This window comes from Triturus cristatus, chromosome 3_2 (genome assembly GCF_964204655.1).
Source record: "Triturus cristatus chromosome 3_2, aTriCri1.1, whole genome shotgun sequence".
Lineage (NCBI taxonomy): Eukaryota > Metazoa > Chordata > Amphibia > Caudata > Salamandridae > Triturus > Triturus cristatus.
This window is the reverse complement of record NC_140584.1, coordinates 59,880,924-60,025,102: the sequence shown is the minus strand read 5'-3', so window position 1 is coordinate 60,025,102 and position 144,179 is coordinate 59,880,924. Positions and strand designations below refer to the sequence as shown.

Here is a 144,179-nt window from a genome sequence, read left to right as displayed (position 1 = left end):
GGGGCAAACCCGCCTTCAACCAGTCATCGAGGTAGGGGGAAGACTGACAACCCTGACCTGCGCAGATGAGCTGCGACCACTGCCATCACCTTCGTGAACACCCAAGGGGCGCTGGTAAGGCCGAAGGGGAGCACAGCAAACTGAAAATGCTCCTGGCCTACCGTGAACCGCAGGTAACGCCGGTGGGCCAGCAGGACGGGAATGTGAAAATAAGCGTCCTGCAAGTCCAACGCTACCATCCAGTCTCCAGGGTCCAGGGCAGACAGGACCTGAGCCAGAGTCAGCATCTTGAACTTCTCCTTCTGGAGGAAGCGATTGAAGTCCCGGAGAACCACGATGGGGCGCAGGCCCCCCTTGTCCTTTCTGGGGACCAGAAAGTAGTGGGAATAGCAACCACTCCCTGCTTCCTGATCGGGAACGTACTCTATGGCCCCCTTGGCCAGGAGGGTCGTGACTTCCTGACGGAGAAGAGCCAAATGATCCCCCGACATGCGGTGGGACTGAGGGGGCATGGCTGGAGGGGAGGACAGAAATGGGAGCGAGTAACCTTGACAGATTATATGCAGCACCCACTTGTCCAACGTAATCTCGCGCCAGTGGTGGAGATGAACCCATGCCCCCTGAAGCTCGGATTAGGAAGGTTTCGAGGCGGAAGCAGCGGGGGTGGAAGTGGATTGCCCGCACGCTGGTTACCAGACCCGCCCCTGCGGAACCCACGTCCGCGGCCTTGCTGAGGCTGGTTCTGCACAGGCTTGCTGGAAGAGCGCGCCTGGGTACCCCTGCCCTGGCCACTAAAGGAACGAAACCCCGTTGTGGCAGGGTTTTTCAAGGAAAGACCCAAAGACTTGGCTGTGGCACGAGAGTCTTTAAAGCGCTTCAGGTCATTGTCGGCCTTATCACCAAAGAGGCGGGAGCCACTGAAGGGCATGGCTATGAGCACACTCTGGACATCGGGTGAGAAGCCAGTGGAACACAACCAGGCATGGCGCCGCAACACCACCCTCGTGGAAATCGCCCTGCCCAACAAATCAGTGGTGTTCAAACCACACCGAATGGCAATCTTTGTCGCATCCTTGCCCTCCGCAATTGCTTGGGAAAGGACAGCCTGGACCTCCTCAGAGCACTGAGGCCGAACCTCCGCCACCGAATCCCACACTGCGTGAGCGTAATGGCCCAATAAGCAGGCGGTATTAACCGATCTCAACCCCAAACTGGCTGAGGAGAACAACCTCTTAGAGTCCTTGTCCGGCAGAGCCAAGGGAAAGGCACTTTGCGATGTCGAGGCCTGAATGACTAGGCTCTTAGGCGTGGGGTGAGTGGTCAAGAAGGCGGGATCACCAGGCGCCGGGCGATGATGCCTAGCGACGTTCTTATCCACCGGCGCCCCCGAGGCCGGCCGCAACCAAGTACCCAAGAGGACTTCGGTAAGGGCCTCATTGAAAGGGAGCAGCAGCTCCGACGATGTAGACGCCGTCTGGAGCACCTCCGTTAGGAGGTTGGTCTTAAGGGCCACCGTAGGGAGGTCGAGGTGGAGAGTTTCCGCGGCTCGATGCAGCACCATAGTGTAGGAAGCGCCCTCCTATATAGTAGGCGTAGGCGAGGCAAACCCCGGGTCAGAAAACACATCAAGTTCACCCGCGTTTTGAAGGTCATCCACCCAATCCTGCTCAGAGTCACACTGCCGTGCAAGGGGGTCCTCGGAGCCATCCCAGTCCTCATCTGGCTCCGGGGTAGAAGGAGCCGGTCGCGGCTGCAGGACCAGAGCCGGAGAGGGGGCCAGCGGCGCCGGGAGCGGCGCCGGCCGGGGCCGAACTGGAGCCCCATCCCAATGAGGATCCCACGTCGGAACGAAATGGTCCGAGAACCGAGACAGGGGCGGGATAAACGGCACCCAGTGCGGCGCCTGGGCCGGAGCCAGCGGCGTTGCACCTTGTGGTACCAGAGCCGCGGGCGCTGCGTCCAGTGGCTCCGGGGCTGGTGCCGGAGGCAGTGCCGCCGGGTCAACAGTATCTGGACATGGGCCCGCAGGCGCACCGGCGGGACCCGGGTATAGCGGGTAGGCCGTGGGACTCCCAGGCTCCAGCGGAGCCGCAGGGGCGGAGCCTCTGTCCCCCACGTCCGCCTCCGGGGAGCGACAGGGGACGTCGGAGATCGAACACGCTTCTTCGACTTCTTCTTATGGCGTTGCTTACCGGAATCTGAAGGTGAAGACTTAGAGTCCGAGGAGCGACGGCCGCGGTCCCACGAACGGCCCCTAGACCCGGAGCGGCGGTGAGAGGAGTGCCGGACCTCCAGCAACTTCCGGCACCGCTCCCGTAATGCCTTCAGGGCCATGGCACGGCAGTCCCCACAATCCCGGGAGTCGTGGTCTGTCTCCAGGCAGTAGAGGCAGACATCATGGGGGTCCGCCACCAACATATTACAGTGGCACGACCCGCAAGACTTAAAGCCGGGCATCCCTACGTGCAGCAGTAGACAAGAGAAGGATGCAAAAGGTCTCAAAAAAGTGGTCAAAACATGACCGAGGTACATGCTCAATCCGGATCTGCACTTTCGGCGCGGAAAAAGAAAGAACTGACGTCAGCGCGCATGGGTGGCGCCTAAGTAACCTCCGTGACGTCATCCCGGCGCGCATGACACCGGTGACTGGTGCGGAGCTACACGGCGCCACCTACTGGCGCGCAGAGGTACTGCTAAGCAGAAAACTTTCCGGATCCAGACTGACGCCTGGGGAATATTCTATGGTAAGGAATCTATCACTAACGTGTCTCTTTCAGATCTATAAAGCAATGCCGTCCAACACTCGAAAGTAGGGCCATTCTAAGCTATCAAGAGCCTTTTCAATGTCCACTGAGAAAATGGCAGCAGTCGATCGCCGGTACATGTCAGCCTCCAGGATGCGGAGAAGCTGCCGTACATTACCAGCTGTGCACTTCTTTGGGATAAAGCCCGCTTGGTCGCTATGGACCAGCTGGGCCATATAAGGGAGCAGACGGGTCGCCAGTATACGGCTCAGGATCTTATAGTCAGTAGGGAGCATGGATAGGGGTCGGTATGCAGTCTGATCAGAGGGTGTCTTCCCCGGTTTCAGTAGGGGGACTATTAAGGCTTCTCGGGTGGACTCAGGAAGATAACCTGCCAGCTTTACTTCATTATAGAGGGTGACTAATCTAGGCGCTAAGAGATCAATATAAGTTAGGTAAAACTCAATCGGTAAGCCATCCGCACCGGGTGTCTTCTTGTGTGCCATATGTTTGATCGCTACCATCACTTCTGCCAATGTAATGTCCTGGCCTAATATGTCCCCTTCAGAACTCTTTCGCAGGGAGCTCGGCTGCCATTAAAAACACACCAAGGGTGCCCTCGTTTAAAACCACTTTACTCTGGTAAAGTTCCGTTTAGTAATCACGGAATTGTTCGTTAATGCCCTGCTGTGTACGGCATATACCTCAGTTTGGATCGGATAATTCCAAAATCATCGCTCCCCTCCTGTCTGGATTGGCTAACAATGCTAACAGGGAACCAGATTTGTCGCGTTCGATATGAGCGCGAACGAGATACTTTTTATGATCATAACAGCGCAGTCTCTCAACATTCATTGCCACCGCTTACCTTACCTCAAGCAATTCCCGATCTCTCTGGGGGTGCCCAGGTCACGTCGGCTCTAAGTCTCGTAGACTCAGGTCTGCGGTAGCTAAGTCCTGCAGCAAGGTTTTCCGTACTCCGACCATATTGGAAATACACAAGCCTTGCACCACGACCTTGAAGGCATCCCATTCCACGGCAACTGATGACGCCGTACCCGCATTCTCTAGGAAATAGTGTTACAACAAACAAATGATGGACGGAATGCTGACAATGCAGACATTCTCCCCCAGTCAAGAGATCTGGGTTAAATCCATCGTTCTTTTGCCCACTACGCCACCCCAGTTTAGACATGGCCATATGCAAATCAGTCTTGACCCTGTGCCTCATGGGAACAGTCCAGCCCGAACTGCCAAGCCATGTCTTCCCTGGACCGGAATCAAGCATCCTAGGACCGGTTTCTGGCTATCAGCCGTCATCAGCCAGGATAGCTTGACTCCAGTGGCGTAGTGAGCACGGGTCCCACGTCTGGGAATACCCATCCCACTTAGGGCGAAAAGCGTTACAACAAACAAATGATGGACGGAATGCTGACAATGCAGACATTCTCCCCCAGTCAAGAGATCTGGGTTAAATCCATCGTTCTTTTGCCCACTACACCACCCCAGTTTAGACATGGCCATATGCAAATCAGTCTTGACCCTGTGCCTCATGGGAACAGTCCAGCCCGAACTGCCAAGCCATGTCTTCCCTGGACCGGAATCAAGCATCCTAGGACCGGTTTCTGGCTATCAGCCGTCATCAGCCAGGATAGCTTGACTCCAGTGGCGTAGTGAGCACGGGTCCCACGTCTGGGAATACCCATCCCACTTAGGGCAAAAAGCGTTACAACAAACAAATGATGGACGGAATGCTGACAATGCAGACATTCTCCCCCAGTCAAGAGATCTGGGTTAAATCCATCGTTCTTTTGCCCACTACACCACCCCAGTTTAGACATGGCCATATGCAAATCAGTCTTGACCCTGTGCCTCATGGGAACAGTCCAGCCCGAACTGCCAAGCCATGTCTTCCCTGGACCGGAATCAAGCACCCTAGGACCGGTTTCTGGCTATCAGCCGTCATCAGCCAGGATAGCTTGACTCCAGTGGCGTAGTGAGCACGGGTCCCAAGTCTGGGAATACCCATCCCACTTAGGGCGAAAAGCGTTACAACAAACAAATGATGGATGGAATGCTGACAATGCAGACATTCTCCCCCAGTCAAGAGATCTGGGTTAAATCCATCGTTCTTTTGCCCACTACACCACCCCAGTTTAGACATGGCCATATGAAAATCAGTCTTGACCCTGTGCCTCATGGGAACAGTCCAGCCCGAACTGCCAAGCCATGTCTTCCCTGGACCGGAATCAAGCACCCTAGGACCGGTTTCTGGCTATCAGCCGTCATCAGCCAGGATAGCTTGACTCCAGTGGCGTAGTGAGCACGGGTCCCACGTCTGGGAATACCCATCTCACTTAGGGCGAAAAGCGTTACAACAAACAAATGATGGATGGAATGCTGACAATGCAGACATTCTCCCCCAGTCAAGAGATCTGGGTTAAATCCATCGTTCTTTTGCCCACTACACCACCCCAGTTTAGACATGGCCATATGAAAATCAGTCTTGACCCTGTGCCTCATGGGAACAGTCCAGCCCGAACTGCCAAGCCATGTCTTCCCTGGACCGGAATCAAGCATCCTAGGACCGGTTTCTGGCTATCAGCCATCATCAGCCAGGATAGCTTGACTCCAGTGGCGTAGTGAGCACGGGTCCCACGTCTGGGAATACCCATCCCACTTAGGGCGAAAAGCGTTACAACAAACAAATGATGGACGGAATGCTGACAATGCAGACATTCTCCCCCAGTCAAGAGATCTGGGTTAAATCCATCGTTCTTTTGCCCACTACACCACCCCAGTTTAGACATGGCCATATGCAAATCAGTCTTGACCCTGTGCCTCATGGGAACAGTCCAGCCCGAACTGCCAAGCCATGTCTTCCCTGGACCGGAATCAAGCATCCTAGGACCAGTTTCTGGCTATCAGCCGTCATCAGCCAGGATAGCTTGACTCCAGTGGCGTAGTGAGCACGGGTCCCACGTCTGGGAATACCCATCCCACTTAGGGCGAAAAGCGTTACAACAAACAAATGATGGTTGGAATGCTGACAATGCAGACATTCTCCCCCCAGTCAAGAGATCTGGGTTAAATCCATCGGTCTTTTGCCCACTACACCACCCCAGTTTAGACATGGCCATATGCAAATCAGTCTTGACCCTGTGCCTCATGGGAACAGTCCAGCCCGAACTGCCAAGCCATGTCTTCCCTGGAACGGAATCAAGCATCCTAGGACCGGTTTCTGGATATCAGCCGTCATCAGCCAGGATAGCTTGACTCCAGTGGCGTAGTGAGCACGGGTCCCACGTCTGGGAATACCCATCCCTCTTAGGGCGAAAAGCGTTACAACAAACAAATGATGGACGGAATGCTGACAATGCAGACATTCTCCCCCAGTCAAGAGATCTGGGTTAAATCCATCGTTCTTTTGCCCACTACACCACCCCAGTTTAGACATGGCCATATGCAAATCAGTCTTGACCCTGTGCCTCATGGGAACAGTCCAGCCCGAACTGCCAAGCCATGTCTTCCCTGGACCGGAATCAAGCATCCTAGGACCGGTTTCTGGCTATCAGCCGTCATCAGCCAGGATAGCTTGACTCCAGTGGCGTAGTGAGCACGGGTCCCACGTCTGGGAATACCCATCCCACTTAGGGCGAAAAGTATTACAACAAACAAATGATGGACGGAATGATGGACGGAATGCTGACAATGCAGACATTCTTGTCGTACTTTAATCTCTGGGACCGCGTAGGGAACAGGGCCCTACCCCTGTCTATCTTGGTATTAGCAAACCGCAAATGGTAAATGCGGCATGTACGAGTGCTTTATATATCGTTCTAGCTATGAATGCACTGTGTACACGTTATTCTGCTTCAACTACGCGGGTTCCATTTTGGAAGCAGTGGCCATCTTGTCATTGCCCTCACATAGGCTATAATGGAGTGAATACGGGCCTCACAGTACATGGGCTTCTCCTCTGACTTTTCTGTGACCTGGGCAGCTGGCTCTGCTGCCCCAGGTCAAACCGGTCTCACGAGCTCCCCTTCCTCCGTCCACCTGTGATTAGCATCAGGGCTTGACCCGTCATAAAACCCTTTCATTCTACACAAGCCTCCGGCTAATCTCTTTCACACCTGCTTGTTCCTGCTTTATGACTTGTTTCCCAAAACAAGAGTTGTCGTGTTTATTGGGGGGGTCTATTGACATCCGATGTGGGATCTGAACATTACTGTGTAAATCATTGTGGGCTGGCCGAACTGGAATGTGGGATGGTCATCATGACTCTGCTTTTTCGTTTGTAATGTATACTTGCAATGGCCATATCGTAAACCAGGAAATGTGTGCCTGAAGCATGATATTTTGTATTTAAGGAGAAGCCCGTTCCTATGATTTTCAGCAGTCTCCTGAGAACATACACGCTGTTGTACTTCTAGGATACCTGTAATTGGTCTGCAGCCAATAAATGAATCTTTGACTTCACCCAGAAGACTCTGTGTTTCTGTAGGTCTGGAACAGGGTGAACCCAGAAGTCATAGGGTGTGTGCCCCTGCACCGCTGGGTCTAAAATACCCAGTACTTCAGTTTGGCGCCCAACGTTGGGCGATTTCAGCGGTACCAGTCCAAGCCAGAGGTTCGTGAGGAGCTTCGTGTGGAAATTCTGGAGGAAGGCCGCCACTTCATCGACCCCTGCATGTCGACGTGGTCCGAAAGTCTTTTCTGCGAGGTTCTCCGCGTCCCGACGGCTACGAAGGACTGCTGCCCTGATTAATCGACCTGTTTTGGACCCTTGACGAATCTGAGAGAGCGAAACAATCGAGAGAGTCTTCTGGTGACGCCATCGATCAGCAATATTCAGTTAAGTATAAGTGGAGCGTCTCCCATTTGTTTTGGTATCCTTCGGGATCATTTGAATTAGTGATTTGGAGTTTGCAAACGCCAAAGCCAGAGGACTCGTGTATTCACGAGACTATCGTAATCGATAATCCTTTGACGTTTGGATCTAGACTAGTGAGCAAAGATGCCTGGTTCTGGACTATTTGGTAGATTATTCTGTTTGGGTTGTGGAAAAGATTTCCAGCTAGAGGTATCATGTCCGGTTCCTCCGGTTGGAACTCCAACTTATGAGCTCTATGTAAAACATGGCGTAGGCCCCATTGCATATAACGAAGTATGGATCCACTACACCAGGAAAGACGGTGTTTTAAAATGGCCCCAAAATGGTAGTTTCGATACCGATATTTTAGATAATCTGGAAATTAAATTGTTTAAGAAGAAAGCCCGGCCGGCGATGTTTGACTCTTTCCGCTTATGGCGAAAGGAAGCCAAACAAAAGGAAATTAAGTTAGCGAAAAAGAATAAGAGAGAGAAAGGTATGACAGTAATGCAAGCAGCTGTACAATTTAAAGACAATGAGGAGGAGCAGATGAGTGAGCAATTGCACAGGCAGCGCAAGTTAGGGATTGACAAATGTTACCCAGCTTTACCACATTCTAAGCAGAATGAGTTAGAAGAAAAGGAGAAAGATCCCTTGATGTCACATTTGTTGAGTTCGCCACCCCCGTATGCTCAAAATGCCACGGCACCTCCCCAGCTTGTGAATATGCCACCTCCAGTCAATATACTGCAAGCCTTGCCGCTACAGCCAGTTGCTTTGCACCTGGCTCTTATCCATGTAGCGCAGCCCTCTCAAGGACCGCCAGTTGTGCTTCCAACTGCCCCCGCACTTCCTGCGACTTAGCCTAATATAGCAGCTGCCTCTTCTGACACTCTTCCTTGCACCACTCCAGTACCTGTTTCTACATCCTCTTTTCTCCCCTCTGTTTATCCCCCTGTTTTCGCCTCAGCTTCTCCTTCAGCGCGACAGCGCTTAGCTAATGTGGTTACTACATTAATGTCGCCTCTCTTTGACTCGTCTGGTGCGACTCCTGGTTTACAGCGTAAGCAATTGCGCAGTCAATTGCCTAACCCTGACGAGAAAAAGGTAATAGATAACATGGCGCGTAGATGGATTGTTTTCCCTTCACTGTATGATGTGGAATCTGTTGTCAACGTTTTCCATCAGTGGGATGCCCCAAAACAGAGATATGTGTTCGAGAAAATGTGCGAAATTCTCTGTGAAGAATTGGAAGATAGTGGTAAAAATCCGAGCCCGCAGGAATTGTGTAGAGTGAGGTTTGATTTTGGAACTGGTATAATTGTGGACCGCGAAGTAGATAAAGCAGTTGCGGTTGTATTGTCCTTCAGGAATGATGATTGTCAACAGTCATTGTTTGAACAAGATGTCCTTGTGGGGAAAAAGGTAAAAGCGCGACAATACCCCATGAGAGAAGTTCCCCCGGTATGGAAGGAAGCAGTTGCAGCTGGTGCCGGTAATCCCGCTGTGCCAGCGCATTTCCAGCGTGTTTGGGTGCATGTTCCATGGAAGCGCTCAGAGGTGTTAGCACTTAAGCAGTCCTTACCTGATCCCCGTAAAAACCCAGCAGGTTATTATAAAGAGTTGTCACAGACGGCAGGGTCATGCGTTATGAATCTGGCCGACATGGACATGTTGTTTGGCAATGTTGTTCCACAGCCTCTATGGGGATCAATTCGTAATGCAGATCACGATGCAGAACTAGGGGATACATGGGCTAACATCGTTGCTGCTGATGCTAGACAAACTGGTGGCGCGAAACCAGAACCTTTAGTAGCTGAACTGCCTGGTAGAATCATCACGTATATGAAGACAATAATGCCTGCGATGCGCGTAAATTGGGACAAGTTATCTGCATGCAAGCAGAAGAAAGATGAGACAGTGTCAGACTTCTTTACTAGGTTTGAAGAAACATTTATTGACCACAGTGGGCAGGATATGAGTACTGAGGGTGGCCAACGGTTATTTGTGGATAAGTTTGTGCAGAATTTACTTCCTGACCTGTGTAAAAAGTTAAAAGATTCAGAAAGTTCTTGGGCTGTTTCTTCTTCAGCGCAAATACTGGCTACTGCACAGTATTATGAAAATAGAGATAAAGACGAGAAAGATAGAACAGAAAAGAAAACGAAGGAACTAAAGACAAAGGTCCTTTTACAGCAGGCCTATCCGCCACGTGGAGGTCAGAATAATTATAGACAACCCAAAGGTGTCTATCACCAACCTCAACAGTTTCAGAACAACCAGCAAATGAACGGGTATTATCAACCACATGTCCCTGTAGGTCCCAACCAATGTTCATACTGCAAAGAGGAAGGTCATTATAAATATAGTTGTCCTAAATTAATGCAGCGGAACGGTAATGCGTATGGCGCAAGAGGTAGGGGTGGTCAGCAAGCTCCTAGAGGCCGAGGGCGTGGAAATGCTCCCCAGAACGCGCGTCCTCTGCCGCCTCAAAACACCATCAATAGCTTTGATCAGCAAGCTAACGCGACTAGTAATACGGCCCAATATTATAATAATGATTATTATGCAGAGGACGGTGATGCAGAAAATAATGATTACTAGGACAGCCATAGACAGAGAGAGGGAGTTGTTTCAGTGCCAGTGGATCAGAGTGGACCGTATGTTGAGGTAACTACAGCAAATGTAACGGAACCTTTTCTGCTAGACACTGGTGCTGCAAAGAGTTCAATCATGCATTCAAAACTCCCTGGCGCACCTTTGTCTGGCGATATAAATGTTTCAGTAGGTTTTTCTGGCGCCCCAGTTAGGAACCCGATTTCTAGTCCCATGTCACTTTCTGTTGGACCTTGCGAGCTGAAAGCACCCCTGATCCTAACAACAGGTTGTGGTGAGAATTTGCTAGGATTAGATTTGGTGAAAAGATTGCACGCTACACTGTATTGTTCTCCTTCAGGAGTACAACTTACATTAGGCAAGAAAGTGATTTCCCCAATGTACTTGTCTAAAAACACAATGCCGCCTGAATTGTCATCCCTTCCGGATGCCCTTTGGGCTACTGGTCCCAATGATGTGGGCCTCTTGGAGATACCGCCATATGTGGTGACCTTAAAGGCTAATGTCAGACTGCCACGTATTCCCCAGTACAAGATCTCTAATGAAGGCCAGAAAGCATTGTTAGACATTGTCAGCGACTTGATTAACAAGGGTGTGATTGAAGAGACAAGAGGCAGCGTTTGCAACAGTCCGATTTTACCTGTCTTAAAACGAACGGATCCTTCACAGCCACCTGTTTACAGATTTGTGATTGATCTCAGAGAGGTTAATAAGATTGTTGTGCCACAGTTTCCGGTTGTCCCTGATATAACTGCCTTGTTAACGATGATTCCAGCCTCTGCTGCATGGTTTTCAGTGATTTATTTAAAGAATGCCTTCTTCAGTATCCCAATTGCAGAAGAGAGCAGAGACATTTTTGGTTTTAGTCTGGGAGGCCGAAGCTTCCGCTTCAAACGCGCTCCCCAGGGCTACTGTGAGAGTCCATCCATATACAGTCAAGCTTTGAAAGCGCAGCTTGATGCACTTGTTTTACCTAGTGGCGCTATCCTGATTCAGTACGTGGATGATTTACTAATTGCCGCGGATACTGAGAAGATCTGTAAAGAAGCCACATTGTCACTGTTGCGCCATTTATCCGCTTTCCATCACTAGGTGTCTCTCTCTAAGCTGCAATATTGTCGACAAGAAGTGACCTACTTAGGTCATCTCTTATCGAAGGAGGGAAGGAAACTGACCCCAGAAAGAATTCAAGCCATTGCACAGTTGAGTGTGCCAAAGACACAGAGAGAAGTGCGTGCTTTCTTGGGCATCACTTCATACTGTAGGCATTGGATCCCTAGTTTTTCTTTGTTGGCAAAACCTTTAGTAGCCTTAACATGCAAAGACACACCGAATCCTATCCCATGGTCTGAAGAGTGCCAGAAAAGTTTTGTGGAATTGCGTAATGCATTATGTTCAGCACCTGTGTTGGGTACCCCTGACTACAGTAAGCCATTTACATTGTATGTTCACGAGAAAGATGGTTGTGCGTTGTCAGTGTTAACACAGCCTTTTGGCGACAGACCGCGCCCATGCGCATATTTTTCATCAACCTTGGACCCTGTAGCGAGGGCATTGCCAAGCTGTCTGAGAGCGACAGCTGCTGCAGCAATGTCTATCCGACAATCTGCTGGTTTGGTAATGGACAATACATTGATTGTTATGGTTCCACACGCTGTAGACACATTATTAAATAGAACCAAGACACAACACTTGACTAGTGCGCGATTATCAGGTTATGAGCTTACACTGTTAGCAAATCACATACACATAAAAAGATGCAATACGCTGAATCCAGCTACATTGTTACCAATTCCAGCAGACTCAGACGAGATTGAGCAACATGACTGTCTGTTCAGAACAGAAGAAGAGACGAAAGGGAGAGTAGATCTAAAAGATACTCCCCTGACTGAGTGTGATGGCACTTTATGGGTGGATGGTTCATGTTTCAAACTCCCTAATGGTGACACGACTGCTGCATATGCTATCACGACTTTACACACGGTCGTGGAAACTGCACGAGTGCCACATAATTCGGCCCAAGCAGCGGAATTAATCGCCCTCACGAGAGCATGTGTGTTGTCTGAAGGAATGAGAGTGAATATATACACAGATAGCCAGTACGCCTTTGGCGTGGCTCATAATTTTGGGCGTTTGTGGAAGGAGCGTGGGTTCCTGACGTCGCATGGAGCTAAAATTCAGAATGGCAAGTTGGTGAATGATCTCCTTGAGTCACTGACCCTACCGTTGCAAGTTGCGATCATGAAATGCAGTGCGCACAGGAAAGTCACAGATGATGTTGGACGTGGGAATGCGTTTGCTGATGAGACCGCGAAAGAAACAGCACAGAATGTGAAGACTAGAATGTATGTTGCAGGCCCCGCAAGATGGGTTAATGATGTGGGAATGTGTGAGAACACAATAGAGAGTGTGAAGTCGCTTCAAGCTGAAGCCACAGAGGAAGAGTTAAGCAAGTGGAGAGAAAGTATGGGTAAGTTGGATGAGAATGGTTGTTGGATTGATCTGACAGAACATAGGCGATGGTTGTTGCCTGATGCATATGTGCTTCCAGTGGTTACTATGGCACATGGAATGGCACATATCAGTACGAAAGGTATATGCAAGTTGTTGGCTCCAGTATGGCAGAATGCTGGGATTCCCAAGTGTGCAGAGAGTGTGGTCAAGAATTGCATAGTATGCTTGAAGTACAACCCTGGTAGGGGAACCCCAACTCCAGCTGGTCACTTTGCACCCCCATCATGTCCATTTGAAGTTTTGCAGCTGGACTTTATTCACATGGAAAGATGCAACAACCTGAAATATGTACTGGTGGTTGTTTGTGCTTTCTCAAAATGGATAGAGGCTTATCCTCTGAAAGATAACACTGCCCTATCCACAGCCAAAGCCCTTGTGAAGGAATTTTTCCCTAGGTTTGGGATGCCAAGAATGGTGTGGTGTGATAATGGAAGTGAGTTTGTGGGTAAAGTGATGAAGAATGTATGTGAAGGGCTAGGGATAAAGCAGAAGTTCCACGCTGCAAATCACCCCCAATCAGCTGGATTAGTAGAACGCTACAATGGAGCCTTAAAGCTCAAGCTGGCCAAAATTCAGGCGAGCACCGGTCTTAAATGGCCTGACGCTCTGCCTTTAGCACTCCTGTCCACCAGAATGACCATACACTCACGAGTGGGACTTAGCCCTTACGAGGTTGTTTTTGGCCGCCCGGCCAACGTATGGGGTGTACCGAGGCCTACGAAGTTTAGTGAGATTGAACATCCAGTACTACTTGATTACCTGTATGATTTGACTGTTAAACTGCGTGTTTTGCACCAACAGGTACATGATACTCTTCCCCAAGCTTCTGAACCTCCTGGACACCCTATCAACCCTGGCTCGTGGGTCCTGATCCGAAATTTCCAGCGTAAGAGCAACGACGAGCCTCGCTGGATCGGCCCTCACCTTGTATTCCTGTCGACAAGGTCAGCGGTGCGAGTAAAAGGGAAGAAACACTGGATCCATGGTACCCACTGCAAAGTAGTCCCCTTGCCTCTGCCATATGACCAGTGGGTCAAGGAGGGTATCGCCGACTCTGAGACAGACACTGTACCTCGTTTTGTACCATTCAGTGACGCACGCCTAAGAGGCACAGTTTCAGACCAAGAGAGTGACAATATTCTGCAGGAAGCTGTGCCACCATCAAATCGACTGGACACCACTGAGCCTGAACTTTTGTTTCAAGACCAAACAGCACCTGGCCGTCTCCGCTATAATTTGAGACCAAGGCCTATGGACAAATAAAGATTTTCTCACTATTTCCTTTTTAACATTTTTGCTCTCCCATCTGAAGGACTTTCTTGATTTTTGTTTTTCGAACCACCATCCGGGTTCTGCCGCAGGGTCGCGGTGCCAAGACTTTGGGGTACAGGCCGAAGACGTTAGGTCAACGGTTCTGGTTGGTCTAGGGCGTTTCCCTGGACTGACAGGCGTGCCCCTTAGCAGAAGACACTCATCCACCGCGAGCGGCCCGAGTAGAGGATGGAGTTTTTTAAGATGGAGAGACCGATTGAGGAAATGAACTTTAACGCAAGGATGTGTAGAATTGTAAAAAGTAAATGTTTTGTATTTTTGTGCCTTTTTACACTGTGTAGCATAATGATGTTTATTGTAGGGTTTGTGTTCTTCTCCGCTCAAAAGCCCATTGAACCCACTGAACAGCCTATACCTCTTTCTACTGCCTCCTCTCACTCTTTTCACCCTTTGCCTGAGCACGAACAGACCAGACGATCAGAGTTTGTAAATAACTTGTTTATCCAGCTCTTGCACCAGCACCAGCACCAACTAGTAATGAATACGACCAATTGCTGGGTGTGTGGGTTAATGCCACATACCATTAACAAGGGTATTCCCTACCTGGTGCTGCCGTATAGTTACAATGGATCGTCATGGGCATTCCAAACCATGTTTCTCTATGCTCTAGATACATACTCCCCTCGCCAACCGCGTTCCATCAGACCTATCACCAATAATAAGGCTTTGATAAAAGGAGTTGCCGATATGAGTAGGGATATCGATGCATACTCATCCATTCCCAAAGAAGAGTTGAGACCTTATGTAGGATGGAACGCGACGGGGTATAGTATTAGTCTGGGTGAAAGACAGCGAAAAATCTCATCTCCAATCTGGGTCGTACCCCACATGGGTCGGTTCTGCTTACAGGGTAATGGTCAGAATCCTAGAGCTCAACTGGGAAGAAGTGACTGTACTGCAACGTACACCTTCCCGTCACAGTTTTCCCCTGCGTTTTTGGCTGCCAAGGGCACATATTTCATCTGTAATGACCGAGCATATACATGGCTGCCCCCTGATTTCTCGGGCACATGTTATATTACGAACTTGCTACCGCCGACATTTACTGCTGCCTCTGACTATCACAAGACCAGAGTTGTGAGAGGTGTGATTAGTAAAGAGGATACTGCCGGTCAGGAAGCGGGAGACTTCTTCTTGGGTTTCCTGCCGTTTTGGGGACCTATGGTCAATAGTAGGAACCTGAGACAGCTGACACGTGTGGTTGAATCCACTATAAATGTAACGGCTGGTGCCCTTGGTAATCTGACGGCTGAGCTCCAAGCGGATCGCCTAATGACTTTGCAGAACCGCATGGTTCTAGACGTTATTCTTGCAGACCGCGGTGGGGTATGCAAGGTCATCCAATCCAGTTGCTGCATTTTCATACCAGATAATGCTCCAACAGTGTATCAAGCCATCTCCAAACTCCATAAAATATCTGAATCCATACACGTGGATAAGGGAGACTGGTCACTGATGGGGTGGTTCTGGGAATTGATATCTGCCTGGGGTTGGAAAGTTCTGATGGTCATTGGAATGATCTTAGCCATTCTTTTCCTGTTCTGTCTGTGCATACAGTGTGCTCCTGCGATATGTGGCCTCTGTGCTACCTTATGTGTAAGGAAACCTGTATCGAGGGACGAGCTAAGTAATAGGATGATGCTACAGCAACATCTCCATGACTTTGTGAACATTGACCTAGACTCGGATTAAGATGAGTATAGTGATTGCCTATGTAAGGGCAAAAGGAGGGTCTGTCGTACTTTAATCTCTGGGACCGCGTAGGGAACAGGGCCCTACCCCTGTCTATCTTGGTATTAGCAAACCGCAAATGGTAAATGCGGCATGTACGAGTGCTTTATATATCGTTCTAGCTATGAATGCACTGTGTACACGTTATTCTGCTTCAACTACGCGGGTTCCATTTTGGAAGCAGTGGCCATCTTGTCATTGCCCTCACATAGGCTATAATGGAGTAAATACGGGCCTCACAGTACATGGGCTTCTCCTCTGACTTTTCTGTGACCTGGGCAGCTGGCTCTGCTGCCCCAGGTCAAACCGGTCTCACGAGCTCCCCTTCCTCCGTCCACCTGTGATTAGCATCAGGGCTTGACCCGTCATAAAACCCTTTCATTCTACACAAGCCTCCGGCTAATCTCTTTCACACCTGCTTGTTCCTGCTTTATGACTTGTTTCCCAAAACAGGAGATGCTCGTGTTTATTGGGGGGTCTATTGACATCCGATGTGGGATCTGAACATTACTGTGTAAATCATTGTGGGCTGGCCGAACTGGAATGTGGGATGGTCATCATGACTCTGCTTTTTCGTTTGTAATGTATACTTGTAATGGCCATATCGTAAACCAGGGAATGTGTGCCTGAAGCATGATATTTTGTATTTAAGGAGAAGCCCGTTCCTATGATTTTCAGCAGTCTCCTGAGAACATACACGCTGTTGTACTTCTAGGATACCTGTAATTGGTCTGCAGCCAATAAATGAATCTTTGACTTCACCCAGAAGACTCTGTGTTTCTGTAGGTCTGGAACAGGGTGAACCCAGAAGTCATAGGGTGTGTGCCCCTGCACCGCTGGGTCTAAAATACCCAGTACTTCATTCTCCCCCAGTCAGTGGGTGGCGTAGTGGGCAAAAGAACGATGGATTTAACCCAGATCTCTTGACTGGGGGAGAATGTCTGCATTGTCAGCATTCCGTCCATCATTTGTTTGTTGTAACGCTAGGAAATAGTGTGTCAGCCCTGTCCCCACTGCCTCCCGAAAAACTGCATCCTCCAGCAACTCTGGATTTAAACGCCAATTTGGAATCGCAGGACGCAGCTGTGTCCATTGAATTCTGATCAACAATGGGTTATTATCGGAAAGTGTCCTGGTTATATAGTCAGCATGCGTGACCTTAGTGTGCATTTGAGGCGAGCAGAGTATGGCTTTGAGATGAACATGTAGTTCGTGGAGAGCCGAGAAAAAGGAATAATCCCGGTCTGCTGTGTGGTGCGCCCGCCATGTGTCCACCAGCCCCCATCGTACCTGCCAGTCTCTCCGGGCTCCCGCTGTCCTATGTGTAGGGGCAGTAGGGAGAGGCGGATAAGATCTATCCAGGAGGACATCAGTGACAGAGTTGAAATCACCCACAATAACCACATCCCCCATCAAATAAAGAGCCAGCTTCGCGGAGAGGGAAGCAAAGAAGGCCGGCTGGTCTATATTCGGTAGATGCACTATTATTGAAGATTAGATCGACGCTTATAGGAGATCAGCGGTTTACTCTTACGCCTCATTGAGAGTTGAGTGGTTTCTGGTCTTGAATGTGGCAGTGGCTCTCGTTATCCTTACCGAAATGGGAAAACCTGGCAAAACTCAACCCAAATTGTAATTCGAACAATGTAAATTGCATAGGGTTCGTGAGGATGGTGCGGCAGCAGCTGAAACAAATCCTGACAACTCTGGCCTGGAATTGAGAAATGACCTACGCCAAATTTTGACAATGATGCAATACAGCCTCACTATTGATAAGCACGCAGAACGTTTAGGCAGGGTGTGGAGGCGCACATCGGAAGCTGAAAATGAGCAGGCTCCAAAACCAGGAAATCATAAACAAATTATGAAAACTTTATTGGCCTTATAAACCAAGACTAAAGGTTTGGAAGCTCCCTCTCGGCTGAATAATCTCCGCATTGTTGGACTCAGAGTCCAAAGATACTGGCAACATGGAGTCTTTTGGGAGTGTCTTCTTACAGAGCTACTGGGGCGCAAAGCCTCCTCTGATATTTTTGCGGTGGAGCGTGCACATCTGTCATTGGCAGTGCGACTGGTCCTGGGTGCCAAGCCTAGCTCTAATATAGCATGCTTACTTAACTAAAGAGATTAGGATGCAGCACTACGCCAATCACACCGCTATGCGGTGCAGATCTTTCCATGTCCCCTGGTTTCAACCCACATGTGCAGTAAGCAAGGAAACCGTTCTTGCCGGTGAAACGTGACCAGCAGGAACTTCACAGAGTATGCAATACTTTATTCTACACGTTTAAGAGTAAATATTAATGGAAAATCCAAGATTTTTAAGTATCCAATATCTCAGCAACAATTCCTTAAACTGCATGAATCCTCTAGGGCTGGATGTGGGTCATCAAGTCAGGTGGATGACGATCCGAAGTCTTAGCCGAAATTCTCATTTACCATAATTTACAGTTTTACGACATCTTATAGCCATGTTCTTATTTCATGTATGGGTCTCATTATTGATATGACTGTGTTATTGTTGCCATGCCTCTGCATTGTGTGTGGTGCCTATGGTGAGTGGGTTCTCCATCTAGAAGAGCCTTCGGTTTGATCCCGCAAACGTTTTTATTTCTGGAAGTGGGTTGTATGATGTGGGTACCCTTGATATATGTTATGGAGGAAAGGTCTTTCTTGTCGGGAAGAGATGCAGTACTACATGATCTGATCTGTTTGATGGGTGTGGATGTTTTTCCTCATTCCTAAGACGGCCTTCGTACGACATTGGTTGCAGCAGTGTTTGGCAGGCAATGCCTGTCTCCAAGTGTGATCCACACTGTTATTTTTGGAGTATGCTGGTTGGGGATTTGAGAGAGATTGGATGGGACACAAATAGCTATGTCACATGTTGGGGGGGTATGGCGTGGGTGGAGGGTAGGATTAGCTGTGTATTGCTATTAGCATTGCGTAGGCACGAGCAAACACTGGTCAACTTAGTGGACTACATTTATTTGCCGATTACAAACTGGGAGTACGGGGTTTGATAGAATGCAGGACACCAATAACTCAACTAAACACATGGTAAGATTTAATTTTTTGACCTGGAATGTTAGGGAATTTAATGATAAGTCGTAAGATCTGCAAAGTGGTGTTGTAGCTTCAACAACACCAGATTGATGTGGCTATATTGCAGGAAACACACTTGGCCTCCCCAATACTGGGGATCCCACTCAGCTGAATATGCAAGGAAGTGCAGAGTACCATGGTTTACTACTGATGCATGGGGGGGTTTGATTTGGGCTTGCCGCAGTTCAGGAATCACATTGCAGGACATATGCATTGACAAAGGGGCGGTTTGTTGTTGTGCATTGCTGTAAAGAGTATTTAAATGATCTGCTGGTGGGGATTTATGGACCCAATTACAACAACCAACAGTTCCATTACTCATTGCATGCTAAGTTAGCGGGGTAAGACAACACACCCCAGATATGGGGTGGTGATTTTAACTGTGTGCAGGCCCCTGAATTGGACCGCTTTAAAAACCCTCAGCAATGTCCTTCAGCAGTGGCCCATGCTATAGCCGGGGTGGCTAAGGCTAGTGGCCTTGTAGGTGAATGGCATAATCGTTTTCCACAGGGCTGGGAGTATACTAACTACTTCTCGTTCCAAGCCAATCACATTGACTATTAGCTTGTTTCCCATAATTTGTTACCCAGGGGGAATCAATGTGATAATCTACCTTTAACATACTCAGGCTACTTACTCCCTGGTGCGACTGGTCTCAGATCTTGCATATCTGCATCCACAGGTGTTCACATGGTGCTTCCCGCAATATTCCTTACTTCATGCAGTGTTCTGCAAATAATTGGAACAAGCAATTGACAAATTCTTTTGCACTAATCAAGGCTCACTGGAGCAGATGGCTACCACTTGGGGATCCTTCAAGGTTTATATCCACAGGGGTTACAATTTCAAAACATGCGGGAGTACTCCGTTCTATTCGGGATCGAATACAGAAGCTCAAAACCAATTTGGCAGGTTTGGAGCAAGCCTATCAGGAGACGGCAAAACCTATATTATTAGCACATACCAAGGCTAAGTTAGACAAGTATAATGAACTAGCTCATAATGAGGTGACACACTTGAGAAGATATGCTACGGAGAGGGGGAAGTGGGCTAGTGTCACCTTGGCAGCTTTAGTTAGACCAAGTTGAGAAGAACATGACATGCTGGATGAGCGGGGGAACCTGTACATGGGTCTGCTCAAGGGGCCAAGAGGTTTCAGAATTACTATTCTGAGCTGCACACATTGCATACCAGTTACAGTGAACAGACCACTACCATCTACCACCATCTGCCCTATATTACCATGAAATGGTTGCCAGACACCCACAGAGAGTGGCTTATGGCACCTCTACACCCCACCGAGATCATCAATGAAGGATATACCTGGGGGAAAGGAGTCTAGCATCGATGGCCACACAGTTATCACTCCTAAATACAGATACAAAATTGTTTGCAAAAGTCTTAGCCAAAAGACTGGCACTTCTGCTCCCTGGTGTTGTGGGACCTCAGCAGTCCGGCTTTATTCTCGGCTGATCCCTTATTTACAACTTTCGTACTGTGTTTGGGGGTATCCCCCCCCCGATGATAATAGCTGGGGACTTCAACAGAAAAATCTCCAATGCCTTATTTAACAACAGGGGGAGATCTCCTCAAGAAATAGCATGTTCAATTCCTACCCCCGTTTTCCCGGACAAGATAAAAGTAGATGAACGAGGGAAATTGCTTCTGTCATTCATCGAAGCAATCAATGGCATTATCTTAAACGGGAGAATTGAAGGAGATATCCCAGCCGCATATACTAGATTGGGTTCCTTTAATTCCTCTATTCTAGATTATCTCATTTGCAGTTTAGATTTGTTCGCGAAAGTCCAAATATTATCCATTCAGCACACACATGAAAGTGATCATGCATATTTAACCACAGGAATTTAAATTTTTACACAGTCCACACCCCTGTGGTCTTTAGGTACTTTAGAAGGTCGGGCAGTTATAAATAAAAAAACAGGAAGAACTTATTGGAACTCCAAAGCAATCAATAAAATAAACTCCATTATTTCTCTTCTTCTGCCACCCTTCATAAATAGTGAAGGCGATCCCATATCCAGATACGAAAACACAATAAATGTAGTATTAACTTCCCTTCAGGTAAATACAATAAGACGAGAAAATGGCAAAATTTCTCATCTTTCTTGACAATTAAATAAATTGACCAGAATGCAATTTTGATCTTTCTGTGCCACAAGACAAGGAGAAATAAGAAAGTTGAAAAAACTCCTCCAACGAAAAAAAGAGAAAGATAAGCAAGACCAAAGAGATAGAATCTGGGTCGACATCCAAATCGCAGTAAAACACAGAAACAAGAAAACATTCTGGAACATAATTGCCGCTCAAATGGGGATAAAAAAAATCAGCCCAAGCAACTCCAGTATCATCATCAGAATGAAAAATGTACATCCTCAGGCTTTATAGATCTTATCCCCAAAACCAGGTTTCCCCTGGCCAGTGTTCCGTACAGAAGGGCCAATCCGAGCAGCACTCGTTAAAAATCTCAGCTACACAGATCTCCGCTTTCATAAACTCAGCTAGGTCATCTGCAGCGTTGGGCCCGGACAATATCCCAATCAAAGTCCTACAAAAAAAAATACAGACGACTGGAGTAAGTTCCTAGCTCCTCTTCCAACACTGTTTTGAGTGTGATGAAAATACCAAAATCTTGGCGGGGGAGCATAGTGGTTCCTCTCAACAACAAAAAAAAAGGCTCAAGATCGAATCCATCAAACTATAGACAAATAGCCCTCCTTGATGTCACGGGACGATCTTCGCAGCTTGCGTTTTGGAGCATCCAAAATACTAGGCATTTTCGAATAATGTGATCCCTATGACACAGGCCGGATTCCGCCCAAAACACTCCACTTTGGAGAACCTCGCCATTCTTCAGACTGTCCTAGATAAATATGTTATGTTAAACTCACAAATATTATACTGTGCTTTTATCGACTTTTCAACCGCTTTCGATAGCGTGGACAGACAGACATTATGGAGAAAAGAGAATGTTTAGGGATTCCCACAGATCTTCTTACTGTAATTATCTCCCTGCACACGGCAACATGGTGTAGAGTTCAAATGGGGGGAGAAAAGGACTTAACCAATCCAATTCCTACGATTAATGACTTGAAACAGGGATGCCTACTAGCACCCATATTATTTTCCATCTACTTACCGGGGTGCTTTTCCTTAATTAAGAACTCCCCCCCCCCCCCCCCCCCCCAAAAAATTATCACAGCTCGATACCATTGCTTCATGTATGCTGACGATATTGTCATATTCGATTGCACCCCAAATGGTTTGCAAAGAAATTTAAATGAACTAAATCAATATGCAAAAGAAAATTTCTTGGTCCCAAATATATCTAAAGCCAAAATATTACCTTTTAGTGGAAGAAGGAAATCTCTACCTTTCACATGGTCATTGGGAAGTAACCCAATTGAGACAGTGAAAGAGTATATTTACTTGGGCTGTATATTTACTTGGACTGATCTTATCTTATGCCATGGAACATACACAAATTAAAACATGGCAATCAATAAAAGTAAAGGAAGAGATTATCCTTCGGGAGGTTGCACCTTAGGTGAATTATTGGGACTCGAATTATGTTTGGATATCATGTAAACTAGATTTTTAATGTAAGGTGTCTTTGTTATTTAATCCTTTCTTTTAACTTGGATATTTTTACTGTGCACTTTTATCTTGAAATATTTAATGATTATGTTACGTGCTTTTATGACTGTAAATTTCATGGTTGAATAAAGCTTAATTGACTGACTGACTGATTATCCTTTGGAAATTGTTTAAAAGTATCCTAATCCGTCCCTGTTCAAGCTCTACGCCTTGAGCTCTTTCTAGTGAGCATATTTGCTCGAGTTGTCTCCAATATCATAAGGTGGGGCTATAATCTCTTTCATGCAGCTCCAGACACATTAAGACATATTATAATTGGAGACTTTAAGAGATGACGCGTCCTGGTACACCTTCAATAGGAACCTCTTAAAAGCCCTTGAGGTGTCACAATGCACTGTTGCACTTTTGCAGGCCTGGTCTCCAGCGCACTTGAAGCTCTTCTTAAAACATAGGACGCCGAGAATAAGCTATGAAATGGACAAAGAATATTGTATCCAATTAAAACACTACAAAACTTTCTCGGAAAACATAGTATTTAAAACCCCCGAACAATATTTACAGTTTCAGCTAGAGCACAGTGTAAGGTGCTGTATCCTTTTGCGATTGGGAATTCTCCCTTTAAAAACATATACAGCTAGCCACAAACAATTCTTTAGGCAAATGTGACTTATACAATGGCGGCCCACAAGATTTGTATCATGTTTTGCCAATTCGTCCTAACCCGATACTGGTAGAGGCTCGGCGTCGATATATAAAGCCAATGAGATTAAGAAATTATGCTCATCACGGTGTGCCAGTCTCCCCCAAATGAATTTGTCTGTTACAACTTGTTCAAGTTTTTAAAGAGCTTCTTAAAGTTATTTTAGAGAAAAAAAGTGCTCAAATCTAATAGTTTTACTAATTGTAAGTGGTTCGTGCAGACCTCAAACCATTATTACTTGTATTTTCCCATAAAGTTTTTAATAACATAACCATATATTTTCTATTTTATGTATTTTTTGACCTTAGTTGAGGTCTGAATCAAATAAAATTATGTCATTTGTACTGTGTTTGGGGCAATCTTACCAATTGATCCTGGAGTATGAGCCGCAGCGGTTTTTCTAGACACAGAGAAAGTGTTTGATTCAGTTGAATGGGCACTTTATGTTAGTGGTGCTGGGAGATACTTTTTTTCAAGATAGTCCAAGTCCTTTATAAAAATCCAGCGGCACGTATGAGGGTTAACAGTTTGATCTTGGCTTTAATTACTATTACTAGAGGCACATGACAGGGTTGCCCATTATACCCGGTTTTGCATGCCCTGAGTGGTGGAACCCTTGGTTTGTGCATTGCCAGAATACCATGCCCATCGTGGTTTTCAATACCCACATTATAATCGTGACATATGTGGACAATGCGCTTCTTTAAGTCCGTGAACCAGACTATAACCTTTCTCAAATTCTCAGCAAGGTGGTGCGGTTTGCTGGACATTCTGGATCACATAATAATTGTAGCAAATCGCACATTTTTCCACTTTACTGAAGTCACAATGCCTTTTCCAGTAGAGTTTCTGCTTAGGTGGACCACTGAACCAGTACGCTATTTGGGGGTTCAGGACCATACGGATCCAGAGGTAGTCATATGTGAAAATTACAGGAAATACATAAAGCACCTCTCTGAATCAGTTGATCGTTGGATGCACCTCCCACTTTCACTTATTGGTCGCATAGCCATTATGAAAATGGTACTGCTTCCACGATTCTTATTTCGGTTTGCAAATATTCAGATACTGTTGCCGGGTGTGCGGTTCCAAACTCTGCAGTCTTTAATGTTGCGCTTTGCATGGGCTGGCAAACAGCCTTGCATGCAGTGGGCTACTTACTATTCCCTATTCAATGGGTGGTCTCAATGCACCCGATTTTTAAGCATAATACAGAGAAGCATAGTTTAGGATTTCCTATGGAATTGCCACATTTATATCTAAAACATGATTGGGCGTCACTGCGGTCTCTGCCTTCTTTTTTACTTGATAGTCGGAAGCACAGTTTCCATGTCATTGACACAGAGGCCTCCATGAGGTTACATCTGAAAAATTGGCAGATATGCAGAGTGACTTTACTCTCCACGAATATCCTTGGAATGGTTCAGTTGGTTTACACTTGGGCGGGAGGGAGCAGGATTAGATACGCTGTGTGAACTCTGAATACGTTACATGGGGGATTTTTTCATCATAAGACACTCCGCGATTGGGACCAGATTCTGGCGCAAGCAGGCAACCCAAGCTTGCTGACACAATTTCATTACTACCGGACGCAATACGCCTTTCTTGATTTGTAGCATGACGAGTTGACGGAGCCCATGGAGATGGTTTTGATTACCTATTAAAATACAACCGCATCCCCCTGGATGGGCAGTATCTATACTATATGCTTTTGCACAGGAGAAAAGGCGCCCTGGTATCTCCAAGGCTTGTCGGGAGTGGCAGGATCTAGGTATAGAAATAACTGAGAAACAGCGGGCCTATTGCTGTTCAGTGGTCCGCACTGTTTTGTGGTATGGACGCTACTGCCTGGTTCATTTTAAATATCTTAATCGTGTATATTATACTATAGTAGTTCGAATATTTAAATACGGATTGAGAGACGATTACAGGTACCCGCGATGTGTTGCAGAGTACTCTGGATTTACACACATGGTGTAGCATTGCCAAGGCGTGCACTCTTTTTGGCTTTCAGTGTTCGACATTCTGGGTGATACACTGGTCTGTACGCCTTTCTTGGCCATATTGGGCCATGACTGCGATGTGTCAAAATCTTCCCAACATCATGTGGTACTGGGTCACCAACTGGCCAGGCGAAGGATCCCATTGTGATGGATAAAGGGGCCCCTAACAACTATTTTGAAATGGCAAACTGATAGAACATATTGTGATGTACAATCTGACACTTATCATGCACTTATATATGGGGCCCATATCAGGTGTATTTGGTTTGCATGAGTGAAGCTGCTGCTTGACGAGAGAAATTAGGAAAACTGATAATGAAAGTTGATGTTAGATCATAGCAATCTTGGTAATGATTGTGTGATGACATGTCTCCTGTGTTGTGCACTCTGCTGTTTTTCCCAGGTGATGATGGGGCATTATTGGAATGTTTGATTACGATAATTATACTGTCAATTAACATTCCATCTCTTAGTTCTACTTGTATTGGTGTAGTTACACAGTCACCCTTTTTCCACTCATTTGATACACTACGCTTATGTACAGCATTGCATTGTCCATGGTAGCATTGTCCATGGTAGGTAATTGCTCTTTGCTGTATCTGTATCCTTATTGCGGCTGCATTGTTTATTAACATTCAAAATGAAAATAAAGTTTAAGAGGGCACCACAACATGGTTTTGCCCAAGGGCATATCTGTAAGGGCCTCCGTAAAAGGCAGCAGTAGTTCATTAAATGCCTATCCAGGCAGAAGGACATTCGCAAAGACATTAGTTTTGACGTCCATAGTTGGAACCTTTAGGTGAAGGACCACAGGGGCCCGTCTGATCACATCCGTGAATATTGCACTCTCCTACATGGCTACACCAGGTGAGACTAACCCAGTGCATGAGGTGGTGCCCAGACCACTGCTATCCGGTAGGTCTTCGTTCCAGTTCTAGTCATCTGATTTTATAACAAATCTGCACCCATTGTCACAAAACTACTGACCTTGGTCACTGTCTGAGCTGAAAATTGTATTTAGTGCCTGTGCACCGCTGCACAGTAAGGGTAGCGTATCTCAGATGGAAGGATTGCAAGCTGCACCAAAAGACCACAGCATGGCCTCAGCAGAGGTCGGCTCAGAGTCAGAAACAACGAGTGGCACAGATTATGGTATCCGGACAGAAGTCAGAACCAAAGCTACTGAGAAACCCGATGGGGTTCGAGGGGCACAGACAGAACAGAGGACACATCTGCTGGTGCTTGCACGAATGGAACCCTTATGGATCTTGGGGCCCAAAGGTGCACCAGAAGGAGCCAGAGTCATGACTTCAATGCACAGCATGGACTCCATAAAAGCCTTGATTTGCTGCAACATCACCGCCAGACCCGGAAAGGTGGGGTGCATTAGGACCAGACTGAATCTACTCCTCAAATGTTTAGGAGCAAGACCACAGGCATGTTGACGCTCTTGCGCCTTCTCCTCAAATGTTTAGGAGCAAGACTAGAGGCATGTTGACGCCCTTGCGCCTTTCTCTGGAGATCAAGAATATTAATGTTATTGTCACTTCTTATAGTGTGGTGACTCACTTTTGAAGGTTTAGTTCTGGGCTTCACTAACTCAGGGGCGGCAGACTACCTAATCAGTCACGTCTCCAGGACTTTTTTTTAAATCTGCTCAGCTCAGTGCATGAGCAGATTTGAAAGGGAAGTTTTTTCCCCAATACAAAGAGGCTATATACGAAAAGGACCTACCACTAAATCTCAAGGTGCGGCTTAGAGGAATCCGTCATAAGGCTTTGCCCTTAAATCTGAGCAGTCTGACAGGTCAGTAATGGCTAAGCCTTCTGTGCAGACAGATTAGGCATTTACCGGTCAGTGACAGATGAGTGAGACAACATAATTTGAAGACAGCAGGTTTCCTGACTGGCAGTCAATGCAAGGCAATTAAAATAGGGGCCGAAGTAGAGCTTGAGGGAAGACTGTATACTAGTCGGACGGCTTTGTACTGTACAACCTGAAGTTTGGATAGGGGCCGAAGTAGAGCTCGAGGGAAGACTGTATACTAGTCGGACGGCTTTGTACTGTACAACCTGAAGTTTGGACATGAGTGTATCATTGGCTGCTACAAGCAAAGCGTTTCCTTAGTCCAAGCGACTAATTAAGGCTTGTACTAAAGTTTTACTAGAGGATGGCAGAAGCCGCGGGAACGCTTTTTTCAAGATGTGTAGGATGGCAAAGCAAGTTCTGCAAATAGTAGAAACATAGACATTCATAGACCGAATCTGGTCTAGCTTTATACAGAGGTTTTCACTGCCTGCCTCAGAGTCAGGCCGGACCAAGTACGCAAGTCTGCAAACCAAAACTGCAGAGCTTTTCGGATCAGCAGTAGCTCGGTTTTGTGACTGTTCACTTGCAGATACTTGCTTTTCTTCCAGGCTGCTATTTTCCTCATACAGTTTGAAAATTGAGATTTTACCAGGCCCAGATACTGTCCAAAGGAGATGCCTAATTGAGTGTCATCTGGTTAAGATTTTATCTCGAAGCCGCATTCTTCAACAAACAGTACAAGGGGGGCGACATAGATGGTGAATAATGTGGGACTCAAAGAGCCTTTTGGACAAGGACCTTTGACACTTTCAGAGACATGCACATCTACAAGGTTCTTATGAGAAACTGGAACTCAACTGAGAAATATCAGAAACTGTTCCCTTATTGACAAGCGTTGTACATGATTTAAATGAGTCCAAAAAGATAGTGTGTCCAGTTTTCTAGACAATCCATACACCATCGTAGCACTTTGCTATAGATGCCTACATCATACAGCCTGAGAAATAGCATAGCATGAGAGACTGTAACAAAAGCTGCTGACAAACCAAAGCGCCAGCGTCAAGGGACAGTCTGATGTTATCTGTAACTGTAATGGCAGGAACGTGGCCAAATCCAGCTTGGGCTTCTTATGCTTTGTCTTTCACAGCCACGAAAAATGCCATGGCAACAAATTTCTGTGACCGATTCCCACGAGATGTACCTGTCGGGAACATGGTGGTAGGATGTTGTGTTATTTAAACCTAAGAGAGGCTCCATATTGGCAAGGGCTCAAAAATACACGTTTTGGAAGCACACAAAGGCATCCACTAGGATGTTACTCAAGACTAATCTACACTTGCGGTCAGTCTCCGCCGGTACCAATTTCAAAGATGGTGGACACCTGAATTGCAAAAGAGGTCAGCAGTCTAGTTCCGAGCATGCTAGGTAAAGAAAAGTCGCAATTCTACTATGCTTTTGAGGCACAGGTAGCTTTGCGCGTCTCGTTTGAGGAGTTTTCTGTCAGAATTAAGCGGGAGTAGCGTCTGAACTCTGCGTTTGTGTAGCGCATCCCGAGCAGTGTATCAGTCCTACAAGTGAGTAGAAATCTTCGTGGAGAATTACCTGATATCGGTTTCTGAAAGGAATAGCAGTTGGTGAGAGGAATAATTTCTCAGCCTCCCTCTTCCTCTCAAGTCAGCAAATCATTATTTTCAGCTCTGAGGAGCAGCATCTCAATTGAGAGCTTGCTAAGAAGTTTCTCTCTGTTCCGTTTAGGTCCGTGGGTTTTTAGTCGGACATTTCAGTACCGATTGCCTATGGAGAATTTTGTGTAAGATATTTTTAGAACCTTTAACAATACCAACCCTTCATAGTAAATGTATATATGTATGTATATATAAAATCCAATCCCACTCAAAGAAATGGGGCCAAGTCCACTCGGTGACAAAGGGTGATGTTTTTATTGCCAAATTCAAAGCGAATATTCGGGCACTGAAGAAAGCCATTAAGCTGAAACGCGGCTGCCCTATCCAGCGTTTCTTGGAGACAGCATTTCCTTCCTTTGTGCTTTCAATGGACACAACAAACTCCTTGTTTGCACTTTGAATTTGGCAATAAAAACATCACCCTTTGTCACCGAGTGGACTCGGCCCCATTTCTTTGAGTGGGATTGGATTTTATATCTAAACGGTGAGCAAGCGCCGTTATCCGGGACCCCCTTTTGATCAGGAGCAACACGTAATGCTTGCATCTAAGTGGACTATGTATGTATATATATACACAATTTAAAACACTTTCAGGAACATTAAAATCTACAAGGTTCTTATAAGAAACTGGAACTCCATGGAGAATTATCAGAATCTTTTTTACATATGCAAAGACTCATTTTCATAAATTAGCCGCAAGTTCCAAGTTTAGTATTCACTCCACAAAACCAGCGGCATTCATCAACGATACAAGAGAGTAGCTCAAGCCTTGCAATTTTGGGTAGACAAATGTATATGCAAATATGTTTATGAAGTTGTAGAGTAAGAAATTAGAAATATGCAAGTTGCGTACATGTGATTTTGTCTTTCTTCAGCAGGTGCAGAGTAATAACCCATAGTACAGACGACACCAACTGAGATCCGAAAATTGAAGTAAAGTCATCCCCAGAAAGGCAGTCTTTCTTGTTTCTCTATACACTGCCCCTCCCCCAGCTTTTATATCATATTTCATGCGGACAGTTATAGTCATTTGTCATTGTGAATATTGGTGGAGGAGCATTGGGTCCAGCTTATATAGGTACTTTTGACTGTGGAGCACAACTCAAGACCCGTGTCTCATGGCCAGATGAACCAAAGGCCAAATAAGATTGAAAATCTATTTTGCAAAATTTAGGAGACATTTCACTTCAACACTAGAAAGAAAGTGGAGTGGAAAAAGAAATAAAAAAATCTCACAGACAAAAGAAGCAGACATCTGAATCCACATTTGAAGGTGCAGAAAGGAAGGAACTACCATCACCAGGCATGGGTGGTGCTTATATGCAGCTCCGTCCATTAGTTCCTGAGCAGAACGAATTTGGCGCGGAGCTGCACTGCGCCACCTACGAGCTTGCAGACTTATTGTTTAAGGGTTTTCCAGATCCAGTCTGAGGCCTGGGACAGAATCACAAGGTCAGAAGTAGACATCAGAATTCCCAGGTATTGTTTTTTTTTTTTATTTGAAGTCATACATTATGGCAGTTTGTTATTCTACAGCTAACAGTGGTATCTAAACTGGGTTCTTAAGGAACAAGTTACTTATCTTCGGTAATGCATTATCTGGTAAGCTAAGAAATCTGTCTGCAGATTCCTTAGCTTAGAAATTCCCAGGCGTCAGGCTGAATCCGGAAACTTTTGTGTGAGTAGTACCCCTTGCACACACTATCGGGTGGCTCCAGTTAGCTCCGCATGACGTCTTCCTTGGCGTCTGTTATGATGTCACTGTCACCGATATAGGCGCCAACCAGGCGTGCGGACTCCAGTACTTTTACACACCAAAATTGCAGAGCCGTGAACTGACTGATATAGGTGTGTGTGCCAAAACTATGGCCCTGAAAAAGGGAGTAACCCTAGCCCTAACAAATAAGTCCACCAAGCAGGGAGGCATGGGTAAGTAAGTCTGTAAAGAATCTGCAGCTAGATATGGTCTCGACCAGATAATGTGTTACCAAAGGTTAAGTAACTTGTTCATCTGATAGAGACTTCTAGCTGCAGATTCCTTACCTTAGAATAGATACCCAAGCCATACCCTCCTGGCTGTGGGCTGCCAGCAAATTCCTCACACTAGAAAGTCCTGCAGGAACAAACTGGCAAAATGCTTGTCCCTGAAGCTGACTGTCCAGGTAGTAGTGCTTGGCAAACGTGTGCAAACACACCCACGTTGCTGCCTGGCAGATGTTGAGGGCTGGAACACCCAGAGTCAAGGCCATAGACGCAGCTTTCCCCCTGGTGGAATGGGCTCTTAAACCCTCAGGGGGCTGTTCTTAGCCAAAGCGTAGCAGATCTTTTTGCAGAGAATGACCACGCGAAAAATGGTTTTGTGTCACCAAGGTAGATTGACAACGCTCTTTTTGGGTCCAGACGATAGAGACACTCCTCTTCTTTAGAAGGATGAGGAGGAGCAAAAAAGGTGGGCAGCGTGATAGACTGACCCAGATGGAAAGCGGTCACCACCTTTGGAAGAAATGAAGCACAGGAGCGAAGCACCTTTACCTACAAAGTCATCATGTTTGAAGGCTTACATGGTAACGCCTGTAACACACTCACTCACTCCAGGCAGATGTTAATCGCACCAGAAAAGCGGTCTTGATGGTAAGCAGCCATCGAGGGCAGTTGTGCGGAGGCTGGAAAGGAGCACACAAGGGAAGAGAGGAGCAAACTAAGGTCCCACTGTGGCATGACAAAGGGCATGGGTGGAAAGAAGTGATCCAGCCCTTTCAAGAACCTATTTACAATTGGAGATTTAAACAGAGAGGGTTGGTCTGGCAGCTGCGGAGAGAGCAGAAAGATAACCCTTAAGCAGAGCCCTGCTGAACAAGGGTAAGAATACATTTTTTTAAAAAGAACAGAAGAAAGAGGGTCAATAGACCTTTCTGTACAATATGACACAAACGTTTGCCAACTGCAGGCGTATACAGTCTTAGTAGAGGGCAGCCTGGCAGCCAAAATAGCGTTGCATACTTCGGAAGGTCAAAAGCTATAAACTGTCACCGCTCTATCTCCATGCATGGAGGCGGAGAGTTGACAGGTTCAGGTGGAGAAACCTACCCTGCTGCTGCAACAGTAGATCCTCCCTAAGGGAAAGCCTGATTGGATGATCAGTTCTCATTTTTAGAGGCTCTGGATACCAGACTCTCCTTGCCCAGTCCGGAGCCACAAGAATTACTTGGGCCCGGTTGCTCCTGATCTTCTTCAGAACCCTGGACAGAAGTAGTATGGGCGGAAAGGTGTACAACAGGCCTGAGCACCACTTGTGACGAATAGCGCAGCTGAGCAATAGCCGGCCTTGGAAACTCCAGCATGCCATACTGCAGACATTGCGCGTTCTCTTCGAAGGAGAACAGATCTAACAAAGGATCTCCTCACTGCTGAAAGAGACGTTGCGCCAGGATTATGCCCTGCTGTTCCAGCCATGTCCAGAGACACAAGGTCTCTTGACAAAAGGTCCACGACCCCACCCCGCTTGTTGTAGAAGCACATGGTGGTGGTGGTGGTGTTATCAGTGAACACCTGCACTAACTATCCCTTGACAGAGGGAAGAAATGCTTTTAATGCCAACCGAATCGCTCGAAGCTCCAAATAATTGATGTGAAACCCCGACTTTGCTGGAGAGCAGTGTCCCCTGATCTCCACCTCGCCAAGATAGCTGTCCCATCTGTCACCACTGTGTGATCTGGTTGGGGAAGGGAGAGGAGTCTGCCTTTGACCCAATTGCGGTTCTTCAACCACCACTGCAGATCTCTCCCAGTTCTCATCGAGATCTGGACCATGTCAGTGAGATTTTCCCGATGCTGTGCCCACTGGAACTTCAGGTACCACTGCAGAGCCCGCATACACCACCTGGCATGTTTTACCAATAGGATGCAGGTGGCCCTGCGGCCCAACAGCCTCAGAGTCAGTCTCACCGGAATCCAGAATAGGGGCTGAAACATCAGTATCATAACCTGAATATCCTCGACTTGCTGCTCGGGAGTATAGGCCTAAAACCGCACTGTGTCCAGAACAGCTCTGATGCAAGGGAGCATCTGAGAAGGAGTCAGGTGTGACTTCAGCACGTTTATAGAGAACCACAGCAAATGCAGAAGGTTTGCTATGGTCTGAAGGTGGGAAACAGCCTGGGGTGAGGACGCCTTCAACAGCCAGTCGTCGAGGTAGGGGATGACTGAAGCCCCAAACCTGCGCAGATGAGCTGCAACAACCGCCATCACCTTGGTGAACACCCAAGGGACACTAGTAAGGCCAAAGGGGAGCACAGTAAACTGAAAGTGCTTGTGGCCTATCTTGAAGTGCAGGTAACGCCTGTGGCTCGGCAAGATGGGGATGTGAAATATGCATCCTGCAGGTCCAACGCTACCATCCAGTCTCCTTGGTCTAGAACAGACAAGACCTGAGCTAAATTAAGCATCTTGAACTTCTTCTTGAGGAAGAGATTGACGGTCCGAAGATCTAAAATGGGCCATAACCCGTTCTTCAGAATCAGAAAGTATCGGGAATAACAGCCACTGCCTACTTCTGAAACCGGGACCCCTCTCTATTGCTCCCTTGGCCAGGAGAGCTGTAAAGTTCTCTTGGAGCAATTTTAAATGATCCCCCACCAGCCGTTCTTGAAGTGGCGGATTAGGAGGAGCCAAAGAAAGGAAAGGCAGAGAATAGCCCTCCTGAATGATTTTCAAGACTCACTTGTCCCATGTTATGGACCTCCAGTGGGGAAGTTGATGGATTCTCCCTCCCGCTGGAGGGACGTGGTCTTGCAGGGTCAGACTAGGCGTGCTTGGAGGCTGCGGCTGCTGAGGGTAGGGTGGCAGACTACTTCTGGCTTCCATTCCTAGGACGGAATGAGCCACTTTCACATTCCTATACAACTTAGTAAGTCTATGCTGGACGGTGGCTGAGCTAGGGCAGACTTGCCTGAAACCATCTTCTGTTGCCACCCAGGGGTCGAAAGCTAGACTGGGCACGAGGTGTTGTAGAAAGTCCCAAGGATCTGGTCATAAAACAAGAATCCTGGAATCGTTCCAGGGCCGATTCTACCTTTTTTGTTTAACTTTGTTTTATTGATTTTTGGCATTAAAGCAAATACATCACAATTCTCATATAGTCCCATGTAGGTACGTAGAAGAGTAATCTCGGGCTCCCACCCGACCCCCTTATATGGACGCGAGTCAGCAAAAGTTTGTCGCTCTAGCGAGTGTCCATGGTTGCTGGCAGGGCTGAAGCTCCCGCTAAGTGGTCGCGTACCCACCCCCAAAATGCCCAAACAAGAACAAAACCATCCCTCCCCCTTGACCCCCTCCCCTCCCCCCCCAAACCGGTGTGCCATGTTTTGCCTCCGTAGGTCATCATATGTGAGAACAGCAAAGTGGCTAATTTCCAGGAGTATCTTTTGGGGACGACGTGTTGGTAAGTCACAAAAGACGAAGATACTTTGGGCAGGTAACTTCGTTGAATTCCGTTGATAGGAGCGACAGAATAGGCTGCCAGACCGTGTTGAAGGATGCCGTGGACTGCGTAAGATTGGCTTGAATGCATTCCATACCTAATGTGTACCATAGTTTGTGCAGCCAGCCAGTATGGGGGGCCGAGTTTGTGTACCCCAGAGTGATAAGATGGGCTGAACAGCCGCACTCATGGCCAGACCCATCTGTCTCCCTCTGATTGATTTCAATGGAAATGTGAGTGCGTTGGGCAGCCCTAGAAGCGTGTAGGCAGGGAAGCGGGGAATTTCAGTATCAAAGTGCTTGTCAATGTCGTTAAGGACTGCTGTCCAGTATTCGGTCACCTCCCTACACTCCCACAGTAGGTGAGTTAATGAGCCCTCTTCATCACATCCTCTCCAGCACGTTGGACTACAGTTAGGGTTGCCTTTATTTAACCATACCGGTGTCAGATACCAATACGTCGCAACTTTCACCGCTGCTTCCCTGCTGGCAGTATTCCTGGCTGTGTGGTTGGCCCTATAATATATAGCTTGCCATTCCTTGTCCGTGAAGCTTCTCCCTATCTCTCCCTATCACCGCCTCTGACCGGCACAAATCGGTAGACGGACAAATCAACTTATATAAGTCCGTGATCAGCTTACGGTCAGACTCTTTGGTAATTAGCCACTTTTCAAAAGCCGTTAGCCTTCTACCGACCAAAGGGCGTATTTCAGGCTGTGTCAGCCAATGTCGGATTTGAAAATATTAAAACCGTTGCAGGGCTTTGATGCCGTAAAGCTGTGTTAGATCGGAGAGCAGGACGAATCCCTCGAGATCGAATAGATGGTCCGCTGATCTACAGTCCGACATCCGCCATTGCTAGAACACTCGCCTCTCTAACCCCAGAGTAAATTCAGGATTATGGAACAAAGGTGTAAGCAGTGAGGGAAAAGCGGTGAGCCCCCTCTTAACCGCTACTGTACCCCACACACGCATCACTGTGCGAGTGATGGGGGATTTCTGAAGGGATGCCGGCCTATCAGTGCGTTTTAGGAAAGGTATCTTCCAGAGCGATGTTTGCGCCATCGCTCTATCCTGAAAGAGCCACCTCTTCTCTGATTCGGGCCGGCTCCATTCCACCAAGTATCTCAATTGCGCCGCCTGGAAGTATTGCTGTAGGTTTGTAGTCCCCAGGCCTCCCTCGTCAGTCAGGAGGTCGGTAGGAGAGGCCTCAACGCATCCTAGGCCGTTTCCCGGCCCATACAAAGTGTTGCACCGCTTCTTGTAATCTTTTTATGGTGCCCCAGGGAGGGATCGCCAGGATGGTTTGAAAGATATATAGGAGTTTGGGAAGGACCAACATCTTTACCGCAGCGACGCGCCCAAGTAGTGAGAGGGGCTGTTTCTGCCATCTCCTTAAGTCCCCTTGTACCTGAGAAGTGATATTCGTATAATTCAGAGTAACTGTCTGCTCAGTGGATGGGGTTAAGACTATCTCCAGGTATGGGATCGATGCCTGAAGTTGCAGGCCCCCGGAGGGAGAGGGAGAGGGAGTGAGTGAGTGAGTGAGTGAGTGAGTGAGTGAGTGTGTGTGTGTGTGTGTGTGTGTGTGTCTGTGTGTGTGTGTGTGTGTGTGTGTCCCCGCCCGCCCGGTGGAAGGAGCATTGACTTCCCCCATGTTCATTTTGAAGCCGGACACCCTCCCAAAGGCCTCCAACTCCCCCCCAAGAAGGCAGGCACTGATTAATTAGGCTCATCCAGCGCAGCCTGGATGTCATCTGCATACAAGCTAATTGGGTGAGGGCCCCCCCCCCAAAAGGAAATGCAGACGATGTCAGGGTGATCTCAAATCCTCTGCACCAAGGGTTCTACATAGAGCGCAAAGAGGAGGGGCGAAAGCGGGCATCCCTGCCTCGTGCCTCTCTGGATGTCGAAGGGCCGTGAGCCTATGCCGTTAACCCGAATCATTGCTCTAGGTTTATCGTAACAGCCGGCGACCCATGCCCTAAAGCGATCCCCAATTCCAAAGTGTGCCTATGTTTTATCAAAAAAAAAAAAAACAATCCACTCTGTCAAACGCCTTCTCAGTGTCTATGGACATGAGCATGGCGTCTGACCTCGCGTAGTGAGCTTTGTCTATTAAGTGCAGGCGGCGTTTAGTATTATCACTGCATTGTCTGCTGAGGATGAAGCCAGATTGATCCGGCTCGATGATGCCGGGAAGCCGTGGCCCAAGTCTAGAAGCGAGAACCCCTGTGAAGATTTTAAGGTCTAGGCTGAGTAGAGATTGGCCTATAAGTGGCGCATTGGGTGGCGTCTTTATCTGGCTTAGGTAGTACAATGATATCGACCTCTAACATATTCGAAGGTATCGAGCCAGGCCCTTGGAATGAGTTAAAAAGTCGGGTGAGAAGCGGTGCTAGTAACAGTCAGGTTTTATAAAAGCCGGCTGAGAAGCCATCTGGCCCAGGCAATTTCAAGGGTTTGAGGCGGGATATCGCCCCGACCACTTCCTCTATCCTGATAGGCGCATCCAGCGAGGCAGCACCAGCTGCATTGAGAACAGTCGTCGCTGCTCTACTCGGGTAAGCCTCTCCATCTTAGTCAAGAGACCGATCCGTGCTGTACAGTGACGTGTAGAACTTTCTAAAGGCCTCAGCTATCTGGACGTTGCTACCCAGTTTCTCCCCCCGAGCGTCGTAAAGGGTTGTGATTTTAGACCGTGGCACTCGAGCTCTAAGCGCACTTGCAAGGAGACGCCCGGTTTTATCGCCTACCACGTAGTGTGCGTGACAGAGCCTCAGCGCTGCATATTCGGTGCAATCGAGATCTAATCCAGCTAGTTGCGCTCTAGCAGCTTTCAACTGCCTCCAAATCCTGGGAGCACCCGTGCGGCTGTGCACCCTCTCGAGTTCAACCACCGTAGCTGTTAAGGATTCCCGCTTTTCTTTGCGCTCTTTGGCTTCTGCCGCTGAGATGGCTATTAGCTCCCCTCCCACTACTGCCTTTACGTGCTCCCCAGATTGCAGTCAAGGGTGTGCCTGGCTGATCGTTAAGTGTGAGATAGTCAGTGATGCTTTTGAGTAGTTGTTGGGTGACCCCTTCCTGTGTAGGAGAGCCTCCCGCAGTCTCCATCTTCTCCCCGCTGCCTTGGTCCGGGGAACCCCTATAGTAACGGTCACGGCATCATGATACGATATAGCAGCTGGAATAATGTCTACTTCATCTATTATTGTGCGAAGCTCCGAGGAGCCTATAAGGTGGTCTAGTCTGGCGTAAGTATGGTGCACATGTGAGTAGAATGTGTAGTGCATAGTTCGAGGGTGCGTTTCCTGCCACAAGTCCACCAGTCCCCTTTCCACTCTGGTGATATCGCTCCCGTGGAGCCAAAGCGATCGCCTGATTTTTTTTTAAACAAACTTTATTAGGTCACAGAACAAAATGCAGTCAATCCCCGTCCCCCATAGTCCTCCCCCCAGCCAAATCAGGACATCTTGCAATAATCACCCCAGCACATAAGCTACATCTGTACAGCATTCACCCCAATAATGTCCGTGCTACTAGGTAGTGCATCCACAGGAGTAATCCACCATGAGTGTGCGAGACAGCCCCAAAGCGATCGCCTGATCTATCCGCCTCCCGGTCCATGACCAGGTTGAGGTCGCCTCCCACGAGTATGCATCTGGCTTGGGGACTTAAAATCTCCGATAGGGCGCCCTTAAGGAAGGTTTCTTGACCCGAGATAGGAACATATAGGGACCCTACAATCATGGACATACCACCCACCTGAATGTTGTGTGCTAACAGCCTGCCCTTGATCTCCCCTATTTTATCACCCACCTGACAGTGAAAGTGCTTAGCAAAGAGTATTGCTACCCCCGCTTTCTTATCAGTGGTAGAAGAGTAGAATTGCTGTGGGAACACACAGGAACTCATCCAATGCCAGTCTTTGGATAGGAGGTGTTTTTCCTGTAATAGACATATCGAGGCACCGGAGTTTTTCAAGTACGATAAAACAGCGCACCTTTTAAGGGGATTATTGAGCCATCTCCCATTTAGGGTAAGAACTTTCAGAGTGACCCCGGTCATTCTGCTTTCCTGCCCGGGGATAGCATAGACCCAGGGGGACAACCCCTATGTGGCATCTAGTCAGAGCCCTCCTCCCCCATGGCACACCGGTTTCCTCCCTCCACCCGCTGCTCCAAGGACAGCCTCAGGCCCACCGTGTCCCGGTCTACCGCCCGGTAGAGGTACACACCCAAACTGTCCGCTGCAGCCCTGTCTTATGGTTGGGGCCCGGCCTTTCTGGAGGAGGCTCGTCTCGTAGGTGCTGCGGGATGATCCCTGTGTGGGGGGTGGGGGGGGGGGGAAGGGCCAGCTTACCAGTGGCACTTTGTATGAGTCCTCTGGGCCCCTCAGATGTTCCTTGCCGTTGGACTCCCAGCCGATGTGGTTGATGGCGCTAACTCCCCGCCGCTGCTCGTGGGGGGGGCCCTCCTGCTGCCCTTCCCACCGCTCCCCCAGTAGCTTATGGCGTGGCTCCGGTCCCACCCGCAGCCGGGGTATCTTGTGCTTTAGTGTCGCCAATGCTGTGCAGGGCACCCCCTGGTGTGTGCTGATACTGTATTTCCTTGCGTCCGCGCCCTACTCAGATCTAGGGGGGAATGTTCTCTGGGCCGCACTCACCCTACCCCGGCGTGTGGTTCTCAGGCCTCTCCGCTATGGCCGCACCGTCCTACCTCTGATGCCTGACTCGATCCCTCCGTTGAGCTGGGACCACTATGCGGCACCTTGTGGAGCTGCGAAGTGGGGCCCCCTTCCCTGTCACCCCTCTTCCGTATTCACGATGTCACACTCTTGGAAGGATCATTGACTCTCTTAGAGGGAGCGATGTCCGCTCTCGCTCCCCTAGGCCCAACAGCCTCGGCCTCAATTTTAAAGACGTGCTGGAGGCGCCGGGCGGTCCTTTGGAGTGTGGGCGCGCCCTCCAAGAGTCCCAAAGATTCGCCTCACCCTTACCGCCGCGTCCCACACACTACTCTCGGGACGGCGGCGATATGTTGCTGTCGGGGCGCTGGTGCCTCTGCTTGATGGCGTGTGGTTTGCCCCTCCCCCAAGCTGGGCCTACTATGAGGCACCCGGCAGAGCTGCGTAGTGGGGTCGCTTTCTTTCTTGTCCCTCTTCCGTATCTGTGGTACCGCATCTGTGGTCCGACGCTGGGGCCCAGCCGCTCTCCTGGGGGAGGCAATGTCTCCTAGGGGGGGGGGGGCGGTGTCTGTCCTCGTTTCCAAGGCCCAGCAGCCCCGGCCTCAATTTTAGTGGCAGCGCTGGAGGCACCGGTGGGCCCCCAGCCACGTGGGCATGCCTTTTGAGGGGTTCCAGCGATTTGCCCCCCCCTCGCTGCCTCTCCGGATGGGGGCGAGTGAGCGCTGATTTGGCTGTGGAGACTGTGTGTCAGAGGGGGACTTTGCTAACGTCCGCTCCGCTTGGGCGCCATTTGCCGATGTGGTCCCGGGGTTGAAACAAAGTCTTACAGCGACATGAGGCTGCCGGAATCTCTGTCAGCGGGAGCCTCGTGTCCCCTCGCTTCTCCGTGGGCAATTGTGTGCTGTTTTGGGGACTATAATGCACACAACGGCCAGAAGAAGGGGCTTGGAGCGGGGAGCCGCGAGAACCTGCGTCTGCCTAGGTTGCCATCTTGGCCACACCCCCCGAAGCCAGACGTTTTAAGTGAGACATGCCACCTGGGATGAACCTGCTCTGCCCAGCAAATCAGTTGTGTCAAGCCCAAACCTGATGGTGAATTTTGCTGCATCCCTCCCATCTAATTGTCTAGGAGAGCATAGCCCGGGCCTCCTCAGGGACCTGTGGCAGCATTTGCACAACCGTCTTCCAAAGGAAATTAGAGAAACCGCCCACCAAGCATGCTGTATTCGCGGACTGCAATGCCAGGATGGAGGAGCAAAACATTTTCTTCCTAAGTAATTCCAACCCTTTTGGATTTCATGCCCGGAGAGGCGAAAGGGACTGCTCCCTGGGTCTGGCTGAGGAACTTTGGGTCGCCCAGAGCCAGACGATGGCAGCTTGCATTTGTCCTATTCACTGGAGCCCCTGTGCTAGGCTTGGACCATCAGCAAGTGCCTCATTGAAGGGCAACAGCGGTTCAGAGATGGAAGCCCCAGGTTGAAGCACTTCGGTCAGGAGATTAATCCTGACCAGCACAGAGGGCAACTCTAGCCTAAGGACCTTGGCTGCCCTCCGTACCACCATGGCATAAGAAGCCCCCTCCACCAAAGCCACAGTTAGCAGAGAGAGCATGCCAGCATCTGGGGATTCGTCCAGTACTCTGCCTTCCCCAAGATCCTTATACTGGTCTATTTTTTATGCCGACACATGTTAAGGGTCCATAGACCCTTCGCAGCCTTCTTCCATGCCTGAAATATCCTGAAAGTGCTCAGGCGACAAAATAGAACCCCTGGGTTTTACCAGTGCTGGAATCGGCATAGAGGGACGACGTTCAGACTCAGTGTATCGAGGATAAAGATGGGATTGGAGCCACCAGTGTGCGCCTGTATCCCCGAAGGCACCCGCTTCGGATCCTATGCTGATGAAGGTCGCGTTAGCACGACTGGTGTCATACAGGATCCAAAATCAGATCCCAGAGGCCCCACCGGTGGCGTGGATGGAGCTGATGCCGTGGAATCTATTGGGCCCCTCCCAACCCTGCGGGTTCTGAAGGCTCACCAGAGGGGTCGGCCCACTCATAACTCTTTGAGCAGGCGGTCGCTCCGGCTGCCAGAAAAGGACAGAGGCCCAAAGTCGATCCTGACTCCAGCTCTGCAGAACCGTGCCTAGCGCTTCGGTGCTCTTTACCTCTTTCCTTGACGGACAACAGCCAAGGTGAACACGAAGTTCACATAGACTTCTTTTTCTTATGCCTCTTCCCCAAGTGTCCCAAGGACCTCGAGTGGGAGTAAGGCGGCTTGAGGCTCCGGTAGCGATACAGCAACTTCCTCTTCGATAAGAACCAGGATTTTCGCAGAGTCTCGCTGGATGGTGTTGACTATCAGGCCGCAAGGAGCTACATAGCCCACTCCTACAAGGCCTTTGGAGCCATGGCCCAACAGTCCAAGCACAACTTTGAGTCAAGGTCGCTCGAGACACCAAAGGCAGCCGAGGAGGGGAATCATTAACCTACATGGCGCAGTGACAGGCGCCAAACATTTTAAAGCCAGTCTCCCTCAAATACATCTCTCGACACACAATGGAAAAAATCTTGAAGTTGTCAAAAAGCTGAAAAAAAACCTGTCAAAAATCAACAGAGGGGTAGCTCTTCTGGGATCTGCGCTTAACTGATGCGGGAAAAAATAGAACTGAAGTCCGCTCACCTAGGTGGCGCATTTATAGTTGACCTTGACGTTCTAACCGACGCCAACAACATCACGCGGAGTGGAATTGAGTTACCCGACAGTGTACCCTAGGGGTACTGCCCACGCAAAAGTTACCAGATCCAGCCTGGAAAATTCTAAGGTAAGAAATCTGCAGCTAGGAGTCTCCATCAGATGTTTTATGTCCGCTTTTGTGTAAAAATATATATATGTATACACACACACACACACACACACACACACACACACACACACATATATATATATATATTTATCACGGAGTAAGAAAAGTTACGGCGAGTCATAGTTGGGTAAGGTAATATGATTGTAGCTTGAGGTTGAAATAAAATAACCCTAGAATTTTTACTGGAAAAAAAACAAAGGTTAAAATGAGGTCTTGTAATACAGCCAAGAACAAAAAACTATTAAATTAACCAATTATACATTACTGAGCTGAATGTAACTTGCACCCCCATCATGCAATGCTTGTGACCTCACTTATTACATCACTCATGACATGTCAACTAACATCACTGGTCACAATACTGATGACTTCATCCACGCTACCGCTCCACAAACAGAAATACTGTAGTATGGGAGACAAATCTAATTCAGTATAGTAAAAGTTATATGGTAAACTCTTTAGCTACCAGTGAAGTTTTGACAGCCAGCAGTCCTCCATTAATGCAAGTTAGAGACTGAGCGGAACTTGTGCAAGTTGCAGTCACATGTTTGAAATAGATTGTGTTGTGATTGAAAGGCTTGTTACTATAAATGTGACTAAAACTAAAGCTTCTCCTTACACTACATTATTCACCTATTGATATCTGTGTATATGCAGACAATCAATGTAAGAGTTGTCATGTAGTGATACATGCAATTTCTATAAAAACTGGAGATTTATAAAGTGCCAGTATTTATTTCCAAAAGATCAGTGAACATTTTGAGAATTACATTGTTGTATAATGTATGGGTAACTCACGGACTGTTCAAACTGCAAAATAATTGTAAGCTTTATGAAAATGGTGAACCCCATTCTGCTCATTTCAGGAATATGCGTAAAGTATTTGAGCATACCATAGACGGAGGTCAATAGGGCCTAGTAGTGAACGCCTTATAAATGGCTAAAGTTTAGAAGTAAAGCTGTGGACATCTCATTAAGGTAAATAATAAGCAAACACTGTTTTTTCAACAGTATTCAAGGTTTATTAACTTGCTCCTTCAGTAATGTCTAGTCATTACATTTCTTACGCACCTTAATACCAGTAAAAAAACAAAAAAACAATATCATGTACTTAATGTGGGTGATTGCACAGATATGCTTCATGTTCTGCTTGTTGCACTAGATTATGCCCATTAGTACTATAAATGTTATGAAAAATTGTTTAAGTGTACCTTGCTGGATACCTTTCAGTATGAAAAGCTTATAGTAAACTACATCCTCCAACGGATAGGACAGTGAGTAATGTCATCAATGATGCAATAAATGTCGTCATTTAAGATATCATGAGTGATAATATTTGATGTCATAAGCAGTGAATGGTGGGGAGTGCAAAGTATAGTTCGCTCAGTAAAGTAGAACTTGTGAATTTCAGTGTTTAAGTGCTCAGTCTTGTAAATATAAAAACTAACTTGAACTTCACTTTACCTTGGATTTATTTCAGGAAATTTCTGGATTTTTATTTTTATTTTATTAAATCACATTCACCCACTCCCTCATTAAGCATGTTGTGCAGTTGGCCACAGGTTTGGGCTTGCGCCCAAGCCCTTATGTACACTGCTTTTGGTTGCATACGGTGTGTGCTTAACCCTCTGTGAGCAGCCAACTACCCACGGACCCCCACATTTTTCTCTTTTTTAAAATATTATTTTCACTCTGCTGAAGCGAAACCAACGAGTTTTGCTGTACCATGGCTCCCCTGGTACTTTTTAAAATTATTTTCATCCAGGGTGGGAGGGGCCTGCTTCCTCCTTCCCTCCCGCCCCCCCAAAGGGCCATGAGGGTCAGGGTACACTAGTAATTTCTGTCATAACTTAGACAGGGTCCTTGTGCCCTGAAAGGGTGGATGCAATATTTTTCTTCATGTTGGGGCCAGCCAAATCGATCGCTCAGTCCAACAGGATCTGTATCCTCCCAATTTCTTGAAAACTCAGTACAGATTTACACCAAATCACAAAAAGCACATTTTCTCAGTAAAGATACGGCTTTCTGCAAAAAGGTGGGTGACATTTATTTGGATAGTTTTGTGAAGATCAGTCAAACGCCCAGAGTTATTAGCAAAACAGAAAACGCTCTATGTAAACTGTGACCTCGTACCTCTAGCTACACTGACAATTGCCATTGTGTAATATATATTTGTATACACACATATGTACAGACACGCATACACACGCACGCACATATATATACACACACACACATCTATACATACACACACACAAATATATACATATATATACACACACACATACATTTATAAAGTGAGGTATAATCCTATATTTATACCAGACAACAACTAAAAAATGAGACCAGATTATCAATAAAGTGACCCAACTAACCCTACAATCAAGAAACTGAAGTGCTGCTACCCAGTTATCTTTGGGCTTGTTAATTTCAATGTTCACCAGCTTTTACTACTAGTGAAAACCATAAAGCACTTCACTCAAGAGAGCATGTGAACTGCTGGGCATTCACTCTAGAAACAGATGAACTCAAATATGCCATGAAATAGAGATAACTGAGTCAATCAGAGCATAAGAATGCCAGAAGTGGGCCATTTTAATCTGACGAAGTTAAAAAAAACAAAAACGTAAAATACAGTCATTAAAGAGACAAAGTGTAGACATAGAAAGACTGTGGTGGTACTAACCAGAGGATGTGCAGAGCTCACATTAGCAATAACACTCTTCCCGTCTCTGGGAATAGGAATGGAACCTTCCTACTGGAATGCAGTTAATTAAAGTAGGGTGAGACTTCTCAGTGAGAAGTGGACATTTTAAGCCCTGGCAACAAAAATAAAAAGTTGGAAGAAGGGGGATTTCTTCTGAGAAGTGAAGATCCAGCATGGACCTTTCTTCTTGACATGAATCGGAGAATATAGATTTCATATGTTCCTGCTTCCTCCTTATGAGGCTATTTCAATATCGAGGGTAGTAGAGCAGCAAAGAAAACAGAATTCTGAGTGATAAGGAAAGAACCCCCTCAGTGAAATTAGTGGACATAGATTTAGAGCAGTGCCAACCATGGCACATACAAATACTGGCAAAATAGTAAACACAAAAGCAACTTATAGAAGCGACGTGGTCAATACAATTCTGTTAATCTTCCACAGCAGCAACGGTTAAGGCTTTGTATACAAAAAGTGCACCGTCAGGCTACTAATTTTCTCCTGTTCCTACCACATACCCTTAGTTATCAACAGGTCAGTTGGTTCATCCCCAGCTATCAAATTCTACAGGCACGCCCTTAGAAGGGCAGGCAGCAAAACCTCACTATTGGGCTGGTCCTTCATGGTTGTGAGTAAAGTTGCAAGGAGACTCTGCATATCCAGCTTTGACCAAGCCATATAGGTAGGCAGCTATCTCACTTGGGCTTCTTGGGTCTTTTGCAAAAGGGTGGTGTAGATCACTGTCAGACTGTAGGAGGAAAGGGACATTCAAATCTTTAACACTGGAATACACGGAGTGAAAGATCTAGACCAAGCCTAATTAGATCAGGCTGATAACGCAACAAGATACAACAGTCCAGCACAGGCACCCTTCCGCCCATCTGCTACTTCAGATCACAAAGCACAGTTATTTAAAGCACAAAAAAGACTGAACGTTAGAAAGGTCCTATTCAGCAGCTCAGACAACACCCCCCCCCCCCCCCCCCCCCCCCCCATGCAAAAGAAATAGACAGTTTAAGGCTGCCTCACAAAGAAAGTCCGGCAGAAGAACAGCAGTTTCCCTTTTAAATAAATGGTGAACGGAAGAATTTTTCCTATTTAAAAGCTTTCCTTCCACTTGTGGAAGGAATGACCATCAGATAAAAGCTTTAATCAGGCTAAATTAAATTGTGTCAAACAGTCTCTCCCAATGCTTTACTTCTTTCCGTTTAGAGCATAATTGAGTCAATATGGCCTCTGTACCCCTTACCCTCCCACCCCACCCCCAACAGAAAGGTCTTGGGTTTGTAAAGTTGGTGTTGCTGGTTAAGGTGCTCAGCAGTTCTCGTTATGCACGTTCACTCCTGCCCGTCATCATCCTTCGAAGCAGATGGCTGGGGCCTGCTCTCCAGGTGGGACGTCCCCTCAAATCGCTGCGAGGCAATTGCAGCCTGGTGAGACATGCTCTTGCGCACAATGTCTCCTTTCCGCCACAGTACTATCTCCTGCAAAGAGTAGAGAGACTATTATCACTAGATTCAACAAAACCTAAACCATGTGCCATGCTCTTGTTAAAAATATAGCTTTATAATGGTACAATAAGGCACCACCATTCTTGCCACCTCACTGACTGTAAAAGAAACAAACACTCAACAGCAGCGCTGCTACCAAGAAATCAAGCTTATATGCAGGGGCAGTTCTGGCACATACCCTTACATTTTTTACTATATTGCATTGTAAGAAAAATTATAAATGATACCTTTGGCCCAAGGCAGACGTGCAACAGCAGTACCTCAAACCCCATGCAATCAAAATGCACAGGGATTTGATTTATTTAGGATGTATTAAGCTCTAAACCTAACCTCGAGCTTACTTCGGAGCACTGTAAGTTTAGAATATAAATTAAAAGTTATGGGTAGCAAAAGTCCAACCGAATGCATGGTTGCTGCATAGTGATCCACCTGCTCGGTATACAGTGATAAATATGAGAAGGAGAAACAAACAACAAGTTACTTACCTCCGGTAATGCTTTTTCTGGTAAATGCAGAATCTGCCTGTGGATTCCTCACCTTTTGAATTACCCCCATGAGCAGCACTCCACTGAAACTTTTCTCCATAGCTCTCCCACATCGACGAGGACGTCACAATGGAACGGCTCCACACGCAACTCCATGTGACTTCATCGGAGCCATAAGAAGACCTAGTCGGCGTGCCTATGTCAGTTCCACCCATTTTTTCCGGGCCTTCAAGGCAAACGGGTGAACCTACAACATTTCCACAAGTTTACACAACCAATTAAAACTGGAAATTCTAAAACAGACATTTCCTAGCGACCAGTATCACGGCAATAAAATACATAATAATAATTTTTCGGTATAAACAGGCAGACAATGGGGCGGCGGGTTGGTCAGTGAGAAATCCACCGGCAGATACTGTATCCACCAGAAAAAGAGTTACTGAAGGTACGTAACTTGTTTGTCTGATGGATACACCTGCCTGTGGATTCCTCACCTTTTGAACTGAATCCCCAAGCAGTCCCACCCCTTGCAGAGTGTGCCTGCCTACTTATACCAAAAATCTACTAGCACAGAACATGTGAAGTGTCCGTCCCTCCTCACCCCCGAGTCTAAGCAATAAGGCTTCGCGAAAGTGGGGAGGGAGGCACAAGTTGCCGCCTTGCATATGTCTACAAAATGGACACCTCTAGCTAACGCCGATGAAGACCACTTCGCTCTGGGGGAATAAGCTTGAATCCTTCAGGAGGCTCCTTCTTGGTCAAGGCATAGCAGAACTTGATGGAGAGGATGATCCACCTGGACAGCGTTGTTTTGTGGACAGCCTTGCCCTTCATCTTGCCCACATATCCAATGAAGAGTTGGTCCTCCAACCTGAAGTCTTTAGTTCAGTCCAGGTAGAAGCTGACCGCCCACTTAGGGTCCAAGTGGTGAAGTCTCTCCTCCACCTTAGAAAGAGGAGGATAGAAAGTGGGTAGAGTGATACATTTCCCTAGGTGGAAAGGAGTGACCACCTTAGGCAGGAAAGTAGCGCTGCACCATCTTATAGCATGAAATGAGGTAAATGAAGGCTAAGAGCCTGCAGTTAACTCACCCACCTAAAGGAAGTGATTTTAATCAGAAATATTGTCTTAAACGCTAAGAATCTCAAGGGACAACTATGCAAAGGTTCAAAGAGAGACACCATCAAGAAGGCATTATAGAGGGAGTGGAAGGAAACCTATGGGTGAGACCCTTAATGAATCTCATAACTATCAGATTTAAATAAAGAGGATGGGTCTAGCAAACAGAAAAAAGCCGACAAGGCAGACACGTAGCCTTTAACCATAGCTACTGCACAACCCTGTTGTGCTAGGGAAAGAGAGAAACTCAGGATATTAGACAAATGGGCTTGCAAGGGCTCAACCGATCTCTCTTCACACCATTTTACAAACTTGGCCCACCTATCAGAATATACAGATTTGGTGGAGTGTCTTCTGGCTGATAAAATAACATTCACCACGTCCGGCGTAACAGAGAAAGAGCTCAGGTTGCCCCGTTCAATCTCCAGGCATGAAGCTCCAGGCTCTGTAGGTGGGGGTGTAGAACCTACGACTGCCAGAGAAGGTCTGCCCTGAGAGGGAGACTGAGCGGAGGGCGCGACAAGAGGTAAATTTGGTCTATGTACCACACCCTTCTTGGCCAATCCGGGGCAATCAAAATGACTTGGGCCCGGTCTTGGCGAATCTTTCTCAGAACTTGAGGAATCAAGGGTCTGGGAGGAAACGCATAAAGAAGCCCTGAGCCCCAATCAAACTGAAACGCGTCCCCCAACAGTCCCCGCATCAGATACTGGAGATTGCAGAACGACGTGCAGTGCGTGTTCTGGTGAGTAGCAAACAGGTCCAAACGAGAAAACTCCCACATTCTGAGAATACGATGGACAACCTCCGGATGGAGACGCCACTCATGATCGGCCGAGTACTGCTGACTGAGATTGTCCACAAGCACATCAGCACTCCGGCCAGATGATTCGCAATCACGCAAATCTGATGGTCCTGAACCCAGGACCAGAGTCACAGAGACTCTGCTGAGACAATACGACCCTACTCCTCCCTGTTTGTTGCGGTAGTGTTGTCTGTCAGGACCTGAATCAACTGACCACGAAGGGAGTAAAGAAAGGCCTTGAGAGCCAAACGCATCGCCTGCAATTCCAGAAGACTAATGTGAAACAATCTTTCCTTAGGAGACCAAAGGCATTTGAGCTCTAGATTCCCCAAATGAGCTCCCCACCCCAGACTGGAGGCATCCGTTATCACTGTGGCCACCGGAGAAGAAGGTTGAAATGGTTTCCTTTGAGACAGGTTGTCCGAAACAATCCACCATAACAGCTCCGCTGCTGTGTCTCTCTAGAGATTCTGACCACCTCTTGAGATCTCCGTTGTGTTGAAACCACTGCCTGAGGAGGCATCACTGGAGGGCCCTCGTGCCGGCGTGGTTGGTTGACCAACAGTATGAAGGAAGCTAACAGACCAAGCAGGCGTAAGACCTTCAGAACTGGAACAGCCGCTCCATTCTGAAAAAGTGAAATCATAGCCTGGATGTCCTGAATCCTCTGGTGAGGTGGGAAGGCCCAAACCACAGTAGAGTCCAGTACTGCCCATATGAACAGGATGCAGTGAGAGGGCACCAGGTGAGATTTGGGTAAATTTATAGAAAAACCGAAGTCGAACAACAGTCTCTTGCAAATTATGCCACACCATCTCTGGCAACTTTGCTTTGAGTAGCCAAACCCCGACCTTCTGAGATGTGCTGCTACCACCGCTATCACCTTTGTGAAGACCCAAGTTGCTGAAGTAAGACCAAATGGAAGGACCGCAAACTGGTAGTGTTGGGACCCCACCGTAAAACGTTTGATGCGACTCCAGGATGGAAAAGTGAAAATACACATCCTGCAAATCAATCAAGACCATCCAGTCTTCCGGCTCAATGCAAAAAGAACCTGAGCTAGGGTCAAAATCTTGAACTTCTCGTGCTAGAGGTAAAAATTCAAGACCCTGAGGTCTAGGATCGGCCTCAAACGAATGTCCTTTTTTAGAATCAGGAAGTACTGGGAGTAGTATCCCTGACTCTTTTCCAGCTCCGGAACCACCTCTATCGCACCTTTCTGCAGTAAAGACAGAACCTCCTGTTGTAGTAGCAACAGGTGCTCCTCTGAGCACCAACCCTGTCGGGGGGAGAAAGTAGGGGGGAAACTCCCAGAAGGAAAGGGCATACCCATTTTCCATGATATCCAACACCCAGGAATCTGAAGTAACAGACCTTCAACTTCGTAGAAAATGGGGCACCCGTCCTCCCATGGAACTAACATGCTCTAGGATGGTGGATCTAGAGCTGCTTTGGAGTTGGAGGGGCAGGAGAGGAGAAGTAGACTTGCTACCGAGCTGTGCCTCACACACAACCTCTACCTTTTCCTCTGTATAAGCTATACAGAGGGTTTGCCTGTTGCTGCGACTGGTGCTGCTGTTTGGCTCGAAAGAAGTCCTGCCAAACCCTCAATCTGCGGTACCCAAAACCTCTGGGCTGGAACCGAAGACCCAATGACCTTGCTGTGGCTCTGCTATCTTTCAAAGCACTGTAGCGCTGAGTCCGCTTTGGCACCAAAAAGACGAGAGATGTCAAAGGTAAGTCCAATAGGGTGGCCTGTACATCAAGGGAAAACCCACACCCCTTTAGCCAAGCGTGCCTTCTGGTCACAACCGAGGAACCCATTACTCTGGCAACAGAGTCCGCAGTATCAATTCCTGATTGAATGACCGGACGGGCCCCAGCTTGGGTGTCAGACAATACTTCCGCAAAATGGCCCTGTACATCCTCCATAAGCTTGAGGAGTACCTCCCTTGCTGAGTCCATCAAAGCGTGGATATAGCGACCCAGCAGACATGTTGCATTTGTAGATTTCAGAGCCATATTGGCTGAAGAAAATACCTCCTTTGCCGATTGCTCACTCCTCTTGGGATTCTTTATCTGCAGGTGGGGATGGGAGAGAGCCTGCAGACTGTTTAGATGACCACTAAACTCTCAGGAGATGAGTGAGTGGAAAGGAAAGCAGGATCTCCCGGGGCCACCTTATATCTCCTGGCTACCGATCTGGACACTGCAAGAGCAGACATTTGTTTCTGCCACACCTGTAAAATGGGTTCAGTCAAAGCCTCATTAAAAAGTAACAGAGGTTCCGAAACAGAAGACTGGAAATGGAGCACTTCCGTCAAAATCCAACAATCCGCCAGCCTCCGGTAGGCCCTCTAACTCCTGCACAGGGTCTACAATTTCACCCTACTCAACCTCTTCCCGCTGCTCCTGATATTCTTCCTCCTCCAGCATCCTTTGTGCTTCCCTCCTGGATCTTATTCTTGGGACTGTTGTCAGTGGCGCCAGACGCAGCGCCGGTGACTTCAGGACCGGAATCGATAAAGACTCCACAGGAACGGTCTTAGATGCCGGACGAGGCAGAGTCCGCGCCAGACCGGAGCCAGACGGCACCGGAGAAGACCCATCCAACAGCAGCTTTCCCTCCAGGGATTGCACCGGCATTGAGAACCTCGGTGTCGGGAGCGACCAACCCTCTGGAGCCACTGGCATGAAAGGTGCATGTGAGAAGTGAGGTGGCAAACCTCCAAGGCAGTCGGAAAGCAGTGCCAAAGTGCCAACCGGCGAACCAGCAGGGTAAACTGCTCTGGCAAACATGCCAAACATTGCATTCAGGAAATGCGATAGATTCGTACCTGGCGCCGGAAAGGCTAGATAGCCTGGATCTGGCACTGCCGGTTCAAAGACCACTCGAGGAGGCAGTCTAACTGGCTCCTGTTACGGCACCAGATACCCTGGAGCTGGGGGTGGAGTGGCCGGAGGTGAAGGCGTCGCCTCCCTGGGTGCCGGAGAGACTCGGAGACTGAGCCGGAGTCACCTGAGGCGAAGGAGATTCATCCTTCGACGACTGACGTCTGAAGCATGGCGCTGCTTCTTTTTATGCTTTCTCGATGACTTCAAGTTAAGCAGAGTGGGCAACTTGGATTTGGATCTCGATCTCCTCCGGCCCCTTTTCGGCTTCTTTGCCTGGGCCATAAACAGCTTGGCCTCCATCTTTCTTAGGGTCTTCGGATTCATGCACCTGCATGACAAACACCCCTCTACATCGTGGCCCGAGGAGAGGCACCATAAACCATCCTCATGGAGGTCAGTAATAGACATCTGACCCCCACATTCCCTGCAAGGCTTCAACCCAGACTTCCGCTGGGTAGACATGACACTGCTACAACTACAGGCAGAACCTGCAACAAAGAAACTCCCAAAAATGGAGAGCCCTGGAAAAAAACATTGTGTGTCGACGGCGCAGAAAAAAGGGAACTAACGTCAGCATGCTGACAAGTCCTTCTTATGGCTCCTATGATCCCACGCGAAGTCGCGTGCGAAGCAGTTCAATTGTGACTTCCTCGTCAACATAGGATAGCTTTGGAGAAAAGTTTTTGTGGAATGCTGCGCTTGGGGGTAATTCAAAAGGTGAGGAATCCAGAAGCAGATGTATTCATCAGAATTTTGTTTGACAAAAGATAAAACCAAAAAGTCACTTGGCTGTTCATTTTAGGGCAACTTGTTCTTAAGTATTCAAGGTTACCATGTTCCTGCCTGCTCCATCGTTGATTTCCATACCTTTTCTCCAGCATACATGTGCGAGGCATAACCAAAAAAGTACAAGCATTGGAAATGCATTATAAATTCAATTTTTTTTTACCTATGCAACAGATATGCCCTCCCCACCTTAATAAAATAAAAAACTCAGTTTATTTTTTATGCAGAACACCTGCAATGGTGCTGTAGCGCTCTGAGTGAAAATGGTAGTTCCGACTCCACGCTAAAACGAGGAAGTGTTGTGAGGGTGCAGTACCACAGGCTGTCACTATTTGACCCTTGGGTCCTCAATTGGCCACATATTGTACTGCACCCTGCAACATGGCCAGGCAAAGGATATGACGCAGCGGTGAGAGCTGCCGACTGGTGATCCGTGTTCGAGTCTGCTGTCCGGCTCAACATTTTGTGATAATGGGCCGATTAATTTCCTCGAGCCCATGTCGAGGTATGCTATATAAAGAAAAGTGTTTGTAAAGAAGAAAAAAACAAGCAAAACAGTAGTGTCCTAAAGGGTGGTGGGGGCCTGCGAATGGTGTTGTGAGAGGGGGAGGCACGGGAGATAAAGCGACAGCAAGCAATAATGCGACCGCAGTTTCATTCTGCAAGTAAGCAGAACCGTTAACTAGTAAAGAGGAAGGCCAACTTTAAAAACAAAAAAAGCGCTCTCTTCAAGTATAAAAAACCTGAACAGTAAGATCGCATGTAAGATGTCAGTCCTCATGGGATGATACAAAATTCCAAAAAGAGGGACTACTAAGTGCATTCACCAATGAAAAGCCAGCATTTCTAAAGGACAACATCAGGAACCAATGAAAACAATGGGCGTTTTTTCAAGCCCATATCCTAGATGCAGCATGGATCAAAGAGGCAGCGCAAGCACTGCCTAGGCGAGACCTAAAAAGTGACTAGATCTATTCTCCTCCTCCCTACTCACTCATTTATCATTGCTGTTTATACAGCTTACTTTTACGAAGCACTTTGTTTTAAATGGCACAGCATATTAAGCATCTTTCCGCCACCTTTTATTGATCTAAACACTCAATTGTCATGTGAAAACACCTTTAAATCAAACCTTGCACCACTTTGGGAGCCCTCTTCAGAGTTTATATGGAACTGGGCTCTAAATGCCAGATGGGCTCACGTCAAGAATTTTTCGGGTGGAGGCTTACCTGTCTGGTAGAAGGACATGGCCTCCAAGGGCTCTGGCACAGCTACATTCACTAGGGCTGCAATTAGCAGCCGAGGGACAATGGACTGCCAACATCATTCAAGTGTAAGCAGTTCGGCATCTGTCGTTCTAATTATATAGTATGCAGAGAAACACAAGAATCAGAACATTAAAGAAAACGCAGCTTTCAGAGGAAGGTTTGGTGTCCCCAAAATGGTACAGGCATCAATTATGACCGAAGGCGGCACAGAGTTGAGCAAATTATAGTAAGCAACCAACAAAGGAGATAGGCCTATCACTAAGAGCAGTGAACGGTGGTCCACAATGATATCATGATGGGATATTTGACCTGCCGCTTTAAATGGGTACCAAGTCATGTCTGGACCTAGCACTAGACCCCCTGCTCTGCCCCCATGATTGCCAAAGTGGATGCTGCTTTGCTCCACGAGTAAAGCTAAGAAGGGAGAAACACTGTTGGGCCAAAGAAAGAAACAAATTAGAGGAATTCATTTTTACCTCAAGAGTTTTGCCTCAACATGAGAAGGGTTTTTGGACTTTTATGCTAGAGGAGTTTAGAAGTAGCCCTTATATTCTCTGCAGATCCTAACAACCCCACCATAAAACTCCCCGCTTCCTTTAAATGTGGAAAGCAGTCCAATATTTTCAGATAATCTACTGTGATGGTCAATATTATCTTATGTTTAAAAAAAATTATTGACAGTTAATATTTGATGGGACAACATTACGTTTCCCACCGGTCATAGTCAAGTCTGTGTTAGCCATATTCAGAACCTACTGATTTTACTTCACCATTTGCCACAGTGAGTCAATCCTATTGGGCACACTTCCTTTCTGACAGAGGTAGCATTTAGCTATTTTTTTCCACCACAATGCTTTAAACGAAGACATTTTGTATAAGTAAAGTTTGGCGACATGCAGGTGGATGGAGCATACAGGCAGCTGTTTCATTGTTTGTTAATTAGATTTAAAAGGGGAAAAAACAAGCATTGGCATATCCAATAGGTCTCACTTTTGGGACCTTACAAGTATTTAGTTATGCAGCACAATATCCTTGGTGCAACAACATCAACTGTTGCATGGCTAAACACTTATAAGGTCCCAAAGGCGAGACCTACTGGCTATGCCAATGCTTGTTTTTTTGTGATGTTATGGTCATCCACCCTCCTCCTCCCCACAACTTTTCCTTGACACCAGCGCTACTGGTGCAGATGCACACCTGGAACCATCTGCTCAAATTAAGCACTGTTTTTAAGGTTTTGAAACATGCGCAGATGGCAGGCTATAGGAAACAGGTGCTTCTTCTGGTGCTTTGCTTATACATGCATTTGTTCTGTTTTTATTTTTCTCACATTACCCTTAAATCAATCGGAGAAATTTACCTTGATTTGGGCTTCAATTTTCCCTCAGCTATTGCTTGCCGTTCGGCCTGCTCATGTTCAGACATCTGCAAAATAGTCTCTTGGTTTCAACAATGCGGCTTTACCGAGAATGTGCTGTTAAAAATGTTGAAGCCAGTCATAAAAGTGCCTTTTCAGATAAAGCACGGCGAGCCACAAAACCAAGCCACTTGATAGCCGCTGTGTAGAAACGGTTATTAAATGTGGAGCACTGTGTTGACTGTAGGCAGGATGAGCCTGGTGTTTGCCTGGGAAGAAGCCTGCTCTTTGACTTAACTTCTGGTCTGGCTGTAGTGCTGTCTCATAAGGCAGCTCCACTGTAAGGCCAGCTCCATCTGGCTGTTAGCTGCTGATGGTGTGGTCCTGCTGGTAGGCAGGCTCGGTTCCCCTTGTCCCTCTCAGCCTCAATCGACAGGGCAAAGGCTAGCCAGTCAGCTGGTAGGTTTGGACGGCACCCCCTAACACAGGTGACCAGAGTGCTGGTGGGGAGTTCAAAAGCTTCACAAGTAGTCATTTATTCGAGGTGAGGCAAGCCAAGACGTTAACAAGCGAGACAAGCTAGAACCAAGGCTCAGCTCTGGCTCAAAGAGGCCATGCTCGAGCCGAGCCTTGAAAATGTTTGGCAGATAATTTATGCAACAAACATGTTCAAATATGAAGCAATCTCATCACAATCCCCAAAAAGTATTTTTTTAAATATTTGAATGTGTTTCACCCTAGTACATCAGATTATATTTTTGCATTAACAAGTGTTTATTAAAAAGTACATTTTTAAACATGAACTGAGCAACACTGCTGCCCTGACTCCGATGACAATGCTATTAGGGAACTAAGAGGAAAGTCTGTTGTCATGTGTACCCTATATATTTGAACTAGACTTTTATTATAGAAGCCTGGGGCATCACTTTAGTCTTTTACATGAAACGCAAGAGGGGTTTTTATATGTGGCACATCTGAGGATCACATATTTGAAGGTGGTGTCATACATGATAATGATCAAAAAGGAGGCTCGGTGAAATAAAGTTATATTAAGTAATTGTCTCAGATCATATAAATTGGTCGCTGTGCAATTCTGTCACTAGAGAGCATCTCTTTCCCATATCAAAGGTTAATGCTTTATCCTTAATTCATTTAGGATGAGATTATAGGGTTGGCAACAGGCAGAAGCTGCACATCCTTTTGGGCAGTTTCACATAGCGTTGAACTTTGCTTTATAACTAAAGGAGCTAGTTGAACCTTTTTTTCTGACCAGGGAGATATATTCGAGATTTACAGGATGCAGCATTATTTTGACTAGCACATAGTCAGGCCTACTGCACCAAGGGGAACTGAAAAACTCAATAGGCGGAAGCTATGGGTGCGCCTGATGATGCGTCAGAAGTCTAGTATAAGGCTAGCAATGGATAGAGGGATGATGTTGGCCCCTCACGTAGATATGTACCACCCATGGGTGGTAGGCCACCAGCTAGCCATTAGTCAGGAACAGCGGCTGCTAATCAGGAGAAGGAGGGTGCGAACCACTGGCCAACAGGAATAGCTGAAGAGTATTCTACAATCATTACACTGGAGATGGCAGACTTCCACAAGCTTAGCTCCTCGCTTTCCCCTATACATCTGATTGGCACAGCATAATTGTCCATTGGTGATGCATTTGATTACTGTTTTATCAGATCATTCATTGCAGTGGACTGCAAACAAGGTTAGGTAGGTCCAGGTAAGAATCAGTGAAGATCACAATAGTTGTAGCTACTTCAAGACATTTACTTTTACAGAAAACTGAGGCCAAGAGTCGAACCCTGTTCCCTATGTTACATGATCGACAGCAGTAGCCACTAGGGCACATTATTTCTCGTGAAAGCTCAGCTGGTGCATGGGCTCGAGGATCTAAGAGGACCTTGAGTTGAGGCAGAAGCACTGCAGACATCTTGCTCGAGCTTTTAGTGGCTCGCCCAACTCTATTGTGCATATTTATCAATTTATCTGGCCCCGGCATGAAGTTAAGTCTGGTGTCCACCGATGGGACTGGCAGGCCAGGACTCGAGACATGACTCCCTTGAGCCAGTAAAGTTAAAACAAAATCCCACCAACATGTAAAAGAGACAGAGCACTAACAATCATGTTGGAGCATCGCTAGTCAGGGGGATGTCAAGTTTTATGAATTACAACAATTGTGGCAAAGTCCAAATCTGGGCGGGTGGGGTAAAAACTCATCTCTATGGATTCCTGATATGTGAGTAACAAGTGAGGCGAGAGGACCAACTTACAGTTACAGTAAGATTCAAGGGGGAACTATTCTCGGGACTAGTGCTTTACCTGGCTTCAAGTCATTGATAGCTGCCTCAATCTCTTCCAGCATGATAGGATACTCCAAGGAGTCTATGTAGGGCATCCAGTGTAATCACTGGGAGAGCTTCAACAAAAGGGGAGAAACAGCTGCTTATGGAGTGCTCTTGCACTGCACAGAGGATTTGGTAGTAAAAGGCAAAGGCAGATGTTATTGCTGCCTTCACTTGTTTCCCACTAGGGTCTACCATTACTGAAATCACTGTGGAGGTGACCTCTCTGGTGGCTAGTGTACCAGTTCATAGATCAATGTGTTTAAGGTGATCCAGCATTGACGAGCCTCCTCTAAGAAGATTTGTATCAGGTAAGCCTCATCAGTCTCCTATTGACTTTGGATCCTATCCATGTTTGGCAATGTATTCATACTAAAGTGCAATAAGCTTAGCCTCCAAAGCAATTACCTGTTGGCTTTTTTTTCTGACTTTCTTTTTAAGGAAAGCTTTGGTCATAGTAAGTATGGTGGCATTCCGAGCTGCCCAGAGTACCAGGGGAGCATACATGGCAGACATTCAAGGTAATCTTTTAGCTCTTGCATTAACGGTTGTTAATATTGTGCATCTACTATGCACTAAGTATTCACATACCATTTGGGAGACAGCCCTCCCTCAGGGTCCAGATTTTAATCTTGACCGGAAGTGATCTCAAATTCTCAGAGGCAGGATTCTTGTTACTGTTGTACACCATACGTCCACATGCAGGAAGGATTAGGAAGTTTATTTGAGACATGGTTTTATGTGCAGCTAAGATGTTGGTGTATTCCTTAGCATAGGAGTACCATATTCACCATATATCGCACAATCCCAGGAAGTATCTCCACTAAGTCATCATGGTGGTCCTACATGGCTTTGTCACACTAGGAACAGTGGAGTTTGGTGTGGGGTCCAGGACGGCACTCAAGTCAGACCCTGAGGTAGTCCCAGGATAAACTTTCAAATATCATCAAAAGTGGGTTTAGATAATTGTGGTGGAATACATGCACTGCACAGGTTGTATTGCCTCTGTTCCAACCAACCCTCAATCGCCCACCGCCAGAAGGAGGACTGCGCTGTAACTGTTCCCGTTCGGCCGTCCAGTCCCATGTAGCCTCACGAGACTTGAACATGGAGCAATAGTTATGGATCACATCCCAATGCCTGTAGTTCTGAACCATGGTGGGATGTGGATGCACACCCATGGGGGACGTTGAACTAATGTTGCGTGGGCACTTACAAGAACAAAGAAAAGTGACTATATGCTCACAACCAAGCGGTCGTACCAGTTTCTAACAACCTCTTACGAGACTGGCCCTTCACTTCCTCCGGAAAGTCAACAAAGTAGAGTTTGTTCTTCCTTGCCCTGTTCTCAGCATTTCTGGATTTTTTCCCCAGGCTTTTGAATGCTGTGGTGAGGCATGATACGGTAGACTGCAGCTCTGTAACCACGTCTTCCAATTTCGCAATGCATTCCTGTGTTTGAAACTCGTCAACTACATTGTATAAGGGTTGTTGGAGGAGTGTTATGTCCATTCTTACTTCAGCTATTCTTTATTCCAGAGCCGCGTGGGGGACCTGTAGTTTTTTGTAGTGTGGTGCCTGAGGAATTGGGGCTCGAGAAGTATATATGACAATGTTGGTTTGCGCTTGTGAAGGGGGGAGGGAATCCAGTCACTTCCCATGTTTGCTGCTCTGATAAGTACTTGTGTATCTGTGGCATAAATCTAGAACCCCTCTGTGCAACAAGGAGTTCACAAGGTTTCCCCAGGTATTCCTCCTAAGTTTTGGGGGAATAAGATTACACATCTTTGGAAAGCCTATTGGCAGGGTTTCCGGGGCTCCAGGCAGAAGTAAGCCAGCTCAGATGGATGTGTGTGACCCAACCGGCAAAGGGAAGACAGCCCAGAACAGGGCATCAAAGATTACAATGGTCACAGTCCAGGTGCATATTAGGGCAGTCCAAGCAGAACTTAATGCTTTGATGTCTCCCCTTGAGCCCCAAAGTGCCTTCACAATGCTCTATACTGCAGGGTTTAGTGGAGCATAGGCCAGGCAACAATTTAACACTGGATTCTGTTTTCCAAGGCAGTACTACGACTTCAGATGCATATGAGGAATCTTAGCCTCGGCCCGCTTGAACTGCAAGCTTCTATGCCAGCCGCAGGCAGCACGAGCATCCGTATAAGAACTCCAGTGCCCTGATCAGTGGTCTCGTTATTGTGGACGCGGAAGTGTGACAGCTGCCAATAACTCATTCAGTGCATACTGTAGTAAGGCTGAGGGATGCTGTGTATAATTCATCTGGTGTTTACCATATACAGGACAGTAGATTTCTGCCTTGGGTGCCATCCTTCAGAGTCAATAGTCAATGGGACAGGGCTGGCTTCACCAGCCCACCTTGTTACTAGTCACCATTGGAGCTGTCCAGGACCCATCCCCAGAACCAATAGGCCGCTTCAGTCCTCGCTGCACTGCCACCACCAGCTGACGCAGTGATCTCAGCCCCTTTGGTCTCCACTCTTCTAGGTACACCCTCTATTGAGGCAACAAGGGCTCAATCATCACTGCTCTGCTGCCCCTAGACAAGCCTCAGGAGTCTTACCTACAGCCAACCCAAGTGCATATTTCGAATGGAGCCCGCTCACAACAGCATGGCAGAGGCAGGGAGCCCTCTAAACGGAGACTCATCGATCACTGCCTTGGTCTGGTTCAGTCCTCAGGCTTCCAAGCTTAGGTGCCCGGGGCAAAACTCCAGTTTGCTTTACTTCCACCCCACAGCTGCAGCTGGCACTAGGCCCCACAAGATCCACACTTCAGTCCATGCGAGACATCCTCATGCCATCCTGGGAAAGACAAGGTTTAACATGTCTCTTCAGAGGGTCCCCAAGTCAGTCTCGAGCCAACTGGTCGGCTGCAGAATGTGGATAGGTGTTATCCCGGGGGCCGACACAGCAATCCGCCATCTTTGCCCAATCATGTGGGATAGGCAGGGGCTTAGGCCACAGTCTTTCCTGAAAATGGTCCTTGTAGGAAGGTAGGATCCTTCCAGCATGGATACCCCCACTTTTTCTTTGGTGTATGTGTTTTTGACTAGTCTGACTGTCACTATTTATTTCAAAATGTGGCTATGATAAGTACTTCCATACCTCCACAATTGGCTACTAGTGTACCCCTACAAGTCCCTGGTATATGGTACTGAGGTACCCAGGGCATAGGTACACCAGGAGACTTCCATGGGCTGCAGAATGTTTTGTGTCACCCATGAGACACCACTCAGACTGACTACATGCCTCCCATTGCGGCCTGTGTGAGCTGGTGCTAGTGCCACTTACGACAGATATAAGTTTCCTTACTGCACTTAAAACCCATAAGTCCCCCCTAAGGAAGTCTTTCAATCCTAAAGGCAGGGTGCGAGATTATAAGTGTGTGGGTGCCCCTGAAAGAGCAGGTAACCTCTACAAACCCCAGAGTCATTCCCTCCATGCTTTGTAAGTGCGGCCAGCCATTTTAACACCTATAGTGGCCATACGACATTACGCGGTGGATAACTATGTAGTGGCTGTGCTGTACCCAGGTATGTTTGGTATCAAACATGTTAGAATCCTACCCCAACACCAATTCCGGTGCTGGAGGTATGATTCTATGCACTGGGAGGCTCCTCTGGAAAGGCTCTCACTACTCCCGGTAACAGTCTTCCAGGGTCTGCCAGGAGGCTAGTGCTGCTTCCGACCTCAGACACAATTCTGCCCTCCTACTGCTGAGCTCCAGCAGGGAAAGGTAGAACAATAGGTTTCCTGTCACAGGGAGGTGTGCCCACCTCCCAGACAGGACTTAGTGTATTGGGCTGGGGTGGGGGTCTTTGCCACCCCACCAGACTGCTTTGAAAGGCATATTTGGTGCCCTCCTTGCATACTCTCATTTGAGACCGTTCCCACACTGGTGCGAAAGTGGACAAAGGGCATGGGAGTATCCTCCCCTCTGTCCAGCCCCTTCTCTGGGAGGGACCCTTGAATTGTCCCAACCCTTTCCCAAGGGTACTTAAGGGCTTACCTGTGGGTGGCTCTTCTGATTCGTCATGGGATAATATTCAAACCGGAAACCACTTCAACTTCGACCGTCTGGGCGCCTTGGACTTCACCTGGGGCTGAGACAGCACCAAGGAATACTCCTGCTGCTCCTGCTCTCGCTGTTCTGTAAGTCTTCTTCATCGTCTGTGTCTGTGCTTCTTCCAGGATCTTCAACAGACATGTAGGCATAAAGGACACTTGAAGCAATCCCCCTTGGAGTGAAGGAGTCACTCCCCTGCATCTGCAGGCATCACAACGAAGCTGACCGGTCCGCTGCTCCGGACGTCCCACAGACTTTGAAAGGCTCAGCAACATAGGTGGTGGTTCTCCAACTCCCTAAAGGCCTGACCTGTCCTCTCTGCAATTTTGAGGCCAATATCCCTCGTCGGAACCGCTGAGACCAAAGACCCGTGCACCGCGCCAAGGCTTGTTGGCTCTGCACTTGAGATCTTCGGGCAACAAGAAGTCTCCAGCATCTCTTCCTGCCAGGAAAAGTGTCCTCACTGCATCCTCTGCACTGTGGGCCATCTTCTTTGGTGAGCTACTAGTGGTCCTCTTGTGACTCCTGTGACTTTGGCCTGTGGGTCCTCCTGAGGGTCTTCTGCTCCAGTGGGCTCCCCTGCTTGCTCAGGGCCTAAACTGATTCTCCTGCTTGTGGCGAGTCCCTGGTCCCAACGTTGCTCCTTCTTCGCTTTCTACGCCTGTTGCAGCTGCCAAGGCCTGCTGGTGCTCCCGCAGGACACAGACGCCCTGGTTCTCGACTTCTGATGGGGGACAGCTCGTGCATGGCTCCTGGTCTTCCTCAGCGTCACCTGGTCCTCACATCTGCAGCGACAAGGTCACCGTCATTACTCCTGAACCATCCAACATCAGTGGCCATTGCTCTTCCGTGCCTCCTGATCATGTCCGAGTGACAGACTCAGTCCCCTCTGCTTACAGGCTCTCCTTTTCAAGACTCCTCCCTTGGATTTCTCCATACTCTTGCACATCTTCGCCAGCAGCATCTTTTCTGAAGTCATCCATTGTGGTCTACAGCGGTTTACGTCGTTACTTTGAACCTATGCACTCTGTTTCCCTGGTGTAGATATCCTGGTTCCTGGGGGATCCACGGTGGGGTGGCTCTCCAACCTCTGTCTTTCACAGGGTTTTTCAGGGTCCACTGGGAAGGGTCCTTCTCCAAAACTGCAACCGCGACTTTCCTGTTGACTTCTATTGGACACATGGCTGCGTTTCCACTCTGCACACAGCTTCCATGGAGTTCCTGGATACTTATCCTGGGTGGTTCCTTGGGTCCCCAGCTCCTCTGAGTTTCCTGGTCCAAGTCCAGACTTCGGTAGCAGTTTGCATGAAATATTTTTTTTATATGGTTTGAGCTCCCCCTGGAGACCAATGTATTTTGTGCTTACTTACCTATTGCAATTGAAGTATTATTGTGTATTTGTGTTTATATCTCCGGGTAGGAGATATACCAATGTGTTAGTGAGTGTTGTTTAATGAATACACATTTGTATATATACATTGTGTAGTTCTTTTTTGCTTAACCTAAAATTGACGTTTAAATCTGGTAAAACTAGCTCCTTAAGACTCCTGGATAAGCCTGAAGGCTGCTCTCCACAGCTACCACTTCGAGAGCTTTCTATGGTTGTCTAAGACCACTAAAACCACTATACGAGTTATCTGGATTTGTGCAAGGTGCTTCACTTAAATAAGTGTACACCATATACTAAGCCAACCTCCTACTGCCCTGCATTGAGAAAAGGAGCATGGGTAGCCCTCTTTGACTCCTCCACAGGCCGGTGGCGTTGGGGAGCGAACCAGCAGTCAGCAACAGGATGCCCCTAGATCAGTAGGGGCAGGTCATGGAGCTCTCTTAAGAGCAACCAACATCCTGGACTCCTAGGCCAAGCTTTCCTTTGATTTATTTAGGATTAAATATTATGCATCATTTTCATTATGGGAAGCGTTATGTAAAAGAAAGTCATATAAATATTAGTTTGTATCTATTTATACACATTTCCACTCTTTCTTTCCAGGCTAAATGATTGGCATGGCTTGCCCTCTTATGTGAACACTGCCACCTTCAACACTCCCCCCTCACCCCACCCTATTTCTGTCAATGGAAATGGAAAAAGAAGAAAACAGACCTGGAATTTTAGCATATGTAAAATGAGCAATGCAAGCCACGTATTTTTTTTATTGACTCATTAGCCAAGTCTGTCTTAAAATTCACTGGCAATCCTTGCAATTGAAGCACTGCCATCAAGATTATTGTTTTTGGTGGGAAGGGTCACTGTTTGGCACCGATTTCTTCATCTGCTTTCCAAATTTCTCAATTTACTGAGGAGGCAGAACCACTGGGTCTATTCCAGTTAACAAGTGAATCTCCAAACAAAACTACTTTTATCCGATAGATAAGTTCACTGTTGTGTTAACTAGATATTAGCAGATCTGTAACAATGTACTTCCTGTATGGTTCAAGTGCCGATTGCTCATTTCACCATAAAGGCGGCAGTTGGTAGAAGTAAAACAGAGTACGATACATGCAAAAAACTGCTTCCCTGGCAAATTAAACAGTAAAGCTTTTAACAATGACCAAACTTCCAAATCAAGCTAACTGAGATTTGTAAAATTGTGCAAAATTATTATTTACAGTGCGCTGAAATTCTGTATAAATTATATTATTAACCAAAAATACTTTAAAGTAGAAGTTTTCAAAAGTGATCGGAGGGAGAGGCAACCAGCATTTTATTTTAACAAAAAATATTTCATTTTTGAAAAAATTGTGTGCCCTTTTGATAGAAGTGCTGTACACAACAATTAAGTACATCAGAACTTCTACAGGTCGGGTGGTTCCATATTAATTTATATTTATTACAGATGTCTATGTATTTTGTTGATCTTCTCTTTAGGAGGTGCATAGTGACTATTAGGGGCACTTAACATTAAAATTAGAAATAAGCAAAACAAGATTGATTTTCTCAGGTCAAATTGTATTTACTGGTGTCTAAAACTGAACAGTGTAACATAGAACACATTAAAAAACATGTTTTCGACACTGAACTTCCATCAGTGCAAGCAAGGACCCTACACACCCTATGTTTTACACAAATAATGGGAATACAAGCCCCATCCCAAAAATACCTGCTGTTTAAAGTAGCGCCTTTCTTCTTCATCAATCAGCACCAGGTTGAGGTAATAGCGCACACTGAATTTCTTGTTGATATCTCTCATGGTAGGGGTCAGCTCATATCCCGCCAGGAAGAGTCGAATTGGAATTGATTCACCTGAGGGAAAAAAAGATCCCAAACATTAAATCAATAAAATAATATTTGAGAACACTAAGTCACTAAACAGCTATGAAGGGATGGCCATTATTCTGGGAAAGAAAATGATAAGAGGAAAGGTCCGCACATACACAGGTTCACATGTAGGATTCCTCTATGAATGCACTACAAAGCCCGTTCAGTGAGGGTTAAATGGGGCTCACCCCGAACAGGTGCCCCATCCATGATCTCGTACTTGGCAATTGTATCATTCTCGTGGTAAACGTTGGGTCCTGTTCCAGTTGTCTCCCTCTTTATAATGTCAATTTCCATGTGCTTAATTTTGATCCGAACCAACAGGAAGTAGATTTTTCCCACAATTACATCTTTCAGGTGATATCTAAATGAAAAAGGATAAAAACAGAATAAGCAAAGCAATGTTACAATCTCTTTTCAAGTGTTTCTAAGCCTCTTTACCAACAAAAGAACTTAAAACAACAACCAGCTCATGAATAAAGTAATATATGATTTTCAGCTCATGAATAAAGTAATATATGATTTGACAAACCCCAGAAAGCATGTAACTTCTCTAAAAGCAGAAACTTTCAGATTGAGCAACTCTTGAACACGGGCTACAAAATGGTTTGAAATAAGAAATAGCAATTCCCTGAGTAAGCAGCTTAAAACTCTGAAAGGGCATAGCTAAATTGAGGCAGTTATTGACAAACATACTTGGATTTGTTATACTCAAACTCGATGTGCAGGCAGTCCTCAATTCCCACTTCCATCTTGATAGAGGAGTTGAGCTCTGGGTACGTGCTGAGTGTATGCACCACTATATCCATCTCCTTAACAATGGCATTTAGTCTGCGGCTGATTGTGGCTCGCAAGAAATATCTACAAACAAAAGGAAGCCATCAAAACTGGTGACTGTGGTGAGAGCAGTCTGGAGGAGGAGACATTTTTTTTTAGAGTATAAAGTACAGTGGAGATTAACAGACAGAAATATTACCCACATATTCATGTTCTCAAGATGTTGTTACTTCAAGATGATCCTGGAACATAACTGAAGTTAGTACTTTATAAAAATGCCAGTATCTTCCTTAGGGAGGCGGTGAATAGTATATAAAGGGTAGATGTAAAGTACTTCTAACAAAAGGTCATCAATATTATCTCCTGGTAAATATATGAGACCTCGAGATGCCCAAAAAACAATTGAAGTGCATGTTTTATAAGAATCTACAGCTTTGTACATTATGGAATATCTGATCATAATCTACTCCTCACTAATATCTTAACAGTATGTCAAACTAAATTAGTGACGAGCACAAATTTCCCTGGCATAGTTTTTTAATATTTGATTTTTTCTTTTGTTTTATCCAAAAATTAAACACAAAACATATACAGGAATGAGAATGCGCAGCAGCCCTGATCTTATGTACAGCCGGAGAAACATTCGATAGTTTCTATAACTGTTGCTATTCTAAACCTATTATGGTTTCATACCTTGTAAAGACAAACAATTCACCATCATATTTGAATCAATGTGCCTCACGTGAGGCCAAAATAATTGTTCCATGGTCCCCATACATTCTCGAATGTTCCCATGGAAACCTGTGTGTGGTTGGTCTCCCTTTCTGGGTACTAGCAGACGTTCATATGTTTTTACTCAATTAACAATCAAGGGAGCCACCGGGATGTTCCAATTTTAAGCTGTGTGCCACCACAAGTTTGTAAAGAGTTTGAGGTTGTTGGACCTGAACCTCTCTGCAGTCTCACCCTAACCTTTTCACCTTCACCCCTCCTGCTTTGCTGAATTTGTTCTTTGGCTTTAGGACTGTGCACTTCAACTCTGTGCACTTTACCACTGCAGACCAGAGCTTAAGTGATTGTGCTCGCTCACTAAAAATTGTAAAATTGGCTCACATCTGATTTGTACATTTAATTGACTTTTAAGTCTGTAATGCCATATCTGGTGGAGACATGATCTAGCCGAGTCAGACTGGATCTGGAAGATTTTGGTAGCATTACCCTTGCATGCAGATAGGTGGTGTTGGTCGACTCCCCGTTACATCGTAGGCCTCAGTTTCGCTGTGACGTCCACGTCATCTATATAGGCGCCACCTCGGCGCTCTGACAGAGGATAACCCAATGAGAGATGTTCCTCTTCTGTACAGTATGTCCCTTCTTTGCTCCAATGTACCCTAAAAAGAGTTGGCCATCCACCGGGAACACTTTAGTACTATCAAGATAGAACGATAATGCTCTTTTTGGGTGCAGCAGTGGAGACACTCTTCTTCCTTAGAAGCATGCAGAGGAGCATAGAAGGTGGACAAAGTTACAGATTGCCCTAGATGGAAAGGTGTCACCACCTTAGGCAAAAAGAAAGCCCTAGTGCAGAGCAGTACCTTGTCCGGAAAGACTGTCAGGTAAGGAAGCTCAGAAGATGGAGCCTGCATTTTGCTCACACTCCTGGCAGAAGTTATGGCCACTAAGAAGGCCGTTTTCATAGTAAGCAGCAGGAGGAGGCAGTTGTGCAGCAGCTCAAACTGTGCACACAGCAAATAGGTGAGAACCAAGTTATGGTCCCACTGGAGCATGATAAAAGGAGAAGGGGGAAACAAAGGAGTAAGCCCCTTCAAGAAGCTCTGTACAATGAGGGGATTTAAAAAGCGATAGATCTGGCAACCGCAGAAAAGGGCCGATAGGTAACCCTTCAGAGTACCCAGAGCAGAGCCCTGCTGGGCCAAAGAGAGAATGAAAAGAAGAACGTCAGAAAGGTGGTCAACAGACCGTGCTGCACAATATTCAAAAACGTTTTGCCATTGGCAGGCGTATACTGTCTTGGTGGAGGGTCGCCTGGCTGTCAGAATAACCTCACAGACTTCGGGAGGGAGGTCAAAAGCTGTCAACTGTCGCCTCTCAATCTGAACACAAGGAGGCAGAGGGTGGACAGGTTTGGGTGGAGGACCGTCCCCTGCTGCTGTGACAAGCTCCTTCTGAAGGGGCAGCCTGATAGGAGGATCAATGCTCATCTGCAGAAGCTCGGGATACTAGACTCTCCATGCCCAGTCCGGTGCCACGAGGATGACTTGGGCACGGTCGCTCCTGATCTTCTTCAGCACTCTGGACAGGAACGGTATGGGCGGATAGGCATACAGAAGGCCTGTGCTCCACTCGAGATGAAGTGTCACCAAGCAAGAGCCGCCATGTAAACTCCAACGCGCAAAACTGCTAACATTGCACATTCTCGATGGAGGCGAACAGTTCTAACAAAGGCTCTCCCCACTGTTGAAAGAGAGCTTGTGCCACCTCCGGATGAAGATGCCACTCGTGATCCGCTAGGCACCAACGGCTGAATTTGTCCACCCTGGCGTTCAGGAAACCAGACAGGTGTTGAACCACCAAGGACATGCCCTGTTGTTCCAGCCAAGTCCAAAGATGCAGGTCCTCTTGACAGAGGGGCTACGACCCCACCCCGCCTTGCTTGTTGCAGTACCACATTGTGATGCTGTGGTCCATGAACACCTTAACTAGCCTTCCCTTGAGGGATGGTAGAAAGGCTTTCAGTGCCAATCGGATTGCACAAACCTTCAACAAGTTGATGTGGAGCCCAGCTTCCACCGGAGACCAGAGTCTTCTGAGCTACCTCTCCCAGATGGCCGACGCATCTGTCACTACTGTGAAATCTAGTTGGGGAGGGAGATTTGGGTCTGCTTCTGACCCAATGGCGGTTTGTCAACCATCACTGCAGATCTTTCCCAGTGCCCTCCGAGATCTGGAACAGGTCGGCAAGATTCCCCTAATGCTGCGCCCATTGGAACTTCAGGTCTCACTGCAGAGCCTGCATTTTCCATCTGGCATGATTCACCAGCAGGATGTAGGCGGGCACGAGGCCCAGCAGCCTCAGAGTCAGTCTCACGAGATCCAGGATAGAGGCTTAAACATCAATATCATAGCCTGAATATTCTGGACGTGCATCTCATGAGGATAGGACTGAAACTGCACCGTATCCAGAACTACACAGATGAAGGGAAGTGTCTGAGAGTGAGTCAGGTGAGACTTTGGCATGTTGATAGTGTACCCCAGCAAATGCATGAGGTTCGCTAAAGTCTGGAGGTAGGAGGCGTCCGCTTGGGGCGAGCTTGCCTTCAACAACCAGTCGTCAAGGTAAGGGGAAGACTGGAACCTCCGATCTCAGCAGATGAGCTGCGACCGCCGCCATCACCTTGGCGAACACCCGTGAGGCACTGGTGAGGCTGAAGGGGAGCATGGTAAACTCAAGGAGCTCATGGGCCACCGTAAACCACAGATAGCGCCGATGGGCATGCAGGACGGAAATATGGAAATAGGCCTCCTGGAAGTCCAAAGCTACCATCCAGTCTCCCAGGTCCAGGGCAGACCGGACGTAAGCAAGAGTCAGCATCTTAAACTTTTCTTTTCTGAGAAAGTAGTTGAGGGCTCTGAAGTCGAGGATAAGACAAAGGACTCCATCCTTTTTTGGAACCAGAAAATAGTGGGAATAGCAACCACAGCCTATTTCTGGCCCAGGAACAGTCTCTATATCCCTTGGCCAAGAGAATTTTGACATCCTCGCTAAGTAAAGTAAGGGGATCCTCTATCAGCTGATCGTACATTAGAGGCATGGAGGGAGGGGAAGTCTTGATGGGAAGGGATTAGCCACTTTGTATCATTTGCAAAACCCACCTGTCCAAGGTGATATCCCACCAGTGGTAGAGGTGATGGCATATCCTCCCACCAACTGGAGGCCCAGGAACTGGGAGGATCGGACTAGGAAGGTTTGGAGAGGGTGGGGTTCATGGCCTGACTTGACTTCTGTCCTCCCGACTCGTGTGGTTGGAGTGAACCAAGCCTATTGCCACACAGAGGATATGAACTTGCATGGTACTCAGGCTGGGGTAGGGTTGGCCCGGTTGGAAGACCCTTCCGTAGCCACGCAAGGAAAGAAAGGCGGACACAGGCTGAGATGACACTGAGAAACCCAATGGGCTTGGCTGTAGCCTGTGACTCCTGAACGCGCTTTAACGCCGCGTATGCCGCCTTGTCTCTGAAGAGATAAGAGCCATTAAAGAGCATGTCCGTAAGGTTAGTTTAGACATCCTCTGAAAAGTCGCTCTCAGCCCGCGTTGCGTTTAACGGCCATCGTCGAGGAAAGCGCTCTGCCCAGCAAGTCAGTCGTGTCTAGTCCACAGGGTATGGCAAACTTTGCTACATCTCTCTCATCTGAGACAGCCTGGGAAAGTAAAGCCCGGGTCTCCTCCGGGACTTGCGACAGCACTTGCGGAAATTACAGGTCCAAGACCTCCACAGCCCTAAGCACCACCATTGCAAATGAAGCCCCCGCTACTCCATAAGCCAGGTTTGGGGGAAGACAGCATGCCAGGCTCTGGGGAGGTGTCCAAGCTGCTGGCATCACCCAGATCCTCTTACAAGTACACATCCTCATTGAAAAAAGCGGGTTTTCTAAGGGATCCTGCTGTCCATCTCAATCTTCATCCAAGTCTAGCCGTTCAGAATAAGGCACAAAGAACGATATGGAGCCCAACAGCTTCTTCTGTGCAGGTGTCGGTGGATGTCCGGTCTGCTCCTTATCGTCTGGAATGATGACGGGGCAGGGGCTGCCAGTTGGTGCAGGCGACGGAGGGTCTTGGCGTCGGACGCAGCGTTAGGGAAGGTCGAATAGGTACAACCGCACTGGTCCGGATACCAGGAGGAGTCCGGGGAGCCGGGGCCAGAACCAGCAGTGCAGAACCCACAGCACCTCCTTCCAATGAGCCTGCGGCACCCGAAAACGCATCGGCATGGTCAGGCCACCCAAATATGGCACATATGGAGTCATAAAAAGATTTTAACAGGATGGGGGGGCGCTTCTGGCCCCGGAAAGGGAGGGAAACGCGGAGCTGACCCAGGCAACCTCAGAGCTCAGCCTCAAACGCTGAGATTCCTCAGTCTCGTCAGGTGACGGCCGGGGCAAAGCCGAAGCATGCTTCAACTTCTTATGTTTCTCATGATGCTTCTTACCCGACCTAGATGACTTGAGGGGAGGAAGAAGACATCGATCCCCCAAGAGTGGGGCTCAGACCTTCCACTCGACCGAGACCGGGATCGAGATCTGAGATCTCCGAGACAACTGACGCCAGGCCAAACGCAGCTTTTGGGACTGCTCCCTCAAAGCTTTCGGCGCCATGGCCTGGCAGTGGGAGCACAGACTTCGGGTTGTGTTCGCACTCCAGGCACCAAAGACAGACATAGTAGATGGGGGTCCGTAACCGACATGGCGTGGTTTTAGGTGCCGCACTGTATGAACCCAGAGGTCTTCTTACTAGCCATCCTACACACCAAGAACATCTACAAAATGACGAAGAATCTGCCAAAAAGTGACAGAGGGTAGCTCTCGTCAAGGGATCTGCGCTGGCTGGCGTGGAAAGAAAAGAACCAACGTCAGCCGTTGAGGTGGCACCACTATAGACGACGCAGGAGTCGTGACGAAATAGACGCCATCACACGGAGTTGACCAACACCACTTATCGGCACACCGGGTTACTGCTATCAAAATCGTCTGGATTCAGCCTGACATCTGGAAGTTCTAAGGTAAGGAATCTGCGGCTAGATGTATATGGTACTTCATGTACCCAGGGCCTGTAAGTTAACTGCTAGTGGGCTGCAGCACTCTTTGTGACACCCACTAAAATAATCCTTTAAACATGTCTGAGGCCTCTCATTGCAGTCTGTCCTGCAGTTGTAAACTGCCCTTTCGACCTAGCAAAATAAACCTTTTCCCAGGCCTAAACCTACCCTTTTAATACATGCAAGTCACACCTAAGGTAGGCCCTAGAAGTACATAGGGCAGGATGAGTTGTATTTAGGAAGCAGTTCGAAATGTCATGTTCAGACTCAAATGAACTGTAATTTAATTTAAAAATCCTCTCTAATGCTACTGTCTGGTTTTATGTCACAATTCTGAAAATGCCTCTTTTAGAAAGTTTACATTTTCTTGTCCGGACCATTTTGTGTCTCTGCAAGTGTCCTGAGTCACATGACTGAATGGGGTTTGTATATTCCTTTCAGGCAGTAACACAAAAGGGATTAGGTGTGGAAAGTATGGGCCATCCTGTCAGGGTAGTTGAGGCGGAGCTGTACCCAGCCCAACTTCTATTTCAAAGGGCTTTGCCTTCAGCACACACAAAGAATGGGACATTAGTCCTCTATCACCGCAGGCTTCTTCGAGCCTTAACAGGAAAAGGAAATAACTTTCCAGAACCAGGTGTGAAGGCAGTTTAAAGAAACACCCAACTTCACAAGCTGGTTCCAGGAATAAATATTGGATCTCCAGAGTCACTCTTCAGTACACTCCTGAACCAGTGTACATTACATAAAAAAAGACTGCCTTGCTCCCCAAAGGACTGCATTGCTGCATGAGGACTGGCTTGCTCCCCCAGAGGGCAGTCCTTGCTACTTGAGGACTGCCCTACAATCTGAGAATAAAGACAGGACATGCTCCCTTCATCCCAGGCCAAGCCGAGTGACTACAAGGGTAAGTTGGCTGGCCTCCTGCCTAAGGTACAAGGACACAACACGCTCCAGAGTCCTCCCTGCAATCTCCCAGCTGACCCGGACATGCAGGTGGCTATATCGGTGCCTTTTGGCCTCTGCTGGAGTGAGTATCCATTTACCAAGAGATACATCCCCCAGGTCCTGCTTGGCTGGCATCGGTTGAGCTGCTCCAGTTTAGAAAGGTGAATCCTGAAGTTTTGGGCTCTTTGCGACCGGGCCCATTCACGTCAAGACTCTGTGACCCACGACAACTTCCAACACGAAGCTCCAGCGAACCTGTGTTAGACTTCGCCCTTTTTGCAGGGTCATCCCAGAACTTTTTGCCTTTCTCCTGTATTTTTTCTAACCTGTTGGTGGTGGTGGTCTTATGACTATGGGTACTTTACCACTGCTGATCAGAGGTAAAGTGCATTCACTCTCTCTGGTAAACTTGGTAAGATTGGTCTACACCTGTTTGGTATATTTAATTTACCTATTAGCCCCTTGTACAGTGGTATCCGATATACCCAGGGCCTGTAAATTAAATACTACTAATGGGCTTGCAGCACTGCTTGCGCCACACAACTAAGTAGCCTTTCAAACCTAAGGCCGCTGGAGGCCTGCACACGCATTTACTGCAGCAGTGATGTAGCATGCAAACTGGTTGCCACATCTGAAACTCCCCTTTTACTACATATAAGTCACCCTTAAGGTAGGCCCTAGCTAGCCCTATAGGTAGGGTGCTGTGTAGGTAAAAGGTTGGACACGTGCCTTAAACGGTGTGTCTTTGTGCCTTGCCTGGATGTGTATTTACCGTCTGGTTTTGACTGACAGGAGAGAGGGGATGTCGATTCACGCTAGACAGTCACAAGGGGTGTGAGGTATGTCCTGCCTTTCCTGGATGACTCAGAGATAGGCCCAATAGACCTTGGCTGCATTCAGAGTAGCGGTGGAGTTTCCCTTACACCAGACTAGGCTTGGTCTGCATTTGGAGTGGTAGGAGGAGTTGCACCTGCACCTGAATAGGGCTGTGTCTGCCTTCTACAATGCTGTCTCCACCCCCCTGTGGTGTGTCTGGAGCCAGGGCCTGGAATGTGAATGGGGAGCTATGAACTTCTATACAGCGTTTGAAGTGCCCCCCAGAACTACTTTCTAACTAGAAGTACAGGGGCTGTGACCCCCCACAAACCGAGACACCGCGTGGGCTTGTAACCAGACGCTGCTGGATCTGTATGCTGCCCCCAGAGGATTGCTGTGCTGCCAGGAAACCACCATCTGGACTGTGCCGTGTTGTGCTGGCTGGCTGAAAGGACTGCCTCTTTGCCGCATAGATCCTGTGTGCTTGTGCACTGGTCTGAGTCTGCATCCTGCTTGGGGCCTCCAGTTATCTCCCAGGGCTTTGCGGGTTGCCATGTGTGATTTGAAACCGAGCGCTGTGTTTTTCACCCTGTTATTCTGAAGTGTGTGTGGGGCACTACTCAGGTTCTGAAAAGCACTTTCCCCTCAAGCTAATTTGCCCAGAGTGCAGTGCGTGGCGAGTAATCCTCTTTTCAGGCAGCACGGGCAAGGCTATGTGTTTGCCTCGAGCCCACTGAGGGTGGCCATGCCAGATGTCCACTGTTCTAGGGCTCTGCTTTATGTTTGGAATCAATGGTATCGTATAGGCGTGAAGAGCTGACGATTTTCCAGTGTACCCGGTGAATTAAGCTGCGCCCATATTCCTCTCTACACTTTCCAGTAATGGGCCCTGCAACGGACTTTAGTCACAGGCACCGCAGCACTGACTGACTCCCCCTCAAGGCAACGTGGCGCTGAGGGCTGTAGGCAGAAGCCGCAGAAGGAGCCAAAGGAAGGAGGAAGAAGCCAGTCTGAGAGCGGAGGAGTTCTGCTGATGTTGACGCAGGGACCACTCTGCCAACACCTGGAGAGTACAGGGTGAGTTGGGGAGTGGCGAACCCCTCCCTGTGTAAGTGGCACTGGCGGATCCTCCACCCTGCTGGGGTGACCAGCTTCGCTGGTAGCTGCGTGATGCTGCCCGGTCTCCCGCATGATTGCTTTCCGTGTTGTGGGTGCCCCCCTGTGTACCAACTGGGGGACACTGGTTATCTGGTGACATTACGTGCGAGTCTGGGACTGGGCCCCCATTTAGGACTTTGCTACCTAGGGGCACCGAAGCAAGATTGGTAGGACAGGGAGGAACCTCGACGGAGGAACCCCCATCCCTTCCTTGATTCCATGTGGAGGTTTCCGCTGCATATGCAAAGATGGAAAAATATCACACTCCCTAAATTAGGAGTGCAGGGGTCTGGGCACCTTATAACATGTATTAGTAATTTGTGTGTATCATGTAACTACTGCCTGCTGGGCCCAGATTTTGCAATTCATATTGTTGAAGTGGTTTACATGCGCAGGCCTAGCCAATAGTGGTGATTTATGTTCCCTTACATACTGCTGTTCATGGTGGTCACAGGGATATGCACAGTAAATGGTGTGTCTCCTGAGGTGTTTAGGACATGTGAAATTTATAAGTAATTATTTGATTGCAAAATCTATACTGTTATGACAATTGCCCGATTGGCAAAGTGAGTTATGGTCTATGTGACGTCATGACAAGTGCCTTGTGGTACAGTGATTTATGTGATTATGGTCTAAATAGTTTTATGTATAATACAAAGGATATTTTTATATAACCTTGTGTGGAGTCTCTTTTTGTGGTGTGCCTAGTGTGTTTGTGTGTTGCACAAACGCTTTACGCATTGCCTCTGGGATAAGCCCGACTGCTCTGCCAAGCTACCAAGGGAATCAGCTGGGTTTATCTTGGGTGTGTAACTCCCTTACCCTGACTAGAGTGGTGGGTTCTGACTGGCTTAGGTGTATATCCTAGCCAACCAAAACCCCATTTCTAACAACCAGGCTCTTCAAACTACAACAACCGCCAGCTATGACCGAAAACACAAGATCTGTACTTCGCTCTAAAACAACGACAGTCCGTGCTGACCACCAGCGCTGAGCTTCAGCAGCAACGACAGCCCGTGCTGACAATCAGCGCTGAGCTTCAGCAACAACAGTCTGCTAAGCCTGACCAGATTTTTGCACTACAATGACTGCCCACAACACCAGGCTTGCTCTTGTGAATGGAAAAACTACCATCCGCATAGCTTTCACTGCTCTTCACGGTCTCTTCCACCACAAACAGAACTCTCTGCACCGAACTTTGAGAAGGTAACTTTTATCATGACTAACATGGTCCCTGTATCTGTATCTGGCCCGCGTTCCATAGTGGTTAGCCTGAACTTGTAACCTTCCTGCAGTCTAGCAGGCCCAGATGACTGCAAGTGGCGCTTTATTCCTTTAGGTGTTATTTCTACCTAAATACTTTAAAACTGCACATCTCCAGTTCTACTGATCAGCTGTGTTTCATTCTGGTATAATTTTATTTAAATTTTCTCTATTTTTCTAAATTGGTCAAAAAATGTATTGTGCTGTGTATTCACTTTATTACTGTTCGTGTGCTAAATAGAGACTTCACACATGAGCTCGAAGCTAGGCCGGACTGCTTTTGTGCCACGCTACCAGTGGGTTATGCACAGGATATTTTAGTGACTTGTTGCCGAAGTTGGGCTTCAAATCCCCCCCATGGAGGGGGGGATTTGAAGACATGAGTTTGCTCATGGAGACATGCTTTGGCATGTCTCCATGCGCAAACTGCAGACCTAACAGCTTTCAGAGGTATACAGGGATAAATAAATAGCTTGCTATGAAATAGTTAGGGAGACTGAATATTTTAGCCAATGTAGCCACGAGGTTGATAACATATATATGTAGGTATTAGGTAGGAATAGGACTACTCTACTAGCAAAATATGTGCAAAGATGAGTGATGTAAAATGCTTGGGGCTTTTCTATTGTTCAGCTTGTTTTATACGACTGCTGAGATTACCATTATTCAGATACATATGGTTTATGTGCGGAGTGTAAAACACAAACACCTGTGCCTACTGTTTCTATAGCCACCAGAGTAAACATTCACACATATATAGACAAACATCTCTCTGTAGATAAGAGTTTCTCTGGCAGGGTTAACACACATTTAATACTTTGAATCTGGAGGAGCCTAAATCTTCAAAGAGAACAGTGAAGCTCTTGGGGCTAAGGCTGTCTGACCCACTGTGTACCCCAATCCACCAGAGTGGGAGAGTCACGGCAGCTGCTTTTCTCTGTCATTTAAGGTTACCTATTTGTTTCACTATCAGATCTCTTACCAACCAAATCTTCATAACATTGTTGTATTAAGTTTAAAACAATGTGTATCATTGAACTGTATCGCTCAGTTGCTTATAAACTTATTTTTGTATCCGATTACTATTTGAAAAATGTTTAACAGTAAACATTATATACAGCACTTATAATTAAGGCTCCCTGTTTTCTGTTTTTACTGATTTTTACGGGTAAATACAGACAGAAAACCATTTATTTTCCTGCCTGTATTTATTTTTAAATTTGGATACAAAACAGAAATTGGGTTGTTTTTGAGTGATTCTCTATGCTGGCAATCACGACTGCCAGAACAATAGCTGTGCGGATTGACAGGCAAGGGGATTAAAAAGCTATAGGGATTTTAGTAAAGAACCTTAAACAGCAGATTTGCACAACCTCGATTCTAAAATGTACATATTTTCTTACAAGTGCATATTTTACCATCTGACTGTGTATAGATCATTGAAACCTGTCAGGCGTTCAGGCACAAGTAAATATTAACTGGATATAGATATATATATACATATACACACACATACATACATACACATACACACACCCACAATTTTTTCACAAAACCTAAATAAATAATAGACAAAAACAGGTAAAATTTGCAAAAAATAAATATTGATAAATACAGACGGAAATAAACATATAAATATCATAAAACCGAGAGCCCTACTTATAATTTATTAGTAAATCTGTGAAATGCTCAAAATAGAAAACCCCAAAGCAATTAAGTCCCAGGATGGATTCAAAGAAAGGGTTGTACCTCTTTGTAGGGGCTCTATGATCAGCATTTAAAAACATGCCTTGCAGAGAAAGTAAAAATGGTGGGAATTCACATCTTACCTTAACTTCACATTCTGCCCAGTATACGACTCATAAGGTTTTTCTACATGTGTGAATTCAAAGTCAAAAGTCTGAGACTGGGTAATCTCACCAGGCCGTGCTAAGTCCTTCACCAGAGACACAAATTCATGGTGGTTTCCTCGGTCATAATACAGCTCTGAGAAAAGAAAGGCGATGCATTAACACTGAAAAACTGCACCAGCATGTTACAGAACACCCATTTCATACTCATGAGCAATTATATAATCAGCATCTACAAACATGTTAGAACCATTTACTAAATTATACATACTAAGGTAGTGAAATAATACATAGAAACAGCACTGGCAATGCCAAATGGTCTGGCTAGTAAATACAAGTGCCTCTTAAGTCAGTGGTGGATTCAGGGAGTTTTTAAGTTATCACACATGCACTTTTTCACTCATCCCATTTATGAACCCAAAGCCTCATTCTTGCTTTTACCCACTTACACAACCGGCATTAAACATACACAGTCTACACCGTATGAAAGATAAATTAAAACAATACAAGTAGAAAAACGAATACATGCCGCAACATAAACATGGCAGGCTTATGCTTCAATTACAAAATCAAAGCATACGAGAAGGTGACTGACTAGTAACGGTATTGTACACAGCATACCTTTGTTTCAAGGTTCCATTATGTCCACCAAGTTTAGAACAAACCATAACACCATAATACTTTGCCTGGACTGGTAAATGGCTTTTGTCATTTTACAGCTCAGCATGGACAGCACTTGCTAGTCCTATGCTTAAAGACTTTGCTGTAGAAATGGCAAAAGTCTTTGTCATTTTCTTTCTCGGCGTGGATGGCACTGTGCTAATCCCATGCTTAAATACTTTGATAGAAAAGCAGACATTTAAGGTGAGCAGATCTAGAGTGTCGCTGGAGTTGAGAGTGCTCTGGGAGCGGTTTTCCACCTAAACTTGAGAACTACCCAGAGTTCTCTGCATCTTTTTTTGCATAATTTATTCGTCACTCTATGTCTGAAAGGGTATTGTTTTGACTTATACTGGTTGCTCCCTTGTGTCTGGACAAAGCTATACCTCGCCGAAGAGCTCTAATTAGAGCGAAACACTGTGTCAGGGGTAGCTTTTACTCATTTCAGGTTGGCTTGGTTGGTATTTTACCAATTCAAAGCTGTAATACTGTGCCTGGAGTGGTAAATGGCTTTTGTCATTTTACAGCTCAGCATGGACAGCACTTGCTAGTCCTATGCTTAAAGACTTTTCTGTAGAAATGTCAAAAGACTTTGTCCTTTTCTATCTCGGCGTGGATGGCACTGTGCTAATCCCATGCTTAAATAGTTTGACAGAAAAGCAGACATTTGAGGTGAGCAGATCTAGAGTGTCGCTGGTGTTGAGAGTGCTACTGAAGGAAAATAAACCAGCACTTCAAAGGGTTTTTCTTGCTCAACTTTTATTGTTTGAGCGATGGCATCCATGCGTTCCGGCTGTCACACGTAGCCTTGATCACGATGCAGATCTCCATTTTCCTAAACATTAAATACAATTCTTCCAGTTCATAAAAACAAACAAAGGACAATCCCAATGCACATCTCAGCTATTGCTGGTTACACTGGGCACCATCTTATAACATTGTAAAGGCCTTGCTACTCCTCTTTATGAAAGTGCATTATAACAGGCATTTGTTTAAAAGTTCTCAACAGTGTATTTCATCACCGTGTTCGACTTAAACATATTAATAACTATTCACATTGAAAATTTAATTAAATCAATGCAACAGTCAGCAAGTTTACTTTTTAAGGGCAGTCCCAAAAAGATATTCCCAACAGTACTGCTTTGTTACTTTCACAGTATTTCCATACAGTACTAAATCTTAGAGTGCTAGTGCTCACATTTTCATTTTTTCTATTCACATTTTTTTATTAAAAAAGATTTTTCCAAATATATTCAAGTTTATATACTCTTTCTTTATCTTAAAAAAGGAGAAATAAAGTGCTAATATGTAAAATTCCAAGGTGCTAGTTAAATAAAGTGCATGTGTCCCCTGTCCTCCTCATTACTAATCATTGATTTAAAAGAAAAAAAGCTGATCTTTTTGAATGCTCAGTTGGACTTCTCAATTATTCAATACAAGCAGGTAAACAAATCTTCATCGATATTAAGCCCATTAGACTCCTTACTACCCTGTTGCCTCTCCTTCTCTTTCTAGAGACCTCAGCTATACAGTTGTATCTCATCACATTGGGGTCACTAATATGTTCTCTCGCAAAGTGTCTGGCAACAGGGTAGGGTCTATTGTTATTTAAGTTGGCCCGTCTATGTTCCAGGATCCTTTTGTGAGCTGGCAGGGCGGTACTGACTTATTCCACACAGACACTTCAGTATATAGACTACATAACTTGATTTACACGTTAAGTGGCCTCTCACTTTCATGGTTCTATTAAAAGGTGTTTTAAAATCCACTATATTTTCTCCATGTTGGCAGGCTTTACATTTAAAACACTTTTTAAAACCATCATTCACTAGTCGTTGCCCCTCAACCCATTGGGGAGGGTGGCCCTTTTTAAGATGATGGTGCTTCCCTGCTTCCTTTACATGCTTCAGAACACCCCCATGTGCTTTCCCAGGGCCTGGTTCCGTGAGCTCAATGGCTTGGCCAGCAGATTCTTATGGGGGGGAAAGGTAGGTCCAGGCTGGCGCTCAGGACTTGCAGGATCCCCTCGTCTGACGGGGGTTTGGGGATGACTCACCTTTATCTATATTATTTAGCCACGCAACTTCTTTCCATACATGACTGGTTCAACGGGAGTGGTCCGATCTGGCCTATAGGCTCGAACTAGGGGAGCTGGGCCTCGCCAGAATCCAATCCCCCGATTCCTTCCAGTCTTCCGGAGGTGACGCGCTCTGTGTTACAGGCCTGGCAGGCAGCACTGCGGCACACCAACTGGAGACACACACTGACCCGCTGTACACCCCTGTGGGACGGGACCTGGCTCAAAGAAGAGACCAGGCTTCGGGGCTTGGGACCTCATAGGTATCACGCAGCTGGGAGACGTTTGGGTGGGAGACCACATACGCTCCTTCGAAGATCTCCAAACCAGATCCTCGCTGCACCACTCGCAATTCTTTCGCTACCTCCAGCTACAGCATGCCCTACGCTCACACCTCACAACAGGTACGCGGTTGCCAGATCATATCCTGCCTGAAGCCCAGATTATGTTTGGGGACCTGGGGAGAGGTGGCATTTCCCGCATTTACCATACACTATCCTGGGCATCACTGATGGGCTACGCAACGAAAAACTGTTCTTCACTACAGCTATGGTGGTAGCTAAAAGAGACATTGCGGCCTCCTGGAAATGCCCTGAACCCCCAAGTGTGTGGCGTTGACGGAATGGGGTGGATTGGTGCGCCACACAGGAGAAAGTTATGTATGTGGCACGTGGGTGCCCTAAGAAATACCGCAGAATTTGGGGGAAGTGGCTTGGGGGGGGGGGGCTAATCATGAGAAGTTTGACTGTTCATCTCATTTTTGCTTTATTAATGTCTGTACATTGGGTAACGAGAACTTGTGAATGTAATCTTCGATTATTGAAATACGGTGCTGATTGGCTGGTGCATTCCTTCTGTAAACTGAATAAAAATTTGTTTATCCAAAAAAAAAAAAAACATAATTCACTGATAACCATGTCTTACTACTAGCAGCAACTCCTTTAAATTCGCTCCTGACCAGGTGATCCCTGAGAGATCTAGATTTTTTATAAGTTATCTCAGGTTATTTTCTGCTAGCTGGTCCAAATACAGGGTTCCCTTTAATTAGGTACCAATGCTTCTTCAAAATTGCTCTCACTTCTCTATGTTTGGTGTTATAAGTTGTAATAAATCTGTGGCACCTCGGACCATCCTTAAGTTTTCTCCTTCTCTGAGTTTGAGGGTTTGAACTGCTTCTTGCCCCTGTCCAATTTCCTCGCTTTTTTAGATGCCAGTTGAACTGTTTCTTGTGAATACCCCATCTGGATGAAACGAATAATCATTTTACCTTCTACTTTTTCATACTCTGCAGGGCTGCTACAAGTTCTTCTTGCCCTGAAGAACTCACCAAAGGGTATACTTCAAATGAGTGGTGCAGGGTGAGCACTCCCTGCATGAAGGAGGGTATTGCCCGCTGTAGGCTTACGAAAGATTTTCGACTCAAGTGTATCTCCTTTAGCGGTTATCCTAACATCTAGAAAATCAATAGATATCCTACTGTAGTGTCCCACAAATTTTAAATTCAAGCTGTCATTATTTAGGTCATCAATGAACAAATCAATATCCTGTAATGTGCCCTGCCACAGCACGAAGATGTCATCGAATAACCTAACCCAGACCAATACATTTTCCATCCAATGTTCCAGCATTGGGCCGTTGAGCACCTGCTCCTCCCACCAGCCTAGATGAAGTTTGGCATAACTGAGGGCGAAGCAGGTGCCCATGGCTGTTTTTTGTTCTTGCTGGTATAGGTCTGTACCAAACAAAAAACTATTAGTCAGATACCAATTCAGAATGTCTACAATCCTACTATTGTGGTGCACGAATCTCATAGGTCGGGTTTTCAGGAAGTACTCTGTGGCCCTTAGCCCACCCACATGTCTAATACTGGTGTACAGTGTGGTTATATCCAATGTTAATAACACCATGTTACTCTCCCACTGTACATCATAGATGTGCTTTAAAAAATCTGCAGAGTCTAATATACGAGGTTAAAGTCTTGACAATAGGGTTCAAGAAAAAGTCAATGTACCTGGAGGCATTTTCAAGAAGGCTTCCACACGAAGAGATAATCGGTCTCCCTGGTGGTTCAAATGTACTTTTGTGCACTTTCGGAAACATATAAAAAAACTGGAATAATTGGATTATCCTGCTTGATGAATTTGAGTTCATCCCAGCTCAGTTGTTCTTGCTCATGCCAAAATTCCAGTCTTTCAAAGAAACAATCCTTTACTTCTTCGTACTTCACTCTTGTCACTTTTTTGTACCAATCTCTATTATTCAATTGGTGGAGTGCTTCCTTACAGTAAAGGTCTCGGCCCCAGAGCACAACATTCCCTCCCTTATGTGAGGGCTTTACTAGGGTGCCTTCTTATTGTTTCAATTTCATTATGACTCTCTTGATTTGAACATCTTTAGGAAGAGTCTTAGGTTTTTGGTTTCTCGTTTGTTGATATAGACATCTCAGATCCATAATTTCATTTTCTGAAAACACATGCAAGTTGTCCCTAGGCATTTGGGGGACATAGCGGGGACGGAAAGGAGTACGGTCAGAATCCTTTAATTGTGGTGTCGGTAGGCATGGACCGTTGTATTCCCTTTGGTTTCCCACATTCATTAATTCAGATTCATCACTTTCATTTTGTAATGCCCACAGTTCCTCCAATGTAGGTATATCCATTACTGTCAGATTACTATTCTCAGTCTGGGGTGGTATTTGGTTCACTGTACATTTTGTATTCAATTTCGAACTTGTATAGGTCCATTCTGCAATTAACTTGGATGAATTCATTGCTTCCGCAATATGAAAGGCCCAACTCCAGCAATGTTATTGTGTATATATATATATATATATATATATATATATATATATTTCGCTCGATTTCTTCAGTCATAAAGAAATGCCGCACTCTCAGGGGGGCGCTTGAAAATCAATTCAGCAACCGACAACAAACAAACGCGTTTCGGCGAAAAGCCTTCTTCGGTGTTCATGACACATCGGAGGGGGCATGTTTAAAAAGCATTGTAATGAAGCACTGAAATTAAGAAGGGACAAGCACTCTCTTACTAACGTGAGTGCCATTTTGAAGTTGTGTGTGTATATACAATTCTCATGGAAATTCAGTGACAATATACTTCTTGCTTTACATGATTGTAATCTAAAATAATATTTGTAGATCAAATTGTCACTAATTATGCCGTATATCGGCTTTTACCACAAAACATCATACTGAATCTAGCCGTGGATCGGCATACGTCCTTTCCTATCGAACTCCATATTTACGCGCTATACATTTTGAATCACATTTATTGTCATCATAGGTTCAAAAAACAATCTACATTCTGATATTTATTAACTCATGTATCCACTGAAGCTGATATGAACTAAGAGCCTATATGAACAGCTAATTCTTCCCCACTGTTCAATCCTCTCGGACATTTTGTAAGCAAATCTATGATATATCTTGATTCTAGTCTCCGTAATTTGCGTAGTCTGTTTCCCCCGCGGACATTTATTGGAACACAGTCTAAGCCAAAATATTAGACTGTGTTCCAATAAATGTCCGCGGGGGAAACAGACTACGCAGGATTGAACAGTGGGGAAGAATTAGCTGTTCATATAGGCTCTTAGTTCACATCAGCTTCAGTGGATACATGAGCACCGGGCAACCCCAGCTTTCTGTCGGTGCACCCCACGCCTGAGAGCCTGGTTATCCAGGCCTCTACCTCCCAGACAGCCTTCCCGTCCGCTACCCTGGATCGGGAATCCAAAAGGTTGGAACAGTTTGGAAAGAAACTGTTCTCCTCCCTTAGTTTGGGGTTGCGGTCTATCAACAGCGCGTGCCTTTTGGACCGTTACATCCACTCTTTGTGGGATGCGGTGGCGGACGTGCTGCCCCAGTGTCCGGAGGAGGGCCTGACATGGCTCGCCCTGGCTCTTGCCGAGGGGCGGGATGCAGCACGATACTCGATACGGTGTGGGTTTGACACAACGCACTCGCTAGGTAGGACAATTGCGACCATGGTGGCGATTCATCGCCACGCCTGGCTGAGATCCACAAATTTCTGCGGGGATGTCCAGAGCACCCTCATGGACATGCCCTTCGATGGCCGTCGCCTGTTTGGCGACAAAGCGGATAGTGCGCTGGAGCGCTTTAAGGACTCCAGGGCTACGGCCAAGTCCTTGGGCCTCTCGCCTCCGCGCCCGCAAACTTCCGCTTTTTGCCCCTTTCGTGGCCAAGGAAGGGGCACCCCCACACATCCGTCTAGCCAAAGGTTGCAGAACCAGCCTCAACGCGGATGTGGATTCCACCGAAGCGGAGCAAGGGGACAGAGAGCCGGTCAGCCCACATCTGCCTCAAAGCCTTCCTAGTCCGAGCTTTCAGGCCCATTTCACGCCAGTGGGAGGCAGAGTTCGCCATCACCTGCTCCACTGGCGTACCATCACATTGGATAGGTGGGTGCTGCAAATCGTCCGAAGGGGCTACTCCCTCCCCTCCGAGGCGACTCTTCCAGCCATGCCACCGCAGTACCACCGCATGTCGGAGAAAGTTACTGCCCTCTTGGCCAAGGGGGCCATCGAGCGCTTTCCTGGCCCAGAAGTAGGTCGGGGTTGTTATTCCCACTACTTTCTGGTTCCCAAGAAGGGCAAAGTGGGCCTACGCCCTTATCTTTGACCTCAGGAGCGTCAACGCCTTCCTCCGGAAGGAGAAGTTCAAGATGCTCACCTTAGCTCAGGTTCTGGCTGCCCTTTGACCCTGGAGGCTGGATGGTAGCGTTGGACTTGCAGGACGCATGTTTCCACATCCCCGTCCTGCCGGCCCACCGGCGTTACCTGCGGTTCACGTAGGCAACTAGCACTTTCAGTTTACCGTGCTCCCCTTTTTGCTCACCAGTGCCCCTCGGGTGTTCACGAAAGTGATGGCGGTGGTCGCAGCTCATCTGCGCAGATTAGGGGTTCCAGTCTTCCCCTATCTCGACGACTGGCTGTTGAAGGCGGGTTCGCCCCAGGCAGTTGTCTCCCACCTACAGACTATGGCCGACCTCCTGCATTTGCTGGGGTTTTCCATCAACGTGCCGAAATCGCACCGGAGTCCTCCGAGAAGCTCCTTTTCATCTGAGCGGTTCTGGACTCGGCGCAGTTCCGGGTGTATCCTCCGGAACAGCGGGTTCGGGATATTCAGGCTCCGATTCTGATCTTTCAGCCTTTATCCCGGGTTTCCGTCAGGTTGGTACTGCGGCAACTGGGTCTGATGGCCTCCTGAATCCTGCTGGTACATCACACCAGGTGGCGGATGCGGGCACTGCAGTGGGACCTGAAGTTTCAGTGGGCCCAGCATCGGGGCAACCTGTCCGACCACATCTTGATCTCAGAGGGCGCTGCAAGACAGTTGCTGTGGTGGCTCACGACCGCGATTGGGTCAGTGGCAGATCCCTCTCCCTACCCCAACCGGAGGACGTAGTGGTGACGGACGCGTCCCTCCTGGGATGGGGGGCCACATGGGAGAGGCGGAGATCAGAGGCCTCTGGTTTCCGGCGGAGTCCCGGCTCCATATCAACCTATTGGAGCTGCGGGCGATCCGGCTTGCACTGAAGGCATTCCTTCCCTCTGTTCGGGGAAGTGTAGTGCAGGTGTTCACGGACAACACCACTGCCATGTGGTATTGCAACAAACAGGACGGGGTGGGATCGTGGACCCTATGTCAGGAGGCTCTGCGCCTCTGGACATGGCTGGAACATCAGGACATCACCCTGGTGGTTCAACACCTGGCGGGCTCTCTGAACGCCAGAGAGGACGAACTCAGCTGCCGGTGCATGATGGATTACGAATGGCGTCTCAACTCGGACATGACGCAAGGCCTCTTTCGGCAGTGGGGAGAGCCTTGGTTAGATCTATTCGCCACCGAAGAGAACGCGCAATGTCAGCAGTTCTACACATTGGAATTTCCAAGGCGGCACTCGCTTGGAGACGCTTTTCGTCGCGAGTGGAGTTGCGGTCTATTGTACGCCTTTCCGCCTATACCACTTCTGCCCAGAGTGCTGAAGAAGATCAGGCGCGACCGGGCCCAAGTCATCCTTGTGGCTGCGGATTGGGCACAAAGATACTGGTATCCCCGCTACTCAGTCTGTCAATCGATCCCCCGATTCGACTGCCTCTTCAGGAGGACCTTCTGTCGCAGCAGCAGGGGACGGTCCTCCACCCGAACCTGTCCAGCCTCCATCTCCATGCGTGGAGATTGAGCGGCAGCAGTTGATGCCATTTGACTTGCCTCCTGAAGTCTGTGATGTCATTCTGGCAGCCAGGCGTCCCTCCACTAAAATGGTATACGCCTGCAGGTGGAACAAATTTGTGGCATGGTGCACAGCAAAGGCTGTGGATCCCCTTTCCGCCCCTCTTTCTGAAGTTCTCCTCTTTCTTCTTTCCCTAGCCCAGCAGGGCTCTGCTCTGGGTACCCTCAAGGGATATCTTTCAGCTATTTCTGCCTGCTTACGGCTTCATGATCAGCCTGCTCTTTTCAAATCCCCTGTTGTTGCTCGATTCTTTAAAGGCATTACTCATATGTTTCCTCCTGTCCCTTTCGTAATGCCTCAGTGGAATTTGAACCTGGTGTTAACCTATCTGATGTGCGCTCCCTTTGAGCCACTTCATAATTGTCCTCTTCGTCTTCTGACTATTAAGACTGCTTTCCTGGTTACCATCACCTCTGCTAGACGGGTGAGTGAGCTCCAGGCTCTATCTTCTAAGCCTCCTTTCCTGTCTGTCCATCCGGACAAGGTTGTTCTCAGGACTCGTCCTTCCTTTCTCCCTAAGGTGGTAACTACTTTTCACATCGGCCAGTCTGTTACACTGCCCACCTTCTTTCCGCCACCGCATCCCTCGAAAGAGGAAGAGAGGCTCCACCGTCTGGACCCAAAACGGGCGCTGTCCTATCTGGACCGCACAAAACAGTTCCGGGTGGACGACCAACTCTTTGTTGGCTACGTGGGCGCTAAGAAGGGGCAGGCAGTGTACAAGCGAACCATCTCTCGGTGGGTCGTTTTGTGCATTAAGGCCTGTTATTCCTTGGCTAAGAAGGATCCTCCTGTGGGGCTGAGGGCCCATTCCACCTGGGCCATGGCGGCTACTACTGCCCTGGGACGGGGAGTCCCTCTGCAGGACATTTGTCAGGCAGCAACGTGGGCCTCGCTGCACACGTTTGCCAAGCATTACTGCCTGGACAGCCAAGTCCAGAGAGACGGCTTCATTGGCCGTTCCGTTCTCCAGGACTTCCTGGTGTGATCTTGGTTCGCAGACACACCACCGGGGTTGGTATTGCTGGGGTATCTATTCTAAGGTAAGGAATCTAACTAACGTGTTTCTTTCAGATGAACAAGTCACTTACCTTCGGTAACGATATTTCTGTAAGAAACATTAGTTAGTTAGATTCCTTACCGCCCCACCCATCCTCCCCGTTCTGCGAACTGATATCTAGGGTTAAGGTCATCCCTTTCAGGGCCCTAGATTCATGGCACCAGTGTCGGTCTCTTGCATGGCTCTGCGTTCCTGGCGCGGAAAGCTATGTACAAGAACTGACGTCAGCACGCAAGGACGGCGATTAAGTACTCGGACGACGTTACCCGGCGATCACGACGCAGACGACGGACGCCGAGCCGCAGACGACGCCTAGCGACGCGCAAGGGTATTGCTGACGAAAAATCTTTCCGGATCCAGCCTGACGTCTGGGGATATTCTAAGGTAAGGAATCTAACTAACTAATGTTTCTTACACATATATCGTTACCGAAGGTAAGTAACTTGTTCATTAGTATCTGCATAAATAAGTGATGTGGTTAGTGTATAAATAACGGAGTTGGTGTGTATAACTATATACATGAGTAAATGGGTATGTGATTGATTCTTTGCATGACTGACTACGTGTGTGAGTAACTATGGATGAGTGGCGGAGTGTGACTGTATGTATAGGTGTATGAGTGCATATTATAGTACTGTATTGATGAGTAACTACATGTATAAGTGACTGGATGTGTGTGTAGACCTAGGAAATAGTGGGTGGAATGTAGTATCTGGCATTGTTGTGTGTATGGTTTCAAAAATAGTAGTCTGTATTTTAGAGTCCGTGTATCAACGTTTATATTAGGGCATCAGCATGTGCATCAGATTATCACGTGGATGATGTCATCAGTGATGTCACTGACCATGTCAAATGTACAACTAACTATAACGTCCCTGAAACCTGTGGTTTTTTAGTGAATTTCAAAGGTTTTTTTAAATGCTAATTCCTAACTATAACGTCTGTAAAACCTATGGTTTTTTTTCAGTGAATTTCAAAGGTTTTCTAAATGTTAATTTCATATTTTATTATTCATAAAACCTATATTTTCTCTTTTTTTTTTGTAACTTATCCTTTTTTTTATTTAAAAAATTATGTAAGGTTTTATATCTTCAAAAAAAAAATATGTATATCTTTTTTTTTTTTAGAAAACTGGAGTCCCGTACCGGTAGTGTACCAAGCTCCATCAGCACACCAATCCTATCCGCCCTATTGCTAAACTCGTAAATGATGCGCATTTCATATCCGACGGGTTCGTGGCACCACGTCCCGGCTAACATCATATATGTATAAGGTCGCGCTAGCTGCTAGTTTGGTATGCGGTACCAAGCCGCGCATTACGTCATATACGTAATGGGGTCGCGCCGGCTACGCGTTCCGTATGCGACGAGTGCACGCTGCCATTTGATGACACACCTCTTCTGCTTAGAGAGCTTTTTTGTAAACTTTTTGCTATGCACACATATCTAACACTACACACAACATGCAACCATCATCTTCATCAATATTCATGGTTTGTAAAGTAGCCTTCCACCTGTGATAGCCATACACCTACAAGTTACATAACCAACGTTTTCCCCACTGCCAGAGGTAACATGATTGCATACGCTGTCCACAGCACAATGTAATGTAGTACGGTCCAGGGTCAGTATCATGCATAGATCATGAACACACGGACACAGATAGATGGTGGAAGTGGGTACGGGCACGTGCGCTCGACTCCTTTTTATTACCAGGGTCACATATCCAGTGACGTCTGTGCTGAATGCGTGTGGGGCGAGTGTAAAGCAGCCCTCAGGGAATGGTTGCTGCTAGCATCAACTACAACAGTAATCATTGGATCACACACAGAGATTCAATAATAAAAGGGTCAATAGTTTGTGCTGCAGTATGGTAGGGACAGTAGATGTGAAATAATACACAAAAGATTCTATCGTAAAAGAACCATAACTTGTGGTATACTGAGATACAGGCACTAGATCTGAAATAATACACAAAAAGATTGTATCATAAAGGGTCCATCAGTTCTAGTGCACTCAGATAGCCACATCAAAAGCATTCAGCATTGGCACAGCCAGCGATGATCCGTGCTGCGGGCGGGCCGTACTAGGAGCAATGTCTGTTGCCAACAGGACTGCATCATCTACAATAGCGACTCGATCTGAATTGTGAACACTACTGTCTGCAGTGTAGATTGAAGGCAGTAGTCAGTACAGACATCCATGAATACTTTTTCTCACTTCCTCTTCACAAAATACAACCACATAACTTACAAAAAACTCTGCAATAAATAAATCAAAACAACTCGAATTGCGATCTCTGCTGTCCACAGTGTAGACTGTTATTCAGTGTTCTTTTCCACTACCAAGAAAAATTTGGTCATTGTACTAAACCTATAACTCATCTAAAAAAAGTTCTTCACGCAAGTATACTAAAAGGATATTGTGTATATTTCAATAGACGTTGTAGTTAGTTGCCAACTGGATTCTGTAATTTAACAATCATCACTCGATCTGAATTGTGAGCCCTGCTGAACGCAGTGTAGGCCAGAGGCAGTGGTCATTAACGCCTCACAGCCACGTGCCGTTGGATTCGGAAGCACAGAGTTGGTTGCACCTGATCGGATGGGGCACACAGAAATCATCACAGACTTTAACTTCTGACATCCTCAATCATAGAATCAAGACCCCGTTTCACTGTTCGAACCTGCTGTACCGCGGTGTACTCCAGCGACTGCAGTCAGCGAAGTCCAATAATCATGTGCAGCAGTTAGCTACAGAAGCTCATAGTGTGATGTACCTCAACGGAGGGAGTTCTGTGAAAACCAAGCAGCAGGTAATATGGGACATCATCGATTGTGGGATCAAGACACCGTTCTACTGTTGGGACATAGAGTTCGTTGCACCTGGTCGAAGGGAGTACCTTCCTCTCCACTCTCAGATGCAGTTCTAACATCGTCCATTGTGGGATCAAGACACCGTTCCACTGTTGGTACCTGTTGGACTACTGTTTTAGTAGTATACAGAGCACTCCACGGTGCTGGGCCTCAGGCTGGGCACTGTGTGCCGGTAGCCAGCATTGATCTCAGAAGCCTTCCCAGCTCACAGACCTCGGCCCAGGAGCTTCCGCCGGCACGTGGTGGGCCCTCTTTGACATACAACGGTGTCGAAAGGTGAACTGTGGGGCATATGTGCGTCGCAGCGGCCATGACTGTTTCTGGGTACCAGCAGGCTGAGAGCATCATTCACGCACCCACCTTCGCTCACGGCGTAAGCCTCGTGGCGGTGTAAGCTGCGCAGACCTGGCAGACACGTTCGCCATTCCGAAAGAGAACCACACCCAGAAAAAAACGTGCCTTTTATTCATACCCCTACACTAGCCTTGCGTACGCCGAGCCAGCCCACTACGCTAAAGATTTTGGGGGGGGGGGTCACGTACGTGCTATGTTTTCATAATCTTTCCTACTGACTGTACTATCATGGTTGCGTCCACTGTCCACTTCACTCAATAGACCATCAGTGTATGTTGACATGTAAATGTCTGTGCTCTGCATACTCATGTCTGTCTGGCACATCCCCTCAACACTTTGCATTGTATACTTTTATAATCGAGAATCACTTGCCACCTTTGCACATACTTTGCTCCCATCTCTCCCCGCATTCTGCTTTGTGTGGCAGATGTGCCATGCCATGTTTGGTTTGTGTACATGGCTAGCCACAGTTCCCACAGTACGTAGTGTCATGTCTGCTAGGTGTACATGTTGTATGTGATTATATAAGGTAGCACGTTTATTCACGAGCAGTGGTTTCTCCCACTTACATATCGCTGTCTTAAAGAGGATACAGAAGTTTTTCTCACAGGTGAAAGGTGTGACCACAATGGCAGTCATTCATTACTATTCAAGAATGTCCAACTGCACGACGCTTTTAAGCTTTACAGCCCCCAATCTTGCATGCTTTCTTAAAACTCCCACAATCAGACCAACATTCACACAGCTTTCTAACAGCAGTTATCTGGTTCTTAATAATATGGACTGCAACGGAATGTGAGCTGGCATACCTTATGTCCTTACTGTTTCAAACCGAGTAACTTCCTGTGGAAATGTCTATTCTCACCCACACAAAGTAACTCCCACAGTTCAACTTGGCCTTCAATACAGACTTTGAAAACAGATTTCATTAAACTGAGCAAACTGAACTGAAAGCGCTTTTGTTTCAAACAGATGTGTCCCTCACTTCTGCAAAATAAATTTATCAACTGCAGATAGCACAAACTTCAAGTAAAATACAGTCCCTTTTAAATACGAACCTCCCATTACACTTTGTGAATTGTTATACAATTTTCAACACATCTGACACTCAAGGTCTGGCACATTTCTTTAACACCGTCTCCTCCGGCCTGGTCACAGGCTTTCAAACTGTTTTTGGTATAATACCAGACTTCATTAATTCGATCATCTCTGGAATAACAGGAACAGTGCCCATAATTCTCGCCCTGTTTGCCGCCATCCTACTACTATTTTTGCTTGTAAAAAAAATGGCTGCACTCCCTGTGGTAACAATCATATCCGACAGAATACGCCTCTACGCGAAGCTACATCAATACCATGAAAAAATTGAACAACTTTTCGGCTGCCTGCCTCTATCTATTATCGGAGCCAGCTACAACATGACATTTATTTACACATATGCAATCTGCGTGCAACCATCTTTTTATTGCAAAACTTGCCCATTCGACTGGCGAATGGATCTATGCCTTGCCAACATCCCAACAATCGCTCCCGATATCCAGCAGGTAATGGAGTATCTTGAAAACCATGAACTTGATTGTTCGGGCAGTGGAGCAATGGCAGATGAAACGCAAAAAGGTACCCTGGCGGAGTGCAATTTCTGCGCAGCTGCGAAAGATCTCCTGCAACGTGCGACCTTTGACAACATCGCAGATTGGCTGCCAATTCAAATTGCCGCTCCAACATTCGAGGAACATTACTGTCCCTTTGAGGATATGAATTGGATCGCTTCGCTTTTCTCACACAATGGCAACAATCGCCTCTTGGAACATTATGCATTTCAAGCCGCTGAAGAACTTCCAGACTGCAATCTCCAAGACTTGCAAGAAATTCACGTTATCCTTGGATTGATTTTTTCCAACCTTTTTGACTTTTTCGTAGCCTACCTTTATTTTCATTATAGAATTTAGAGTCATTCATGTCTAATAGGTATTGTTTATGTCACATGGAACTGTAATGTGGAATGTGGAATTCACTGATGCAGGAGTTTAGGTTTGAATACAGCAGAAGCGGTTGGAGTTTGCCTCAGTTGGATGCCTTAGCTCTTGCACCAGTGGGTCAATTTATGGCACTTAAATAAAGACACTTTTTATATAACTCCATCGCTTTATTACACACAGCCACTTTCTTAGACACACCTGATTTCACCATTTGTCTTCTGTGGCATTGCAACATTCTGCATTATATTCTTCACAATTATTTCTTTATTCCTGCTTGCTAAAACACTGCATTCAAGTTTTCACATCGGTTGGGGTGAGTAGTTCGCTTCCCAGTATAGTATAAACGTATACTAACACTACTTACACAGGTATGCTACAGCGGCCAGTATCCTACAGCGCCCACAGCACATCACTTTACAGCAATCAGCTCACGGCTTAGGCTCACGGTTTGATCCTCGAGTCTTCAGACCGGTAGGAGTGAGTAGTCTGCTTCCCACTCCCGCGTTAGTCTAAAAACGCATACTAAAACTACTTGCACAGCTATGCTACAGCGCCCAGAGCACATCAGTTTACAGCAATCAGCTCACGGTTTAGGCGCACGGTTTCATCCCCGAGTGTACCGGCACCTCACCTCAGCACCATCTCACTCTGGGTAACACAGCACTTTCACACCGGTAGGGGTGACTTAGCTTCACACTCCCTGTATAACACACCCTAACCACCCGACAGAACTCACAGCGCTCCTACCCTCCTCTTTCCTACTTTTTATGCCCTTTTTCCCCCCCTTACTCGCTTCAACAGAATCACAAAGTGGCTGCCAACACTTCCTAGTTGCAACCGTTCGCAGCCAAGAACCAGCAAGCTTGTGCTCGTATCGCCTCAGCCAATGAGATGGCAGATTTCTCAAATATCGATATCTGTAAATTTCGATTTTTCTCCAAGACTACTGAACGGATTTACACCAAATAAACAAAAGCGTGCTTTCAAGACCAAGACCCTTCTCCCTGCCAAATTTGGGGTAATTCCGTTCACCCGTTCGACCTGTAGCCTTGTCTGAAGTTTCCTATTGAAATTGCATGGAGAAAACACGTTTTGGGACCCCTCCTTTTTTCTCGCCCCCCCCACCCCCTTGCCGAATCACCCCCAAACTTTCAACATAGGAGCTGATATAAACAAAGAATTAGTTTGGAAAATTACATTAAGATTCAAACGACACCAAAGTTATAAGCAAAACAAAAAATGCTCTTCCAATGGAAACTTGGTCCTAACTATAACTACCTACTGGCGACAGCCAGTAGGTAATTAATAAATATATATATATATCTATATCAAAGAACAATCCTGCGAAGAAGGCACGTACTCAAGGCTGTAAGTATAGGGCTTCTTTATTTTCTCGGGTCTCCCTTGACCCCGTGGCTAGAGAGGCGCATTACAGCCTTCATCAATTATATATATATATATTTTTTTAATAACAACAAGATCCTGGGAAACAGCTAAGCCTATAAGGAATTCAGAAGGGATCCTAGCAAGAATAATTTCAGTGCAAAGCTTCCACCCCTAGGGTCTGTCGAAGGGGTAAACAACACCAAAATCCTTGCCTCAAGGTAATCTGTGAGTTTTCATGTAACAAAAGACAAGTCCGTAGGCTTTAGCACTATGCACTAACAATCCACCTTTAAACACATTTTCTCTTTAACATATGCATTTCATAACAAATAAATTGGGATTAATGCCTCTTTTACCTTTTCAAAACATACAGATTAGACCTATGCCATCTGAAATGATGTTACCCAACGATGGGGCAGGGTTTTCGCTAAATAAAACCTGCTCAGATTGAACTCCCAAAGTGTGGAATCATTAATCGTGTGGTGTGCAAACTAAATGCGAAAAAAGCTAACATAGGGGAAAATGAAATTGCGCAAGCGAAAACTAAAATGCTGGAGTAGACCACAAATGCTTTTTATTAATGGTAAATAAAAGGACTAAAGCTGCTTGATTGTTCAATACTAATATGTTTTGGAAATCACCTAAACCTGGGATACGCATGGGCAAATGCATCACATAGGGTGGGTACGTTATGGTAGAGCATTATAAGTGATAAATAATTAATGTGTTTGTTTTCCATAGAAATATGGTTTTCTGCTCTGCAGAAAAGGCACGAGAGTCATTTTAGAAAATGTGGGTTTAAATCTGAGCGAGAAAGGGAAGGTGGAAAACTGTTCGTACTTCACGAGTTCTGTGTGCCTACCAAAGTTTGCGTGAAGAAACAAAATCTTCGGAAGCGGAACACTTCCTTAGAGAGCGGCACAATTGAACAATCGAGGCACAAGAGTTGTTACATACATGTATGAGTTGTTATTATACAATGTGTGTTGGTCTTTTGGGGTGTTCTGCGCAAGAGGAGAGGGCTGCATTACTGCCTTCTATTTGGGCTGGCTGTTTTCCTGTTTGCTAAATCCTGACTCAGTCTTTGCTCTTCAATTCTTCTTGAGAGGCCCTGCTGCTCTCATGGCCAGAGAGTAGTATTCCTAAATTCCTTGTGGGTTAGTATAATATTCTGATTTTGCATAATTGTTTTGCTAATGTCTTATGTCTCTAATCTTTTACCTCTACGGCTATCTACTCACTCATTGCATTAATATTGAGATGTACTTCTGTTAATATTGTTTCTTGTGGGGTAATCGATGATTTGAGCTGTGTTGTATTTGATGAGCAATCACATTATTTTAGATAAAGCATTATAAATATACAAGTGAGTTTGTCTTTATTAGAGATATTGAATTGGTTTATAGTAAGTATTACTGGTTTGAGCTATTAATTCGCAAAACTCTAATTACATAAATAAAGATTGCATCCCCACAAAGAATATCCGAGGATGATCTACTAATTGGAAATTAGTAAGTTTGGTACTACAGTCACCCAGTGTGAAGGGACTTATTGGGTAATTAATTAGGCTAAGGAAATGGAAATGTGTCAAGTCCTTGATCGCTGGATCACTAATAACCCAATATGGTTTCTAACTAAAACTAACTCGGGCCAACTGCACAAGGCATAAGCTTTCTCACAAGGCAACCTTTGGGTATACAGCGGTAAAAATACAAATGTACAAAAATACAGTTGTCAATCAATATAAATCCTTCCTAAAAAAGTCTAAAAAGGATTATCATGGTACAAACCTACCCCCAAAGTTTATTTTGAGTGGGGGTGCTACATAGCCCGGCTGCAAATGGCTGCCAAAATTTGAAGCTCTGCCGGCCAGTGAATAATACGTTTTTTATCCTGCATATATGGGGGCATCTTGGCTTGCCAGACTGGGAACGTGACCGAGGCTCCATCCCTCAGAACTTGCCCATTTTGCTCCCGGTTTAAGAAAGAGTGAGCGGCATTTCACATGCCAAAAATCAAGAACTGAGCTGGTGGCAACACTGCCAGACACGGGCCTTCAGACAGCATTGATGGTGCCTTGAGGAGATCTCAGCACTAATGGGGCAGTGATTCGGCTCGGGGATAGTTTCGACCAAGAAGCACCCGAATTCCCTGCAGTGTGAATCGGCCAGCCTCTGCATTCACTCTCCTGCTACCTGAGAGTTATGCAGCATTGATATGGGGACACACGGAGAGCCCCACTTAATTGATATGCATTGTGCTGCTGCCTCTTAGGGCCACTGAACGCCTGGGGCCCGTCTGACTCAAACTGCTTGTGTTGCTGACCCCATGGCCCACCGCATAGTGCCTGGCTCTTACCCCTGAACTGGGCAACCAGCTGGATTTGGAGAAGCTGGGGTGCGCATTGTGGTGGCCCAACTCAAGAACTTTGCTGGCTCCTGAAAACAATGCGGGGAGCATTAAACAGCTCGTGCCCCTGGAGAAGCCATGGTAAGACAGGACCAGGTGACTGGAGAGCAGACTCTCGTTCCGGACAATGTGGCTGAGGCTTTGATCGTATACGGTCACTGGCGGCCCGGCTGGGCTGAATTCACATATGGCAAGATCGGCGGCGGTCTGATTGTGCCCCCCTGCTGACCCAAAGTGGGGGAGAGGTGGGACCCTTATGGGGGAGAGGACCCGCCGGTGGTCAAGGACCGGTGACTGACTGGTGGGCACTGGTCTAAGTTGAAGTGCCTAGTTGGATGAAATATGGGAAAAACTGATGCAAAACAAGCCAAACTCTCCTTTGAGACTCGAATCATAGGCAGGCGCGCTGGATGGACCCCCCCAGTCAAAAACTTCTTGCTTAGCATGAGCAGCGAGGATGGCCTGCCACCTGAGATGGATATTCGGTCTATGTTCCTAGACTTGAAGCAGAGCCTAACAGCCATAGATACTTATACGGACCTACTTGCCGACAGGTTTGACTACCGTAAAGAAAAAGAAGATACGGATGATGACAGCATAGAGCAGCTTGAACGCCGCAACTCCATAGACCGAGAGAAGCTTCTGCGTAGGGAGAAGGTGCTAGAGGTAATCAACAACAAGAATGAGGACCCAGAGGCCCCCTCGAAGCGGAACAACCTTTGGATCCTTGGGTCAACAGCAATGAACAGAATTGAAGACTACGTAGAAGAGATGCTTCAAGTGTTCTTCAGAGAGGCACTCACACTACGTTTTCCACGGAGCAGGCCCAGATGTCCCTTGGGCAGAGGCCCCCCAACGGGTACACCAGCCTGGCCCATAATAACTCACCTACTGAACAATAGAGATAGTGACGTGGCCTTGCACCTGGCGAGTGCGAGACGACCGCTTCATTATTAGGGGTATGAGGTGTCAATTTTTGCAGATTTCACAATGGTGTTGCAGACCGCCAGGAAAGATTTCCTGTCGGCTAAACACACCCTTCAGCGCACAGATGCCAAGCAATCCCACCTCTACCCCACTATGCTGCGGATACTACACCTAGGGTGACCTACTACCTTTACTGACCTAAAGACTGCAGCAAAGTTCGCCAAGTCCATACTGGCAAAGGCAAGGGAATAGTCACTGGCTGCCCACGGGCAGGATTGGAGGACCTCAGCGACAATATTTAGCCCCATGACTCTTCTGTCTGCAGCTGCTTACTGGTCGTGTGGGTGGGGAGTGATTTGCTCCCAGTATGGCATCTTCCTATCACATAGGATGGGCTACTGACACCAGGCTGTTTTGATTGGGAAATAACCTTGATGGACCACACTCCCTATCTGGTTGATTACGGGAAGAGGGAGCCAATCCGGGGCACGGGATGATTCTGCCAACTATGTCTTACACTGAAGTGGTAGGGCTGACGGCAGCAATGGCCCTCTGATAGTCCTGATGTAGTTGCACGGCGAACCTAGGGCCCCATGGCTAAGCAATGGCTGGAAGTGAGCTGTACTTCTAGATCGCCTTCACAGGAAGAGTTCCTGGAGAGCTCTAGTATACCGTTGGGTGTAGTAAAGAGGGTGGGTTGGTGGAATTTGGTCCGATTGGGGGCCCAAAGTGGAATGTGGGGGGAAATGTATGTTGGATACTGTTTGCACTCCTTGGCTGGGTCATGTAGTTCTCACTAATCCATAGGAGCTGCACGTTTGTTGGACAACATAAACGTTGGGCGAGGTGCCTAGACTGATTCCAGGGACACCCACAGGACACGTTGGCCTAGAGGCCGGCTAGCTCACAGTGCCACCGTAAGCCCCCTTAGCCTTCCCAGGGAGCAAATGGTTTCTGGCAACCAATGAACATGACAACCCTGACCCCTCAGGAATCATGGAAACAGATCAGAACCTTTCGCTCAGTCACTGGTGCTTACTTGTGCTCAGAAAAATATACTGAATACACAGTAGGATGGTTTCAATATACTTATTGAACCAACGTTACTCTGGTATAAAATACATGTGCTGCTATAATCAGTAGACAGAAGCAGATGAAAGTGATTACAAGCACCAAAAGCGTAAATAGTAGATATAGATCTACTTTGGTGCTAAAACAGTGTATTTATGCAGGCATATAAACAAGACAGTAATCAGGTGTACACCTCCTATGCAGAACACTACTCTAAGCCAAGAATACCTAACCCCGTTACCTGGCAGGAGAGAATGTAGAGCCACTTTTGGTCCTAAACTGGACACCCTCGCAAAGAGGTCAGAGCGCTGTGTGGTGAAGACTCAGTATGCAGGGACCCTTGGTGTCAGCTGTAGTGCCTTCTCTGCTAATCTTATGTGATGCTCTTTATTGATAATATAAAGCAGCCTTGCGATGTGCGTATAGATTAGCGATGTTATGGATATGTGGATAGCCCTGTCACCCTGTCCGTGAATGACGATAGAAATTACATTTGTACATAGAGCAAAGAAGGGCCGTGTACATGATGTAGGCATCGTGATAATGTTGTGCAAAGCTAGATGTGTAAACAAAGTAGTTTCAGGGAAACTAATTCAACTTTGTCATGCACGCAAATATGTGCACACGGTCAAAACAGAAATGTTAATGTGAGAAATAGGACAATTTAAGAAATGAGCAGCTGCGCTACATGGGCCTAGCCAGGGCACATAACAGCTGCCCACTGTTTTTTCTGTCCATTCCCTTAGAAACACTCAGCATGCAGATCCAGCTTACATGGCTGGAGAATGCTCATTCAGTGGCAGGGAATCGCCGCACCAAGTCCTTGTTACCCATGCAGTCAGTTAAGGTTTTAACCTGGAACGTGTGGGGTTTTAATGATAAGCGCAAGGCACGACATGTATTTGCATATGTGCAGAGATGCTCTGTGGATATCTGCTTTTTGCAGAAGGTGCCTCTTACAGAGAGTACCTAGGTGCGTTTGCAGGCGGGATGGGTATGTGGGGGACTTGGGTGGGTGGGAGAACGACAGTGTAAAACTCAAACTATGCCTGTGGCATGGCTAGAATTATTCGCAAGCGTCTGCCGTGGTGCATGCGACATGCAATACGTGACCTGCAAGGTCGATATGTTTTGCTTTCTGGAACACTGCAGGGCCACCCGGTGCAACTCTGTGGAGCGGTGATTTTAATTTGGTTTTAGACTCCCCCCTACCTCGGGCGGACAAGACCAATGACTCCAGATGTCTACCCCCAAAGGTGGCAGCCCAGCTGCGCTTGCTCATGGAAAATGTTAACTTAGCGGCTGTAGAGGGCTCCCGACACCTAAATGACGCGGAAGGTACATGCATGGCGGAGGCGCACACACCCAGATCACCCCACACACACGGTCTCACACACATACACGGTCTCACACGATCACACAAGAACGTCAACTCTATGCGTCACGTTATGGCTGGACATTGCCCCAGACGTGTGTATTAAACAGCGATGCATCTGTGGTGACTAAAAGAAACCGGACTATAGGAGTAAAAGAACGGACTAAGATCCGGATGATGATTACAAAGTGGAGCACAAAACGAAAGAAGACGTTATTACCCTTTATCTGTCGCACCAATTAATGAATTATTTTAATTACGGTGGCCCTGAAGAAGCCCAAATGTTGGGCGAAAGGTGTTGGCTGTGCTGAACTGTCTTTGACATTTTGGAAGAATTAGAATAAAAGAATTACAACAAACAAGAAAAAGACCTCTCAAATCATCTCTATGTTGCAAATACAGCATTGGGCTGTGTTAAATGTTTCTTTTCTTCGGAATGTTGCCTCTCTATTCTTGTGCATATATTTAATTATGAAAGGCTAATATTGGTGGCTAGCCTTTAGAGGTGGGTAATCTTTGGAGGATTACTTGTTAAATAATAGAAATAAGTGATCTACAGCAAGCAACACACGTAGTGGTGCGGCAATCAGTGTCCCCTACTACCAATACTTTTTCAGTTTTCTACCCAAGTGTACCTAGATTGCATGTGGGTGTAAAGCTAAGAACCCCCTAGGAAAGAGCCAACCCCATTACCTGATGAGATAGAATGAAGGAAACCGTCTAGGTCTCGAGTTGGACACCCCGCAAGGGATGTCAGACCACTGCATGCTGGAGCTTCTGCGTGCAGGGACCTCAGTGTCTTGTATCAGCGTGCAAGATTCTCCTCTCCCTATCTAGGGTTGGTATGATTATTTTATACCATAAAGATAGCCTTGTGGTTTCTTACACAATCCATATGTTGGGAGTATGATTATGTAAATGAGCCTAAATCAATAACTGCAACTATGCAAAGTAGTTATTATACCCTAGGATGAAAATGACCATGAATTTTATACAGAGTAGGTTAATTTGGTTATGTGTGTCATGTGCAGGGTCTTTTCTAAAAATCCTCATGCATAATTAATTCAGCACATAACTGGGTAAAAGGTCAGTGCTAGAATAGTTATGCAGAGCAAGGAAGGACAAATGTAGATAAAAGGTCTTGTAGTAGCCTAGGTCTAGATTGGGGTACATAACACTTTTTACTCCCGTAATCCCACCCCAAAAAACAAAACAAACAAAATGGTTTCTGATGCCATGACAATCTCATCATATCATTGATTCAAGGTGCTTCAGACAGAAGTTATTGGTTCCGATGAAACCCTAAAAATTAGATTAGGTCAAAACGTTGACACTGTTCCCTGGTTACATAATCACATGGAGGGAATATATGAATATAATCCTCCAAAACAAGCTGTGTTCCAAACTCTTGAGAACAAGGGATATGTACTGTGTATTTTGTTTCACACTTTTATAGATTCCTATACACCAGCAGTGCATCTGCACTTTTCCACTGAACAGTTTGCACCTTTTATGTATAAATCTTGTATAAAGATACAATTTCTATTAAGGAGTGAAGTGCTCGCTCTTGACTAATGTTTGTATGAATAAATAGCAACATAGCACAAATTACTGTGCAATTCTACTGAATAACAACTCAGAATACAGTATTCATTCTAATGGCTCTCTGTGAGAGTCACACAACAAAGGACATAATTAGTCAGTTTTTTTGTTATTTATCACGTAGAGAGAGTGTGTGGTCAAATACCTCCAGATGTAAGAAAGTGGAAAATTATTTCATAGCCAATAGGTCTCGCTTTGGGACCTTATAAGTATTTAGCCATGCAGCACATTATCCTGGGTGCTGCAACATTTACGGTTATTTCACATGGCACTGATGAATGACTGCACACCTTAGCTGCATTCTGGGGTCAGACTTCAAATCTCTGGTTAAAGGGGGCACTGGATCCTGTAACAGCCTCCCCAAAATGGACATACTCCATAACTGAACACAAGCAAGAATATACGGCATGGATAACGGAGTCTTACCTAATCCAGGTGCGACTTAGAAGAAGTAAAGGAAGGATGAGGAAAGCGAGAAGAGAAAGAAGAAGGCCACCACGGAGTGTTTCGGTAAGCGGAAACATTTGTTCATGGCAACACGTAGTCAGCGATTAAAATGTAAAAAATAAAACACTAGCTCACAACACAGCAGACGCATCTGTTAGAAGTCAAATTGAAATCACAACACAGACAATACATAAAAAAATGCAGATTACTTGCTGCACAGTCAGTTACATTTACAAAAAAATGATGGGGTGACCCGGTGTCCCTCAGAACCTGGGTATACGTATTATATAGCTATAGATACAATGGTTCAGTCAGTTACGGTAAGCCCCACGGAGGAGGTGGGCTGGCCACACACTGCCGTAGTCTGCAGGGAGGCCTCCCTATACCTCCCTTCGCATTCGGAAAACAAAGACGGCTGCCCACTGGTGCGTGGTACAGCTGCAAAGGACAGTGAACAACCTCTCTCTTACCAGTTCGGGCTGCCACCGAAGGATAGCGGTCTCCCCTGTTCAGCTACATGTGTACACAATCCTCTGTTGATCCTGACAGCAGCTAATGGCTGCAGATCCCGGGAGAGGTCCCGTGTTGAAGAGCTCCTGCCGCTTATGCTCCAAACCGTGTGGACGGGCCCCTTTGACCATCGTGACCCTGGTTGTCCAGACAACGTGCTCTAAGCAGAAGGCAGCCCATTGACCCATTTCAGCCCTGCCTAGGCGGCGTGGGTTGACAAGGACAGACCATTAACAGACAACTCTTCATCATGTGGCACTAACTTTTCATCCCAGAATACACAGTGATGCAGGCAAAGTGGAGCGCTTGACCCGCACCTCTCTTCAGAAGCACGCTTATTAATTGGTCCCAGTCATGCAGCCTTCACACATTGATGCAGAGGCAAGGGGCACCAAAGAAATAGCGTGCACCCTTAGCATGCCGTATAAATCAATAAAATGTAGACGCTCAAGACATTCTTACCTCAAAAACGTGCTCATGTCGCTTGCCCCGAACTTTCAACAACATTTGCGTGAATCACTGTATTGGAAGTCCTTCATTAAGTTAGTTAAGTGATCCTGACGGGGCGTGACCTAGATATTGTGCTGTTGTGAAAAGGAACGGAAAACAAAAATAAACAAGAGACTTTTGAAATGTGTGTGGTGGGGGAGCAAAAACAAATGAGGGACTTCTGAAACAAGCTTCGCAAGGAAGAGACAAAGAGCTGCTGTGTACGCAGCACGGGACCAAGTTTGTGAGAAGAGAAAAGGGGACATGTAACATGGGTGGTCGCCACAAAGTGAAAAACACACCCAAAGGCAGGCCAAAGAGCAACGTCTTGCCAATCAGAAACAAGCATTTGCAATGCAATAGGTCTCGCATTTGCAAAAGTTTAAGCCATTGGCATTGTTCATGATAATGCCTTTTTTTATCTATTTTATAAAACAAACACATAAATAAATGCCATTATCATTTACAATGCCAATAGCTAGTGTTGCATTATTATTAGCAAGGCCAACTGCTCACACTTTTATAATGCGAGACCTATTGCATTGCAAATTCTTGTTTGTATATGTGTGGTATGTATGTCCTGCTTTTATGATTATATTTTAATCAAATAAAGTAAAAAAAAAATTTAGATTGAAGTGGCCAGAATATTTACGTTGTTAAGAAAATCAATCGCTCTCTGCCACTAAAATTGCCTCAAGAAAAATCCTCGCTCTCTGAGGCACACGTGGAACATGATAGCTAAACATGTCAATTCTATGTACCTGGCATTGGTACCTACATCATCAGAACAGCAACTAGTCTGCACTGTGCACATGAATTTGGATTCAGCATTGCAGCAAAACTGACTGTAACCTACAAGTACCAGCATGCCCAGGGATGTTTGCTAAAAAAAAAACAAGAAATACACCGAGACCCACCCACCCGCCCCTGCACAAGGCACAGCGGGTCACTGCACAGGCCGTGGAGAAACTCGCGTAGACTGCACAGTACATGAGGAGGCTCAGCACGAGCGCTGCGCAAGGTACGTGGCATTACAGGACACACTCCACACTACATGGAGGCCGAGCATGTGCACTTCACATGACACCTGGGGCTCAGTACATGCACAGTGGACGTGGAAAGGTGGTTAGTACATGAAGTACAAAGGAGGCAAAGTGGATAGCACCGTCACTGCACAGGACAGGGCCCATCACAGTACCAGCACAAATACTGCATACAACGCATCACCTGGGGCTCCAGCACATGCTCGTGTCCACAGAACACACAGTACTCCCGCACATGCTTGGCATAGTTCTCATGTGGCTACAGCAAACATGGTCCCAGCACTCGAGCACTGCACTGGAGATGTGGCGTGTTGAGCCTTAGGATAAGTACTGTGGTAACAACCACTTACTGTTGCGGCACACCCCCTCCACAGCTGCACACCGGCTACCCTCGCACACCCCCTGGACAATATACATGGCTTCAGGCAGAGACTGGAGACCCCTGCAGGAACTCTGCAGAAACATATGTGGCTTCATCGCATACTTTCCACAAGAGACACTCTCTCGGCGTACACCCGCAGGCTATGGCGAGTTTTTTTTCCCCCTCGTCTTCATTGTTAGATTTTGCTCGTGTAATTATGAGTAACATTTCAATGACTAAGAGTGACGCTTTCTCACAAGCAAAATCAAACAATGAAGACAAGGGAAAAAAAACTCTCGGTGTAGCCTGCGGGTTAACAAGTGGGGGAGTGTGCCCGAGAGCACACACAGCTTCAATTGCGGAAGCGAGCGCTGAAACCATCTGTTTGAAAGTTAATTACAAACAGATGGTTTTAACCCCTTCGGTGCCACGCCCTTTCCGCCTCCTGTGCCGGGCGTTTCCCACGCGGGTGGGTTTCATGACGAGATAGTCTCGTCATGGGCACAGCGCGACCGTGTTCCATGACGAGACTATCTCGTCATGGGCACAGAAGAAGTTAAAGCTCGCTCCCGCAAGGAAATCGCAAAACGTGCAAGCGTTACCACTGAAAGCAATGCAAGGCGTGCATGTTTGTGGCCTGAAAAGCGAATCGATTTCAAGAGGTCTCTGATGAAAAGATGAAGCCTTCAAGTAGGTAAGTCAAACTCTTTATTAATGGTCTCCTTTTTCCACCAACCGCCCAGCAACTGCCTTACCTGAACATTCTACGGTAGCCTCCAGAGAACAGCGGAAGATACCATAGTGAGATAACACGGGGGGGGGGGGACTGGTCCCCTCGTGTGCTGTAAATTGAAGGGTTTGCTGTCCCAAGCGAGCAGCAAATATACTGGGCTGGCCCACCTAAGTTGCGAACTGTTCGGTATAGCGCCTAGTAAAGCCAATGGGCGGGCCTGGTAATTCTTGTTCTATAAGTGGTAAATTGACTGGTCTGAGGGCTCGGTCAGATGAAATGTTAGGTTGTCCTTCTCAGATGAATAAATAGCTATATAGCACTGAGGTGGGTGAGCGGGTCTGGTCCCTCCAGTGGTGAAGTATGTCGCAGGCTGATAAAATGAACGGTGTAACGCCAACTCCACCCTTTGCGATGTTAATGGATGTGTCTGGTAGCCTGGTGTTGCATATGGATGGAACAGCTATCGACAGCCCTGAGAACAGTCGTGTCTTTTCTCTCATGCGCTGTAAATGGATGGCTATGGTTCAAATGGATGGGTCGGGTGCGCCACCCCATGAGATGGACAATTGGTATATTGGTTCCAATTAGGGGCGATACCTCGTGTGGTGAAAAGCGTGCTTGCTTGCACCTATGAAAAGTAAAGCTAATAAATTTTAACTTCCTGAGAGGTTAATGTCTCGATATAATCTCACAGTGTTAACAACATATGGGTCTTTTCCCTCTTGCGAAAAGGCACCCCTTCTAGTGCAACTGTTTGGCTCTGCTCTTTTGAAAATCTGTGACGGGGATGTGTGTCATGGAGATGTACCCTGCAGGGCCTGGCGCTCTACTACCGGTTAGGAAAACGGTCAGGTGGGCCGGCCCTTCAGTCATACATCGCTTACACACACCTCCTCTCAACCGGTCACATACAATCCAGATTATAACGTTCTACAAGGGCGCGCGCTAACTCCGTAAATGCGCTTGTCAGTGACGCACAGGGCAGCGGCTCGAGCTCTTCCCTGCCTCGGCTGCAGCGCCTTACCTGCAGGGCCTCGCTCCGATGCTGGTGGCTAGAATTCGGGTCCATTATGACATTCACCGCCCGCACAAGCTTCCTGCAGTGGATTCTCACTTGCTCCTCCGAGGTAGCTGTGGAGGACGACATCTTACTAGCTGATCAAGGAGGCACCGGCAGTCCAGAAGGCAAACACAGCACCGGTTTACAAGTCCAACAAGACAAGCCCGGCAGAGCGTGGCGCGCGCGCTTGGGGGCGTGTGCGTCTGCGCGTCTCAGAAGCGCGTCCACAGACCCCGATGGCTGCGCGTGCCCTTGGGAGCAAACACGGCAACAAAAAGTCTCGTTGGCGGCAGCGCTTCGTGCTGCAACGCCAGCGAGACCTAAAAAGGCTTTCAGAAAGGCAGAAGGAGGAACAAATGGAAAGCGGTGGGCGTGACCTAATCACCCCAACCAGATACAAAAGGTTTGCATGCGCGCTGCTAGGCTCGACCTAAAAAGTACCCAGAAGAGGCTAAAGAAACGTGACCAAGCAGAACTCCTATTTTGCAGGCAACGTTTATGTTATATGAAAATGCCACTGAGCATCAGGCCCATGTTTTATGTACCTGAGCCACATAAAATCAGCATCATACCAAAAATACAGACTGACCAACAGGCAAAAGGAGAGTGCTCCATCAACAACACAAAAAACATATTTTGGGCTTTTCTAGAAGCCAGATAAATGTTGATTTTCTTAATCCACAGTGGAAGCTTATTCTATTACATGAGGCCTAGATATCTAAAGAAGCTTGACGGCCAAGCACCCTTTTGAGCAATGGAATCTGGAGCAGTACAAGAGCATCCCAGCACATTGGTCTGGCAGGGATGTACAGAGAGAGGATTACCAAAGCACAACACCTCACGGCTGTGCAAGACTTATCAGAATATACATTTAAATTGCACTTTTTAAACTAGTAACCAATTAAAGTATTTGCATGCATCCGAGTCATTATTGAATATGTGGACATTTAGCATGCACCAGACACCAAGGTTCTGTACCCTCTACTAGATGGCAAATAAATGAGCAAGCAAGGCTGATCATGGTTCAGAATTTTGCAGGACTTTAGCCTAAAATACATAAATGAGATAGTGATGGTGGCATGGGATTCCATTGGAAAGGAAAATAGAATTGTTATTAGGAGATAAAGATGTTAAAAGTAGGAACTCGCAACTGCGCTCACCTTCACTTTAAGGGAGCTATCCTACTCTGGGATGACACCCAACAACTTCATTTTAGGGGCTTGGTGGGAAAAAGTCGTCATACTGGGAGGCCACGTGGTACTGTTCCCATTAGCAATGATGTCTCCAGCATCCCACAGCTCAATTTTGTTTGTGCTGTTTTAAGTAATTAAGGCCCATTCAGTTGTGGATTGGCAAAAGCCAACACTTATGTAGGAGAACAGAGGAAAAGATGCGACACAAATTTAACATGTACATGAAGACATTTGTCTTGCAGTGTATTAAAATTAATTATATATCTAATTCTGATGGATACTTGTATCTGAAGATTACTCACCTGATGAATAGCACGAGGGTTCAGACTCGTCCCGCAAACCATGCTATCTTCCTTCCTGACAATCCCCCACCCCTCCAACGCCCCTAGGGGCTCGTCTACCAGCCTTTATTTTGATGATTTCAACTAACAAGAATTAGCAGAGCCAATAGGTTTTGCCTATGCAAGAGCTATTGGCTTTGCCTATGTGTTTTAGCCAAGTTGTACACCAGCATGGCTAAAAGTTAGTGTCATAGTAGAGTGGGGTAGCACAGAGTGGGGTGGTGTAGACTAGAGTGGCTTGTAATTACTTTCAGATTCATTTGCTAGTTTGGTATGAAACACACTCGTAACAGTTTGCACAACACAGGACATTTGTAAGTACATTAACACTTATGCAAACAATATGTTATTTTATGTGCAATACAGGACAGTTGAACACTTAGAAGAATTTGCAGAGAAAACCCAGCATTAATTCCTATGGGAAAAACAAAGTAAGTTACAGGTGAGTAAAACAGTTTTTGAATTTGAGTTTTGGGGGGGTTGAACCCATGTTCCCCATTGTTCAGGTTGGCACTCAAGGGGCACCACCAGCGGCACTATGGTGGCCAGGTGCAGAGTGCCAATGTTAGCCCATGGGGCTAGGGGACACCTTGGTTGGGGACTGCTCACAGGCAGGCCACTCGGTCTTAGGAGTCAAGCTTAAGGTCAGGGTAAAGGGGGCTGCAGGTAATCAACAAGTCCACACCATTGAAAAGTAATTACAAGCTTTTTTGAACCGTTTACAAACTGTTTCTTCCATTGAAAAACTAATCTCAATATTACTAGGACTCCAGTATTCACTGTATTGCTAACAGTAATATTGTATGAGAAGGACAACTTACCTGTTGAATGTACCTTTGTTCTAGAACTAAAAAAACGTTTTATCAAAACAATTGGTCTGGATTCAGTCTTCGAGTGTGTGAAATCATTTCTTGCCCGAGTGTGTACAACAAATGCTTAACACTACCCTCCTGATAAGCCTGGCTGCACACTACCACAAAAGAGTGTAAGGTATTATCTACTTTAGCCTCTGCTACACCTCTGGGGATCCACTGGACTATGTGCACTCTATACCTGACTTTGGTATAGTATATACAGAGCCTGCTTTATACAGTCACTGCTCTAACATATCACTCCTTGAGATTAGAGCACCAAGTTGACCTCCAAAAGCTACATTTGTCTGGCACTGATGCAAAACTGGAGGCCTTGAATAGCCTAATAAATTTGGCTCAAGCTGATGCAGGTGCTTCAAACATTGGTGGCTGCTGTTCTCCCTTCATTGACAAACTAAGCGAACTGCACTTTTGTATGGCTGAGGTAATGCTGGCATTAAAATCAAGGCCCATGTCGCCCTCACAACGGATATCTAACTATGCGTCTTCCGTCAGCAACTCTAGCATAGCAAAAGTAACTAAAGGGGAGTCCACTAGAGCTGCTGACTCATCCACTTCCCACACAGAGGAAGCTGCCAGCCCAAGTGACATCTTATCTTCACCAAGAGGTAATCTCAAAGGAAACCAACAGCACTTCCCCCTCTGGAGGCAACCGGTCTGTCTACCAGTGGGGACAACTGTCCCCTTTCCAAGAGGTAAAGGAAAAGGAAGTTTAAAAGCTGAAAACAAGCACCTGAAACTAAACCAATGGCCAAAGCGACTGCAAGAGTCCACATTCTTCCCCCATATTTACTTCTAGATTAAATCAACAACAGTGCCCTTGGGTCAAGCTACAAAACAACTACACATGGCAAATCGGAGGTACCGTCAAAACACTTAAAATACCCCACAGGAACACACAGTGGCAGCGGATCAAACAATGCTCAAAGCCCATGGTGAATGGAAAAACAATAAAAGTCTACAGCACCTCCGTAAGCAGCACCAGAGATACTGGGAGAGAAGGTGCAGCCGAGTCCCCCCGCCCCGTGCCTCACTGAATGCCAAGAAGGGACACAAACAGACCCATGGGTATGGCCAGCATCCTTTCCGTCTGCAGACGGTGTATTAGAAGAGAAACACATAGCTCTTGAGTCTTGCCAGTTTGGAACCCAACAAGACGCCCCACTCAGTCCGTCCGCTCCGGTCTCCCAAAATCTGCTGGCCCAATGAAATCAAAAACCAGACAGTAACTTTGAAGAAACAACCATACCCAACTACCCATTACACCAGAAAATATAGGTGCACAACTCGTTTTACCCAGAATATGAAACTAAAGGTCCCAAAGACATTCTAAATCGAGACAACATCCTTACACTTCTCCATGCCATCCCAGATCTGGAACACATCAGATCCCAGGAAAATGGTCTGTTCAATTTCTACCAAGACGAGGAAAGCAGTATCAAGAACTATGCCAGATAACATGGGTTTCACCAAATAAATCACCCACCTAGTCTTTAAAAAGAGGTAGTTTAGAGATTGGGGAATTAAGGTCTGCAACAACTCTTACCCTGCCCCCTTGTCTCAGAGCTCAGTCGTGAAACAAGTTCATGGCCAAGACTGCCCTCCCATTAGGCTTCAGGAAAATATAAGTCCTTATTCCATTTTGAAGCGCACAAGAGGTGTAAACCCTAAAATAGCAACAAGTACGACTACACTGCCCCGGAAAATCACCATAACTAAACCTTAAAAACATTCCATTACTGCATTCTAAGAGGTTAGAGTTGTGTCAGCAACCAAGAAAAGGGGTCCCAGAAGGGAACACAGTAAGTAACACTTCATTCAGATTGACTACATTTTGATTCCGGCGCCCAATCCTGTACCTGGTTGCCATCAATTTTTGTCATCAGTTAGGGAAAATTTAAACCTAAAGTGCAGGGGGGGGGGGGCGCAAAGGGCTAACAGTCTGCTCTTGCAATGTCGGCAGCCCAGCTGCCGACATTGCTGTGTTGTGCTGTGTTGTTCAACCCAGCGAAAAATAGCAAGCTCAAATTCAGACTAAAGGGAAGAATCTCTACCTATGTCCCGGCCAAATTATCCCTAAAAATCACCATATTAGAATCAGCAGATTCGTGGCTGTACCAGGTATTACTTGAAAACTTGCCCCAAGGGTCGGCTTTTAAATTACTAATAATGAACGTTTACATAAATCCATTGAAAAAGCAAAAAAGCGACCTCATCCTTAATTTACTGATAAGTGTTCAGCAGTAGTCACCGTGATGACCCATCTATTGATCGCAGGAGATTTAAACATGAAATTATGTGTTACTCCCATTAGTGATGAGATTACAACCATGTATGACAGCTACTGGAAGATACCTCAAGCTAAACCAGAAAATCTAAAAAAGATCCTTTGGGTGAATCATTCATAAATCACTGCACATTTCACAGCCTTAGAGCTCTCAATGGCCAACTGAAGAACAGTTCATTTCCAGAACAGAGTACCCATGGGCGTAAATGCGCTAAAATGTTTGAGGTAGTGGATGTGATATCACAATGTTCTTTTGACCCAATGACATCACAGGAAGTGATATTATATGTTCTGACAATGAATCCTCCCATGAAGTGGCATCAAGTGACCTTAATTCTGATGACATCATAAGAACTGATAATGTCTAAGATACTCTTAAGGCTCAGTTATATATTAACACAGGTTACTAACAAAGATAAATATCTATTGTGTATATCACCACGTGTTAAATAGGGCACTGACATGATCGGATTTACACACATTTCTATTTTTAATGCACAAAAAAATATGTTTGTTGGAAGAGGAAAGCATAATGCCACTAAAACACAAAATAACCCTGGAAAGACCAATTGTTTATAACTCAAAGTCACAATTTATTAGTTTCACCAATATATACCTTGAAGTTCAAATGTATTGGAAAATTGTAAAAATACGCACAAGATTTAAAAAAAAAAACATTGGATTTTTTCTACCTGCTTTCCTTTAAGGATAACTATGATAACAATGTCATTGAGTAAACGCTATATAAAAACAATTAAAATACATACAGGTTTCTTTAGCTTTGTTAATGCATTTTGATCAGCACCACTTGTAAGCCATATTCACCCACTACAGTACATAGATGAGATATTTAGTCAAACATCATTTTATGTGCGTTCACAATAATAAAAATCGGCATTTTTGTCTTCAAACGTGCATTTGCAATACATCTTTGTAATTTTCTTCAGCAGAGTATACATTGCACATAGCTACAGAAAGTAAATAGTGCACATGCCAGTACCGTTTACTTTGTTTTCTTTTTTTTTTAAGGCACCTCTGAGGCCAGGCAGGGGTAGCAGAGACAAAGGTCGCAGGCAGCGAGCTAGGGGGTCGCACCAGCAACCTCTGGGAGCCCCTAATTAACGTTTATGAGAATACCTCCTCTCTCGACGTCTTTTATTACCATACGTTGCAATACTCTATAAAACAATCATTTCCGACCTTTCCGCAGGAACCAGATGCATAGAACCTGCTGTCGTTGATAGTAGCTGGACCCTGACGAGCGGATAATCAGGGTTGTCCCTGGCATGTGGAAATTGTACCTACTTAACCTTTGTGAGCGAAAATGAATAATTTGCATGTGAAAAATTGTAACAACCTGTTGTGCCCGAGTTGTGATGACTACTCGTTTTCATTGTTGGTAAATTGATAACAGAAAAGTAAAAAAAAAATGTTTTTTAAAACTGTCCACCTAATCTTCAGGCACTTTTATAAACACCCCAACCATTTACCCCTGGTCTATCCTTACCCTATATGCCCGAATAACCTGACCTTTATATGTCTTCTTACTACTGGCATCATTCCCCGATTTCTCCGCACTATGATATGTGCCCCTGAACTCTATTTTGCTTCCCCGATAATTGGACACGTCCCCAATTTTCCCCTCGTTTATCTGCAGCATGAACTCCATTTAGATTCCCTGGAGTCACTCAAATCCATCCGCGATAACTTCTTACTCACCTATCTGCCCGATAAACTCCACCTTGACGCCCTGGTGCTCCAGCCTGCGGCCGGGGCTCCGCAGGGTGACGCTCACCCGCCCGCTCACGGTCTCGCCATCATAGAAGAGCCAATACTTGTCCTTCCTCCCGTCTTCGCTCTTGTGCTCTGCGCGTCGGCGGCTCTCGGCGTCTGTCAGAGTCAGCTCCAGCTCCGCGCCTGGCCCAAACCCGAAGAAGCTCATGGCGGGGCCGGCGGGAGGCAGAATCGCCCCAGAAGCAGCAACGAGGGTAAAGGTATCTGCTCTACTCTTCGGCCTCTGACAGCCCCAGAACCGCTGAACCTGTAACCCAGCCCCCTCAGCTGCTACCGCGCATGCTTCTCGCCCAGGAGCAACCCATGGAAAAAGAAGACAGACTACGCCATTCTCAACAGAGACAGACACCTCCGATTTTTTTATTTCTGGATAACATAGCGTATATTTTGAGTCAAACGTTCCATACCTAAAGTTTTGGAAATCATTTCAGGTTTTTATGCACATTTAAATACGCCCATTAATTTGTAAACATTCATAAACTGCTTCCAGGCAAGGCCATCAGTTATTTATCTCAAATAATAATTATCTCGAGCAGTGACCATAGAATGTTGGGGTTATAGGTTTTTAGGTCGAGCCTGGGCAGCATATGGACTGATGCAGGCATGCTGTAGTAAGGTTAGGTATACAAGCTCCACCCATCTCCCCGCCCATCTTTTTATTTATTTAGAAGTTTTATATAGCCCTAGCTTGACCCGTGTGTGTCAGAGCGCTTTACATACACAATGGAAAGAACATTGTAAATTGAAATAAGCAAAACATTATAATTAGGCAAATAGTGAAGGGGAGGGAGAAAGCTCAGGTGGTTGAAACAGTCAAATAACCACCTATCCTTGATGGTCAAGGGAGAGGGGAGTTGACTAGGTTATTGAAGTCTAGGCTAGTTGACTTGGTCTGTAAAGTATTTGTTGAGGAGAAGGAGTTTCAGGTCTCTTTTGAAGCAGGAGAAGGAGGGGTTGCATCTGAGGTCTATAGGGAGTGTGTTCCACATCCTGGGTACGTTACCAGTAAAGGATCGGGACGGAGTGGTTTTCCTTTTCAATTTCGGAGGGATGAGAAGAAGTGAGTTGGAGCTTCTCAGAGTTCAGGATCTTCCTGCTTCTACCAGTTTGCTATTTAGGTAGGTGGGGGAATGTGAGTGAAGGGTTTTGTGTGTGATACAGGCCAATTTGTAAATACATCTACCTTCAATGAGAAGCCAGTTGAGGGAGTTGAGGGTTGGTGTGATGTGTTCAAACCTTTTTACACCAGTTATGAGTCGAGCTGCCATGTTCAGGACTGACCTTAGTGGGGCTAGGTGAGCTTTTGGCGTCCTTGTTAGAATGGCGTTCCTATAGTCCCGTTTAGAGAGGACTAGGGATTGTACTATTGTCTTGAAATCATCCTGTGGAACGCTTGAGGTGTTTTAATTTGCTCCTGTTACTGTCCTTGCTAAATCATTGCTTTTCATTTGTGAATAGGCATGTTAGTCCCTCCTTGGTACCGCCCTGTCTGCATTTGTAACCTCGGCAGTCACACAATCAGAGAACCAACAGGAAAGGAAAATCCTATAAGGAGGACAGATTCCCATCACTCACCAAGGTGACATGCTTCATCATCTGGGATCTCCTCCTAGTTACTCACTGGTGTAACCAAGGGCTGCGACCTTCTTACTACCAGAAGGGAGCTCACGGATGTTTTTATGTTGAAATACTCTATGGAGTGGAGTTCTCAAAGATCCTACAGATGTGAAAGAAAATTACAGAGTGATGGGCTCACTGCATGAAAGTGAAAGTGCAATCTAAAATTGGATATCAAATGAAAAGGATTTTTAATTAATATCCTTTGATATCCAAGTTAAAAACAGTGCAAAAGAAGTTTTAACAGAATAACTGCAAAGATGTCCAAAAATGGGTCTACATGTTTCAGCCAATTGGATTCTAGATAATCCACGCCCTTCCTCAGGACCACAATGTATTGTATTGCTACTGCGTCATGAAAAATAAGTGTATAAGCCAGGTTGAGACCAACACAACCCGGTAACCTGAATTTCAGGCGTGGAAATCCTCCGCAAATCCTCAGATGCTGATGGCACCTGGAAAAAAAGTATCTGTGAGAAAGCAAAAAACTCTAATCTAGTACAATAATCATTTAGACGATCACTATCAACGCGATACACATGTTGTCGTTGTTCTTTTTTTTTAACCTTTTGTCTGGTAACATCCTTATGTTTTTATCATATTATGCTCACCCGTAATTCACGAGGAATGGACCTCACCTCCCATGGACACTGCTCAGGAATGGAGGCCCCGCTCTAGGAATAAAGAGGAAAACAAACTTACGGTGGGAGGCAGACGAAGAGCTTATCTCTAAGTCTGGCCATCACAACCTACAGTTTCCCCGGACCTGTAATAGTGCGACTCTGTCCAAAACAGCGAAATGGCCAAAAACAATTAACAATTAAAAAGTTTGATTCAAAAACTTTCCCAGCATCATACTTGTCGAGGTGAGCTCAGTCAGATTTCTATAGCCAAGAGCCTCGCCTAGCAGACAAATATATATTAAAAGTCCAGATGGAACTAAGGAAGCATGTTGTTATTGTCAGATTACGTCTAATAGGCAGATATGGAAAGACGTTATATGTACAAATTGAGAAAGAGTCAAATGGCATGAGACATTACTTTTATGTCAGCTCGTGTGTGGAGCATAGAAACAAACCCTTTGCTGTGTCTGGCACATAGTCGGTAATGCGAAAAGTGCTGCTGAAAGTACTAACGCAAACATATGCTACAGCTAAAAACGCCACGCGCACATTCGTTCTTATCCTGCATTAGCAGGAGGCTTACTCATGTCCATGTCGCATGGACTGGCAAAATGAGCCCTGCGAATCGTGTCTGCAGCGGCATTCATACATGCCCAAACACACCAACATGTCCAGCATACATAATGCCACTGAGTGTATTACGCGTCCGTGTGTGTATTACGCGTCCGTTGGGCGCAATAGCTGTGCGTGTTATACTGGCGGTGATTATAAAGCCGCCTAGTAATAAGTGCACCACTAGTCGAAAGTCCCCACAAGTGTGCCAAATCTTACTAGTCCGTCGGTACCTCGAGCAGCTTCTGAGCTGGATACGGAGGCACCAACATCAAGGGCTGACTTGTATATATAGAAGTAACTGTTCTCAGGTGTAGCGCATCTGCTTCCGCAGTGTGCGAAACTATGATGTCACTCACTACGCGACTGGAAATCAACTGCAGGTCTGATGAGAAATGTAGTTTAAGGGTACCCTTTTATCGATCATATGCCTACCCTAATTTCGGACGGATTAATGCACCCACTATATAGATGTGTATATAGCAGAAACATTATCCGCCGGTTGGTACCGAGACCCACTTGGTCGAGTGATCGAAGTGTTTGTAAAGTGACCCTAGCGTGATGTTATACCTGAGCACACATGTTGAATATGTAAAGATTCATGGTATCACTAATGCATACTCGCTGGTGTGTGTAAAAGTCTATAAGGAGGTCCAAGGTATGTCGTTGTTGAGACTATGCTTGTGACTCTGCAATTTGAAGACCCACTTTTGCTCTTTCGTGAATAAGAATCTGGCCACATCGGTGATATGGATTGGAATAAATGGTTGCTCCAACACAGTCCATGCAAGGTCTTCTGCTTTGTGGTGGTGGTCCTGAATGTGTTTAGTTAGTCTTGTCTCTTGTTTCTTGCACCCTATAGTGCTTTTGTGCTCGAGAATTCGCAATTTAATTTTGCGGGTGGTCATACACACATAATGATGTCCACAGGGGCATGTTATCAGGTAGACTAGTTTTTCACTATTACAATTGGTGTATTTCTTTTGAATCCACGGTCTACTAGTGCCGATGTCAACTGTTTTGGTGTGTCGGGTCTGTGGACACACTGCGTATGACCCGCAGGGAAAATGACCTTGGACCGCTGGCAAATCCCACACTGTCCCCACTGTGCGGATGGACTGTGTCTTGGGTCTGATATTCACCAGCGTGTCATGTAAATTAGTGCTCTTTTTGAAGGAGAACAGTGGTGCTGCAATTTTATCTTTACCAATATTCAGTAGGTGCCAGTGTTTACGAACACTTCATTGGATCTGGTTTGACATGGTGCTGAAAGTGTTGACGAATGTCAGTCTTGTCATGGGTGGTTTTGACACAGGCAACTCTAACAGGGCTTCTCTATTGTTGTTTGTAGCCCGTTTCAGAGAGCGTCTCACCAGTTTTTTAGGATATTTCCTTGCTTGTAGTTGTTTCGTTAATGCCTTAGAGTGGACGTCCTATTTCTCCTTGGTGGAGCAATTCCTCTGTATCCGGAGGAATTGGCCATATGGTAGATTGTCACAAAGTGACTTAGGATGGTGACTATCGTAGCAGAGGAGAGAGTTCCTGGCCATCGGTTTCCTGTAGAGCTCACTTTCAAGGCCAGTCGGTGTCGAGAAAATGAGCAAGTCAAGAAAGGGTGACTGGTTCTTGTCAAATTCAACGGTGAACTTAAGAAAATTGTTCCTAGTATTAAGCCAGGTGAGGAACTCTAAGATGGAATCAGTTGCCTCCCCAGACAACCAACACATCATCGATGTACCGCTTCCATAAGCGGATGGAATCGTGGAAGGGGTTGTCTTCAGACAATATATGCTCTTGCTCGAATGTATGTACATACAAGTTGGCCAAACTGGGTGCAAAAAGGCTGCCCATGCTGGTTCCTGAGATCTGCAGATATATTGTGTCTTCAAATCTGAAGAAATTCTCTTTCATGGTCAGCTGGGCACAGGCCATGATGAATTGTGCAGGGGTGATGGAGTCCAGATTTCTGTTAGCCAATAATGAGGCAATGGTGTCTAGAGTCTCATCCTGGGGGATGGAAGTGTAGAGAGACTTTACATCGAATGAGACTACGTAGTCAGTGTCTCTGTCAAACTCGACTGTTGGGAGTAGACGTAAAACATCCTTTGTATCTTGTAGATACGTTGGCATTTCTTTGACCACCGGTCTTAAAAAGTGGTCTACAAAAGTGGATAGTGGTTCCAGTATGGATCCCAGACCAGATATAATAGGCCATCCAGATGGTGGTCTTTGTAATTTGTGCACTTTCGGCAATGCATAGAAATAAGGCCTCACTGGATAAGAGGTCTGTAAGAACGTAGCTTCATGAGTGGTGATCCAACCTTTATTGGTAACTTCTTCCACCAAATTTGAGATCTCTTTCTGAATCGTCTCAGTAGGATCTACTTTAAGAGGACGATAGAATCTCTTATCTTCCAATTGTCAAAGGCGTTCTGCGCGATATGCGTTGGTACCTAGGATGACAATGGCACCGCCTTTGTCTACCGGTTTGATGGTAATCTTGTCATCTGTTGCTAACGTGCGAAGAGCCTATTGTTCTTTTCTAGGTAGGTTATTGTAGGGCCCTCTGTTGTTAGTGCACAAATTTGTCACATCTTCACGAACTTCCTTCTCATAGGTCAAAACTTGGGGTGGCACAGTGTGAGCCGGAGGGTTAAAAGCCGATTGTCTTTTAGGACCAGTGTTGATGTCTTTAGATTCTGGTGGTATTTCTTCTTTGTCTTTGAAGAAGTAGTGCAGTCGAATTTTACAGAAAAACTTGGCTACCTCACATTGGGTCTAGAAGGGGTCTCCAACAAAGGTGGTGACAAACCCCAGACCTCTCCCTAGCACGGTTTGTTCGTCTAGCGTTAGAATTCTGTAGCTCAAATTTGACAACTAGACTGCCTCTGTGCTGGTCCCTGGTTGTGGGAGGTTCTTTTTCTTGTTGCTGCGTGTGTTCCTCGGAGACGGTGGGGGGCTCCAGTGTACCTGGGCCTGTGTATTTCTTTTCTGCCTCTGGAACGCCCGCTGCCAAACCCTAAAAAAGACTGGTTATTGAAATCTTGGCAGTTGTGTTGTAATGGGCCCATTTGTGGCTGAAATGGGGGTGTTGGAAAACCCCAAGGGGTAGGGGGCCATCATTGTTGGTAGTGTGGTGCTGGTGGACCATTCCTCCAGTTTGATCTATTGTTTCTGCACGACCACCATAATGTTGTCTGTTCTTAGTAGACGAGTCTGAGTCACTTGACCCTTCTTCAGAACTGGTGGATGAATAGGACGAGCCATACCTCCGTCCCTTTCTGTTGAATTCTGGTGGAGCATGATTATCACTATTGTATGGATACACTTTGCCAAGTGCAAAGCGTGCCAGATCTTTTTCAAAAATTTCAATTTTGGTAAGTAAAATAGAGTCTTTGAAATCTTTTTGGGTTTTATTTGACTCTTCAAAACTCTTTTTAAATACGGTAGCTGTAATGGTTGTTTTAATCTGAGCTTCCAGCAACTGTATCTCCACAAGTATGGTATCGGCTACACATTTAGCTGTACTTATGATTAAAATTAACCAGTCGCACATGCAGTGCCAGGTAATGAGAGACCAATCTTTGAGTCTTGGGGCATTGGTTACGATCAATCCTGTAGGGGCGCAATTGCCTCTCAGATATTCCATCATGATCGCTCCGTGAATAATCGTCCGGGAGTGTGAGTTTTTTGAGCCCTAAAAGTGTCGTCCAGTCATCAGGCTGTTTGGAATGATATTCAAAACAGTATCCAGAATACTGGGAGTTGTAGCAAGTATAGCCTGGTATGTGTCGTCATCGTAAGCTAGATCACTGAATTCAGCCATTTCAACATTAAGGACAGTATCTAGCACATATAGAGAGAGCAAGTAAAAGTTATTTTTATGAAAGAAATAACTGTGTATTGAGTACAGTTAAAGAGAAAGACCCGCAGCAATAGCTGCACAGAAACACAAAACAACAAACAGGGGGGTAGAGGGTCTAAGGGAACTTTTAAAGACCTGACGTGGATGTATTCCCCAATAGTAATACACACAACACTGAAAAAATCCACGGGTCTAATGGGTCCAGACAATCCTGTAAATACTCGGCAATCGCACAATCAGAGAACCAACAGGAAAGGAAAATCCTAAAAGGAGGACGGATTCCCATCACTCACCAAGGTGACAGGCTTCATCATCTGGGATCTCCTCCTAGTTACACACTGTTGTAACCAAGGGCTGCGACCTTCTTACTACCAGAAGGGAGCTCACAGATGTTTTTATGTTGAAATACTCTATGGAGTGGAGTTCTCAAAGATCCTACAGATGTGAAAGAAAATTAAGGAGTAATGGGCGCAGTGCATGAAAGTGAAAGTGCAATCTAAAATTGGATATCAAAAGAAAAGGATTTTTAATTAATATCCTTTGATAACCAAGTTAAAAACAGTGCAAAAGCAGTTTTAAAAGAATAACTGCAAAGATGTCAAAAAATGGGTCTACATGTTTCAGCCAACTGGATTCTAGATGATCCACGGCCTTCCTCAGGACCACTATGTATTGTATTGCTACTGCATCGTGAAAAATAAGTGTATAAGCCAGGTTGAGACCAATACAACCTGGTAACCTGAATTTCAGGCGTGGAAATCCTCCACAAATCCTCAGATGCTGATGGAACCTGGAAAAAAAATATCTGTGGGAAAGCAAAAAACTCTAATCTAGTACAATAATCAGTTAGACGATCACTATCAACGCGATACACATGTTGTCGTCATTCTTTATTTTTAACCTTTTGTCTGGTTGCATCCTTATGTTTTTATCATATAATGCTCACCCGTAATTCACGAGGAATGGACCTCACCTCCCCTGGACACTGCTCAGGAATGGAGGCCCCGCTCTAGGGATAAAGAGGAAAACAAACTTACAGTGGGAGGCGGACGAAGAGCTTATCTCTAAGTCTGGCCATCACAACCTACAGTAGTAGTAGTAAATATCTTTATTTGATTTTACATTAAAACCATAAAAGCTCATCATATAAAATTCTTGAAGGAAGGAAAAACATTTTGTGAGAAATAATTGATTGAGGAAACCGAGACTATCTGTCTCAGAAGTCTAGGTTAAGTTACTATGAAATTTGGATAGAGTACATGATGATAATACCATTTAAAAGCAAACATCAAGTTTATATTAAAATAAGGATATTTACAAGTATAAAAACAAATGCATCCGCTGCATATTGCAATAACAGTTGACCTATACATGAGGTACACCTATGAACTAATTGTGACACCCCTCTAATACATTAGGTCACAATAATGATACTAATAATCGCATGAGAAAAATTCCATCAAATATAAAACATGCAAAATGCCTTCTACATATTGCCACAGTCTTCCTTTCACTATAATTCCTTCATCCTGGCCTATGTAGTTTTGTGCAGGGTTTTTACTGTCCTGCTTCTTATGGTCCATACATGGAACAGGTATCTAGATAAAGCAAAGACCAGGAGTTCTGTAGTGTCTCTTTTCAGGATTCTAGTGATCTCATTTAAACGGGTTGCTGCTAAAATCCGGCAAATGGGATTTAGCCATATTCTCCTTATTTCTTGATACATCAAACAGAAATACAAAACATGTGTTTCTGATTTGAGTACTGGATTACACACAGGGCAACAGGGCGAAATATTGACCCCATTCCAATTGCTGGCATGACTATTAATTGGTAAAATACCATACCTAAATTTTAGGTATAATATTTTAGCAAGGGGCGGCTCTATTCAATTTAAAAATTCCTCTTGTAACGTGTTATCTTTAAAATTGAGGAACATGCATGTCAATTCACCCGCAGGACTCTTGTTGAGCCAGATAACCATGCCATGATTCCAGTAATTCTTTTTGAGTTGAATTACCGTTCTTTTTTCAATTTTACTGGGGTTAAGCCACAGATCAGACATGCCAAGTTTGTTCAACAATGTCTTAATATGGTTAAACCACTCAATGAGTCCTTTGGTATCTAGTAGTAGTATATCTTGAATTGACTCTTTCCAGGGTAGTGGTGAATCATTCGCCCATATACGCATCCAATAGACTAATGGTCGTAGAGCAATTACGTGAGAAACGCTCCTCATTCCTAAGTCTAGTCGCATGGTTATAAGTGGTGCGTTTCGGGGGATAGTTCCATTATTGATCTAATGAAATTATTTTCAGCCTTCTCAATGGCTGCTACATTTACGTGCCGCCATAACTCTGCACCATATAGCGCTGCCCCTAGTCCCTTTGCCTGATACACCTGAGTGACTGGGGTCAATGGTCTAAAGCTTCATTTTTTAAACTTTTTGCATAAAGCCGACCCTACATGGTGTAGTGAAAATTGGCTTTTTTGTATTTGGGGTACCCACGATAGTGTGTTAACAAATCTCACTCCCAAGTATTCAAATTGGTTAACTTCCTCCAGCACAGTTGAGCGCAGTTTAATATTTTGATTAAAAGACTTGTGGCGATTAAAAACCATAAATTTCGTTTTTAAATGATTAATTTCCAGCCACTGTTCTTCACAACCGCTAGCAAATTGGTCCACTAAATTTTGGAGCCCCATCGGTGACCTCGAAATGAGCAGGGTGTCGTCTGCAAAAAGTAATGCAGGCACCTCACATCCTGCAAGCTTTGGTAGGATCACCCCTACAGTCCCTTAGCTGATCAATCAGTGCATTTATATCAAGTTTAAATAAGGTTAGTGCCAAAACGCATCCCTGCCTTACTCCTCGGCTCACCCCTATCTGATTAGTTAATCCTCTGTTGTTGCCCCATCTTATTTGTGTGTAGTAATTTGTATGGAGTCTAATAAGGATCTGCAGAAGATTATGAGGTAACCCAAGGTTAGTCAAGGCTGTCCAAAGTTTTCCCCGTGGTACCAAATTAAACGCGGCCCTTAGATCTACAAACTTCACATAAAGAGAGTATTTGCCTATTTTTACATATTTCCACAGGATCAAGAGGAAGCGAAGCAACTGATCAACAGTTCTTGTCTTCTCTCGAAACCCTGCCTGCACAGGTGATAATAAGTCCCCCTCGCTAATCCATTCATTCACTCCCTTCAACAATTGCCGACAAAATATTTTCTGTGCTATGCCGATAAGACTTATCGGCCTATAGTTTGACGGGTTGCTTTTGTCTCCTTTCTTATGGATGGGTACGACTTCCGCACCCAGCCATGTATCTGGTATCTCTGCTCCACCCAGTATGGCATTAAAAGTGTAGTTTAAGATCACACTCCTTATTTGGGGTTTGGAGAGATAAAGGTCGCCCGGTATTAGATCTAGGCCTGGGGCTTTCCCCCCCTTCATGGTCATAATTGCCTTGTGGGTTTCCTCTACTGAAAATGAAAGACAGACAATGTCAGCTCTCAGGTAAGAAATTTCCCTGGGTGCTGCCTCACTTTCCTCTGGTCCTGTATATAATCTAGAAAAGTGATCTTCCCAAACCTGTGGGAGGATGTGAAAGCTATCTTCCACAACGAAACGTTTTGTCTCTTTTGCAATTGGGTGCCAGAAGTCTGAGTGATTTGTAGTCTGTGCCTCGTGTTGAGCCATTTTGTAGGCTCTTCTATGGTTAATATTGGACAACCTACAGTATCCCAGGACCTGTAACACAGTCCATCCGCACAGTGGGGACACTGTAGGATTTGCCATCCATCCAAGGTCATTTTCCTTGCAGGCCATGCGCAGTGTGTCCACAGACCCGACACACCAAAACGGTTGACATCGGCACTAGTAGACCGTGGATTCTAAACAAATTCACCAATTGTAATAGTGAAAAACTAGTTTACCTAATAACATGCCCCTGTGGACTTCAATATGTGGGTATGACCACCCGCAAGGATAAATTGCGAATTCTCAAACACAAAAGCACTAAAAGGTACAGAAACAAGAGACAAGATTAACTAAACACTTTCTGGACCACCACCACAAAGCAGAAGACCTTGCTTGGACTGTGTTGGAGGAACCATTTATTCCAACCCATATCACTGATGTGGCCAGATTCTTATTAACAAAAGAGCAAAAGTGGGTCTTCTAATTGCAGAGTCACTAGCATGGTCTCAACGACGACATACCTTGGACCTCCTTATTGACTTTTACACACAGCAGCGAGTATGCATTAGTGATACCATGAATCTTTACATATCCAACATGTGTGCCCAGGTATAACATCAAACTAGGGTCACTTTACAAACACTTCGATCACTCGACCAAGTGGGTCTCGGTCCCAACCGACGGATAATGTTTCTGCTATATACACATCTATATAGTGGGTGCATTAACCCGTCCGAAATTAGGGTAGGCATGCATATGATCGATAAAAGGGCACCCTTAAACTACATTTCCCATCAAACCTCTCGTTCATTTCCAGTCGCGTAGTGAGTGACGTCATAGTTTCACGCACTGCAGAAGCAGATGCGCTACACCTGAGAACAGTTACTTCTATATATACAAGTCAGCCCTCGATGTCGGTGCCTCCGTATCCAGCTCAGAAGCTGCTCGAGGTACCGACAGACAGGTAAGATTTGGCACACTTGTGGGGACTTTTGACTAGTGGTGCACTTATTACTAGGCGGCTTTATAATCACTGCCAGTATAACACGCACAGCTCTTGCACCCAACGGACGCGTAATACACACACGGACGCGTAATACACTCAGTGGCATTATGTATGCTGGACGTGTTGGTGTGTTTGGGCATGTATGAATGCCGCTACAGACATGATTCGCAGGGCTCATTTCGCTAGTCCATGCGGCATGGACATGAGTAAGACTCCTGCCAATGCAGGATAAGTACGAATGTGCACGTGGCGTTTTTAGCTGTAGCATATGTTTGCGTTAGTGCTTTCAGCGGCACTTTTCACATTACCGACTATGTGCCAAACAGAGCAAAGGGTTTGTTTCTATGCTCCACACACGCGCTGACATGAAAGTAATGTCTCCTGCCATTTGACTCTTTCGCAACTTGTACATATGATGTCTTTTCATATCTGCCTATAAGACATAATCTGACAATAACAACACGTTTCCTTAGTTCCATCTGGATGTTTAATGTATATTTGTCTGCTAGGTGAGGCTCTTGGCTATAGAAATCTGACTGAGCTCACCTCGACAAGTATGATGCTAGGAAAGTTTTAGAATCAAACTTTTTAATTGTTAATTGTTTTTGGCCATTTCGCTGTTTTGGACAGATTCGCACTATTACAGGTCCTGGGATACTGTAGGTTGTAATGGCCAGACTTAGAGATAAGCTCTTTGTCTGCCTCCCACTGTAAGTTTGTTTTGTACTTTATCCCTAGAGCAGGGCCTCCATTCCTGAGCAGTGTCCAGGGGAGGTGAGGTCCATTCCTCGTGGATTAAGTCTGCCTCCCACTGTAAGTTTGTTTTGTTCTTTATCCCTAGAGCAGGGCCTCCATCCCTGAGCAGTGTCCAGGGGAGATGAGGTCCATTCCTCATGAATTACGGGTGAGCATAATATGATAAAAACATAAGGATGTTACCAGACAAAAGGTTAAAAATAAAGAACGACAACAACATGTGTATCACGTTGATAGTGATCGTCTAACTGATTATTGTACTAGATTAGAGTTTTTTGCTTTCTCACAGATACTTTTTTTCCAGGTGCCATCAGCATCCGAGGATTTGCGGAGCATTTTCACGCCTGAAATTCAGGTTACCAGGTTGTATTGGTCTCAACCTGGCTTATACATTTATTTTTCACGACGCAGTAGCAATACAATACATAGTGGTCCTGAGGAAGGCTGTGAATTATCTAGAATCCAGTTGGCTGAAACATGTAGACCCATTTTTTGACATCTTTGCAGTTGTTCTGTTAAAATTGCTTTTGCACTGTTTTTAACATGGTTATCAAAGGGTATTTATTAAAAATCCTTTTCTTTTGATATCCAATTTTAGATTGCACTTTCACTTTCATGCACTACGCCCATCACTCCGTAATTTTCTTTCACATCTGTAGGATCTTTGAGAACTCCACTCCATAGAGTATTTCAACATAAAAACATCAGTGAGCTCACTTCTGGTAGTAAGAAGGTCGCAGCCCTTGGTTACACCAGTGTGTAACTAGGAGGAGATCCCAGATGATGAAGCATGTCACCTTGGTGAGTGATGGGAATCCGTCCTCCTTATAGGATTTTCCTTTTCTGCTGGTTCTCTGATTGTGTGACTGCCAAGGCTCTGGCCTAGTATTTACAGAGTTGTCTGGACTCATTAGATCCGTGGATTTTTTCAGTGTAGTGTGTATTACTATTGGGGAATACATCCACGGCAGGTCTTTAAAAGTTCCCTAGACCCTCTACCCCCCTTTTTGTTGTGTTTTGCATTTGTAACCTCCCATATCTGTTACGTACCAACGCCCAACGACCGCTGACCACTCTCCCAGTCTCCAACAATGAAGGGAGGTGGATTGGAGCAAGTGTCTCGCCGTCTCTCAGGTGTTGCAGGCGCGTTGGAATGACGAACAAAACTACATCTCCCAGCAGCCTGTGCGCGTCGTCGCGCGCATACAGGAGATGATGCAGGAACTCCCCCAGAAGGCTATGAAAGCCTGCAGTGTCAGGAAAGACGACGCAGATTATCCTGTTCGGGTTGGCGATCCCGGGGTTTCGGAGTCAGACCCGCTTTTGCTTCTTGTGCGGTAATGGTGTCGGTGACACCACTTCTAATTCTTATTCCGCGTTGGCCTTAGTCGAAATAGATCACACGACCACTGACTTGTTTGCAGATCTGTCGATACTCCAACCTCAAAGGAGCCCGGATCTCAGTTCCTCGAAAGGGCACGGGGACGTATTGGAGATAATTAGTTATTGGATACTGCCTGAACGGTCCACTACGACTATACCAGGTGGTATAATCAGCTGCTATATACAAAACTATTCTTGTTCCTTTCAGCGAAGTGTATGCTGCAAAAACTTGTTCTTATGTATGTGACGTAACACGCTTTCCATTTGGAGTCCTACCAGAGCATAGTATTTGTTTGTCATGTGGTATGTTTTGTTGTTCGTCTTCTAGCAGGGGGAACAGTGAGAGGTGGAAGCTAAGCCTAATCCTTCCTCCCTTGTGAAGCCCAAACATACACCACTTTTGGTGGGTAAGCTTTATAGCACAGCTAAAGGTGTAAATTGTTTATATGTCTACTTAATGGAAAAAGCCTGATACTACTGATTTCTGTTCACACTATACACACCGTGAGTGGTTCAAACCTCTGCGACTCAGAAAGAAAAAGTATTGTCTTTTGGAGGGTTCTGATGAGAGTTAATCATCCTTCCTGAAGGTGGCTGCATACGCATGTTATTTTCCTTTTCATGTACATAAAAAGACGGTTCTCATATAGATCTCTGTTCTGTTGTTAGAAATTGTATTATGTGCCAGTTGTTCTGAATACTTCTTTTCGTTTTCACAGGTCTCCCTCCCCGCTGTTCCCATCCTTTCCTTTCCCCGATTGACCACCCTAAACTTCCGTGCTACTATGGCAAATCGGAATTGAGGGCGTCTATAGGTGGACCCATTTGAGCAACGAACCGATCCTGAGAGAAGTCCGAGGGATTCACCACAGAATAATCTGCCTAAAAGTAATATACCTCTCCCGGTCGGTTCGTTGTAACTATGGCCACCCTAGAGGATGTATTAGCCACCCTAGTGCTTCTACAGCAAGACGTGGTGGCCTCTAGAGCTGAGACAGCAGCCCTACAAGAAAAGGTAGACAACAGACAAAGAAATCCGTTTAGTATCCAAGCAGGATGAAGTACAGAGGGTGGTCCCTGGCAGTTTGGGAGCTCTCCCTTTCAGACACCACTTACAGTGGAAATTCCCGCCCCTATACCTTTAGCAGCTCCTGAGCGCTTCCACGGAGACGCCACCAAGGTTCAGGTCTTTATGGCTCAAATACTGTTGCACTTTACCTGTAGGCCTAAGGCCTTTCCCACCAATCAGGCTAGGGTCGCCTTTACGATTTCTTATTTAACTGGGGACGCAGCTCAGTGGGCAGAGCCTTTAGTACGCAGAGATGATCCCTTGTTATATGATTGGGATGAGTTCAGGAAAGAGTTTGAGACGGTGTTTGACCGCAGGGCAGCGTCGTTTTCTTCAGATACAGAACTGCTAGAACTAAAACAGGGCAGTAAAGATTTGGTAGTGTATATAAACGCCTTTCAGCGCCTTGTGGCGGAAACACAGTGTTCTGAAGAAAAAAGGGCGGCCTTGTTTCATCAAGGTTTAAAAGACGAGATGAAAGACGTACTAGCCCAGATAGACCCTCAACCATCTCAATGTATTGACCTTATTAACCTGACATTACGATTGGATGATTGAATGGGAGAGCACAAGGGGGATAGAAGAAAGACAGAACGACCTTCCTACCAATTTGACAAGGCTAGAACCATAGGGCGATCTTCAGGGTCATCTGTTGAACCTATGGAAATAGGTGCGATACGGGCACCTTTAACTCAGACAGAGAGGGATACAAGGAGAAAAAACAGGCTATGTATGTATTGTGGCAAAAAAGGCCATTTTGTAAAGGAATGCCTTAATAAGCCAAAAAACACTCTAGGAATTAAGAAACCGCAAGTGGCCGTAGCGGATATGGTGCAGGAAAACGAACTGACTCAAAGATAGCAGAAGGGAGATCTTTGGGTGGTATGACCGTCCCTTCTATTAAGCATCAGATAGGTCTTCCATCCTATCATTTCTTCATCCCTGTGCAGCTAAAAACGGCGAAAGGATGGCAGAGAATAGAAGCCATGATAGATTCCGGAGCCACAGGGCTTTTTGTAGATAGCCTGGTAGCCAAAGAACTGTGTTTAGCTTTAGTAGCTAAAGACAAACCTGAAGAAGTACTCACGGTAGATGGGACGGAACTGAGTACCAGTCCTGTCAGACACCACACCGAGTACTTAGAAATGCGTTGTGGGAAAAACCATACTGAAAACGTGAGATTTAATGTTATTCAGGCCCGCAATATGGTGTCATATTGGGTCTTCCTTGGTTAGTACAGCATAACCCCACGGTTAATTGGGAAAACAGAACGTTGGAATTCCATAGTCCCTGGTGTCATGAGCATGGTTGTTTTCAGGTCTTACCTCCAGTGCAGACCGTAAGCCTTGTTCATAACATCGCCACAGCCACAGAAACTGACGTTGCCCTGCCTCCCTGTTACACTGAGTACAGTGATGTGTTTTGTGAGAAGCAGGCCGACACACTTTCCCCTCATAGGCATTATGACTGCCAAATTGATTTAATCCCCGGGGCAGTCACTCCCTGTGGGAGACTGTACGCATTAACAGAACCTGAAAACACGCAACTTAGGGAGTATATCGACAAATATTTGGAGAACAGATTTATACGTCCGTCTAGGTCACCTGCAGCCTCTCCCCTTTTCTTTATTCTGAAGGCGAATAGTGAAAGGAGGGCATACATAGACTTCAGAGCCCTAAACAATGTCACCATAAAAAATAGATATCCTTTGCCGTTAATCCCTGTTTTGCTTGAACAAGTCAATACCGCCACTATATTCACCAGGCTGGATTTGAAAGGGGCATACCACTTGGTGCGTGTACGGGAAGGCGATGAGTGGAAAACCACCTTCCGTACTAGGTTTGGACTGTATGAGTATACGGTGATGCCCTTTGGCCTCTGCAAAGCCCCCGCAGCATTTCAGTATTTTGTGAACGAAGTGTTGCAGGAGTTTCTGGATCGATTTGTAGTAGCATGCTTCGATGACATTTTGATTTTTTCTTCTTCCACTGATGAACGTCTAAGACATGTTAAGCAGGTGTTTGGTGCCTTGAGAAACAACAAATTGTACTGCAAGCTCAGTAAATGTGAGTTTCACGTACAAAAAGTGGAATTTCTGGGAGTGATGCTGTCCCCATGCGGACAGGAAATGTCAGAGCGTAAAATTCTAGCCGTAAAAGAATGGCCCAGACCTACCAATGTCAGAGACATACAATGTTTTCTTGGATTCACGAACCTTTATTGCAGGTTCATAAGCCATTTCTCCAACATAGTGGCCCGATCACCAAACTTCTATGAAAGAAGGCATCCTTCAGTTGGGACGACGAAGCAGAAACCTCATTTCAAACACTGAAATGTGCTTTTACAACGGCTCCTATTCTGGCTCACCCCGACCCTGAAAAGCCCTACATAGTGGAAGCCGATGCCTGAGACGTAGCTATTGGAGCTATATTATCCCAAAGACAGAAGGATATCGGCCAATTACACCCGGTGCCTATATGTCGCGAAAACTGAACGATGCTGAAGTTAGATACACTATTATTATTATTATTGCTGAAAAAGAACTTTTAGCTATCAAAGCAGCTTTCAGTGATTGCAGACATCTTTTAATAGGAGCTAAACACGTTGTGACCGTATATACGGATCACCGGAACCTGCAGTTTATGAGATCTACTAGAATGCTTTCACCCAGACAATTAAGATGGATGCTTTTCTTTTCTGAATTCCATTTTATGGTAACTTATAGACCAGGAGCCGAAAACAAAAAAGCGGATACTCTTTCCAGACAAGTGACAGTCCCAGAACATAAGATTCAGCGAGCTCATTCTATCTTAAAGCCACAACAAGTTATCGGGATTCTCCAAACTGATTCCTTCTTACAGAGGGTAGCAAAGGGAATGCAAAACCGCTATTGGAAGCAATGTCTAAAGAAACATACCCAATGGACTATAGTCAAAGGGCTCCCTATTAAAGGCAAACAGTTGTTAGTGCCTTCTCTGGCCTTAAGGAAAGAAGTGTTTCAATGGTGTCATAACTATCACAGCACTGAACATAATGGGATAGAGAAAACTCTTGACAGGATAAGCCGCCAATTCTGGTGGCCTTCGATGGGAAAAGAAGTTAAAGACATGATCCGCAAGTGCGAGACCTGTGTACAATCCAAAGCAGACCATGGAAAAACACAAGCATTAAAAATGCAATAGGTCTCGCATTTTATTAAGTTAAAGCCATTTGCTTTACTATATAATACCATTAGCAAAGCAAATGGCTTTAACTTAATGAAAGGTGAGACCTATTGCATTTTCAATGCTTGTTTAGCCTCCAAGCATTTTTTCTTTGGTGGTCAGAAGATCCTAGGGTAAGGAGAAGTGGGGAGTGGTCGGATATGCCTCCTGCAAGGTACTCTATGATATCTATACGCAGGGAATCAGTAGTCAGCATAACAATATGATCCAGTCTGAAAAATGACCGGTGGGCATGAAATGAAGGAATACTGCCCATTCCAGGGTAATTCAGCAAGCCATATATCTATCTATGAGCACCAGAGTTTGAGTGCCTAGTGCAGGCTCTGGGGTGTACCAGAAGTGGTAGGAAGTATCTATATTTCTAGACATAGGTCCTTAAAGTGTCCCCCCATCCCCCTTCTTGAAACGATTTAAAAAATGTCTACATCTTTTACATATACTGTCTGGGAAATTTTTCATTGTTTATCCTCAAACCAGGGCTCTCTAAGCCTTATATATCTGTTTTAATATTATGTCCCCTTCTTAATATTGGAATATATCTGCTATAATAGCCTTGAATGAAGCCTTGGAAGGGTCAGCAGCCACACAAACGTCCTCTGAGATCTTGCACCGTTGAAAAAAGCAGACATAATTTTGGACTCGAGTGTATCTTGAATGCAGTTCTCCAAAAAATGTTATGTCGATTTGGGTCTGTAGGCACTCCCGAAAATGAGAAAAAAATAATGTTTTTCACCTTTATCACTCCTCCTCATCCTCTGCTCTGTTCTCAAGTGGATGGGTATGATCGACTGCATAAATCTGAGACCTCTGCGTTTACCTGGAATACTAAGTTATTTGTTTCCATTACCCTGACCACAATTTTATCCAGATCCACTCTCTCCAGGTTCACCTCAAGGGATTTTTTATTTTATTTTCTCACAACATTCTTGAGCTCTCTATTGTCTGGAAAAAAATGTGTGGGGGTCGGTTTGGGTGAGGGACTCTGTGATTGTTGTCCGGTGGGCACCGTCAGTTCCTTGTTGTCCCCAACCACTGATGTGTACTCGGCGATTTTAATATGCTGCACAGATCTGGTATTTCTGTCTTTGCCCAGCATGATGTCACATCTGGACGGAGTGAGTTTCATCTGTAGTTCCTGTGCCTAGGGCACAGTCTTGTCCTATTGCTCTACCCCGCAGACTTTTCTATATCTACCTCTGTGATAATTTCTCTGTAGTCATTACTCTCCTTAGCAGTTGGATCAAGTTTGCACCACTGTGGGCTGGGTGCCATGATTAAAACCCCTCATAGCTTACAGTATTACACCAGGAATACTTGTGGTTTTTTGAAGGAATGAGGTTGGAGTGACAGAAGAATATCATGTCCAATAGTTTGTTTGGGTATGATAGTAATGTTTGATTTAACACCTTTGGTTGGCTAAGGTGACAAATCTGTTTTTCATGCTCGTGTCCTTTTCCAGCTTTTGATTGGGTCTCTGCTGTCACCCTTTCGGAGGAAACACCAGGATCAGAGCATTCTGGTTCTGCTCTCACCCTTTTGGGGGTTCCCCACCTTGTCTTGATCTCAATGCCAACTGTGTCTTCCATCCAGGCTTCCCCAGGTATGTGACAGTCTTCTTAATGCCAGACCCCAGGCCGTGCTCCTTTGGCAGCCCTTATTTCACCACTGCCAGACAGTTACTCTTCCACCCTTGTTTAGGAATGCCACAGACCCTCTGTCTGCATCTCTCCCGATGCCTCCTACTTCCTCTTTGTATGGGGGCACTGGAGAGAAGGAACCTCTGCTCTTACAGGCCACACTTTTTAAACTGTCATGGCCAGTTACACCCATTCTACAGTGCAAACACTGCACCTACAACCTCTACCATCCTCCGTCAGACACAAGGCGGCCAACATTCCGAATGTGAACCCTTTTGAAGACAGTCATTCTAGAGTGTGCAATGCCTGTGCTGAACACTCTGTCGATTGGGCAAACGTGGTTGAGGATTTACCTATAGAAAGAAGTGACCTTGAAGAACAAACAGCAGGTGTTCTTCACCACATTAATATCAAACAGGAGACAAGAAGGAAAACATATAACTGATTGGTAAATACATCCACTCAACATTGTACAATAAACAAAACAATTCAATGGGCAAGCTGCTGTAAAGTTTGTGTGTCCTAATCTAGGGGAACGAGCTACCTACATGGTATGGAATTTACACATTAGGGGTTATTGCTATAGATAATTCTTTCTGCAGCAGAAAATGTGTTGCAGGACGGAACAAAGGAATGATCCAATTAAGAGGAGACACGTCACTGAAATAACGTGATAAGGAGTGCAGATGTAAAGTCTGCTATGTCCTGGACTTCTAATCATTGGAGTCTTGCAGGGGTAGCAGGCCAAACAGAGGCTACGTGGGCTAATACACACTTTGTGACACCCTCAGTGAGGTCTCCACAATGGCATAAATGGAGACTTACATCTATCATGTTCTTAAGGAGAGGATGTGGCATAATGGCCAGAGCCGCCGACCCTGGCACTTGTTAATTACAAATTAAGTACTGCATTTAAACCGTTCGATGCAGCGTGATACAGCACTTTCCTCTCCGTTCTCAGGTTACATAAGGCCAACTTGGGGGATGTTGGAAGTACACTTCTCCATTGCCAGTCAGCTTTTCTCTGCTCAAGGCGCCAATATATGCTGCCTCAATCGGTCTGCTCTTCCCAGTTGATACTGAAATATTTGTAGTAAGATTTACTTCAAGATTTTGAAGGGGAGCCACAGAAGCACTCAGCGAAGCGCCATCTCGGCCATGTTGCCAAGTCTCACCCAAATGCTGCCAATATTTTACAACCCACAAATGGACCTCTCTGAAGATAACCTGGCACACAAAGATACTGTATTTAAACACTGCTCATGAATTGAAATAACTACAAAAGAACAATTGAATACATTCTTACTCTCCTCGCACAGTAGTTCTGTGTTATTATCTTTTATGTAGATTCGGACTGCTGTCTTTTTATCACAGACTCTGGAGCATTCAGGCCTGGTCAAACCAAAATCAATCTTGTTCTGAAATATAGCATGATTTTGAAATTAACATTTCAATTTATGTGAGAATTTTACATACGCATTACAACTTATGATTCAAAAAATGGATCAGTTAACAACGACTTGAGGGTCTAACCTAGTTTTACATTTCTACAACAAGCACTGATCCTGTCTTCCAGATCTACAAATGGTTTGCAAAGACGTCAAGAGCTGTAATGGCAATTGAAGAGAGCAGAGAGGGCGGATAGGAGCTCTGCGCATCACATCGCCGAGGAAGAGAGAGTAGGCTTTCGTTAAACATTGACAGAAGATGTTCAAAGAAAGTCCCCTGCTGAAATTGTGAAAAGCTGGCTAACATGTGTACCTCGGTCAGCTATTTCAGCTGCAGCAGCGGATATCTCATACTGAAAGATGAACTAACTAAGCAGAAAGCTGTCAGGGCTGCAGTTGGCCATGTCAAGAAGGGGGTCAAGGATCTAAGAGATTCAAGGAAGAGGCTTGAGAAACAAGAAAGAAAACAGAGTGCTTATGGTGAGCATACAGATTCAGTGTGCTGCCAGAAATTAAGCGAAAATCAGAAGGAAACAAATTGCTGCTTTAGATTTATTGCAGACAACTTTTTCTATGATACACAGAATGTTAGGATATAATGGTCAAATAACCAGACGTCTCTTGAAAATGCCTTGATTTACAAAATCATAGAGATGAAAACAGAAGAGTTCTTCACATTTACGTCTTGCATCATTGAAGGGCAGATGTAATATTTTAACACTCCAATATAAATCAATGCACGTTTGATATCGTCACAGTGATGTTTACTACAAATTTTGCGTATTTCAGGGCAAGTCAGTCTTGCTGGCAATGTATGACAAACATAAAGCCCTACAAGGCAAGTCCCAGAATAATTTAAAAGTTACATTTAATCGGAATGAGGTGGTGGGCAAGACAGCCAAAATGCATACACAGCACTGGCAATTCACTTGCACTCCGGCCATTTGTCGTTGGTGCTCAAAGCTAGAACTGTACGCAACTCTCAAACTACCAATTCACAAATGTATACTAAAGACACTAATTGTACACAAGGTACAACTGGCTATAGTACAAAGTTATACGTATTTTAACATTGAGGGTATCTGGTCGGGGAAGTCAGACACATCAATGACACTGGATTTCTAGCTTTTAATTAGGTTTCGGCTGAAATTTTACTGAAGCGCTATATGAAAAACAGAACCGAAGGCAAGCCGCCTCATTAGCGTTGGAAATAAAAGGAGGTTCCTGCACTGCCAGCATTACTGGCTACGCCTCGGATTCATTGCACAAGCGTCGATATCACTAAACAAGCAGACACTGAAAGTCGTCGCTGCAAAAACACGGATGGCAAAGACAAGTTTGAAAAATACACTCAGATATAATGGCCATATAATCTTGGGCCATTTTAGAAAGATGACTTGCTATTACATCCTATATCTGGCTGGTCTTGGCATGCCTCTGGGCTTATTTACTTCCACGAGTGGCACATTTGTGAATGAGCACCACAGGAAACAATCCCGTATAGTTAACCGGTGTTCGCCATCACCTAGCTTGCCTCTGTTGTAGCCTCACGGCTTCCCTGTTGACAAAAAGCCACAATCCAGTCAAACTTCAATTATTGGACAAATCATTATTAATTATATTTTTCCTTACTTGCGGCTAAAACCGCAGGTTGTTGCCGTCCTTAAAAAATTACAATATGTGTAGGAAACGGCACATGTCAACAACGCACATCATGTAAATAAAACTGGTTTTCTGCAGCCAACCCGAACGCAGTAAGACATTTCATGATCCTGTTACGTACTTGCACAAAAAACTAAAACTCCACAGTGACAGAGCTACACTTTAGAAACCACTGCTTCAATAAAACACCTATACTGTCACCAAACGTTGCGCTGGTGAGGGCACTTTGATATACAACAGCGAAAGGTTAGAATCAGAACTGCGATTTTCTCTGACAAAAACATAAGCGGACATTTTCAAAACCACTAGCAAGCAATGCTCGACAAGGATGATTTTTTTCTCAAAACTGTCCAATTACAGATTCCGCTGAAAAATAAAGGCGAAATATTGACTCGAGACATTGTTAATGGTAAAAGAATCATTAAGAAATCCTTCATCATAACTTCCTCAGCAGGTGGCAGACACAAAGATGAAGAATAAATGCCCTGGATCCTGCAGCAGCCGGGTTCAGTTTCTGCATACAAATCCAGGCAGGGGCAAACGTACACGCAGAGAGACAGAAGAGACAGTAGATGTGCACGCGGGGACTGGCTTTAGTGGCGGCTAAAAAACAAAGTCCACAGAGTGTCACGCCGCCAGTAAAGCATCCAATCCCTGCATGCACATCTTCTGTCTCCTTTGTCTCCCCGCCTGCACGCTGGAATCATATAGATTCCAAAAGGCCTCTCATGGCAGAGCAGCGCATGCGCTGCTTTCGCTAGCCGAGACCTAACAAGGATTGCTTCAACCCCTTCCAACCCCGTTGGTTCCATGGGAAACGATTTCCTTGGATTTCATTGTTGGACTCCCCAAAGACAAGGACTGTACCGCCATTCTGGTGGTAGTGGACAGTCTCACAAAGATGGGCCACTTCATTGCCTGTGCAAAGGACCCCACCTCAGGACAACTGGTAAAAATGCTAATGCAGCATGTGTTCCGGTTACATGGTCTTCCTACTAACATTGTTTCCGATAGGGGCCCGCAGTTCACAGCTAGGTTTTGGACGGCACGGTGTATGGCACTACATATGAAATCCTCCAAAACCAACCAGCTGTCACCCACAATCGGACGGAGAAACAGAAAGACTGAACCAAACATTAAAACAATACTTAAGGTGTTATGTGACAGAGAACTCAGAGGAGTGGGTGGATTTGCTGTGTCTAGCCGAAGTTGCCTACAATAGTGCAAAGCATCAATCCATCAAGATAGCTCCCTTCTACAGTAGTTACGGATTCCATCCTCGAGTCATACCCTTGATTCATCCTGCAGCCAACACACAGGTGCCTGAAGTGCAGGACCGAATAACCCACATACAACAAACCCTGCAACATACCTACAGAAACCTGAAAGCAGCCAAGGTCCGATACAAGGCAACAACCGATAAACACCGTAAACCTAATCCTACATATCGGGTGGGTGATGTGGTGTGGCTATCCACTCAAAACATTTGTTTCCGTAAATACAGCGTTTTTAATCCAAGGTATATTGGTCCTTACAGAATCAAAAAGGTTATCTTGCCAGTCGCGATGCTACTGGCTCTTCCCAAATCCATGAAAATCCACCCAGTTTTTCATGTGTCACTTTTGAAACCCTCGTATACGCCAGTGTAGAAAAAGCCTTGTCCAATTTGGGTCAATAACGAACCAGAATACGAAGTACACGAAATATTGGATTCCAAAATGAGAGGCTCACGACTATGGTATCTGGTGTCCTGGAAAGGATATGGAGTAGAGGAAAATTCGTGGGAACCAGCGGCTGGAATGCATGCTCCAAAACGTATCAAAGCCTTTCACGTGAAATACCCTAACAAACCAGGTTCGTGTAAGCGGTCTTCGGAAGAGGGATGTGCTGTTACGTACCAACGCCCAACGACCGCTGACCAATCTCCCAGTCTCCAACAACGAAGGGAGGTGGATTGGAGCAAGTATCTCGCTGTCTCTCAGGTGTTGCAGGCGAGTTGGGATGATGAACAAACTGGCCGTCTCCTCGCCTCACAGACGCAGGAAACTACATCTCCCAGCAGCCTGTGAGCCGCGTCATGCACGTACAGTAAATGACGCAGGAACTCCCCAAGAAGGCTATGAAAGCCTGCAGCATCAGGAAAGACGCCGCAGATTATCCTGTTCGGGTTGGCGATCCCGGGGTTTCGGAGTCAGACCCGCTTTTGCTTCTTGTGCGGTAAGGGTGTCGGTGACACCACTTCAAATTCCTATTCCGCTTTGGCCTTAGTCGGAATAGATCACACGACCACTGATTTGCTTACAGATCTCTCAATACTCCAACCCCAAAGGAGCCTGGATCTCGGTTCCTGGAAAGGGCACAGGGACGTATTGGAGATAATTAGTTATTGGATACTGCCTGAACGGTCCACTACGACTATACCAGGTGGTATAATCAGCTGCTATATACAAAACTATTCTCGTTCCTTTCAGCAAAGTGTATGCTGCAAAAACTTGTTCTTATGTGTGTGATGAAACACGCTTTCCATTTGGAGTGCTACCAGAGCATTAGAGTATTTGTTTACGATGATGTTTGTCATGTTGTATGTTTTATTGTTCGTCTTCTAGCAGGGGGAACAGTGAAAGATGGAAGCTAAGCCTAATCCTTCCTCCCTTGTGAAGCCCAAACATACACCACTTTTGGTGGGTAAGCTTTATAGCACAGCTAAAGGTGTAACTTGTTTATATGTCTTCTTAATGGAAAAAGCCTGAGACTACTGATTTCTGTTCACAGTATATACACCGTGAGTGGTTCAAACCTCTGCGACTCAGAAAGACAAAGTATTGTCTTTTGGAGGGTTCTGATGAGAGTTAATCGTCCTTCCTAAAGGTGGCTGCATACGCATGTTATTTTCCTTTACAGGTACATAAAAAGACGGTTCTCATATAGATCTCTGTTCTGTTGTTAGAAATTGTATTATGTGCCAGTTGTTCTGAATACTTCTTTTCGTTTTCACAGGTCTCCCTCCCCTCTGTTCCCATCCTTTCCTTCCCCGATCGACCACCTTAAACTTCCGTGCTACTATGGCAAATCGGAATTGAGGGTGTCAATAGGTGGACCCATTTGAGCAACAAACCGATCCCGAGAGACCTCCGAGGGATTCACGACAATATCCACTGGACCTTTTACTTGTCTTTTTACACGGCCTGCTTTTTAAGTTGGTGAACACTTGTTTAATGAATAATGAGGACAATGGGGGCTGCTTCTTCTATTTGCAGCGCGCCTACAATAGGGTGACCAACTGGCATGGGCCAAATTCAGGACGGCTAGTGCAAAAATTCAGGACAAAGGGTCAAAATTCAGTACCAAAATTCAGGACAGAAGTTCAAAATTCAGGACAAAACTTCCAGACAAAAGGAACGTTTTACAGACACATCAGAGGCCAGTGCATCAGCTCAATTCAACCATTCCCGGTGTTACAAAAAGGGAGAACAGACTCTTCAACGTACGGGTTATCTTCTAGTGACATAAACATGACATAGTTTGTGGATCATAATCAATTATAGGGTCATAATTTCATGTTTATAAATTCTGATGATTATGGAACGGGTATATTCATGAGGCTCTTTTCTTCCCCCTAGGAACAAATCAGCCTCAACCTTCAATAATTAACCTTTTTGGCATCGATCCAACTCTACGGAATCGGTGAGTTACCCACAAGCATTAGTTGGCCTAGGTACTTTTCGTAATGAGCGCATCACGCACAGCCTTACCCTGATTTCTCTCTTCGTAGGCTGCCCCATCACCCATTTGTCCTGAAGAAGACCAGAATTGACTAACTTACATCATTGCTACTGTCAGGGTCGAAACGCCAACGGGTTTAATTGTCCAATCCCCAATAGGTCTCTATGCTTCCTAATTAATGTGGTTCAATTCCTAGGCTTGAGACACTTGTATGATATTATGATATTGGACTAGTTTTCTAAAATTCTCCACTTGTAAATATATGTAAATTGCTTTTTGTTATCACTTATAGGTCAAACACGTTAATCTTGTCACTTACGCACCTTATTCACATTTTCACTGTAAATAATAATCACTCGCACCGTTCCATTAATTGCATTATTAGACAGCCTGTTCTTGGAAAAATTTTCATTGAATAAAACTCTTGATTCTGAAATTCCAAATCTAAACCAATCATTCTTCTATTTCCATAAGTGAGTTTACAAATTCTGTCTGTGTTCTAGCGCCATTTTTGATTTACAGTGGATATGATTGTTTCAAATTTACAAACAAATAGCTATACCCGACAGAACCATTGTTGTTTGTAGTATATATGCCCAGGTTCTGAGGGATATTGGGTTCCCCTTTTGCTTTGCAGAATTTCAGTAGTATTTTACGCATAAACCTGTCCTGAAGAAGGTGGTGTCATCTAACTCCAGTTCACCGAAACGCCGCGTCGACATTTGGTTTTAAATATTATGATAATGGTTTTAAATGATATTAGTTTTCTAATAGTTTTTTCCTTTGATAGACAATCTGTGTGTATGTTTGAAAATACTTTCTCATGATATGTTTCTTTGGGAATATATGTAAAATTACACATTATATAGATCAATATAAATCTCTTATGTGGGAGATGTGTACTGCAAAGTTGTTGAACTAACTTCTACACTTGGATAAAAACTAAGGATTATCCCTTGGAGGAGAAATTAATCATAAATAAGAATTATTGTGTTTTTAAATGAATGGGATATTAAAATGTATTCATGAAGTGTTTTTATCAACGATTTGTGTTATCTGTTCTGTAAAATAAAGGAGAGATATAATTTTTACTAAAAACAAGGCTCATTGGTTGTATGCTTTAAATGTATGAATGAGTATGAGCTATTATTTGTGTTGACAATTGAGGAAGAATCACATAGGGAACACTCTTTGGTTATTTGTGCTACTTGACCCAGTTCCCTTTGTATCTGACGGGCTCCTCTCTGTTTTTGGATACCATATATAGAGACAGCTTCCTTCAGGAGGCACACAAAAAACGTGGGAAAGAGCAAGGAGAAAGCAGTGAAAACGAGAGAAAAGCAAGGAGGCGGCACACAAAAAAACATGGAAGAACCAAGATAAAGCAGTAAAAACAAGAGAAAAGCACTTTGAATCAACCTATCCTTCAAGAAGGTGATTGCAGGGAGTGCTTTTGCACGACCTAAAGTAAACCAAGGGTGGATCGCCTAAAGCTGTTCTCTTTGGCCCTGAAGCACCCTTGCAATGCTCTGTTAGTTTAAAAAAGATTGAGAGAATGTGACCAGCATGGCATGGAGACACCTGGCAGCTATGAAAGAGAGTGAAACCCAGTGCCCTGTTGGGATGTCTCTTGCTATACCTCCACCATCCTCACCAATCAGTGTTTCTTGGAAACACTCTATTGTTAGATTGTTTCTAGGTCTCAAGAATCTGACAGATAACTAGCTATAGGAAGCTCTTATAGTACATACTGCTGCCAATCCTAATTGGCGTGGCTTTGATAAAAAAAACGACACTGTCAGATAGGCGTTACATGGGCAGTGCATAGGCGTTCCTGTGCATCCACCCATGTAAACCCATATTTACAGACTTGTACGGATGGGTTTACGGCAAAATTGTGTGCCTATCGGATGCTGGGGTAACGAGGAGAAATATCTTTATTTCTCCTTGTTACTTCCTCTTTGCACACATGCAAATAGGAACTGACCTTAAAGGATAGTTTTCTCTTCCTGCTCAAACAACTTACCTGACCACAATGTTTTGGCACTAGGCAGCCACAAGTGCAACAGAACTAGGAGATAGCAGAACTGTCCCATAGCTTTGAAAATATGGTGCTGTTCTGCTCTTTCCCTTCACGTAGTGCAGCAGCTGCTTTCACTGCGCTGTGTTACATGAAATGTTAGTAAATATGCTCCTCAATTATTTGGCGCAGGCGTCCAGACATAAATCTTGTCTTGGACCTTGTAAACCAATCTGCTGCCTTTTGACTATGGTCATGCTTTAAAAATAACATATGAATACTTACAGAAATTCACAAGGCAATTTTTTAAATAATGAGGGAGAAATCCATCCAAGATTGCAGCACAAGACATTTGTCTGGCAGGTTACAGTGTGGCACTAGAAGATTTTGGGATTAGTGCACACCAGTCATGTTGTGTTAGTCATTTCTAATTGTGCTCTTCGTTCTCCATTAACTAGAATTGTTTAAATAAAAACTGTACAGAAATAGGGATTGCAATAAAATTAAATCCCTACGTTTATAGACTATGCCTTCCTGCCAGTCCATCCCACATCAGCTCCTAAAGTGCCTTTGTTTTAAAGCCTGGGGCACTGCATAAGCTACTGGAATTATAACTACACCCCTGGCAGGACCAGATTTTCTGCTGGTTGCACCTGGTGTGACAATCTTTGTTGGTGCCCCCCCATCCTCCCAAGCAGGGTCGCACTGGGAACCGAAACTGGCCCTGGCAAACTGTTCGGCCGGACCCCTGGGGACGAGGGGGTGTGCGGCGAAGCTGTTTGCTATGGCTGGTTTGGGCAGATTTTGTAACAGGAGGCTGATATTGCCGGCCCCTGGTAACAAAAAACGGCCCTCAAGGGCCCAAAACCGGCCCTCACCCTGGTGGACCACCAGGGAAACGCCCGGTGCCTGCTACGGCCAGTCCAGACATGCTTCTCCAAAGATTCCCTCTGTACCACCAATCAAGAGTGCCCCTAATATATCTATACCCTCTCCCATGTGTATTTAATTTCTTTTATAGTATTACTCATTCCAATATAGAGTGTCAAGAGCGCTTCACATCACACATATTACTCAGATTTGTATGTGTGTATAAGTCAATCTTATTTAAGACAATGAGGGCTGCAAGGTGTAGGAGTTGCATGCCATTCATCCTGATAGGCATGATATGCAGGGCACTGGAATTATGCGGCAGGGTTGACTAAATTATACAGCAAGTTAAGGCAAATTATGCAGCACATATTTTGTAGTATTACTTCATTTTTTTCATTTTAATACAAGGTATTACTATCTTAGCAATGATTTCCCCTCATCAGTGTCAGCATAGCAACTAAATATATAAATAAGCAATGGAAAGCTGACCAGTTAACCTTTGTAAAGGACCTTTCATTGTGCATGAACACATCTCAACACTTTTTTAGAAACTTTTGATCCATTTGAGGTAAAAACAGATATTTTTCTGCTAAAATCTGAAGATTATGCAACAGATAATGGGTTATGTGGCAAATCAATAATTTTGAGGAAAATAATGCAGCTGCGTAAGTGCTTAATTTCATTTGCCCTAATTATATGTTAAGAGCGCTTGGCATCGGGAAATACAAACTCAGGGTTCAAAACATAACATTGTGACTGTGGGTTGTCCTTACTAATACATCTTTATGATTCTCCAAAGGAACCCATTGAACCTTCTACATAAAAACAATTCTTTGACCAGCATGTTACACTTTATGATTTGCAAAAGGCACATTGTCCCTCTGCTCTACTTTATGATGAGTCAGAACTGGGATTAGTCAAAGTTCAAATATCTCTCAAGGAGATACATTAATCACCAGAGTTAAATTGACATTTTTACGATGGTCTTATAATTGCAGGCAGGCAAAGAACTCAGCAGTCTTTGCCATTAGCCCTGTATTTCAAAGTAAGGCTCGCACCCTGAACCCCAAAGCATGGCTCTTGTTTCAGGGGCACATAAGTTGAAATTAGTATCTTATTCATTAATTCTTCTGAACACCGGACAGAATGTTACTATTAAGTAGGTTAGCAAGAACAGTTTTAATAATTAAAAACCTAAATAACAAGTCTGTGTATCTCCCAAAGGTTATGCAATCCTGCCATGCCCTAGGCTGCTGTAACTGCAGCATGTCCCATTGTCATTCTGTATGCGAGAATCGCCACAGACAGAATGACAATGGGGCTAATTGACAGTCTGCGAGGTCCGGGAGGAGCTGTTGAAGCCTCTTCCTCACTTCAAAGAAATGCGAGCTGGCCTCCAACAGAGAGTGCTGTAGAACACCTGGGGGTTCTCACAGGGGGCATCATAAACTCCTGCAAACCCCAGAATTATGGACAAAAGGTGTCCGTAAACAGAATGATTACGGACAACGGACTAGACAACGAAATAACGGACCGTCCATGAAAATTACGGACAGTTGGTCACCCTAGCCTACACAGCACTTGTGGGACAATGGCGGCTTCTTGTTATCTAACTCTGTTGTGCAGTGCCTCGGGCGCTGAGTGTAGGAAAGTAGGATCTGCTTCTTATGGTTACCCCCACTTTTTTGCTTGATGTTGCACTGTTTTGACTAGTCTGACTGGGATCCTGCTAATCAGGACCCCAGTCTATCTGCTTTCTCCTGTAAATTGTTATGCATGTACTTTGGTACACTCCAGATTGGATACTGGGGTACCCTTATCAGTACCTAGTATATGGTACCCATGTATCCAGTGCATAGGTACCCCAGAGGCCTCCCATGGGCCGAAGCATGTATTATGCCACCCATGAGAGGCCATGTAAAATGGAACTACAGGTCTGCTACTGCAAACTGTGTAAGCTGGTGCTTGTGCCACTTACTTTAAATATAGGTTTACTATTTCTATAGGTCACTACACTTAAAACTTAAAAGTCAACCCTATAGCAGGCCTTTACAATCCTGAGGGCAGGGTGCTGGGTTTTACGTGAGAGGATGCCCCTGCATGATCAGAGCCCCTCTGCAGCCTTCGGAGACCATTCTCCCGGGTTGTCTGTGACTCAGCCGGACATATAGGTAGAGGTGCATTGTAACCTTGCGGTAAATGCTATCTCGAAAACGGCTGTATAGAAACATATCGTGTTTGGTATCAAACACCTTGGAATCATACCTCTACACCGGTAACCGATGTGGGAGGTATGATTCTATCCTTCTGAAGCAAGCTTTGTGGGGTCACTGGTCTATCCGGTGCCAGCCTTCTCGACCCGGTCAGCACAAAATGGATACTGGCGACCAGAGACACGTTTCTGCCCTCCTGCTGCTTAGCCAAGCTTGAGGAGAGAAAGGCACCACAATAGGCATCCTGTCACAGGGAGGTGTGACCACCTCCCAGACAGATTTTAGTGTATTGGGGCTGGGTGGGTGCACTCTGGGAGTGCCTGAAAGTGTGCACCTGGGGCACATTTGGTGTCCCTGTGCATAGTCCAGCTCAAACCAGTTCTGGCAGCCGTTGGCTCCTGCTCTGGCACGCAACTGGACAAAGGACATGGGTGTAACCACCCTGCTGTCCTGACTCTCCCCTAGGATGGTCCCCCGAATCTGTCCAACCCTCTCCAGTGGGTACAAAAGGGCTTACCTGGCTGTGAGACTTT

General features: G+C 45.8%; 1 protein-coding gene across 1 annotated transcript; it reads right to left on the bottom strand.

The window, feature by feature from the left end:
* Positions 1-44,327: 44,327 nt before the first annotated feature.
* VPS26B (VPS26 retromer complex component B) lies at positions 44,328-112,495 on the bottom strand. The gene is made up of 6 exons (XM_085647235.1): positions 112,141-112,495; positions 77,020-77,176; positions 65,090-65,254; positions 64,582-64,757; positions 64,236-64,378; positions 44,328-45,949 (listed from the first exon to the last, which is right to left on the bottom strand). The coding sequence occupies exons 1-6, from the start codon at positions 112,361-112,363 to the stop codon at positions 45,803-45,805; spliced, it is 1,011 nt and encodes a 336-aa protein (XP_085503361.1). The 5' UTR covers positions 112,364-112,495; the 3' UTR covers positions 44,328-45,802.
* Positions 112,496-144,179: the final 31,684 nt, after the last annotated feature.

Excerpts from the sequence above, each read along its gene's own strand:
- VPS26B (XM_085647235.1), bottom strand. The coding sequence starts at position 112,363 with ATGAGCTTCTTCGGGTTTGGGCCAGGCGCGGAGCTGGAGCTGACTCTG. Across the intron at positions 65,255-77,019 it reads GGGCAGAATGTGAAGTTAAG|ATATTTCTTGCGAGCCACAA; the intron begins GTAAGATGTGAA and ends TTTTGTTTGTAG. Across the intron at positions 64,379-64,581 it reads GGATGGGGCACCTGTTCGGG|GTGAATCAATTCCAATTCGA; the intron begins GTGAGCCCCATT and ends TTTTTCCCTCAG.